General features: G+C 39.3%; 4 protein-coding genes across 7 annotated transcripts; 1 reads left to right on the top strand and 3 right to left on the bottom strand.

Annotated features, from left to right (window-relative positions):
* The first annotated feature begins 31,148 nt into the window (after nt 1-31,148).
* On the top strand, nt 31,149-66,261 carry pde8b (phosphodiesterase 8B). 2 transcript variants are annotated; one of them, XM_056243257.1, is made up of 23 exons: nt 31,149-31,559; nt 31,644-31,700; nt 37,461-37,651; nt 38,759-38,818; nt 38,915-38,972; nt 40,108-40,196; nt 40,288-40,366; nt 41,015-41,155; nt 41,313-41,401; nt 41,731-41,785; nt 44,506-44,557; nt 45,380-45,403; nt 45,828-45,905; nt 46,160-46,236; nt 47,202-47,366; nt 51,674-51,731; nt 53,078-53,207; nt 53,294-53,492; nt 54,486-54,703; nt 54,781-54,919; nt 55,001-55,168; nt 55,992-56,121; nt 64,726-66,261. In XM_056243257.1, the coding sequence occupies exons 1-23, from the start codon at nt 31,536-31,538 to the stop codon at nt 64,833-64,835; spliced, it is 2,391 nt and encodes a 796-aa protein (XP_056099232.1). In that variant the 5' UTR covers nt 31,149-31,535; the 3' UTR covers nt 64,836-66,261. The 2 variants fall into 2 exon arrangements, with proteins under 2 accessions (XP_056099232.1, XP_056099233.1); XM_056243258.1 differs by lacking the exon at nt 45,380-45,403 and having other exon boundaries at nt 31,150-31,559.
* Nucleotides 66,262-70,667: 4,406 nt separating this feature from the next.
* On the bottom strand, nt 70,668-80,897 carry wdr41 (WD repeat domain 41). The gene is made up of 13 exons (XM_056243260.1): nt 80,815-80,897; nt 77,665-77,780; nt 76,844-76,892; nt 76,082-76,210; nt 75,934-75,996; nt 75,673-75,784; nt 75,156-75,218; nt 74,865-74,966; nt 74,556-74,740; nt 74,354-74,475; nt 74,186-74,271; nt 73,244-73,380; nt 70,668-71,172 (listed from the first exon to the last, which is right to left on the bottom strand). Exons 1-13 carry the CDS (start codon nt 80,860-80,862, stop codon nt 71,032-71,034), a joined length of 1,353 nt encoding a protein of 450 aa, XP_056099235.1. The 5' UTR covers nt 80,863-80,897; the 3' UTR covers nt 70,668-71,031.
* A 6,897-nt stretch (nt 80,898-87,794) lies between these two features.
* On the bottom strand, nt 87,795-99,572 carry otpa (orthopedia homeobox a). Of its 3 annotated transcripts, XM_056243254.1 has the most exons (4): nt 99,505-99,572; nt 99,308-99,379; nt 91,698-92,104; nt 87,795-89,083 (listed from the first exon to the last, which is right to left on the bottom strand). In XM_056243254.1, the coding sequence occupies exons 2-4, from the start codon at nt 99,363-99,365 to the stop codon at nt 88,559-88,561; spliced, it is 990 nt and encodes a 329-aa protein (XP_056099229.1). In that variant the 5' UTR covers nt 99,366-99,379; nt 99,505-99,572; the 3' UTR covers nt 87,795-88,558. The 3 variants fall into 3 exon arrangements, with proteins under 3 accessions (XP_056099229.1, XP_056099228.1, XP_056099230.1); XM_056243253.1 differs by lacking the exons at nt 99,308-99,379; nt 99,505-99,572 and adding an exon at nt 92,529-93,159; XM_056243255.1 differs by lacking the exons at nt 99,308-99,379; nt 99,505-99,572 and adding an exon at nt 92,568-93,159.
* Nucleotides 99,573-99,637: 65 nt separating this feature from the next.
* tbca (tubulin cofactor a) lies at nt 99,638-121,396 on the bottom strand. The gene is made up of 4 exons (XM_056243256.1): nt 121,202-121,396; nt 114,788-114,893; nt 113,615-113,701; nt 99,638-99,941 (listed from the first exon to the last, which is right to left on the bottom strand). The coding sequence occupies exons 1-4, from the start codon at nt 121,252-121,254 to the stop codon at nt 99,861-99,863; spliced, it is 327 nt and encodes a 108-aa protein (XP_056099231.1). The 5' UTR covers nt 121,255-121,396; the 3' UTR covers nt 99,638-99,860.
* Nucleotides 121,397-131,676: the final 10,280 nt, after the last annotated feature.

Raw genomic sequence — 131,676 nt, 5'->3', positions numbered from 1 at the left:
GTGTCATCATCAGACATCTTATTGTGCCTGTTTATCTACTAATGACCATCTGTTTCCCCTCAACCAGCATCTCTCTCTCTCTCTCTCTCTCTCTCTCTCTCTCTCTCTCTCTCTCTCTCTCTCTCTCTCTCTCTCTCTCTCTCTCTCTCTCTCTCTCTCTCTCTCTCTCTCTCTCTCTCTCTCTCTCTCTCTCTCTCTCTCTCCTCTTCCTCATCCTCTCTCACATTCTCTCTGGCTGTTATTAATATCCATTAAACAGACTCCATCCCTGGAACCGGTGTGCAGTTTTTACCCTTAATGAATCAAATGCACCACCAAGTGAAGATAGGAAAGTGAAAAATGGAAACTCAGACAGGTAAAAATTTAGGTAAAATTACTGCTTTATATTTACAAATTAAAGTTAGGCGTAGTAGCTTTATTACAGTTTTTCTGAATTGCAAAAACACATTTCTCAAACCCATCACCCACTTTCTTCAAACTACATTCAGGGAACATCTCTTCTGGCAAACAATTGCCTCAAAACCATTTTATCTGTGCTCAAAATCAAATAATGCTTTCAGATCATACACACACATGAGTCAATAATATAAACACTACAGATCATTCATTAGACACTACATCAAAAGATGGAGAACACCGCATCCAGAGCATGTAGTTACAGAATAAAGTATATTGTAACACAGTAAACTAATTTTGCAATTAGGTATTAGTAAGTATAGTAATCGCAACTTTCAGTAGTAAGGTGAATACTGTAAAACCATTATACTGTATAAACATTAGTCCAACTGCAAAAGCCAAGTCAAATAAAAACTCTAGTTGAAAAGCATGTTACAATACACTCAAAAGAGTTCATTCTGCCTCAGCATCACGTCTTTGTGTTAGGTCAAGCCTGAGGACTTTGTCCACATCATAGTGTTGTCTCTTGCAAGGCAAAGGGAAAAACCCTCTAGTGTGCCGGATCCAGCCTTGACAACATTGACCACACCTTGCTCTTTCTTGTCCTCATCCTCTTCCTCCTCTCCTTTTCAGATTGTTTCCATCTATTGTTGATGTCATCATTCAGTGCACCTGTGCACTTTGAGCTGGCTTATTTTGTACAGTTGGTTTTATCACTAAATTACAAATAAGTGTGAACAATTTTGAGTCGTTGTTTGTAAAAGATGACAACTGTGTTTTTATCTTTTGCCTGCCTGTGTTTAGCGAGAGAGGGCGGCATCAGCAGTAGTAAGATCATTTAGTCTCACTACTTTTTTTAATGAAGATGATTGTGTTTTGAGTGTCTGCCGCGATGTTTCATGCGAACCGTGTCCCGTTCCGAACTAAACTGCCAGTGTGAACGCACCCTTCATTTGCGGCAGTTTGCTGAAGAGACACAGCAATTCATCTGTCTGTGGTGATGCATCTTGCTGTAGCGCCGTCATATCTGGCTATAACATGTCATATAACCTATAACACGCTCTCATACGTTTATTTTTTTACATTTTGGGAGGAGTAAAATCTACATTATGTGGTTTCATGTGAAACTATGTTTCAATCCACCTATTTTTATGCTCATTTTGGCCGTTTACACCTGGTATTAAGATGCTTTTTGGTCGATCGGATCACAAGTAGACGACGGAGACAAATCCTCGTTTACACCTGGTGTTTTAATCCATCTCTTTTGTCCACTTTCAACCACTTCTGACAAAGTTTAAATCCCATCTGGCTAGCGCGCTTCCCATAATCAGGCGGAGAGTACACAGTCTTCTGTGGCTGTTCGACCACATGAGCGTTTACACTACTAAAGCAATCCGGTCGAATTAGTTTTTGTCTAGCTCTGGAAGTGGTTGAAAGTGGACAAGCTCAATAGGTTTTAGACCCTGTTTACACCTGTATTTAGCTTCGTCCACTTGTGATCCGATCAACCAAAATGCATCTTAATGCAAGGCCTAAACAGGGCCTTTGGGATATCACATAATAAATCCTGGATGGAAAGGGCAAGATGCGCATGAATTCGAAAAATGCACATAAAAACCCTATGCCCTCAATTGAGGCAGTATACATTTTTTATCTGAAAAGAAGTCATGCGCATAAAATACGATTGAAACACATTTACAGAATAAATCTCCATGTGCAACAAATTCACGTGACTTTGCCTAAACAGATATGTTGTGATTGAATAACTGGACTAGCCAACAGATCAACCCCGTCGCACGGCATCTCAAATGTTGGTTTGGTCATTCTGAAACACCTGAGCCAATGTCTGTAATCAGAATTATTTGGTTTAACTCCCTCCCAGGGGGGTCTCACATGATTTCGTTCTCACCCAAACACTAGGCATCTAATTCGAGCGCATGATAACATGACAACATTTATTCCATTCTTCTGCACACTTTGAGATGCAAGTCCTTTATAGGAAAAAAGAGCCCAATTGCAGCAATGCATTTTTAGTACAGATATTTTGTGCCAAATGCCCAGAAAGTGACAGTTTTGTTCTCTTGAACACAGGGGATGGAAACGCTGTTTTATTTGCAAATGTTTTATGCGATGTTCCAATTTTAAATGGATATATATTGACTATTAGAAAATGCTCTATGTGAGTACAGTATTTATAAATGATTTTTAAAAATCTTGTCTACTGGAAAGCCATGAAAAGGTCACTAAGAAGGCTTGATCTAATTTGCATGATTTATAGATTTACAACATATAGATTAGACATATTCTTGGATACCTTTGTGAAGATTTATAGATTTAGTTGTTTACTTTCAGTTTATATGGCTTGAAGTGAATTTGAGTATATCTTGACCTTTTCTGCTTGCCTAGCTGTGCATGTTGAGTTACAACTTTAGGAAGATGAACTGATTAATCACTCAGCTGGTAAGTTGTATATTCATAGATAACACCCTGTTTTATGAGGTTATTTATTGCCCAGTTTAGAGGAACTCTTGAGAGAAAACTTCATATCGTTTACACCATCGTTTTTTTTTTTTTTTTTTACACTTTAGAAAAACCATACATCAGCATAAGATATATAGCCTTATAATCTACCATTTACAGTATTTAAAAAATAAGTTATTCTCTAGGTCATGTAATCAAAAAACTGAAAGAATGAGGCAGCTTGATCTTAGGAATAGACACATTATTGTGACACTGACAATCATATATTAAATCTGTGAGATTCTGATACAGCAAGGGGAGATGTTGTTAATTTCAACAGGCTTTTCATTTTATTTGTAAAAAAGTTTACAACTGTTGGCCTTAAACAAATTGTAGCTAAGAACAAAAACACTTCATGTCAAATTTAAAGAATATGCTTTCTTGTCACTGCCTACATTTATTGTCCTAACCAGCCGCGACACGTGATAAAAGGTATCTTTTCGCGATTCTATTTTAGAAACTATTCTGCGACGTCGCGGAGAACAGAAAGTATGCTAATCTCAGGTAGGCTACTGTTTATGTGCTTTATTTAATTTAAAAAGCGCCTGTCTGAGTTTGCATATCATTTTGTGTGTCTTTTACAGTGGTGGAGGAAGTACTGAATCTCAGTACTTAAGTAAAAGTACAAATAACCAGAGACATATTTACTTTAGTAAAAGTAGAAGTACCACAATGACAACCCTACTTAAGTAAAAAGTACCTGATTTTAAATTTACTTTAAGTATTAAAAGTAAAAGTACTTGCATAACAATTTATTCTCTTAATGTCTATATTCTAAAGATTAATAAAAGAGTTTATTCTAACTCATTCAACCTAATACTCATATAATGATTTTCAATATGATGGAAAAGCAGTTATATTTTAAGTTTTTGTCACCATTTCTGAACAAGCTTGCAATTAGGCAATATACACATCAAGCTTACTATATAGCCTACCCTTACTATATACGGTATATATATATATATATAAACACATATTATGTTAAAACGCCGTATATGACGGCGTTTGGCTGTAAACGCGATTCATTTATGGCGTAATTCTGAACCTCTTGGCTTGCCATACTAATCCTAACCAAACGTATAATACACACGCACCCCACATCACTACTAAACCTACCAATGCGTTTCCTATGCATGTAAAAACTAATTTCCGCGTATAAATTGCACGATAAACACACTGCGTGCTATAGAGACGCATTTAGTGCGACCGGGTTGATATGGCAACCAAACTTCACTGGTGAGACAGAAACGTGCGATGAACGGACGGTCAGGATGACGTTTTGGCAGGGGAAAAATCAGAAAATTTAACGAAAATGTAACAGAACGTTGTAGAAATGTAGTGGAGTAGAAAGTATAATACTTGCTGCAAAATGTAACGAAGTAAAAGTAAAAAGTATGCACTATTAATTCTACTTAAGTAAAGTACAGATACGTGAAAAAATTACTTAAGTAAAGTAACGAAGTATTTGTACTTCGTTACATTCCACCACTGGTCTTTTATAGCCGTACTGAAAGGAATAATTCACCTCAGATCTTCTAAATAAATAAAAGTGAACAAGAACGTTCAAACTGTCAACTCATTGTTAACAGACAAGTGTATTCTATGACAACGATTGTTTCAGTAACTCAGTATGGATTTTTAATAGTGTAAAAATGGTGTAATATTCATGAATTTAATTATTTAGTTGTATCCATTTAGTTGAGAGTGCCGGGAGCTTGCCGAGAGAGCCCACTCACTCACACTCTTCTGACTGGCTGTGATTTTTGATTGACTACGTCGCGTCCCATAGTTGCATCACGTCTGGTGTGGACAGTCAAATTATTTGTTGCTGGAATCTTATAGCATCGCGTCTGGTTAGGACACGGTGTAACATTTGCCTCCGTGCCAAATGATAAAAAACAGACTGGTCCGTGGCCGGACCCGAACAATACACACGTGTCTCGAACCGTGACAAGTGAATTGAACGTTTTTTTCATGAAACATTCCACCCCTAATAAATAGATTAAAGTTATTCAGTCAAGGAGTGGGTGATTTAACCTTCTCTTTTGTTGTTTGATTAACATTGATCACACAGACAACTGTAGGTTTAATAGGCTGCTGTCACTTTAAGAGCTGATGCACCGATCCAATACATTGGAATGCACCTGATTTCTTTCTTAACTGTTTACGTGCACTTATAACAAACCCCGACTTTTTTTTTTTTGCATGGATTATCGCCAGGACGTGCATTTTGGCCTTTTTTTTTACCATTCAAGTGCAATAAAGCGATCGCATGCTGTCTGAAAGGCAACTTTCTGTGCGCGCACTTCAGGTCTGAGCCCAGCAGCGTGAGTGGCGCTTCTTGCTCTTTTTCTAGGCTTATTGATCTTAATAACTCTTTTAAACATCAAACACGTCCTGCGCTTTATTTTTTAATGCGCTGCGCAGATATATTTTACTCCCTGCAGAGAGTGGAAGCAGAGCTCTCCACACATGTGCCGCTGTCACACATTGATACAAATAATGCAATAGAGCTCTCATTAGGAATGCTGTCATTCTTAAAGTACCAGTGCTTATAAAATGTGGAACCGTACCGTTTTTAATAGCAGGGTATCCCGATACCTTTCTAGTACCTATATATCATGATGCAACACTAAAGTTAGTATATAACATTGTTCTAGTGGTTTTTGTATATTTTTATCCAACAATCTTATTGTGTTTTCAATGCCCCAATATCCTCACAGCGAAGTTCTTTTTCGTCCTTTGCTTAGAAATAAAAAGAAGTTGGAAAAGCCTTTGCAGCGAAATACTGTTAATGAACATATTGATGAACATCCGTCCAAGAGCGACATTTAGATGAATATCTAAATGAATATATTCATATATTATGAATATATGAATATATAGATGAATATATTATTATATGTGCTGTGCACTTTCCTCTCAATAACAAAATAAACACACAACAATAATGACAGTGGTGAGAAAGCAGGAGATCATAGTGATGAATGTGTTTGCACCAGCTCTGCGATTCACCGGCATCATGTCGACAGATGAGATCATTTTAAATTACACTGTTATGGTATTTGATTGTAAATTATATTTGAGACTATATAGATCTGATTATGTGAGACTAGTTTGAATTAATCCTGGGTCTTTGCATAAAGCATTGACACTACAGAATAACCTTTTCTGCATTTCCCTGGATGTTGTAAGCATCTGTTAATTTCGTTTCATGTGTCATGGAATAAAATAGAGGCTCTCGGGCTGTGAAGTCGAGGAAGGTCTTGTTTTTAAGGTTTCGTTACAAGCGGTTCACATGAAAATTCTTACATATAGCCCTTTTAACTAGTAAATACTTTGGAATTTCACATTTAATTTGTGAATTTTAATTTAAACAGTGAAGTGTATTATTTTTCATTACAAATATCATAACAAATAATCTTCAAAAGCATCTAACCTTGGTAATGAGGAGTTACCTGTGGTCACGATGTAAGAATTATGGTAACTTTTTGTAAAATATGTGCTTGTTGTGTTGGCTTCACGCAAATGTATTTGACCTGTTTGTTGGTGTCAGTAAGTAAGACTTAAAAGGGATCGTTTGAATGATTACTTAACGACTCTGTACTGATGGAGACCACTGATAAAAGCAGCACACTGGATCACACGCGGTCTTAAGATTGCAGTCATACTTTTGTGTGCATACATGGTGTGTGTGTGTGCCAAATTTGTCCACAGAAGCAAGCTAAATAAAAAAAATAAAAATTAAAAACTGTCCTTTGGAGACTTTAAGGGGCATCTTCTGTATGACATACATTCATATATATATACACTCACCGGCCACTTTATTAGGTACCCCATGCTAGTAACGGGTTGGACCCCCTTTTGCCTTCAGAACTGCCTCAATTCTTCGTGGCATAGATTCAACAAGGTGCTGGAAGCATTCCTCAGGGAGTTTGGTCCATATTGACATGATGGCATCACACAGTTGCCGCAGATTTGTCGGCTGCACATCCATGATGCGAATCTCCCGTTCCACCACATCCCAAAGATGCTCTATTGGGTTGAGATCTGGTGACTGTGGAGGCCATTTTAGTACAGTGAACTCATTGTCATGTTCAAGAAACCAATTTGAAATGATTAGAGCTTTGTGACATGGTGGAAGTAGCCATCACAGGATGGGTACATGGTGGCCATAAAGGGATGGACATGGTCAGAAACAATGCTCAGGTAGGCCGTGGCATTTAAACGATGCCCAATTGGCACTAAGGGGCCTAAAGTGTGCCAGGAAAACATCCCCCACACCATTACACCACCACCACCAGCCTGCACAGTGGTAACAAGGCATGATGGTTCAATGTTCTCATTCTGTTTACGCCAAATTCTGACTCTAACATCTGAATGTCTCAACAGAAATCGAGACTCATCAGACCAGGCAACATTTTTCCAGTCTTCAACTGTTCAATTTTGGTGAGCTCTTGCAAATTGTAGCCTCTTTTTCCTATTTGTAGTGGAGATGAGTGGTACCCGGTGGAGTCTTCTGCTGTTGTAGCCCATCCGCCTCAAGGTTGTGCGTGTTGTGGCTTCACAAATGCTTTGCTGCATACCTCGGTTGTAACGAGTGGTTATTTCAGTCACTGTTGCCCTTCTATCAGCTCGAACCAGTCTGGCCATTCTCCTCTGACCTCTGGCATCAACAAGGCATTTCCGCCCACAGAACTGCCGCATACTGGATGTTTTTTCTTTTTCGGACCATTCTCTGTAAACCCTAGAGATGGTTGTGCGTGAAAATCCCAGTAGATTAGCAGTTTCTGAAATACTCAGACCAGCCCTTCTGGCACCAACAATCATGCCACGTTCAAAGTCACTCAAATCAACTTTCTTCCCCATACTGATGCTCGGTTTGAACTGCAGGAGATTGTCTTGACCATGTCTACATGCCTAAATGCACTGAGTTGCCGCCATGTGATTGGCTGCTTAGAAATTAAGTGTTAACGAGCAGTTGGACAGGTGTACCTAATAAAGTGGCCGGTGAGTGTATATATATACACACACACACACACACACACACACACACATTACACACTGTAAAAAACTTTGGATTTTAATAAACTAAGCTTAATTTACTTTGTTTATCCAAGTGATTTGTCCAATGAATTTGAAATGACAAAATTAAAACTTCTCAACTTTTGAAAAGTAATTAAAACTCAAACAAGCCCATGCAAAGAAAAAAGAAAAGAAACGAAATGTGATGAGTTGAGTTTTTTTACGACGTGTACACACACACACACACACACACACACCAACCACTTTATTATGTATACCTTGCTAGTACCAGGTTGGAACCCCTTTTGCCTTCAGACCTGCCTTAATTCTTCAGTGGCATAGATTCAACAAGGTGCTAAAAAACATTCCTCAGAGATTTGGGTCCATGATATTGACATGATAACATCATACAATTGCTGTTGAGACAAGGCAGGATGAATCCATGATCTGAATCCATGATTTCATGTTGTTTACTCTGACCCTACCATCTGAATATTATTGCACTCCAATGTTACAGACCAATGTTTTTCCAATCTTCTATTGCCTGTCTATCAGCTCGAACCAGTCTGGTCATTCTCCTCTGACCTCTGGCATCAACAAGGCATTTTCAGCCACAGAGCTGCTGTTCACTGGATAGATTTTTCTGACCATTCTCTGTAAAATGGTCAGAGATGATTGTGTGTGAAAATCCCAGTAGATCAGCAGTTTCTGAAATACTCAGACCAGCCCGTCTGGTACCAACAACCGTCCATGCCGCGTTCAAAGTCACTTAAATCACATTTCTTCCCTCTTCTGATGCTCAGTTTGAACTTCAGCAGTTCATCTTGATCATGCGTAAATGCATTAAGTTGCTGCCATTTTATTGGAGGATTAGATTTGTGTGTTACCGAGCAGTTGAACAGGTGTACCTATAAAGTGGCCAATGAGTGTGTGTATGTTACTGAGTAGTATATGATGAGCTTTATATACATAAAATAAAAGTCTCTAACATTCACCCATTTAGATACCTAAATTGCATTGAGTGTAGAACATAGACAATTATGTGTCGGTGGTATTAAACACAAACTAACTGACAACACAGAACATATTTTTAGATCGGCCATTTATAACTTTTCTTGTATAATGTTATATATAATTTAAAATGCATTAATTGATGTATTTTAAGACAACATACTGTCACGGGGTGAAGAATCACTCGACAAGGCAGGCTTCGTGAAAAGGCCCCGGAGGGTGGATTTATTTACAATCAAATAAACTGGTGAAGGAAGGTAAGCCGGTGCGTGGTGGCTGGCGCTTTAAGTCCTCTTCGGTGTTCAATCCAAACGAAAGTGAGTGTCCAAAACGTGTTTCCAAAACGGTGAGCTGTCAGTCACTCGCTGCTTTCTGGGGAGAACAGAGAGAAAGGTTAGACCAGCGCTTTCATTCGGTTCGAGACTAGCGTCTGTCTGTTTGCTAAGCATGTGCTGCTTATGTGGCTGTGGGCTGATTGGGAGCAGCTGTGACTGATCAGCCGGCAATGAGGACGTGCAGGTGTTTTGTGTTGGTTGCCAGGGCGACGCTGATTCCTCCGAGGACGCTCGTCACATTCCCCCCCCCTAAGCGTCGTTCTGGTCCTGTGAACGAATGGAGATAGCAGGGGTGAAGTAAGGGGAGGGTGGGGAATGACCCCTGACAGACCTGCATAAGCTGTCCAGATCCGTGAGAGGCCATCGGCGTTCGCGTTGGCGGCCCCGGCCCGATGTCGTACCTCAAAGTGGAAGTCCTGGAGCGCTAGGAACCAGCGAGTCACCCTGGCGTTGGTGTCCTTGGCGCGGGCCATCCATTGTAGGGGCGCGTGGTCTGTGACCAGGGTGAACTTGCGGCCTAGGAGGTAGTACCGGAGCTCCAGGACTGCCCACTTGATAGCCAGGGCTTCCTTCTCTACGGCGGCGTACTTCCTCTCGGCCGGGGACAGCTTCCTGCTGATGTAAATGATTGGATGCTCCTCACCTCCCTGGATTTGGGACAGGACGGCTCCCAGTCCTGTGTCGGAGGCATCCGTCTGCAGCAGAAAGGGGCAGCTGAAGTCGGGAGCGCGGAGTACGGGTGAGGACGTAAGCGCTGCTTTGACCTGGGCAAAGGCCTCCTCGACTGATGGGGTCCAGCATACTTTCTCCGGCTGCCCCTTCCTGGTCAGGTCTGTCAGGGGGGCGGCTAAAGAGGAGAAGTTGGTGATAAAACATCGGTAATAACCCGCCAACCCCAAGAAGGCTCGTACCTGGGTCTTCGTCGAGGGTCTCGGGGCGGAGTGGATGGCCTCTACTTTCTTTTCCTGCGGCCGTATGAGGCCTCGTCCGACTTGGAAGCCCAGGTACTTGGCCTCGGAGAGGGCTAGGTGGCATTTGCGGGGATTGGCGGTGAGTCCAGCCCGCCGGAGCTCCGAGAGCACCCTCCGCAGACGATCCAAATGTTCCTCCCATGCCTCGGAGTGGATCACCACGTCATCTATGTAGGCGGCTGCGTACGCCTGGTGGGGCCGCAGGATGATGTCCATCATTCTCTGGAATGTCGCGGGGGCCCCGTGCAGGCCAAAGGGAAGGGTCCGGTACTGCCAGTGGCCACTGGGAGTCGAGAAGGCAGTCTTCGGCTTAGCAGCTTCAGAGAGTGGTACCTGCCAATAGCCCTTGGTGAGGTCTAGGGTGCTGATGTACCGGGCCCTTCCGAGGCGGTCCAGCAGTTCGTCGACCCGAGGCATAGGGTACCCGTCGAATTCGGAGACTTCGTTCAGGCGGCGGAAGTCGTTACAAAAGCGGAGGGTGCCATCCGGCTTTGGGACCATCACAATGGGGCTGGACCACGGACTACGGGATGGTTCAATTACCCCCAACTTCAGCATTTGTTGGATCTCTTCCTCAATAGCCTGCCGACGAGCTTCCGGGATGCGGTAGGGCCGTTGCCTGACGATGACTCCAGGGGGTGTCTTGATGTCGTGCTGGACCACGTTGGTCTGCCCGGGCTGGGAAGAGAACACATCCTGGAACTGACTGACCAGGTGCTGCAGCTCCACCTTCTGGGCAGCCGAGAGATGAGGGTTGACGTCAACAACCACAGGATCGGTGAGACTCAACCAAGCAGTACAGCCACCGGCAGGTCCTTCACCAGGCCAGCCTCCACCGGCCAGGTGCCTTGGGGTGACGAGATAGTGATTCTACGGGACGGTACTTGGCGAGTGTCTCCGTGCACGCAGGTAATCGGCAGGAAGTTCTTCTGGCCGCTTCGGGGGGCGCACAACCGCGACTGGATTAGGGTGACCGCACTACCTGAGTCCAGCAAGGCCCGGAAACGTTTCCCTTCCACCATCACATCTGCTTCGGGGAAGGGCCATTCCTGAAACTGCTGGGCGGCGCAAATGGATGAGAGGCCGAGCCTTGCCAAAATTTCCCGCTTGACTTCGTTATAGTCTTCGGCGTCCGCACGGGGAAGTGAGAAATAAGCCCGTTGGGCTTCTCCGGTGAGGAGGGGTGCCAGCGCGCGTGCCCACTCGTCCTCTGGCCATGCCTCATACTGAGCGGTGGTTTCAAAGACCTGCAGGAAGGCTTTGACGTCGTCATCAGCGGTCATCTTCGACAGCAGGCGGGTTGCTTGGGCGCGAGGATCAGGTAGCGGAACGCGCTGGGCGGAGGAGGCACGGATGGCGGTGAGTTCTTCCTCCGTCCTGCCCTGGCAAGTAGCGAGATGTTCCACGATTTGTTGCTGGCGGATGCTCACTTCAGCGAGGCGTTGTAATACTTCCTCCATCGCGGGGACGAGCGCGCCGCTTTCCGCCACCTGTAGTGCACAGACAAAAAAAGGAAAAAATTAGGGGTTGGGGCGGTGAACTTGTCGGTGATTCTTCATGAACTTGCCCGCATTCTCCACCACTGTCACGGGGTGAAGAATCACTCGACAAGGCAGGCTTCGTGAAAAGGCCCCGGAGGGTGGATTTATTTACAATCAAATAAACTGGTGAAGGAAGGTAAGCCGGTGCGTGGTGGCTGGCGCTTTAAGTCCTCTTCGGTGTTCAATCCAAACGAAAGTGAGTGTCCAAAACGTGTTTCCAAAACGGTGAGCTGTCAGTCACTCGCTGCTTTCTGGGGAGAACAGAGAGAAAGGTTAGACCAGCGCTTTCATTCGGTTCGAGACTAGCGTCTGTCTGTTTGCTAAGCATGTGCTGCTTATGTGGCTGTGGGCTGATTGGGAGCAGCTGTGACTGATCAGCCGGCAATGAGGACGTGCAGGTGTTTTGTGTTGGTTGCCAGGGCGACGCTGATTCCTCCGAGGACGCTCGTCACAATACCTTAAAATACATAACATTACATAAAAAAATAATACATTAAATATTAGGATGCTTGTTACGAGATGACTTTTTCATGGTTTTTACTGTTCAAAGTGTCCAAAGCTATAAAGCTAAGCACGTTAAAGCGCCATTGCTATAAATAATATATTTTTTAAATAATTATTAATGTTTTTTCTTAAATAAAAAAAGCCTTGTCTGCCTCAAGTTTGCACCTATGAGAATGTGATGTAATTCTACCATCTTTAAGTCATTCTACCGTGTGGTTCCTCTGAGACAACGGGACAGAAACACTATCTAGGTGATATCTTATGTAACATGTGATAAGCAAATCTAAATCAATAAAGCCGCAGCACTGCTGCTTGCCTTCTGTCATCTGGGGGGTTCTAAATATAGCGGGGATCATATTTTATCATGACCCTGTACACTGTGAAGGAAGGCCTTTGTTCTGTATATGTCTCTCTCTGTGTGTGTGTGTGTGTGTGTGTGTGTGTGTGTTTGTTTGTTGTCCTCAATAAAAGCACATGACTGAGTCAAAACACACACAATGTCCTGGGAAGAGGAACACACCACGAGAAAAAGAGAGAGAGAGAGACTAGTGATGCTTGAAAATAGAGGAGATGAAAGAGTTTAAGATAAGATTAAGATGACAAAAGTAACTTAATCATATTTATAAATGCAGTTATTTATTTTTGTAAAGCATCTGTCCTTCATATCCTCAGACAAGCATTGCTATTTTCTAATGTAAATCTGTGGAGGACCTGTTTGTTTGGATTGCATTTTTAAATGCTATTTTATGACAGTTATGCAAAAAAAAATGGTAAAATGGTCAGATATATTTAGTACATTTTGTGTAAAATAAGTGTTAATTATAGTCAGTAATGTTGAATAGCTCTCTCAATCTCAAATATTTTATATTATTTTATATTTATATTTTAATTATTTTAATTTATATCTTAGACTACTACACTAAAAGTTTGGGGTCAAATAAATTTTGAAAGAAATTAATACTTTTATTCAACAAGGATGCATTAAATTCATCAAAGGTATACAGTAAAGACATTTATAATGTTACAAAAGAGTTCTATTTTGAATAAATGCTGTTGTTGGTTTTTCTTTAACTTTGTATTCATCAAAGAATCCTGACCAAAAAAAATTTATCACGGTTTCCACAAAAATATTGCAACAGTTTTTAACATTGATAATTATAACAAATGTTTCTTGAGCAGCAAATCACCATATTATAATGATTTCTGAAGGATCATGTGACACTGATAATGATGCTGAACATTCAACTTTGCATCGCAGAAATAAATGACATTTTAAATTATATTAAAATAGAAAACAGTTTTTTTTTTTATTGTAATAATATTTCACAACATTACTGTTGTTACTGTATTTTGGGTCAAATGCAACATTGGTGTACCCTGGAAATCCAGAGTTCTCGCGAGAGCACAAATTGAATTTGCTCAGCGAGTTATGATGCTCATTAACTATGCCCTTGTATGCGAGCTGCACCAATCACATCGGGTTATCTGATATAGGCGGGCCAGAGGCTAGATGACGACGACAAAGTCATTAGTAAACATTGCAAGATGGCTATGGATGAACACCAGTTGTTTGAAACTACTCACTCCATTAGTTTGTACTCCAATAAAATCCTAGTATTAGCCACCAATGTCCTTAATAAAATAAGTAAAAAATTCATGAAGGAGTGCTCTATTAATTTATCATGGTTTTGCAATTATAACGGTGGTAAATTTGGCAGAAATCATAGGATCAGGTTGGACAGTCACATACTTTAAAGACTAGTTTCTAAAACCTCAGATGAGCCCAGAATTCATTCAGCGCCTCTGTTTCAGTGTGTGTGTGTGTGTGTGTGTGTGAGTAGCACAGATCTTTTATCCTGGGGAGATCTGCAGCATGAGAAGAGCTGAAAGCTCTTTGAAGAGCACACGACAAGAGAGAGACTGAAATGAAGCGTGTGGAGTCACTTAAAGATAATTAAGAGAAATTTGAAGAAGTAAAATGCTTGGTTTGTTTATTGACACAGCCATCAAACACTTTATGATCTCTGTATCACTACTGACCATCACATCCTTTTACTGCACTCGTAATTCCTTAAAGGTGAACTATATGTCATTTTTTATGGTAAAAATTGAATATTGCAGTATTTATTATAAATGATCATCCGTGTGTCCTTGTAATGTTTAATCAAAATAACTTCCCCTCCCTCTTATACAGCGACATCTCATCTCTTTTCTGATGATGTGTTTACTGGCACAAGACAACCTGTCACTCACATGATCGACCAATAGCAAACCACAACCATCCAATCAATTCCTGATAGACAAAATCAAGTCCCGCCCTACAATTTTTCTCATTCGAGAAGCCGTTTCACTCGGAATATACGTCTCCATAGTACAAAGCCCTGCACGTGACATGCGGGAAAATATATATTAACAACGTTACTAATTCGTTCCCTCGTTTTAAGTAAATGTGTGCACGATATAATAATTTGTTCCCTCATTTTACTAAATCGTGGCCACATTGTAATAATTCGTTTCCTCGTTGTAGTTAAATTAAAACGAAGGAACTCATTAGTACAACGTAGCCATGATTTACTAAATCAAGGAAATGAATTATATCGTGCACACGATTTAGTACAACGATGGAAAGAATTATTATATTGTGCGCATGAATTACTTAAGACGAGTGCCACAATTTATTAATACAAGAGAACAAATTCTTAATTCGTAGCCATGATATATATATGTTTTTCTTGTATGTCAGGTGTGTGGCTCCGTACAATAGGGAAGAGAAGACGACTTCAATCACAACTTCTGTGTCATGGCGACATTAAAACACTGCGGTAAACTGCTGGTGCGACCTAAAGGCTTCATTATACTTCTGCGTCAACTCCACGGCGTAGCTACGCCGTCACTCCTACGGCGTCGTGGCCGTTTTATGGTTCTGCGTCAGGTTGCGTTGCATCGCGGTGCATTTCAACGCCAGAACGCTAGGGTGGTGTGTGCTTTGCGAATCTCTTTGCTAGTTTGTTTTGGTTCCGTGCGCCGGTTCCGCTTTCGTTTCCATTACCCTTCAAATTGCGCGAATTGAAATTGCGAATTGAAAATACGCATTTCGCAAAAACTCCCGTTTATCGCAAAAAAAGATTTTACACTCGCATGAGGAGGTTTTTCAGGCAATTTGAAAAAGGAATATATTGAATATATTTGAATATAATATTTGGAAACAGGTTTTGCGCATTTACAGTCACCTGCCTTAGAAGACGCGGTGTGTTTGGGGTCCGTGTCCGCAAATAATAATAATAATAATTAAAGCTGCTAGCAGCATTTAGCGGTGTTCAAGCAGTTACGGCCTTTAAGGCCGTTAAGCACAAAAGCATCAAAAGACATTAAGTTTTATGTAGCAAGCATTTAACCATTGACATCATAGATGGAATAGACCATGTTTTAGCATGATTTACCATGATATACCAAATTTAGTGTGATTTTTCATGATCTACCATGTTCCAGTATGATTTATCATGAATCTAGCATGATTTACCACAGTTTACCATCATTTACCATGTTATAGGATGATTTACCATGATATACCACATTCTAGAATGATTTACCAGGATTGTAGCATGATTTACCATGATTCATCACATTGCTAGCATGATTTGCCATGATCCACCATGTAATAGTATTTTTTACTATGATTTACCATGTTTCTATCGTGATTTACCATGATTTACCACATTGCTGCATTGATGTGAAGGGCCAATAAAAATGAAGTGATAAACTCTGACAAAAAATGATTGTGTTATAATAGTTAACATGGAAAAACTGGTTTGCTTTAGTGCTGTGATTTACTGGTGAAAATCAAGTGTGTCAAAATGAAAGTGAGCCAATAAGTGGTCTTCTACTGCCCTCTGCTGGCCACTGTACTTATTAATAAAGTGTTTTCACAAGTGCTTTTGCATTCATATGTAGACATATGCTTACACACACACACACACACACACACATGGGATATGTTATTGTGAAAATCTCTTTTAATGGTGTATAAGCATGCATTTCACATATTTCTTTGTGATGTAATAATATAAAACTATATTAAAACTAATAAAAAAATTGCTTTAAGCGTTTGTTTGTTAGCCAATGCTGAAAGCTGATAAAAAAGATTAAAAATGTCGGTAACACTTTACAATAAGGTTCATTTATTAAACATTAGTTAATGTATTAATTAACATGAACTAACCATGAGCAATACATTTGTTCCTGTTTTTGTTCATCTTTGTTAACACTAGAATGGCCACGACGGTCATTTTGACCGTTTTGAATTTTATATCTGCAATAACTTTGTTGAAAAAAAAAAAAATCTCCTGCTGGTACCTGACTTTTCCTAAAAGTGTCTGTATTTTCATTTAAAATGTTTTTAATATAAATTACACATAAGGCAAACAAACAAATGAACATATTTACCTATTTCGGCCATAGACGGTCATATTGACCGCACTGAATTTCGCGGTATTCTTTTGTTACATTTCTCGCGGTTGACCTTTGTCTATTAGGAAATAATCAGAAGATTCAATTGCAAAATGACAGATATGTTTATTGAGAGCTGGTCAGATGCTGGGAGAGTTAAGGTGTGCAAATGTCCGGTATGAAGCCCTTGGCAGCACAGGGACGCTGGAGTGAGTGCTGAACCAGGAGTGTTGAACACGGGATGACACACGGAAAACGTATACAGGCAGGGAACAAACACGCAGGAAAAATCCACAACGATCTGACAAAGGGCCTTTCTCAATCTGTGTTCTTCTCTGTACTTGTGTCCTTGTGTTCTTGTGAAACGTCATCTTTTGTGGCCCAAGTACTGTCCCAATACACAAGTTTGCATTTTGGCAAGAACAGTTAAAAATCCCGGATGTGTTCTTGACACGCCCATTTTACCAAGGATGCATCGGTTGGTAACTTGTGTTGACTTGACGGCAGAAATATCCCAGCATTCAATTCGGCATTCGAGGAAGGAGAGGCAGGTCAATACAGTATTTCGTTTTTCTACAATTACGTACACTATTTCATCACTAAATTCACTTCTGAGAACATTTGATGCGAGAAATCAACTGTGTAGATTTCAAATATTGGCATTTTTACGAAAATGTATGGCTAATCGAAAATGTGCTCAAACGTTTTCGGAAGTGAGAATCTCCATAAGCGCCTGCGGGTGTAACGTCAGCTATCGAGCCAACCGGCCATTTTGCTCACAGACTCGTTTTTCCCCACAGCCAAGAGACCATTGCAGCCTGGCTGTTATCGTCAATAATTCTCGTTATGTTTGGGTACTGCAGACGGTGTCTGTGCGGGGGTATTATTGCGCAATACCAGCAAGAACACATCGTCTCAAACTGTCAGCAGCGTTCTGTGTGCTCGTTAGCTTGTGAGTTCATTCTTCCAAGAACAACTAGCAAGAGCGTTCTCCCCAAGAACACAAGTCCGTTCTTTGCATTCTTGGTTTTGAGAAACACCCAAAGACTAGGCGAGAACAGTAACACTGAAAAGGGTCGAATCGCTGATCAGTTGCAGCTGGCGCCTTGATCAGAGCGCACGTGCTGATCAGCTGCATTGATCAGCGACCACGCACACACACACACAACAAGACGAGAAAGGAGACAGCGAATTCATAAACCATGACATTGTCTCTCTCACTGTCAAAAGAATATCTAAATAAGATACTTTTAGTTGTTATTATCTTGTTCTGAGTTATGTTGAAGGGATATGGAAATATAGCTCTGTTGTGAATAGGCCCTATGCGATAATTACGGGCTACTGATATTATTATTTATAAATGTATAATTAAACTTTTTAAAATGTACAGTTTGGTGTTGTTTTGTTTTTAAAAGATATCCTAATACAACAAATGCATTAATCTCTCAATTGGGTATTTATCATTAAAGATATAGAGTTTGCAATCTAACGGTCAAAATGACCGCTTGTGGCAGTTCTAGTAGTTATGGAATTCTGGCACTTCTAGTGTTAACGTTAGTTAATACAAATCCAGCTGTTCATTGTTAGTTCAGGCAAAGAACGTATATTGACAAGAAGTGAAAGCCAATAGAACGTTCCATTGCAACACCAGCGCCCAGCAGCAGCCCTACGCGTCCGCCATTTTGGGGTGAAAGCGACTCGGCAGTCATATATTATACATATATTTAGTCCAGTGCAGAGGTCATTTTTAGGTTGAAATAATTAGGTGATTATTTTAATTCACAACAGTTAACGTTATATCCATTAAAAAGAAGTTGCTACTAGGCTTTTCCCCCACATAACTTGAGACAGGGAAGTTCAAGGATTTAATTAATTATATTAATCTCTACATTAAGTTTGACAGGTAAGAAGAATAAAGTGATGTAAGTTCATAAAGTTATAACGTTAGACCGTTTCCCAGGAGGTACACATAACCTTACATACAAAAATAAGTTCAATGAAATAAATGAATTCAGCAAATAAATGTAATTGTACTAAAATGTAAATGTTGGACAATAAATATATAACAGCAATAGAATAGCTTTACAGTAAACTGTTTTTTTGCAGTACTATTTTATATTAATGACCGTTAAAGCAAGCCTATGTAAACAAAAAAACACAGATAACGGACACACCAATGCATCATGTTAAGATCATCATGTTTGTAGCACGATCCAGGGGATTAAAACGTACAAAATATATTTCAGGCCTAGTGGAGTTGGTAACTAATAATAGTAGTAAATGTGTAAAGTTGCATAAAAATGCAAGAAAAACTACCTAAAAAACTGTTATCTGTGCTGTTGCCCAGTAACTCCAGTTGGAATTTTCACCCCAAAATGGCGGCCGCGCCACCTAGTGGCTGTTACCAGAAAAGCATCGGAGTTTCGCCTCTTGTTCTTCTATACTCTTTGGTTCAGGTTAGTTCACAGTGCATTAACTAATGTTAACAAGATTTTAATAAAGTATTTGTAAATGTTGAAATTAACATTAACAAAGATTAACAAATGCTGAAGGAGTATTGTTCATTCTTAGTTAATGTTAACTACATTAGTTAACATTAACTAAGAATGAACAATACTCCTTCAGCATTTGTATAATGCTGCTGCTCCATCTATTGGATAACAGTGGTATTACAGACTATATACAGTTGAAATAAATGAATGGAAATTTGGTTTTCACTTATATCTCGGGAACGAGATAATGAAAAAATTATCTAAAGATTGGGGGCGTTCCCGAGCCCCGCGACGATAGATTTGGATCAAGAACCCCGAGAGAACCTTACCATCAAAATTTGAGCGTGCAGCGACTTTCTGTTTTCGAGTTATGAGTGAATTTGTCCTTGGGGGGCGTGGCCCAACGTTATACTTTCGTTTTCAGCCTTCCTGTGACACAATTGTAAATAGTAATAAATAAAATAAATAAATGCAGTCCATAATACTCCAATAGATGAATTTGGACAAAATGTGATTGTAAATGTTGAAATAATGATTTTAGAAATTCTAAATATGGATTATAAAACAATATTAGGGAGTAGTATGATGAAATGACTGCAAGGGGCAGTAAAATACCACTTTGGTATTTTTTTAATAAAAAAATAGCTTTAAGCATTTGTTTGTTAGCCAATGCTGAAAGCTGATTAAAAAAAAGATTAAAAATGTCGGTAACACTTTACAATAAGGTTAATTTATTAAACATTAATGTATTAATTAACATTAACTAACCATGAGCAATACATTTGTTACTGTTTTTGTTCATCTTTGTTAACGTTAGTTAATACAAATCCAGCTGTTCATTGTTAGTTCATGTTAGTTCACAGTGCATTAACTAATGTTAACAAGATTTAAATAAAGTATTTGTAAATGTTGAAATTAACATTAACAAAGATTAACAAATGCTGAAGGAGTATTGTTCATTCTTAGTTAATGTTAACTACATTAGTTAGCATTAACTAAGAATGAACAATACTCCTTCAGCATTTGTATAATACTGCTGCTCCATCTATTGGACAACAGTGGTATTACAGACTATAAACAGTTGTATAAATAAAAACTTTCGTTTTCAGCCTTCCTGTGACACAATTGTAAAGAGTAATAAATAAAATAAATAAATGCAGTCCATAATACTCCAATAGATGCATTTTTACAAAATGTGATAGTAAATGTTAAAATAATGATTTTAGAAAGTCTAAATATGAACTCTAACAATATTAGGGAGTAGTATGATGAAAATGACAGCAGGGGGCAGTAAAATATCACTTATTGGCTGTTAGCCATGCTTGACCTTTTTTTAAGAAGCTATGAGCATTCATTGAAAAGATATTGGCTTTCGGTCAAGGCTACATATTGAAGTGACCCTATTATAGTCATCAAAATGTTATACATTACAAGTTATACATTTTCTGATAATTATTGTTCTAGAGAGTACAGAGCAATAGATGAATTTGGACAAAATGTGATTGTAAATGTTAAAATAATGATTTAATAAAGTCTAAATTTCAATTATATATAACAATTTTAGGGAGTAGTATGATGAAATGACAGCAGGGGGCAGTAAAATACCACTTATTGGCTGTTATAGCCATCCAAAATGTTATAGCCATCCAATTTACACTATTACAGCCATTCAAATGAAGAAATTACACCTTTTCTGATAATTATTGATCTAGAGAGTCCAGATAATTGTACTGCACTGGTTTTAAACATTAAGATATGAAAATTTTACGATCATAGATGGAAAAGACCATTTACAGCCAATACAGGCAATTTACCATAGGAAATATATGGTTTTAAAGCTTTTTAACAGTTATAGCGCCACCTATGGTCCGATCTCCATGAAACTTCGCATGCTTCCTCACCATGGTATGACACATATGCTCATCAATTTTTGTCAAGTTCTGAGTTTTCTTTTATGATTTATAGGCTTTTGAGTGTATTTTGACACGCCCCTTTTCTAAATGACCCTGTTACAGTGAACCAAAGGGCAAAGTTCAACTTTTTTTTGATAATTATTGATCTAGAGAGTCCAGAGAATTGTCCTAGACTGGTCTGGTTTTGATCGGGCGAAAAACCAGGGACTAGTTCGCAAAAGTAGGTTTTTAACATATTCGTGAATATTTAATGAACGATTTGATTGACAGCAATGGTTCTAGAGGCAAAGTTGTTCACCATGAGGAGATCTATCAAATGATATGCATATTTTGGGGATGTGTGCAACACCACCTGATTACAGAGCCGTAAAACTTGTTAGCGCCAACTAGTGGCCAATTTCTTTCAAAACTCTTACAGACCTCTTGGGCCATGAGGCAAACATGCCCATCGAGTTTCGTTCCGATTGGCCTCCGTTAACCTCGTCTAATAGGTGCTCAAATTCATTGGCCGATGGCGGCCATGTTTTTTGAGTTACGCCAATTTCCTCATACACATACATGGCACCTTGGACCAAGACACTGCATACCAATTTTTAAGTCAATCTGACTAACGGTCAGGTGGTCATAGCCCCATTTAGGTTTTTTGTGTGCTATAGCGCCACCTAGTGTTAGGTCGACGCGATTTTTTTACTGTGACCTCAGATTGAACTCATACACATGTGTTCCAAGTTTGGTGAAGATATCTCATTTACTTCTCGAGTTATAGCCATTTTAGTAAAATAGGCTCCTCCCACAACGATCATTTTACTCCCCCTAGCAACCGTGAATCGAAAATTCAACTTTTTTTCAATGATTATTGATATTCAGACTCCAGAGAACATGTATGCATTTGTCTGGTTTTGATCGGGCGAAAAACCAGGGACTAGTTCGCAAAAGTAGGTTTTTGACAAAATTCAAAATGGCGGAAAAATTTGCATACCGGAAATGAAATCGGAGATATACGTTTTGTTCTTCAGGCCTCCAGCTTTCCAATGATATAAGACACTTGAGTCTACGACATACGGTTTAGGAGTTATGAGCAGTTTCGCGCAATTGATTGCTGTAGCGCCACCTATAGGCCAATCGGGGTCATACTTTCTGAGGCTCTCCTCGATTTTTGTACTACCATCTGACAAAGTTTCAGAGCTCCAGCACTTACGGTTTGTTCTGCACGATGCGTTTTACGGCAGAAGAATAATAATAATAATAATAATAATAATAATAATAAAAATCAGTACAAATACAATAGGTTTTCAGCACTTCGTGCTTGAACACCTAATAATCATTATTATAACATTTATTAGGCTACATATGTAGAAGGCGCTTTTATCCAAAAAAGGAACAAAGCAATTCGTCACATCTCATTCAAAATACAGGTTGGACAATAATAATAGGTAGGGCTAAGATTATCACAAATAAACACAAGCTTTTGACGCATATCCAAGTGTGTGTGCAGAGTGCGGAGCGCGCACTGGATGGCAGGGAGGCTCGGGCGCGAACACTTGCGTTTTCCTATCAACGGTGGAAACTACTTAAAATACTCAATCATTTCTGGTCATACAGAAAATAATAATACATTATTCGCAACTTCTTTTATTTGCGTAAACTCACAATAACAACAAAACGTTTTGCTTTTGTAAAATAAAATAAAACAATCAGGCGCGCTTTCATGGTCTCCGTGAACTGAAGCGCGAGAACTGAAACAAAAATAGCCTTAGTTTGTAGGCTATTGAAATGTCCACTTTAAAACGAACAAATTCGAATCGAAAGCTAATACCTTCTGATTATGTAATCCGTATAAAAGGTGCATTTCTCTCTAAAGGTGCATCCGGAGATGGAGATATGTTTTTAGCCGACATTGATTTAGAAAACAATAGTTTAGAAACATTTATTATAACCTATATCTCACCTATAAATCACCTTTCTGTAGGCTCTGTGGTTATGGCTCTTCTCATTCAGCACTCCGGGAAAAATATTATTTCCAGGTTCTAATTTGGCCTTAGAAAACCAGTAAAATCTACATTTTTTCTATATTAATTTGTGAATATTTTAAATGTTTAATAAAGGGGCAAAAAAATCATCAACAATTAGGCCTATCTGAAAATTCGTTGATATTTTTTTTTTTTCAGCATTTGGTGTACAGTTCAAATTTAAATTTTGGTGTTCAACTTTGCGTTTCAAAAATACAACAACCGTTCATTTTTCGTTTTGCAATTACGGGTTAAATAAGGTAAAACGAATGGATTCATAAAATTCATAAAAGAAACAATAATTACAGGAATAGCCTACTGGACTCTAAACCTCAAAGAAATGCCACAATCAAGACCTCGGAGCTGAAATGAGGGAGAACTCCGTGTCTTTCCCTGCTATTAATTAATGCCATTAATGCGTCTCCTTCCATTAATAATAATAATGTCTAGTGCGGTGGCTACCAACGTCCGTTGCCATGATTTTTGGAATGATTATGGAAAAAAAGACGTTTAGTCGCATAACATCGGTCATTTGGCAATAGTTTTTTTATCGACATTTAGAAAAAAAGGCAAAAGTTTTGCGCAAATCTGTAATGGAAACGCGCGTAATGGCGAGCGAAAGAGAGAGAATGTTGTTGCAGCTGGAACTAATCGACGTTGAACAACAAATTATTTTATTGCAAATGTTTAATCGCAGAAGTGATTTAATCGTTCCTCAACGTGATACATCGTTGAAACAAACTGCGCACTTTAAAAATGGCGGAAAACCGGAAAACCGGAAAAGCTACACTCCCGAAATGATGTATAATCTGACCAATCACAGCCCTTGCGGTCTGCGTCGCCTCGACGCGTAGTTACAATTTTTTGGAGGTGCACGTCGAGCTACGGCGAAGGGGTCGGAGAGGGATTCGCGGCGACGCAGAGAGGTCTGCGGGGGTACGCCGTCGATTCGACGCAGAAGCATAAAACAGGCTTAAGATGTGTGTTTGGGACAGGATGACCAGAAAGGAAGTGTGCCGCACAAGTCCTGAAAATGAAGCCAAAATGTTTTGATCACCCCCAGGTGGCTGGATCCAGTATAGGTCATAAACCCCACCCTCTCCATGTAATCTAATGGGACATGAGACAAAATAAACAATCAAATTACACTACAAATACATTTTTTTCAACGATGGTTTCTGCCACTTTAGGTAGCTTTATCACGTAAATTGTAAGTTTAAGTTTAAGGTTTTTTTTTAGTTAGTAATTTGATGCTATAAAAACGAGAGTGTGACGTCATGATTTACAGCTGAGATTGACAGCTTTACTAAGCGAAGTAGTCACTGAGACACTAACGGGCTTTCGGGATTTTCGGGAGGAGACTGGAGCTTTAACTATAATTTCGACATTTCCATAACTGTTTATTTCACACCGACATAAGGAGTTGTTCTGCAGTAATCTGTACTTTTAACAGTCTATGCCCACTGTAAACCCAGATTTTGATTCAACTCAAAGAGATTGAGTTCATATTACTTAAATGTACCTAATTTATTGACATTACTTGTTCATTCTGATTAAGCTGAACTTTTTCATGTCCTTTCTTATTGTAATTGTGTTTTTAAGTCCAATCAGTAGTTTCTACTCAAACAAACTGAGTTTGTATTACTTAAACATGTGTCATTAATTTACATTAATTATGAATTCTAAGTAAACTCTACTTTTTATTGACCTATCTTATTGTAATTATGTGTTTGAGCTCAAACAACTCAATATCATCAAGTTTTGTCTATTACTAACAAGACTGCTGCAGCCTGGCGCTTCCCGTGTCATGCAGAGGCGTGTCCAACGACAAGTTCAGAGGGTCAAAAACAAAATCGCAAATTATTTTCCAGATGGAGTCACGGGTAAGTTCGCGATTTCTTGATGTTATTGTTGTGTCCCTGATGTTAACGTACAATTGATGAATCCTCATTTAAAACTGCATTAGCGTTGATTGACATTTGTTAGTGAATATTAGCTAACAATTTTAGCCATACATATAGTTTGCTGATTTCTGTATGTTGTTGTTGTGTCCATGATGTTAACACATTTGATCAAACCTCATTTAAAATTTAGTCTCTATTTATTTTATGGACAGACATAAAAGTATTTTATTAATCAGCATGATAGTCTGCATTTATCTTGATGACAGATATTTTAAAAGTATATTCGTTTGTATGATTGCCGTTACTGTTTAGTTAAAAAAAAAAAACCAAATATATTTTAAAGTATTTTATTCATTAGCATGAAAGTCTGCATTTACACTGCAGCCATGCCCCGCCTCTTAGCAACGCATTGACGTCATCCATGCAACCGCCAAAAATCTAGTTGTTATATCAGTTTTGAGTTGACCGAGTGGTATTGATGACTTTGAATTTTTTTAGACAGAGCAAGACAAAGAATTCAGCTGGATTTTTGTCAACTGACGTTCTAGCAAGGAAGTTGAAGCCTTCGGTGAATGAACCGTTTTCAGACACAAAACGGTAAGTTGATTAAATTTTTAAAAACTGCACTGGTTGCAGTCCCGACTGCTAGCTGAGGTAATTAGTTAGCTTAGCTAGCAGTAAGTTATATCTCTAAAGTGATTTACACCCCTCACATTTTTAGAAATAATTTATTATATATTTTCATGGGGACAACACTATAGAAATGAAACTTTGATATAATTCAAAGTAACGTTAGTCTATCTATCAGATATAACGTTAACTAGCTAAGTTAACGTTAACGTTATATCTGTATATCAAGTTTAATTTCTATAGTACTGTAACGTTAAGTTAACTTAGTTATAAAAAAAACGGGGAAAAAATAACTTAGCTAGTTATTGACAAGGAAGCTAACCAGCTCTCTGTCCCACAGTCTCTTAGCTAACGTAACGTTATATGTTCACTGGTAACTTTAGCTAGCTAGTAGCGCCAGTAACGGCAATTGTATGTTCCCCCCCAGACAGCTAACGTTAATGCAAGTAGAGCTGAGCCGGACACCTATAGCGTCACGGACCACGGACCAGCGAACTTCCCGGTAAGTTGGCGCAGATCCCAGCTGCCTTTTTAAACCGGATTCTATTGTGTGACATCGAGTACGGAGTCCGCCCGGACATAGAAATTGAGCTTTGCGCCGACGTGACCGTCCGCTTTGGGTAAGTTACACTTTGAGTCCGCAGCGGTGTTTGGGTACGCGTACTCGGTCACACAATAGACTGCTCTACTATGGCAAGCCGTGTTCACTTTTATTCATTTCCAGGATATGAATCCTTGATATCAACAATTCAATTTTCACTAGTTAAAATTATAAATCTTGATATCAACAATTGAATTGCAACTAGTAAAAACTATAATTCTTAATATCTGTAATTGTATGTTCACTAGTGAAATGTCACCATAGGCTGCCATTCAAAATCAATTGTTGATATCAATAATTTATTTCTTACTAGTTGGAATTTCAACTTCACATATCAGAAATACAATTCTTACTAGTAAAAATCTTTATTTTTGATATCAATAATTCAATTTTCACTAGTGACAATGTTCATTTCTGATATCATGAATGTGATTGTTACTAGTAAGAAAGCCATTTCATATATCTGAAATAATATTGATATCAGAAATACTTTTTCAGATATCAAAAATGAATTTTTTTACTAGTAGCAATTCAATTGTTATCAAGAATAGACATTTAGATTAGTGACAATTTAATTCTCTCCCCTGAACTAGCTACAACAGCCTTACTTTACAGTGTGTAAAGTATGATGTTAACAGTAAACAATAAGTACCCCACATCATCTCCAGACTCCATCTGGAACTTGTAAACAAAATAAATGCATTTAGTGCATTTATAGGAAATACAGCATCTCTGTGTTTGTAGCACTATGTTGTCATGTTGATGTGATCATGCCCTGTTCCTTTTTTCAGGACATTGATGATGAGGAAGATTCGTACAATGATGTGCCAGTGGGGATCCTCTGCCATGAACAGGAAACATCACTCCACACACACAGTCCCTTCACCACACTGCATCTTCAGTGGGAAACATTGTGATGGATGTTGAGAGCCTGCCCCAGGCCATGTACATTGTCTTCGGACTTACCTTTGCACTGCATCTCAACTACCCAAAGTACATGGAGAACACTTTAGATTTTATTCAACAGGTACTTCTGAACTTAGGTAAGACTGATCTGAAACCTAAACTTCAAACACTCAAGAATCAGCTTGCAATGTAAGATCCAGCATCTCCTCTATGGTCTCTAGATGGGTATCTACTGTTTTATTTAAGTTTATGTAAGTTTTATTTTTCACCCTTATTCTGTTTCACACATGCTTTTTTTTTTTTATCCAGAGAAACATTTTTTGTTAAAGGAATCACCAACTTTTGGGGACTTTAGCTTATTCACCGTATCCCCCAGAGTTAGATAAGTCCATACATTCCTTTTTCATCTCCGTGCGTGCTGTAACTCTGTCTGACGCACCCACCGCTAGCCTAGCTTAGCACAAAGACTGGATGTAAATAGTTGCAGCTGGCATACTGCTCCCAATAAGTGATAAAATAACGCCAACATTTTCCTATTTATATGTTGTGATTTGTATAGTCACAGTGTGTACAAATAACAAGGTCATATGACACACAGCACCCTTATAACAGTATACATACTGGGAACTATATTCTCAGAAGGCAAAGCACTGCTACTTGGGCGGAGTGATTTGCTTGCAGCACCTGAGAAGCCCGGTGGTGAGGAGCAGAGAGTTCTCTCAGAGTGTTGCGCTAATCACTCCACCCAAGTAGCAGTGCTTTGCTTTCTGAGAATATAGTTCCCAGTATGTATACGGTTATAAGGGTGCTGTGTGTCATATGACCTTGTTATTTGTACACACTGTGACTATACAAATCACAATATATAAATAGGAAAATGTCGGCGTTATTTTGTCACTTATTGGGAGCAGTATGCTAGCTGGAGCCATTTACTTCCAGTCTTTGTGCTAAGCTAGGCTAGCGGTGGGTGTGTCAGACAGAGTTACAGCACGCACAGAGATGAAAAGGGTGTGTATGGACTGATCTAACTCTGGGGGATACGGTGAATAAACTAAAGTCCCAAAAAGTCGGCGTGTTCCTTTAATGATCGAGTTCACAATTGCCAAGATGGAGGAGTGTGGTAGAGACGGGAGGGGAGGGGAGGGGGAGAGAGAAAGGGAGGTATAGGTGGAGGGGAGAGTATGGGCTCTCCATACAGGTATCTGCTCTCTTATTTTTTTTCACCCTCCCGTTCTCTTTCATTCTCATACACTTTTTTGTTTTTCCATGGACACATGACATTTGTTAGCCTATTTGTAAATGTTAAAGGGTTAGTTCACCCAAAAATGAAAATTATGTCATTAATGACTTGCCCTCATGTCGTTCCAAGCCCGTAAGACCTCCGTTCATCTTCGGAACACAGTTTAAGATATTTTAGATGTAGTCCGAGAGCTTTCTGTCCCTCCATTGTAAATGTATGTACGGTATACTGTCCTTGTCCAGAAAGGAAATAAAGACATCATCAAAGTAGTCCATGTGACATCAGTGGGTTAGTTAGAGTGTTTTTAAGCATCAAAAATACATTTTGGTCCAAAAATAACAAAAACTAGGACTTTATTCAGCATTGTATTGTGTTCCGGTTCTGTTGTGGATCCGCGTTCAGTGCCGCTGCTGACGTAAGACGCTGCTGACGTGTGTCTGGTGCGTCCGTGTATTCGGGTACAAATAAATATGGCTGGGCAAATCAATGCAAGTCTTCCTCTGTGTGGAAAGACTGTAAACGAAGCTCGGGCGCACCAGACACACGTCAGCAGCGTCTTACGTCAGCAGCGGCACTGAACGCGGATCCACAACAGAACCGGAACACAATACAATGCTGAATAAAGTCGTAGTTTTTGTTATTTTTGGACCAAAATGTATTTTTGATGCTTAAAAACATTCTAACTAACCCACTGATGTCACATGGACTACTTTGATGATGTCTTTATTTCCTTTCTGGACAAGGACAGTATACCGTACATACATTTACAATGGAGGGACAGAAAGCTCTCGGACTAAATCTAAAATATCTTAAACTGTGTTCCGAAGATGAACGGAGGTCTGACGGGCTTGGAGCGACATGAGGGTGAGTCATTAATGACATAATTTTCATTTTTGGGTGAACTAACCCTTTAAGCTGCCAGTGTTCAGCAGGGCTGAGTTTTATCTTGCCAGTTTGTCAACCAAATGTAAATGTTAAGTGTTAAAGTATAAATGTTAAGATGCCAGTGTTCAGAAGTGGCGAGTTTTATCTTGCCAGTTTGTCAACCAAATATGAAGAGGTGCAGTACAATATTGTAATGATTGGAGATAAAGATGAAGAGACTTTTTTTCTTTTCATGCCATCACTGAGGAAACTACACACTAGAAACCTATTAGGCCATGGCTTTGTTTCTGTTGTTGCTGAAAAAAGACATGTTCAATAAAAAAAAATTTGAAACAGTGTAACGTTGCAGTTGTATGTATTTTACATGGCTCTATTGATTGAAAGATATTTTGAGTATCAGGAATTTAAAAGTTAAGTTGGGTCAGTAAGAATATACAATTTAGTTGAATTGGTAATGGAGTAATGCTTACTTAACAAGCTGAGTTAAATAAAGGTTGGGGAATGATTGTTTAAACTAAGTATCTTCAGTTACTGTAACTCGGTCATTAGTACATTCAACTTAAATGTTCTTTTCCATTCCATTATGGACTTAAGTACATTGAACGTAATCCACTTCACTTATTCAACTAATGCTTCATTACTTAAAAATTTTAAGGCAACGAGTTACCTTGGTTTTTTTAAGTAGATTCTACTTATCCGGGTTTACAGGGTGTTTGGGAAACATGTTATTAGTCCGTATGAGATGTGTGCTATTACACGTACCTTTTTGTCTGGGAGATAATAAAACAGGCAACAAAAAATCCCATACATTTCAATGCCCTGCCAACCATCACAGTGAGTTTTGCACTCACATTTTCCCAATTCCTTATTTGCAGTTATTGGTGCAGAACTTACACACATCATCTTTAATATTCAATCTGAAGGCAGCTGTTAGGTAAGGTGTGAAGAGTGACAGTAAATCTGCGTCGTAGATTTAGCTAATTGTATAGGATTTTTAATAGGACTTAATACTCAGGCTTTAGCTGTTGTGTGTGTATGTGTGTGCCTGATAAACCCTATATGTTATGGGGACCAATATCCCCACAAGGATAGTAATACCAGAAATTGTATTAATAACCATGAGGAAAGCAGCTTATAAATCATACTAAGTGATGTTTTTTGAAAATGTAAAAATGCTGAAAGTTTTCTGTGATGTTTAGGGTTAGTGTAAGGGAACAGAATATTCAGTTTGTACAGTATAAAAATCGTAATGTCTGTGGAATGTCCTCATAATGATAGGAATGCCAGTGTGTGTGTAGTCACAAGAATAGAAGCTCTTGACTGTAGATGACCTCTCAATGGGCAAAATTAACATAAAACAGGCAGATGACTAAAGCAAATTTATGCTCTCCCATTTACAAAAGAGTGAAAGAGAGGAGCAGTTTTCTCAAGTAAATTGACTTTATTTTTACAATCAAAACAAAGAATTCAGTGTTGCAGTGTATCTAAATATTAATCCTCATTTCCTTATTCTTCTTGCAACATGAAATGTGCATTACATAGCATTTATAAACTCAAAAAAATGGTGGGTTGTTTGAACTCATGGTTGGGTCGAATATGGACGAACCCAACCGTTGGTTGAAATTTTTTAATAACCCAACGGTTGGGTTAGTATATATTTTACCCAACCATGGGTTGAAACCAGCCAGCATTTTTTAGAGTGTAGTGATTTTGATCTGTATTTAGCCTGTGAAGGCTTTTTGTACATGTGTGTTTGTGCGTGAGTGTGAGTGTGAGTGTGAGTGTGTGATTCCTGCTGAGAGGCTTATGTGTTGTGTTAAAGTGGATGACGCAGGAAGCTTTGAGCCACCTGCTCTCTGTCATTGCAACAATGCTGCCTTACCATTTGGACAACGCTATAAAAAACAACCTTTTACTTTTTCGACAATCTACATCATATCCGTCGACTGCTGTTAGAAGTGTTCGAAGCTCTGGTTAAAAACCATGCTCTAATCAGCTGGATAACACAGTTGGATTGGAGTTCATGCTGATCAGGATGGCTACATCTGTCTTGCGAACACATCAACATTATTTCAACCTGTGAAACATTATTTCTTCGGGGGACCGACATTGTTTGTCTTATTTAGTTTGCGTAATGGTTGTACTGATGGACATTCAAGCACGTGTGCAAACAATGCGTGATTAAAAACAGGCTAGGCATGTCAGAATGTTGCTTCAGGGCTCTGAGATGGTAAAACCGGATACATTCTTCAATTTGTTGCCGTTTGTAACCTCATTTCAACAAAACGTACCTGTTTTTCTCAATCTCTCCCAGGTGTCTGCTGCAGAAGAGCGCTTAGGGCCGATGCGACTGACCCAGGAGCCCATTCAGGTAGAGCCCTCATGTTTAATCAATGTGTGTTTGCTGGAAAATGAATGCCTGAGCATTCAAAAGTTTGGAGTCAGTAAGTTTTTTTCTTTAAGTTTTTAAAAGAAGTCTCTTATGCTCATTAAGGCTGCATTTATGTGATCAAACATAGTAAAAACAGTAATATTACAGTAATGTATAGATATTATTTAAAATGTAATTTATTCCTGTGATGCAAAGCTGAACTTCCAGCACTCCAGTCTTCAAATAAAAAGAATTGTTACATTTTCAGGATTCAATTAAATTAAAGATTACATTTTTAAAAGATTAGCCTTAATTTCATTACCGCCTTTTTTGATGATAAATTTGTATTAAACAAAAAAATAAACATTTCATAGGACCCTTTTATTGTAAACATCTTTTAAAAAAATTATAAGTTGTTAAAGTTTTATGAATTCAATTGATTAGACATGCTTCTTGATTATTAAAATTAAATTAAGTTAAATTTAAATTTCATATGACCCTAAACATGTCATTTTTGTTAAACTTTTAATAAATTGTTGCTAAATTGTATATGCAGTTTAGTTTTAATTGATTAGGCATCCTTTATGATTACGAGAGTACAAACTGTAGCAAGCATTTGCTTAATAATTATGAGGGGATCCCTGGCCCCCCAAAAAGTTTGAGAACTTCTGGCTTAGATCTGGTTAATGATCTGGGATGGGTAACAAAAGGTGCATGTTTAATTGGTTAATTGCTGAGACTGAATCCATGTGGGAGTTGCTAAACCTCAGGTTGCTTTAAGTGAATGATCAAATGCTTTAATGAAAAGGATGTGCTTTGACTTTATTTAAATTAACCACCAACTTTTGACCGATTTGAAATTCGGCATTGGCCGATAATCTTGCTGGCTTGGCAAGCATCAGAAGTGTTAAGGTGATGATACACAGGGCAACTTTTTGAGCTATGTTGCTGGGCAATCTTGCCGAGCGATTGTTGCTTGGTCACTTTCCCATTAAAAATGGCCAATACATTTCTATCTGGATCATTTAGATCGGTCGTGGGCCCTGTGTCTCATCTGGTTGCCCGTTGACAGGAACATTGCCCAGCAACATTGCTCAAAAAGTTGCCCTGTGTATCATCACCTTTAGATCCTCCTTGTTTCGAGGCTAAATCTGTCGGCCTTGTCAGTGGATAATAACATTTTAAAAATGTGAATATTGTAGGCTATTGAGTAAAATAATTTTTGATTTCAGCAATTTATTAGCACTACCCATTAAAACACCCAGATCTTGCTAGAAAAAAAACAGCAAACAAGAACAAGCCCATACTAAATTGAAATAAGTCCAAATGTTTTATATTGAAAATAATAAGCTACCAAAATATGGCGAACCCTACCTACCCACTTAAAAAACTCCATAACAAGCCCAAAAACGCCTGTATCAGCAGTAGTTACTGTAGTAACAGTAAAACTGCAGAACATAAAGCGTCTTTTGTCACTTTGGTCAAAAATAGTGGATACCAAAGATGCAAGACATCATAGCATTGCTAATATGGTTTCCACGGTGTTAATCATAGCAATTTTGTGAATAAGTCGTGTTCCGTAGACACACGGAACAATAATTTGGGGTGCAGCTGAAATGCAGTTGTCACATCTGGAACTTTACAGTGTGCCACTGCCTGTGGCCATAGTTTCTGCACGATTACATTGTGGAATGACACTGTGACGTCATAGTGCATCACTGCAGGCCCCTTTGTAGTGATGTGTACATGCTATGGAGCGATATGTCCTGTGACATCATAATGCATTACTGTCAAATCTGCATTGTCCTGTTTCCAACTAGTGAGTGAGGGCACCAAAGGCCTCTTAACATGGGCTCATGTCCTCTGGGATAATCTTGAGATGTCTCAGAGGATTGGCAGAGAGATTATCCTGTGTGTGTGTGTGTCTGTGGTATTAGTGGGAATTATGGTTAACTAAAAGTGGAACTAAAAAGAGAAAGTGTATGTAATGTTAACTTAATGATTGAGTGCCGCTTGTCAGTCACGATAAATTGAGGCTGTTTGTAATCTGTTTATGTAAAGTCAGATTCAGCTGATGTATCTGTGGAAATCAATCAAGATTGATTTTACAAATGAATCACCTGTCATCTTTTTTTAGGCTCTTTTGAAATTAAATTGACTTCGAATCTGTCTAAGTTCCAGTGTTATTTTAGTATCATTGATATACAATTATAGTTTTTGTTAATATTTAGAATTTTTTAAATATATTTTCTGTTTTTAGTATTAGGCCTACTCATTTTGTTGAGTGATTTTGTCATTTTTATTGGTTTTTGATTCATTTATTTTTTAAATATGGCTAAATATAGTTTTTATTAATTGTATTTACTAGTTTTGCTTAATTTAGTTTCAGTTATTTTAGCACTTCAAGTTAAACTAGGCTAAATTAAAATGTGTATTTTATATATATATATATATATATATATATATATATATATATATATATATATATATACCCAGTTAATATTTATTTTGTTTCAAGTAAGGAAAATATTTACATTATTATTATTAATATTATTATTAATGGACAAACTATCTGTAATGCCCCTCAAATTCACTCTAGAGATGTCTAAAATTTTTAGTCTGATGTGAACATGTGCAGATATACAGCAGGGTCACCAAATCCGCCAAGGCAGTATAACACTCTATTTAATTATTTCACTATTTCTAGTGACGCTTAATCTGCTTCATACACCAAATAGCATTTTAATTTGATTTGAAAAGTTGCACATATATAGAAGATTTACCAAATCCGACGACACAGCATTACAGGTTACATAAATTTGTTACCTAGATTTGGTGTAAGATCTCATATAAGTCAGGGGTCTGAGAGTAACAAAGAAGTAAAATTGTATTTATATGTAGATTATATAAAAACAAATAAGAAAACAAACAAAACCGAAAAGATAAGATAAGATATGATGCGTTATTTAAGCCGGGGACACACTTAACAATTGTAAGGCCGATTATGAATGTAATTTGATACTTGGCTGATCATGGCCAAACTCGCAGAGTCGGAGACAGTTGCGTTCGGTCGGTGTTCACAGTCGCTGTTTAAAATCTGCTCCAGTCATTGGAAACAGTCTGTAAGTGTGTTCAGTTCAGTCTTAGAATGTTTCAGCTAGTTGTTAAGTGTGTCCCTGCATTAGTAAAGAGCATATGGCAAACATGGTGTTCGTGAGACCGACGGTTAAGTAGAGATGCACTGAAAGAGGTTTGAGTAATTAAATACATTGCAAAGCAAATTCTCCTCATCCAAGACCCATGACTGAATCAATTTTCTGACTAATACTATTATTTGAGTAGTGTAAAATGAATTAAAATGTATGTATATGGCTACGTTCACTCTGTGGTTTGGGGATTTACAACTGCATTTACTTACAGGTGTGAGTCTCAAAATGTCCCGTTCAAACAGCAATTTATGAGTCAAGTATTCATAGTGGGAGTGACCAAAGTAACATAAAAGATGACGGCATCCATAAAACTGAAAAGTCTTATCACTTTTGTCATGGCAATAGGCCTTTATCACACTTTCACGTTCGAAAAGCGGAAGCTTCAATTAGGAGCGTAAAAAATAGCACGGGATTGTTTATTTATTTATTTAAAATTCAGCACAGATTCTTCTTCTAAAGACACCAACCTCAGTTCATTAATTGAGGATTGTGTGAAACAAAGAAAAAAGGTGTCATAATATTCCGAGTCCATATTTCGTGATTTAAAGGGGAGCGCGCATGTGCAATACTTCAGTCTGATCACCTTATTTGGTCCCACTTTATATTAAGTGCCTTTAAGTACTATGTACTTACATTGAAATTAATAATTTGATACAATGGACTTATTGTGTACATACATGTTTTTACATTGTACTTATATTTTGAAAATACCTGAATGTAATTACAGCTGTAATTAATTTATATAATTACATTTGTAATTACACAGTTAACCCTTCCCTTACACCTTAACCTATCCTTAAACCGACCCATACCACCACACCTGTCCCTAACCTTACCAGTATCACACCTCCTCAATAGCAGACAAGTGTTTTACAATACAACATGAACACAATAAGTACATTGTACTTATTTTTCAATGTAAGTACATAGTACTTAAAGCCACTTAATATAAAGTGGGACCCCTTATTTTATTGCAGAACTGCAAGAATACAGTACAAACAACATATCACATTAAAGAGCATTAGAATTAGACAAATCTACTTACAACTGAAGTCTGTTTTGGGGGGATTCAATTAAAAGGTTTTGGGGGAAACTTTTTTTCATGCACTTACTTTACGATGCAATCATCAATAATTAGATCAAATTTAAATTGTTTAAAAGAGAATATTTCCAGCACATAGATGATTATTTAAAAAAAAAAATGGTTTGATCATCGTAAACGAGTCATATCCTCTGTGTTTGAGTGCAATGTTTGGATAGCATTATACTGTAGACAATAATGGGTGGTGATATAAGGCAAAATTAAACATAATCAGTCCAGTGATCCTTCTGGCATCTGGGATCCTTCTATTGACAATAATGCAGGATGTGACGACACGATGACTATGATAAAGGCCTATAATGTAATGTAATCGAGCCGCCAGTTCATTCGTCAAATCTTCATTAAACGACAGCAGCTTATATATGTAATATGTGGGTAGAGAGCGGAGCATTCAGACGTGTACAAAACTGACAAAAGCAGCTCTGGTGGAGAACAGTGACTGGATCTAAAACCTTCAGATGATACATAGGTCTTATCTCCATCGCTGTAAGTTACCGAAAGCGAAGCCACACACGAAAACCCACAACACACGGTAGACACATGGTCACGTGACAGACAACTAGTTGTCCAGTCCGGTTCTGTTCACACAGCGCTGGTTTTCCGAGAATGCGGTTGAGAGTCCTGAAAATGTATGGGTGTGAGTTTGGATATAGAATGTGGTTGTCACTGTCGTAAATAACCGAACCGAATGTAATAGAATGGGATAGTTCACCCAAAAATGAAAAATGTGTCATCATTTACTCATCCTTATGTTGTTCCAAACCTGTATGAGTTTCATTGTTCTGCTGAACACAAAAGAAGATATTTTGAAGAATGCTGGTAATCAAACAGTTTACTATAACCATTGACAAAAAATACTATGGAAGTCAATGGCTACTGTCAACTGTTGGATTACCAGCATTCTCTAAAATATCTTCTTTTGTGTTCGGCAGAACAAAGAAACTCTTACAGGTTTGGAACAACATAAGGATGAGTAAATGATGACCCAATTTTCATTTTTGGGTGAACTATCCCTTTAACTGTGACAGGATGATTGACAGACCGGTTTATGGTGACAGAAAGCACGTAAATTATGTGACAGAATGCAATTTTTTGACTCGGTAGTATGTCCCAAAGCTTGCCTATTCTTCTACTACACACTTTTTCTTCACAAAAAGAGTATATACTTTTAGGGCATAGCATAAGTAGGTGTATTGGGACACGGCAATAGTGTTTGAGTGGGTGAGGTCACTCCGCCCCCTGTAGGTGCACATGCGACGCTGCACGGTGGGCCTCCAGAGTGAGGTAGCGGCGACAGAGGCGTCCTGAACGACCTGGGCCATGTGGAATTTCACATCGCAGCTCCATGGTTACACAGCGCTCAACAGGATGAAAGACTGTTGACCTTTCACATGCAACCAACAACAGCACCTCTCTCTCTCTCTTTCTCTCCGTCTCTCTCTCGCTCAGGTGTTACTGGTCTTCGCTAAAGAGGACAGTCAGAGCGATGCTTTCTGGTGGGCGTGTGAGCGTGCGGGGTTCAGGTGTAACATCGCACGAACACCTGAGTCTGCGGTGGAGTGTTTCATGGATAAACACCACGAGATCGTCATCATTGATGGGCGGCACTCACGGTACTTTGAGGCTGATGCCGTCTGCAGGTGAGTCCAACAAACCATCCATCATCTCTCTCCTGCTCAGTTCTGTTCTTCTCTTATACACGGTTACATGGACATTTCTGCACAGAGACATTTTGATTATGATTCATTTATGTATATTTCAGTTGTAATGTACATTTTGCCTACACTACTGTTCAAAAGTTTGGGGTCAATATGATTTTTTTTTTCTAAGAAATTCATATTTTTATTCAGCAAGAATGCATTCAATTGATTTAAAGTTACCGTAAAGACATTTACAATGTTAGAAAATATTTTTTTCAAATGCTGTTATTTTGAACTTTCTATTCATCAAATAACATTGAAAAAAATGTATCATGGTTTCCACAAAAATATAAAGCAGCACAACTGTTGATAATTATTGATAATTTTCTAATAATTATTGATAATAATAAACAACATTGTTAAAAAAAATCAAATCAGCATATTAGAGTAATTTCTGAAGGATCATGTGACACTGAAGATTGGAGTAATGATGCTGAAAATTCAACTTTACCATCACAGGAAAATGGCATTTTAAAATATATTTAAATAGAAAATAGCATTTCACAATATTACTGTTTTTACTGTATTTTTGATCAAATAAATAGCCTTGATAAGCATAAAGAAACTTCTTTCATTAAAAAAATCTTACAGACCCCACATTTTTGAACGGTTGTGTGTGAAAAAATTGGGCTGCAACGACATGCTTTTGCTTCACACAAAAAATCGGATTATTATATTTAATTATTTGTGAATCTTTAAGAACTCTTTAAGACCAGTTACAGGTTGCCCACCAGAGTGGCTGACAGGTTAATAAGGCAAGGGAATGGTCTGAATTTGATTGGTGGCGGGTGTTAATTCCTGGTTTAAATGCATCTGCACGCACTCACTCACACATTCAAAGCTGGCAACTCTCTACCAAATCTAGTTGTTGCTAAATCACTTTTTTTCCCAGTGGACGTCTGAGTGTGTGAGCGAGTCTTTTGGAGTTGTGTATGTGCGAGTAAGGGAAATGTGTACAAGATGCTTGATTTCACTGTTGTATTAGTCATGATGGACTCAGAAAATATAAAAACCTACTTTTTTATTATTGTGTGTGTTTTTAAACAGGATGATCCGAGCGGTTAAGCCTTCTGAACACACTGTTATATTGGCAGTGATGCCACAAATGTAAGGTTTACCTCGGAACACTTTTGGATCTGTTATCCATGTGTTACAGATGTCTATCATGTTCCTCCTACTGATCTTTCTCTCTCTCTCACACAGTCCCTCAGATCAGGAGGAACCATCTGTCCTTCCTCTTCTCTCTGCTGGCTTCTCCAGAGTGAGTATTTTACTCTAAAGAAGGCGGAGCCTCAGAGCACACCTACCTACATAATCGCCATGGACAAATGTTAGTTCGAAGGTGTTAACTGGCCGGAGCAAACTTTTGCGGAAAGTTCACTTTGGCCAGCTGTTTTGAACTCCCGAAACGAACTTCGTTTTGTTCGAAATGATGTCACACCAGTTTGTTCTTCAGTTTTGCTTGAAGTATGCTGGGGCCTTAAAACAGGGATTTCTGCTCTTCTACATGGGCGGGACAAGCAGGGGGTGTCCTGTCCATGTCCTGTTCAGGCTAATATGTACAAAACAGCCTTAAAGGACTGTCATGAGTTAAATATCAGTTACATTTTATCGGCAGCATTTTTACTGTTGATTACCAAAGTTTTTTTTTATTTGCCCCTTTTTAAAAAATATAAAAATAAATTATTTAAACTCTAAACATTTTAGTAATTGTAATTGTAAATTTGCTCCATGTACATAACATTCCTTTCTTGTATATCCTTGCTCATGGTCATAATTTAGATATAATTTTGCTCAGACAAAGTCATTAAAGGGATAGTTCACCAAAATAAATTAAATTCTGTCATTAATTACTCACCATGTCGTTCCAAACCCGTAAGACTCGTTCATCTTTGGAACACAAGTGATTTATCTTTCTGATGGAATCTGAGAGATTTCGGTCCCTCCATTGACAGCTATTTATGAACTTTTTGACACATCAAAGTGGTACTTGCGTAGCTGTCAATGGAGGGGCAGAAATCTCTCAGATTTAATCAAAAAGGTCTTCATTTGTGTTCTGAAGATGAACGGAAGTCTTGCGGTTTGGAACGTCATGAGGGTGAGAAATTAATGACAGAATTGTTATTATTAGGTGAACTTTAAGTGGTTCTATTACACTACACTCACAAGTAGCAATGCATTTCAACATTCATCTCAGTTCAATGTCGTGTCCCATGGACTTCCCAGATGTTCCTTAATATAAATACCCAGAGCAGATAAGTTTGTTTACTGATCCCAGCTGGAAAATCTTGACTTAACTTAACTTAGCAGGCAGTAGAAAATAGGACAGCGTGCATACTGTATGATATATGCAGTGCTGTATGAGACTAGGAGCTATATGCCTCTCTCTCTTTCAGAGGTACCTGGAGAACAGCAGTGTGTCGGCCTGCTATAATGAGTTAATCCAGTTAGAACATGGAGAGGTTCGAGCTCAGTTCAAACTGAGGTAAGTAGTCTCAAGCATGAGCTTCAATTTCAGAACTAAAGAAGCTGGTTTAAAATATATATAATATTTGTTTGTGTTTCTGTTGTTCCAGGGCTTGTAACTCTGTGTTTATCGCGTTAGAACAGTGTCAGGAAGCCGTGGAGATCAGCAGTGAAGATCATGTCATTCAAGTGAGTTTTGGTATCCAAACAGATCATCCCACAGGGCTTTGGTCACATTTAAGCAGACTTTTTTTGTTCACATCAACATCCTTACAAGGACTGCCCTATGGAGCAAATCCAGTAGAGTTAGAGAACAGTGAATGGCCTAAAAATAAAGTGAACCCACGTCATTTTTGACAGCAAGATTTTCATATTGATTTTGATGTTTTGTAAATCCAAAATGATTTAGCGTAAGGTTGTAACAATCATAAAATGTTGCTTCTGATTAATTGTCATAACATTTATTAATTAACAGAATTAATAATAATTTGTATTTGTGGTTTATGTCACTTACAGTGCCAGATTAGTACACTTTTACCTTAAGAAGACGACTTTTATTCAACTTTGAAACATAATTCAAATATATTATTTTCTTTTGTAAACAAACAAATATTAACAGGGTAAAATAAATTAATATTAATATTCTAAATATTAAAGCATTTTAAGTATTTTTAGACTAAGTATAGTCTAAAAAGTATAAATAGTAAAAGTATATTTAGACTTTAAAAAAAATATTTTCTAAAATAAGAATACAATATAATATACATAATGTTTTCCCCTTTCTCTAATGCATACTTGTTGATATGCAGGTGTTTTTATTCTTCTGTGTATTTTTAGTATGTAAATCCAGCGTTTGAAAAGATGATGGGCTATCACAGAGGCGAAGTGATTGGTAAAGAGTTGACTGAACTACCTAAGAGTGACAAGAACAGCGCCGACCTGCTGGACACCATCAACACCTGCATCAAGAAAGGAAAGGTCAGCCGGCCATAGCAACATTGATTTATGAGGGTCATACTATTAGATCATATTTGACTTTAGCAATGTGTAACTTTTTATAACTCTTACAATACTTATCATTTATTCAATTATTAGATATGATTTTTTTTACGTATGTTTGTGTTTGCTTGCTTAGGAATGGCAGGGGATCTATTTCTCACGGAGGAAGTCAGGGGACAGTATTCAGCAATATGTCAGAATCACTCCTGTGATTGGTCAGGGAGGGTAAGTCACATGATCATAAAAAAGTGATACAATTTATATTTTGTAATTTAATTGAAAATTAATATTCGGTAATAAATTAATATAACAAATATTTGTATTTAAAAAAATAATGATAGTAAAACAATTTTTTTAAATATATATATATATAATCAATTATTTAGTATTTATTAATTACATTATTTAAATATTTAGTTTTTGTTTTTACAAATTAAATATTTAATATTATAAATTATATTTTATTTTTATGTTCTAAATAAATGGTTGATGGCAGCAATAAAGGTATGTAAATCAGTTACAATAAATAAGTCAATTGTTTCCTTATCTTCTAGAAAAATTCGCCATTTTGTGTCCATTAAGAGGCCTTACAGTGACAACCACAGACAGGTACATTTCTTATCTACTTTCCCATGTGATATTTTCATTAAGATTCCTTTTAATCAGTGAGCATCCAATAAATATTGACCAAGCTATTAATTGAGCTCCCAAATTAGCATCAAAACTTTTTAAGTGTGCAAGGCTCATGGGAACGGCAGTGGGCAGAAATGTTAGCTACGCTAAACCATCCATCCTGACAGACCAGTGTCAGAGAGCCAGACGGGCGTCAGGGTTATTAATAACCCTCCACAGGCTCAAGTCTAAACCCTGCTGTTAGTTCTAGCATTAGGTGGAGCTGCTGATCAGAAAGGCCCGTGAGAAACAGACACACTGACGCGTGTGTGAAATAGCTGTAGCTTTACTCACTGGTGTTACTATTACTCACTCGCGTCTGTGTCTGTTACAAGCCTTACACAAATCTACCATGGTAACTTACCCTAGTTTCTGTCAGAATGCAGTGGATAGTAGACTAGACTAGAATCAAATATTTATTGCCATCCAACTGGGTCAGTGGAAGCTTTTCTTAAGGAGCTCTCATGAGGCATTTAGCAAGTGTTTTTGTCCTGTTATTCAACAAAAATATCTTAACTTCCTTAACACAAGATACATTTATTTAAAAAGCAAAAATAATATGGCTTGTTTTCAGAGAATATCATTTGAATGTATTTTTCTTACCTTATTAGCAAAGACTTTTTTTCTTGTCGTAAGCATACGTAACCCCACACAATTTTGTTAAAAGGATATTTAAAACAAGGAAAAACAATAAGTTTGGGGTCAGTACATTGTTACAGTACAACAGTACATAACTGTTTTCAACATTAATAATAATAAGAACTGTTTTTTGAGCAGCAAATCATCATATTAGAATGATTTCTGAAGGATCATGTGACACGTAGTAAGGATGCTGAAAAATTCAACTTTACATCACAGGAATATATTACATTTTTAAATATATTCAAATAGAAAACAGTTATTTTAAATTGTAATAATATTTCACACTATTACTGTATTTTTAATCAAATAAATGCGTCTTCGGTGAGCATAAGAGACTTCTTTCAAAAATATATTTTTTTAAAATAGATATTTTAACTGGAAAACATGACAGAGATATTAAGAAATGAATGAAATTAAATGCGCATTACAAAGTTCCTCTGGATCAATCGAGATGCTCAGTAATTATCAGAGCAGAGGGCATGTAGTAAATCTTCTCCTGTGGTGCAGTGAGGGTGTTTGTCATGAAACAGTTAATCAGATTCTGTGACCTCATCCTTCAGGACGATGTAACTAGGCTCTTTAATCCTCTTACCTACATGGCATCTATTTTTGAGTGCGTGTTTGTGCACATATATGAGTGTGAACGTATATGTAATATAGCCATATTCTATTTCTGCCAGTAGCATGTAACTTTTACTAAAGCGCAACCATCACACTGCATAGATTCATTTTTGGCAGTGCTCTCTAATCTCTAACCTAAGACTGAAAATCCTGTTTCTTTCATTCAAAACTTGATCATGTTAAAAGGATTAAATGGATTGCAGCGGGCAGGATTTCCACCTAGGTGAACTCAATGATCAGGCACAAACCAGACATTGTGATAAATCCTCTGTTCAATGTTTATCTGAGTCTCTATCCTAACTAGCCACAACAAACGACGGGCAACAAAACATTTTGTTAGATGCTTGGTTTTCAGTCACAATGTGTGATTAAACATGAATTGCTGTCATTTTTATTGTGAAGGTATTTATTAGTATTTATATTAATATTTACACTACCATTCGAAAGTTTGGAGTCAGTAAGGTTTATAATGTTTTTTGAAAGAAGTCTCTTATGCTCACCAAGGCTAAAATACAGTAAAACAGTTATATTGTGAAATAGTATTACAATTTAAAATAACTGTTTTGTATTTTAATGTAAGTTAAAATAATTTGTTATTGCAATGACAGCTGAATTTTCAGCATCATTACTCCAGTCTTCAGTGTCACAAGATCCTTCAGAAATAATTATAATGCTGATTTGATGTTAAAAAAAAACATTTCTTATTATTATCAATGTTGGAAAGAGTATAGGGCTGCTTCATATTTTTGTGGCAACTGGGACAATCTTTTTTTTTTCAGGATTCTTTGATGAATAGAATACATTTTTAACAGTATAAATGTCTTTACTGTCACTTACCGTATATATAATATATAATTTCTTTATATTTAATTAAACTTAACAATTTTTACATTTGATTTAAAATTATATTGAATCATATTTAATGTATTCATATTTATGTTAATATTTCACTTTTTAAATAAAAGAGTTTGTTCAATAACATTTCTATTTTTGCGATAGTATTGAAATTAGTATCAAGACTGGTATTGGTATGGGCTACTAAAATGTTGGTAGTGACAATCCTATGGTATATTGTAGCTTATTCTGGCCAAGAGCCACGCTCTAATTGTCACCTGATATCATCTGCACATTTGTCATTGTTGTATTGTTGCCAGACAGTTTGAACTGAGATCAGTAAGAGCTGAAACAAGTACATATCTGTGTGTGTGTGTGTGTGTGTGTGTGTGTGTGAGAGAGAGAGAGAGAGAGAGAGAGAGAGAGAGAGAGAGAGAGAGAGAGAGAGAGAGAGAGAGAGAGAGAGAGAGAGAGAGAGAGAGAGAGAGAGAGAGAGAGAGAGAGAGAGAGAGAGAGAGCGAGAGAGAGAGAGAGAGCTGATCAGAGATCTGTTTTTGCAGGTTCATAAGTTGAGCAAAGAAGACAAAAGCTGTGGTGAAAACTCACAATCAGGTACAATACCAGACCGTCTCTCTTTATCTATTTGTTTGTTTACTGTTTGTGTTCGAAGCCCTCATGCACGATTGCTTAATTAGCACACTGGAACCTATAACAGGTCTTTTTAGATTTGGTTTGTGTGACATGCTGTGAAGCAAACAAAAGCATGATTGAAAATGCACAGATCAATGCTGCATTGAGAAGTAGAGAGAAAAGATAGAGAGATAGGTCATGGTGCAGAATAGACAGATGGCTGCAGTGCACCCTGGGACTGTCAGACTGGTAAAATTAGCCATAATAATTTGCCTGCCAATAATTTTGCATGCATGTGCATGTTACATGACACAATAAAAGTAACAGCGGTCACCATTTCACATCATTTGTGCTGTTTTCTAGGGCAAGAATCATTATTGTTTATACTACAATAAAAAAAATGGTGTAAAATGAAAAAGATAATTGTTTTTATTAAAGAGTGTTCCTTATACAAATAGGTTCATTTAAATAATTTAATTCAAATAAAAAATAACTGTATAAATTAAATGTAAAAAAAAGCTATTTAAATAAATGTATATAAATATCTCTCTCTCTCTCTCTATATATATATATATATATATATATATATTATTTATTTATAATAATAATATAATAATTTATTATTCATTAAAGTCTTATAAGGCTGTAATGCATTATTATTAATAATAATAATATAGTAATGGTTTGAGCAACCACTAACCCTTTAATATTTAATTGGGGTGTTTAACTAGTCCCACATATGAATTATACCTCAAATCTAGCAACTTTTTGTGGAAAGGTGTGTTATCAATTTTTGTTTTACAGATTTCAACATACCAAAATATCAGAGTAAGCAATTACCTAGCAACCACCCAGAGCACCATAGCAACCACTTGGCGACACCCTGCAGCCTTCTAGAAGACCTTATCAACTGTATAGCAATGCAATAAAAAACACTCAACACCCTAACAACCACATAATAGACCTTAGCAACTGCGTAACATTGCCCTGGCAGCAACCCACTACATGCATTATATCAGCAGCTTTTTCATTAAACAAATTTGAGCATCTAGTCTTTTTTATTATTCTGAGAAAGGAAAGTGTGTCAGTTGCTTCATGAAATCACTGCTGTGCTTGTGATGATGTTAAATCATAGTAATGATGATGATGATGAAGGTAAAAAATAGTGATGCTGGTTGGCAGTGTAAGAGATGATTAATGTAGGTACTTCTTTATGTACGTGTGCACTCATTCCTCTTTTGTATTTATCCAGACTGCAATTCCTTACGTCACAAGGACCGGAGGAAAGAGTCTGTGGACGTCAGATCTATCAGCTCTCACAGCAGCGATGGTAAGAGAAAAAGAGGATGCGTTTCGTCAGAATACACCATAAATAAGGGAAAGCGAATCCCTTTAACAGTTTAGAAGTAATTATGAAAAAAAAAGCCTGTGTGTTTTATGAGTCAGGGTGTGTGTGTGTGAGCTCTAGCTAAGTGGGGCTTTTTGTGACGTAGCTTGATGACATCAGCACACCCACAGTCTCAGTGCACTCTGACGCAGATGGAGCTATTTAAAGAGCTCTTTTCTTCTCTTTCTCTCTTTCAGCTCCCAGTCTACAGAATCGCAGATATTCCTCTATGGCCCGAATCCACTCCATGACTATTGAGGCCCCGATCACTAAGGTACACCTGCATTATTATACACACCTGAATACAAAAAGCCCATAAACCTTTATACCCCCCTACATCACTAAATATAACTACAACCACTTCAACACCTTTATAGACCATTATAACCACCTGCATCAATACAGAATCATCTGACAAGAAGTAGTACATCAAAAGCTATAGTAAACAATAAGCTGTTAAATTTGACTTTGGATGACAGGAAGAAGAATTTACTGAATTGCAATTCACAGAAATTCTGGGAAATTATGTCTATCTATCTGTCTGTCTCTCTATCTCTCCATCTATCTATCTATCTATCTATCATTCTGTCCATTTGTCTGTCTATCTAACTATCTGTCGTTCTGTCTATCTATCTATCTATCTATCTATCTATCTATCTCTGTCTATCTGTCTGTCGGTGTATCGATCTGTCTATCTGTCTGTCTATCTATCTATCTATCTATCTATCTATCTATCTATCTATCTATCTATCTATCTATCTATCTATCTATCTATCTTTTTATCTATCTATCTATCTATCTATCTATCTATCTATCTATCTATCTATCTATCTATCTATCTATCTATCTATCTATCTATCTATCTATCTATCTATCGTTTCAAGGTTGTTTTTTACTTTTCAAACTTTCCAACAAGGCTTTGTCAAGCTAATACTCAGTCTTTGCAAACTTTGATTTTTCTAGCAAAAAAATTGCAGTAAAATGGATTTATTTTAATTTTAATCCATCCATTCAAATTTAAATGCTAACTTTGAGTCACGCGCTGAACACCTCTGTCTGTGTCTGCTGTGGTACATTTACGATTACTTGAACATGACTCAGGATTTGTTTGTGGCAATGGAAGTGTCAAAAGGGGAAATTCTTTACAGAGATATTTATGGATCTAAACCTTTGATTAGTGGTTTATAGTTGTCTCTCACCCTCTGTCTTCAGTCTGCCTGTATTCTGTTGCCTTTATAGGTGATAAATATCATTAACGCAGCACAGGAGAGCAGTCCCGTGACAGTAGCGGAAGCTCTGGATCGTGTTCTGGAGATTTTGCGGACCACCGAACTCTACTCACCCCAACTGGCCTCAAAAGAAGACGACCCCCACACCAATGACCTGGTGGGAGGGCTCATGAGTGTAAGTGGAGGTTCATGGGTCATCTAGCATGCCTAATACTGACTCTATTACAAGCATTCACCTTTTATTCTTAAAGCTATTATATTTTATTACTAACCCTATTTATTATTGTATTTTATTACTATCATTTTATATCTTTATTTCAAAAGAGCAAGACAATCTTGTTTCCATCATATGACTCTTGTTTGGAACTAAATGGCACAACAGATTACAAGTCATCTCAAACCACATGATACACAGAAATAGCCTTAAAATCCTCTTTAAACAATTACAGTACAAAAACATCATAAACAGTACAGATCAATATTAGGCAGCTGAGAAACTCCACAGACTCATTTCCTTTACGCAAATAAAAACTAGAGCAGATTTTTTAGCAGAGAATCATCATTACGGGAGATATTCAGACTTGCTCTGCCAGGAAAAAGTTCTTAGAGTGTGTGACTGTATGTCAATGGCAGTCAGTAGATGTGAATGCACTTATTTTTGTGGCACAGATACATTGGCTCAGGGTGTTTCACAGTTAGCCAGCAGTCTGTGACGACAGTGCCGCGCTTGTTTACACATTAGTCTCGCTGTCTGACATCCCCATGTCTCCCCCTTTGAAAGTATTCCACTTTTAAAATGTTTTAGAGAAGAAAAGAGTTGTTAGACTTCACATGGACAGAGGTTTGCAGGGACACGCAGCACAGAAGTCACTGATTTGAGAGTTGGTGATTTCTGGCAGCATGATACAAGTTGAACAGTACGTCAATGTACAGTGCTTAACAGTGAAGCTCAAATTATCAGCTTCCTGATATAGCTGGATACAAATACCAAGGAGTTTTACCGGTTTACTTTTTGGCTGCAGACACGAGTTAGAAGATTGTTAGTTGGCAGGGTTCCCACAGTCCTTGAAAGCTTGGTAATATCAGGCCAGGACAAAGTTCATTGAAATTTCTAATTATACTCAGTTATAAAACATTTCATTAGCATTTGAATTTAAAATATTTCTTTCAAGAAATTATGACATTGAATATATGTACTTTTAAAAATTCCATTTTTGTGTATACTTTTAAAACTGCTTAATTGTTAGGGCCAGATTTACTAGACAGGGCAAAATAGCGTGAGCGCAATCCCATTAAAATGAGAGTGGAAAGTACTGTGCGTGATCTACTGAAGACGCGCAAATAAAAGACACAGACACAGCTGGATCATTTCAATATTGACCAGCGCAATCTACCAAGAGCAGCGCAAATTAGGTGCTTATTTTGGGTTTTAAATAATGGCGCAAAACACAGTGAATTGATGAGTGCAAACCTTAGTAAATCACCTTGCATGATTCATTTAAATACTCGCCTCCATAAATTTTGCGTCTGAAAGAGAAACTCCTACAAATGCATTATGCAATAAGGTCAGCTGCTGCAAAAAATAACTGTTCACGCCTTTTAAGTGCTAATTTTTCACTGCTTGTGTTTAGTAAGTCCTGACAGTAGTTTTTATAATAGCTGACACAGCCAAACGATATTTTAATATATCAGGAACAAAACGTCCTGGTTGTGTATGCAACCCACCGTTCCCTGAAGGAACGTAGTCGACGTCGGCTGAATGGGAATCACGCATTCAGTCGATATCGACTACGTCTGACGTTCTCGACTAAAAGGGAACTGTCATTTGTCATATTCATATTTGCACATGAAATGATTTCAGTCCACAGGAAATGTAATTTTTTAAATGGTTTGCACAGCTATCAATATAAAAACTAACTATACAAACTGGTTAAACTTTATTTTAAGGTGACGTAGTTACATTGTACTTACTCAAATAAGTACTAAGTAATATTAATTAACTACATTACTATAGAGTTACGATTAGGGTTAGGGTTTGGTTTAGGGTTAGTTACTTGTAATTATGCATAATTTACTGTTATCACTATAGTAAGTACATGTAGTAACGTGCAACTACTTCACCTTAAAATAAAGTGTTACCTAAAAACTATTTTCAAAAGTAACAAATATTGTTTTACAAATAAAAAAAATAGGAATAAGAATAAGCTCAACCAGGTCTCGCCAACTTTTTTGCTTATTCCGTGGGCGGGGATTATTTAAATTAGGAACATTATGACTTCATAAGATCTGGAAAAAGTGTGTTGTAGTCCAAACAAGCTGTTCGTTGTAGTTCTTAAACAGATTCTGTTAAACAAAATATCTCCCTGTCGAGTGGACTTTGAGCTTTGTAACATCGCAGATCTTTTTTATGCTCAAACAGCAACATCACACACTAAATAAAGTTGAAAAAGTGAAAAATCATAATAGGACCCCTTTAAGAAAGGAGAGGGTATAGGAAGAGTAGAATAGGTAAAAGGAGAGGGAGCAGAGATTGGTAATGTGGTGTAGTGGAAAGTATAAGAGGAGAAATTGAAAGAAGACATGAACAGAAAGGAATAGAGAATAGCAGGATGAAACAGGAGTGAAGAGACACAGAAGGTATAGACTTTCAAATGAAATGGGAGTCACCCTAATTGAGCATGTAATAAATCATGGCCTCTTCTTGAGAGAAGCCAGAAAACAGATCCAAAGTGTTACTATGGCATTCTTTGCTTAGAGGTTATAGGAAGTTTTAAATACCTTTGCTGTGGTATACTGCTAATGAACATCCCAACGCCGTACACACTAAAAGCATCTGATCATAGCGATGTAGATGTGTTTGAACCAGCTCTGCAATTCAGCACTATCCAATCAAGTCACATCATGTTTATTTATACCACTTTACAATATTGCTTTACAGTTTTTAAAAAATGCTTAGACACTAAAAGTGGTACTTGAGGCTCACTCAGTGAAACCATTCACTCATATATCTAATCCTCAGACCAAGTCTGCAAAACTACAAGCACATTATTATGCTTCACACACTCAGTTTGCATTTGTAAAACAAAATTTTTGCTAAATGCTTAACACAGTTCTCTACATTAGACACATCATTCAAAACTAACAGCTCTTGTGTTTCATTTAAATGACACATTTATTTTCCGATTACCTACATCAAACGCTCGTGTGAAAACACTTATACATAAATTGATCACTTAGAAATCAAAACTCAATTTTTTCAGAAAAAAATAATTTTTTCCCCCTTGCATTTCTGTTTATTTTGTAAATAATACATATATACTGAATGCAACAAGTCAAGTCACCTTTATTTCTATAGCGCTATACACAATACAGATAGTTTCAAAGCAGACAAAAAAAAAAAAAAAAAAAAAAATTAGAAGAGTTAAAATAGTTTGAATGAAGTGTTTGCTTTTGCAAAACATCTTGTGTGTGTATTTTGTGGTTTTGTGTTTAGAGTTTTGAGAAATGGAGCTATAGTTTCAGAAATTGTGTGTAAGCGATTTCAAAAAAACTGTAAAGCCACAAATATCATGACTGTTACAGGCCTACTGTAATTTGAGACATTTATTGAAGAAATGTATTACAAACAGAAAGACGTAGAGCTGGATTTTAGCGAACACCGTTTTAGCGGCGGTACACGAGTCGAGCGTTCGCTTGGGACGAAAAAATTATAAAACAAAACTCCTCATTGAAGAAATGAACGAAAAATATGTTTTTTCATTAGTGTATTTGTGTCTATAGCTGAATATACAGAACAGGTATGTGTCTATAGCTGAATATACAGAACAGTTATGTGTGCTGAATATTGTGATTAAATAAATGCCTAAGAGACTTTTTTGAAAAACATTTAAATATCTTACTGACCCCAAACTTTGAAACGGTAGTGTAGCTCTGAATCCTAAAAATGCTAAATAACTACAAGCCAGATTCAGGTCGCTTCCTTTCATAATTGCCACTTTTTTTTCTGTTACATGAAGGTCAAGCGGATGCGATGCACAAATCTCAAGAGTTTAAATGACCTTTTTTGGTGGGTGACCTTTTGAGGGAGAGGTCAGAGGTCAATTACACAGTGAAATATCCAGGTTGAGATAGTGCAGCTGGAAGCCTGTGATCATTACAGACGGGATGTGTGTGTGTCATATTTATGCATGTACAGTTCTATTATCCTACGCCTGCAACATCTCAGACAGAGTTTGTTTTAAGTGCTGGATGAGTCTATTTGAATCTGGATCTGTTTTCTGTGTGTTTAATATCCTCCAGGCCTGATAAATGGCTTTTCTCATGAGAGCGTGCAAGCGCCAGTGAGTTATGGGTTGCGTGGTAGTGCTGTGCTTAAGTGTGTTGTTATGATTATGTTGGCTGGAAACGATATTTTGGCTTCCTCAAGTCTTTTTCTCTTTTATTTCAGTCAGATATATTAATGTGTATTTTTCTTCAATTCAGGATGGACTCAGAAGGCTCTCTGGGAACGAGTACGTCTTCTCCAAAAGTGCATTACAAAGTAAGTTCTAGCCCTGAAAATTATTATTATAATAGAGGTTGGATGAAAAGTTGTATGTTGTAAACTAGCTTTGAATAATCTGTTATTAAAGACAGAATTAATAAAAAATTCGCCCTATTGCGTGTTCGGTCTTTTCAGCGTGGTAAAGTAATTTAATTCCAATTAAACTTTTATCTGACTCCATTTTTTTACGACCTCGAATTTAGGTTGGAATGCCAATTGGTTATTTGTCATTTGTATAATATTTTATCTACGCATTTGATTATTCTATTTAATTCTTTATTGAAATTACACTTGTTCATCCAGATTCCTATAACACTTCGAGTCTCGCACCGTCCGAGTATACGATCTCATAATCACAAACTCGTCAGTCTTGGTCATCAGACAGAGGTGATTGACAAATATTCTATACGGCCGTACTCTACTTGCTCATTCTAGAATATGTTATTTAGTCCCCATAGATCTGAACACACTTAATTAAGGCAAGACTATATCTAACCAGAGGTCATGACCATTACCATAGAACCAAGCTGACCAACTTATCTTCTTCTAATGGTATCTTTGTATAATCATGCCGTGGTTTCCCACGTACACTTGGTTAGAATAATATTACAATAATCAGAGGTTGAGTCTCACCCTATTTAGATTAGTCTAACAACACTCTGTTGCTCTAAACGGAAAACCCATTATTAGCCTCTACAGTCTAAGTATACATTGACTAATGCCAATGTGTTAGTCTGAGCTCTAAAATGTCAGTCGGCGTGCCACAATGCTCCACCTAAGCTGTATTTAAGTCCGTTACTAACCTGAGCGTAGATTTGTGGTGTTAGATGCATACCTGACATTAGAAAAAATACATAATGCTGAGTGTCTGAGGACATTCAGCATTATGGGCTGATCGTCTTGAGCCTCCTGCAACATCTCTTTAAATACTCAGACCAAGACAGAAACCTCTTTCAAATGGAAACATGAGCTAACAATGGGAATTTGCATTACTCAAGTCTCCAGACCTGGGTAGTTTACACCTTACTGTGGTAAGAAGGTAATTTGCAGTAGGACACACCCACCACAGTAAGCTAAATATCTCTAAACTCTTCAAACATTTATTAGCGTTTGGTTTACTTCTGTGGGAATGAGACCTTTGTACCAGCCGCACTTTTGAAATTATATCAAATATGTATAGTGTTGTATGATAATTATTCACATTAAACCCTATAGATTTGGTGAATTTGCCACTCAGGGTGTTTGTTGTAGATTGTTGATTGAAGATGATTTGGGTGTCTGAAATATGTTTTTGTTTCTTTCTGCCATATTCCATCTTGACCTTGAACCTTTGACCCCCTCAGACATGAGTCAGAGTCAGCTGGCAGTACCTGTGCCAATAAACGACATCCCGCCATCCATCGCAGAGCTGCTCAATGAGGAGGAATGCTGGGATTTCAATATCCTGGAGCTGGAAGCAGCTACACACAAGAGGTACCATAAAGTTAGATCATTACTCTGTTCATTTTGTGGTGTAAAACTTTATTTTTGATGGGAAAAGTGTGTGTGCGTGTGCGCAGGCCGCTCTCATACCTGGGTCTGAAGATCTTCTCTGCTTTTGGCGTGTGTGAGTTCCTGGACTGCACAGAGGCCACATTGCGTTCGTGGCTGCAGGTGATCGAGGCTAATTACCACGCCTCCAACTCCTACCACAATTCTACACACGCTGCAGACGTTCTACACGCCACAGCCTACTTCCTGCGCAAGGACCGAGTCAAGGTAACCCTGACAACCACAGAAACGTCTCAATTCCTCCATACAGAATCTCTCCAGATCCTACAGATTCCCAGATCCATGTTGGCGATTCTTCTTTTCAGTTCAGCCCACTCATTTTCTATTTTCAGGGACTGGGATGGCCATTGCAGATGCGTGGTTTTGTGCTCAGTGACCCATTTTTGTTTTGATGTTTGTTTTTTTATCACTGTCCTGTTGGAAGATCCAAACATGGCCCGTTATAAGATTTCTAGCTGAGGTTGTCAGGTTTTGATTTTTTATCTGTTGGTATTTGATCGAATCCATGATGGGAATCTGGACAAGATGTCCAGGACCTCTGGCAGAAAATTAGGCCCACAGCATTAAAGATACAGCAGAGTATTTCATTTTACACATGGGGTACTTTTTTATCCCTGTGTGCACCAAACCCATCTTAAGTGTTTGCTGCCAAAAAGCTTATTTTTTTTGTATCTGTCCAAAATTTTTGTATTAAATATATTAAGTATTAAAATAATATTAAATTAATATAAATTACAATTTTTTTATAATTTCTTTATAAATAAATGTTACATTTACTGTTACAGTTGTCAAGTAAAATCAAAATGTAAACTGGATTGAATCAGAATTTTATCATAATTTCAATATTATTTGAATAAATATTATAAATATATTATAGTATATTATATTTTGTTATATTATATTAGTATTTTATATTTGATATAACATACAAAAAATAATATTTATTGATTATTCGAATGCAAGTGCTAAAAATTTCAATCATAATTTCAATATCAATATTTAACATTCATTTTAATAGTTATTCGAAATTCACTCTTAACATATTTGAAACCGAAATTGTGCATTATTAATTGACGAAGCCAGTTAAGTTTCCACAGTTATTGGCTGATGCTGTTAATATCAGAATGATTAATCAGTAAAAACAAATGGGGTTACTTTAAGAACTTGCCTACACCAACGGTGTCTCTGCTGTGTTTGCAGGGCAGTCTTGACCAGTTAGATGAAGTTGCAGCACTATTGGCAGCCACGGTCCATGACGTTGATCACCCGGGGCGTACCAACTCATTCCTGTGCAATGCGGGGAGTGAGCTGGCGATTCTGTACAACGACACAGCCGTCCTGGAGAGTCACCACGCCGCTCTCGCATTCCAGCTTACTGTACGAGACAGCAAGTGCAACATCTTCAAAAACATGGAAAGGTATCAGTGTCTGCTTAATCATACATTTTACATGACTCACATTGGTCCAGTACTAAACTCTCTCAACCTCTATTCAGGACTCAGTTTCGGACCCTACGGCAAGCCATAATTGACATGGTGTTGGCAACAGAAATGACTCGACACTTTGAACACGTCAATAAGTTCGTAAACAGCATCAACAAACCCATGAGTGCCATTGAGGAGACGAGCTCCAATGTAAGACACTCGTTACTGTGTTTCCATACTGTACATATGTAAGAGTGAAATCTAACCACTGCTGATCTGCATGTAAAACAGAGTGAAGGCAGTGATTGTGAGGGACAGGCCAGTATTCGCAACTCTCCTGAGAATCGTCTGTTAATTAAACGGATGCTGATTAAATGTGCCGATGTGGCCAATCCCTGCAGACCTCTGGAGAACTGCATCGAATGGGCTGGTCGCATTTCAGAGGAGTACTTTGCTCAGGTAAACACATTCAGTCACATATGCACCCGTTTACAATGTCTTTCGAATTTTATGTTGTCATTTAACTTTCATAACACAATGCATTTCCAATTGAAACGGTAACTTCCCAGTATTCAGTAGTAAATAATGTGGGACAAGACTTGATTTTATTCATCGGGATTTGATTTGACCATGAGAAGTGTTGAGATGTTACTGTATTTTGATGAAAAAATAAGGTGAAAAAAAAAATATTATTATACAATACCTTTCAGATGTTTGTGGTCATGTTTCTTCGTTTGTTTGGTTTCTATTTCAAATTAATGCTGTTTTTTTTTTTTTTTGCTGAATTTTCAGCATCATTACTCCAGTCTTCAGTGTCACATGATCCTTCAGAAATCATTCTAATATAATGATTTGCTGCTCAAGAAATTATTATCAATGTTTAAAACATTTGTGCTGCATAATAGTTTTTTGGAAACTGTGATGGGTTTTTTTTTTTCAGGATTCTTTAATAAATAAATGTATTAATATAGAAAACAGTTGGTTTTAAATTGTAATAATATTACTGTTACATTGTAATAACATTACTGTTTTTACTGTATTTTTGATCAAATCAATGTCAATGCTTGGTGAGCATATTTTGGAAAAAATATGCAATCTCTTTAAAACATTTAAAAAAAACTTTTTTGAAACAATAGTGTGTGTATATATACAGTATATATTTATGTATATATCAATTATGTTGAAGTATTTTTACAATACCATTTTTTTTTTTTTTTTACAATAACATGTCTCCACTCTTTAATCATTTGCTTCTGTGTTTGTAATCTCCCTCTGTCCCTAGACTGATGAGGAGAAAAGACAAGGTTTGCCGGTTGTCATGCCAGTGTTTGACCGGAATACCTGCAGCATTCCCAAATCCCAGATCTCATTTATCGACTATTTCATCACGGACATGTTTGATGCCTGGGATGGTAAATATACACATACTCACATACGCAAGACATTGGTGATTTCTGCCCATTCTCGCAATTAGGGTTGTGCCAGATCGATCAAAATTTTGACAGTAATTTGATATTTATCTCAATATGTATGTATTTTGCTTTGAAATTTGCTTTCAGCCTCATAGTAGTTATTAGTAGTTATTTTAGTATCACAGAGATACTCTTATGGTTTTTATTAATATTTTGAATTATTTTTTAAATATTTTTTTACCTTCATTTTAACTTTAGTTTAAGTTTTTTTTTATGTCTATATCGTTTTTATCAATTTTCATTTCAGTTTTAGTTGCTTTAATATATCAAGGTAAAAAGCTGAAATAGTATACTTTACGGGATTTTATATTTTATTTCAGTTAATGTTTATTTTATTATATGTTTTTATTATAACTGTTTTTTTTGGTTTTAGTTTTAGTTAACTATAATAAACCTTCCTCACAGCCACAGTTGCCAAGATTGAAAGATTAGAAATGTTGTCCGACTAAAATACAGTAAAAAAGCAACAACAACAAAAAACACAAGAAAGAAAATATAGTCATTTTTATTCATATGCACATAGACGTAAATAAACAGCAATGTTGATCTTCATACTGTATAGTTTACAGTAGTTTACTGTATAGGTTTTTTTTGTTGTTGTTTTTTTACATTTGTGAGTGACTAAAAACGCATGTTGCCAGAAATGATCTTGAACTGGTCTAAAAGATCTTGTCTTAAGATCACTGCAATGTTTGTGATTAATTTTATATTTCCTTTGTGCATATTACATAAATATTTCACTCAGTTCTATGAAAAAATCCAGGCTCTACAAATATGGGGAGAATTCACCAAATATTGAGTAGAAAATTATCATTCTGGTACAAAATATTGTGTAAGTATTATGTACAGTATAGTTGTGTGAGTTTAAGAGAGAGAGATGGAGAGTGAGAGAATACTTTCCCAGGCATCTTTTGACTCATCTGGTTCTCCTAAAAGAGATGAAATGGTCCATTAGCAGCAGAAGATGTTGGACCGGAGGGGTGAAGCACGAGGGTCTATTAGATGGTTGCTGAGAGGTTGTGATAATGTTATCCAGAGGTTGAGATGATTGTAGTGGTGAGCTTTGGAAACTTTAGGTTCAGTGTTTCCCACTGAGCTGAGCTCCAGAGAATAAACCTGCATACTGTCAACACGCAACAGCCATGATGTCACGGAAACTTGAAAAATCGCGGAGAGGGACAGGGGTGACAGTGTGTGTGTGTGTGTGTGTGTGTGTGTGTGTGTGTGTGAGAGAGAGGGAGAGAGAGAGAGAGAGAGAGAGAGAGAGAGAGAGAGAGAGAGAGAGAGAGAGAGAGAGAGAGAGAGAGAGAGAGAGAGAGAGAGAGAGAATGTGCATCTGTGTGTGTGTGTCTTTGATTTCCGTAGTCTGGGGTCAGGATGCAGTGAAGCAGAATCTCTTGAGCTCTCCGCAGATTTAGTTCCCAAGGTCACAATCAGGTCAGTTTATCATAGAGAAGCTGTGTGTGTGTGTGTGTGTGTGTGTGTTGGACAGATTCAGCGGGGGGCACTGAAATCATACTCAGGAGGATCTGAAAGTGCGTGCATATGTGTGAACATACAAATTGCCATATTTACACTCATGCAAACAAAAACATGCACAGTCTACCGTCTGTAGTCCGTCTGCCAGAAACCATTGCAACGGAACAGATGGTAATATGAGGAAAAAGAAAAACATTAGAATGAACAACATTTGCTTACTGATATGAAAAAAGACTTATGCTCACCATGGCTGCATTTATTTGATCAAAAATACAGTAAAAACAGTAATGGTGTGGAATATTATTACAATTTAAAACATCTGTTTTCTATTTTAATACATTTTAAAATGTAATGTATTCCTTTGATGTAAAGCTGAATTTTCAGCATCATTACTCCAGTCTTGTGTCACATGATCCTTCAGAAATCTTTCTAATGCTGAATTGATGCTCAAGAAACATTTCTTATTATTATCAATGTTGAAAAATTTGTGCTGCATTTTTTCAGGATTCTTTAAAGAATAGAAAGTTCAAAAGAACAGCATTTATTTGAAATATAATTTTTTTTGTACCATGTCTTCCCTTTCGAGAGGTTCCTCTTATTGCGTAAGTAGCTTACGCTATGGGAAAACTCCTTTTCTCGAGAAATATTGAAGTCTTTATGTAAAACGCATTGCAGCTGCACAGCATACAGCAATGAGCGAGGGAGCTCGGTCATTGGCTGTGCTGCGGCAACTGCACGAACCAATGACGGGGCGACTCTGAACCCGCTTCCAATGAGTGTGCTTCGCGCCCGCGCGTGTCAGAGCCCGCCAAGATGGGCGTGGCCAAGGGCTATATATTGGGCGCCCCGTCGTCTGAGTTCTTTAGATTTAATCTCCTTCAGCAAAGAACCTTCTCTTCGCTGGATCCTCCGGATTTGTTGGAGTCTTTTCGCCGCCGCCGTCGACAAGCCTACAGCAGGACTGCTTCGAGGACGCCGGCGCCTTCAGCCGCCTTCGATCGCCCTTCTGCTAAGCCATCCGGCGCGCATCATCTAATATCCTTTCAAAAGCTTTCAGTGTTCGCCCCCGCGACACTTTCTAAAAGAGCAAATTTAACAAGGCGTTGTTTCAAATGCATTCCTGCGCCTCGTGTCGAGGCCCTCTTCAGGACGGGGATCGTCACATCATTTGCGCCCGCTGCCTGGGACCGGACCACGCAGAGGCTGCCCTTACTCGAGGCGGATGTCCCGAGTGTGACGCCCTGGGCCTCACCGAGCTGCGCGCTCGCTTCGCCGTTTTCACCGCGAAAGAGCCCACCTCTTCCGTGCTGCCATCTCCTCTGGTCGAGCCGCGCAAGAAAAAGCGCCGCTCACAGAGGTCGCCAGAGCACGCGGTTTGCAGTGATGTCACGCCGGGCCAATCCCCGCGTGCTTCACCACCACCCGAGGACTCCCCGCCGCCAGTCCAGTTCACACAGGCGGACCAGCACCCCTCCAGCGGAGCGATGGGGCTCGTCTCGTTTGGCGCGTCAGGGGATGACGATGACAAGGATGACAGTTTTTCCGGTGACGCTGCATCCGACGACTGGCCGGGTTCGTCGTTCGACCCCGCGCCATCGACATTAGCGGGCATGAGCGCGGGCTCCAGCATGGATTCTAAGATCATCCGCATCCTGTCTAAGGCCGTGGAAGACCTCGGGCTCGATTGGTCTTCCCCGGAAGAACCCGCCCGCAGCCGACTGGACGAGTGGTTCCTGCAGGGGCGCCGACAGGCCCCTCGGCAAAGGCCCTCCCCCTTCTTCCCGGAAGTTCACGACGAACTCACGAAGTCGTGGAAAGCCCCGCACTCCGCTCGCCTGAAGCCTTCTTTTTCTTTGTCGCTCTCCTCTGTGGACGGCGCGAAAGGAAGAGGCTATGAGGGGACTCCGCCCCTCGAGGAGGCTGTGGCCAATCATCTGTGTCCACCCTCCAACGCTGGATGGAAAGCTAAAGCTTCTCATCCATCGAAGCCTTGCCGGTCTACGTCAGCTCTCGCTGGTCGCACATACGCCGCCGCCGGCCAAGCTGCATCAGCGCTTCACTCTATGGCTGTCCTCCAGGTGTTTCAAGCTAAACTTCTCCGCAGTATGGACGAGTCAGGACCCGATCCTGAGGCATTTAAGGACCTACGCAGCGCCACTGACATAGCGCTGCGAGCTACAAAAGCCACCGCCCAATCCATCGGCCGTGCTATGGCTAACCTGACTGTCCTTGAGCGCCATCTGTGGCTGACGCTAACAGAGATGAAGGATGCAGATAAGGCGCCATTTCTCGACGCGCCTATCTCACAAAGCGGCCTGTTTGGACCAGCGGTGAAGGAGTTCGCCGAGCGCTTCACCGAAGCCCGTAAGGACTCGCAGGCTATGCGTCACTTCCGCCAAAGGCCGCCTCAGCAGCAGCGAGCTAAGACGGCGCCTCCCGTCTCTCAGCCCAGACCTGAAACGGATTTTCAACGCCGCTCGCGCTCTGCCAACAGGAAGCAACCGCCCGAGCGACGGGGACCTCGGCCCAAGATTGTGCTGAACCCAGAGCCTCGTAAGTCCTCCTAGCTACAGGGAGAAAAAGGGGGAGCGCGTGTCTCGCAAGAGCCGGACCGTTCTCTCCAAAACGTTTAAAGCATTACCCAGTCCCCTTACAGGCGGCTGGAAATGTCTATACAGCAGCCAATGTGCCAGCCACACAGCTCGCCCACCTGCAAACAAACGCCGTTTTTACGGCGACACACAGAAATCACATAAAGAGCTATTTTCTGCCTGTGTCATTAAAGGGTCACGTGTCCACACCAAAGTGCGCATTCCCACATATCAAAACTGTCAACGCAGTGCCAAATGTTTTCCCAGTTCAAGCTGGATGCCCCATAAAAGTAGATTGTGGGCCAACTGTCACGTATGCACCACTACACATAAGCACTGTTCCCACAGTTATAAACACTTCCCCAGTAAAAGCGGGAAGTTTTATAAGAGTGGCGCGTGTGCCCGCTGTTATGCATGCACCCCAACTCACAAACACTGTTTATATGACCAAAAACCTCCCGCCACGAGCGGGAAGTTTTATGAAAGTGGCGCGCGTGCCTACCACAGTTTATGCACCCCCACCCATAAGCACTGCCCATACAGTGTTAAACATTTCCCCATCTCACTCTGTGAGTATTACGGCGAGCGTGCCTGTAATCTCACACGCACCCCTGCACTCGGCATTCAACAAAGCTGCTCAGCGCGCGCCCGCGCCGCTGAGAGCTGTAAGCTCGACATTAGCACAGAGCGATTCGCTGGCGGGGGCCATACGTCACTGCGACACGCCCTCAGCCAGCATTCAGCCCATATCTGTGCGAGCGAAAGCTTGGGAAAATATCCCCGACATGCCGAAATGGGTTTTGAACATAATAAAACACGGTTACTCGCTTCAATTCGCTCGCAGACCGCCCCGCTTCACAGCAGTGGTCGAGACGAAAGTGAGAAAAGATGTTTCACATGTTCTACGCACCGAGATGCTCAAACTGATAGAGAAAGGCGCTATAGAGACAGTCCCTCCCTCTATGAGCGAGGCAGGTTTTTACAGCCGCTATTTTCTCATCCCGAAAAAGGATGGCGGTCTCCGCCCCATTCTAGATCTCAGACATCTGAACAAAGCTTTAATGATACGCTCGTTCAGAATGTTAACAACCAAACATATCCTCGCGCAAGTTCGCCCAGGGGATTGGTTTCTATCAGTGGATCTGAAAGACGCTTACTTTCACATTCCGATAGCGCCTCATCACAGGCCTTTTCTGAGATTCGCTTTCGAGGGACAGTCATACCAGTACACAGTACTACCATTCGGCCTGTCACTGGCACCCCGTACATTTACGAAATGAATGGATGCAGCACTTTCCCCCCGAGACAGCGGGGAGTGCGAATACTAAATTATCTCGACGATTGGCTAATCCTACCACAATCAGAGAGCCAGTTAGTGACACACAGGTCTTGGATTATCAGTCATCTAGATCGCCTGGGTCTAAGAATCAATTCTGCAAAGAGCATGCTATCCCCCAGCCAGAATATTTCTTTTCTGGGAATAGTGCTAGACTCAGTGCAGATGACGGCGCGCCTCTCGTCAGAGCGCGCGCTCACTATCCGGCGCCTTGCAACATCGTTCAGAGCGGGTGCGCGCGCCCCCGTCAAGCGATTTCAAAGGATGCTCGGTCTCATGGCCTCAGCATCAGCTGTACTCCAGCTAGGATTGTTGCACATGCGTCCTCTCCAACGCTGGCTCAAAAGCCGTGTCCCCACTCACGCGTGGCGCTCGGGCCACTTTTTAATCAGAGCGAATCACGGCTGCATAAAAGCCCTGACGCCCTGGAAAGCTGTCGACTGGTATCAGTCCGGCGTGAGTTTGGGCGTGAACACAAGGAGAAAAATGATCACGACAGATGCCTCCAAAATAGGCTGGGGGGCCCTTTACGAGGGCAGGCCTGTCTCCGGCTTGTGGTCAAACCCGGAGAAGCGCCTACATATAAACTGTCTGGAATTGAAAGCGGTCGCTTTGGCTCTCAGAGCCCTGCTCCCGTACCTGAAGGACGAGCACGTCCTAGTCCGAACGGACAACATGACGGTAGTCTCGCATATAAATCGTCAGGGTGGACTCAGATCGAGCTCCCTGCACTCGATGGCCAGGGAGCTCCTCCTATGGTCCCAGCGCAACCTGCGCTCGCTGAGAGCAGCGCATGTGCCAGGTGTTCTGAACCAGGGAGCGGACATGCTGTCCAGAGACAAGGTTCTCCCAGGAGAATGGTCTCTCCACCCCCTGACGATTCAGTGGTTATGGCAAACCTTTGGCAGAGCAGAGGTCGACCTCTTTGCCTCCAAGGAAAATGCGCACTGCCCTCTCTTCTTTTCAAAGAGCACAGACGCGCTCGCCCAAGTCTGGCCGAGCCGCCCGCTGTATGCCTTCCCTCCGGTCGCGATGCTACCTCAGGTCATCGGCCGGATCAGGGAGGAGAAATGTGCAGTGCTCCTGGTAGCCCCACTCTGGAAGAACCAGACGTGGTTTCCAGAACTGATGCAGATGATGCAATCTGCCCCATGGCCGATTCCACTGAGGCTAGACCTCCTCAGGCAGGCCAACGGGATGATCCATCCCCGCCCCGATCTGTGGGCCCTCCATGCGTGGCCCCTCAACGGGTTCCCGGGAACCTCCCCAGTGGAGTGTTAAGAACCATCACTGAGGCGCGAGCGCCCTCTACGAGGCGCTTATATGCCCAGAAATGGAAGGTGTTCAGTGACTGGTGTAAATCCAGGAACCTGAACCCTGAGACATGCGAAGTACCGAGTGTGCTCGTTTTCTTACAAGAGCTGTTGGAGGCAGGCCGCACCCCCTCCACGCTCAAAGTATATGTGGCTGCCATAGCGGCATCGCACGACCCTGTGGAAGGACGCACACTAGGGAAAAACTACCTAGTTGTTCGTTTCCTGAGGGGCGCCAGGAGGATGAATCCCCCACGCCCCCCCTCGGTGCCGATCTGGGACCTGGCCACGGTCCTGGACGCACTCAAGCGTGCCCCGTTCGAACCCCTCCGAACTGTGCACCTTAAACAGCTCTCGCTCAAAACTGCTCTCTTGCTGGCTCTCGCCTCGGTCAAGAGAGTGGGCGACCTGCACGCGCTGTCATCAAGCGCTACCTGCCTGGAGTTTGGACCTAACGACAGCAGGGTTGTCCTCAGGCCAAAACACGGGTATATTCCGAAGGTGCTCTCTACACCTTTCAGAGCACAGGTGATATCTTTGGCCGCGCTATCGTCTCCAGCAGACGAAAGCGACGCTGATTTACTCTGCCCGGTCAGGGCGCTCAGAGTATATTTGGAACGTTCTGCCCTGTTCAGACAGACAGAGCAATTGTTCGTATGCTTTGGCGGCCGCACCAAAGGTCTCGCTGTTTCAAAGCAAAGAATATCGCGCTGGATAGTGGATGCTATAGCGCTGGCTTATGAAGCCAAGGGCCTTCAGTGCCCCTTGGGCATCAGAGCTCACTCTACGAGAGGCATGGCCTCCTCGTGGGCGTGGTCGAGTGGGATACCCATTCAAGATATTTGTGCGGCAGCAGGCTGGGCCTCACCGTCAACATTTATCAGGTTTTATAACCTACAGGTCCCCTCATTGCACTCTAACATACTGTCGGTCTAACTATGCATAGGCTGGGGTGTGTACATGCTGAGCACTGTCTCCTCCCTCATAGAATCCGTCTCTGACTGATGTAGAGGATTTTTCATGCATGACAGTACATAAAAATGTGCTTGTGTGTTTCTCTGGACGCCCATTGGGCCGTTCCACGTTGTCCTTTATAAAGCCCGCCTTCGGCTGGCTCGTTGGATAATTACTTTGCTTAAAGGCTCAGGCATCTGCCTTCGGCTTAATAGAGCGAAGTCAGCACGCACGGCGTTTTACATGGCGTTCCCATAGCGTAAGCTACTTACGCAATAAGAGGAACCTCTCGAAAGGGAACGACTCGGTTACTAACGTAACCTCGGTTCCCTGAGAAGAGGGAACGAGTATTGCGTAAGCTGCCGTGCTTGTGCTTGGTCAGTTTGCTTCAGTCGATTGAACCTAAAGAACTCAGACGACGGGGCGCCCAATATATAGCCCTTGGCCACGCCCATCTTGGCGGGCTCTGACGCGCGAGGGCGTGAAGCACGCTCATTGGAAGCGGGTTCAGAGTCGCCCCGTCATAGGTTCGTGCAGTTGCCGCAGCACAGCCAATGACCGAGCTGCCTCGCTCATTGCTGTATGCTGTGCAGCTGCAATGCGTTTTACATAAAGACTTCAATATTTCTCGAGAAAAGGAGTTTTCCCATAGCGTAAGCTACTTACGCAATACTCGTTCCCTCTTCTCAGGGAACCGAGGTTACGTTAGTAACCGAGTCGTTTACTGTCACTTTTAATCATTTTAATGCAAGCTGAATAAAATTATTAATGTTTCAAAAAAATGAATTACAGTTATCAGGCTGTCAACTACTGTTAATTGCACAGACCAATTTTTTTCTCTCTCTCTCTCTCTCTCTATCTCTCTCTCAAGCATTTGCCAGTTTGCCAGGTCTGATGGAGCATTTGGCGGAGAACTACAAATACTGGAAGAACTTGGATGAGATGAAATGTAAAAGCCTGCGGCCTCCACCTCCTCCGTGAACCCTCATGACTCCCTTACCCTCGGGGTCAAAGGTCAGAGGTTGAATGTAGCATCTCTGCCGGGCCTCAAAGATTTCATCCACTGAACACAGATCAGCTGCCCTGTTTTCCCGACGACGCTCCAACCCTAGCGACAATCGCCCGGTAACAAGGGTAAAACACAAACAAACGACAAAATGAATGCACTTTATCAGCATACAGTCCTCTTCCAGCATCTTTTTACTTTCTTCACTTCTCTTTTTTTTATCCTCTGTGTTCTTTCGGCTATTTTAAATGATCTTTTTTAATGTCTGACGCAAGAAGATAAAGACTGATCTTAGTCCAGCAGAGGACTGTATATACTATATACGCTAAACTATGGGATGTACACTGGGACTGAAACGTGTATGCTCAGAGAGGTCTGTAACTATACACTTGCACATATAATATTTACAGATATGTGGGGTCATAGATCCAAATGCCAAAAGGGCTTTATTTGGACTCTGAAGCAGTTGTAAAGGAGTAAAACTGTGTCAGTGGGACTAAACTACTTTGGAAACCACAAAGGACCCAGTAGAGAGCCATGAGGCACTCCCTTCAGTCCAACCACATTTTCCCCCTTATTAATTTGATCAAATCAATGCAGATGGAATATTTCGACAGAATATTGTCGAGAGAAGCAAATGTCAAGTTGCCAAACCGGAAGAACTGAAGACTTGCTTGTATTCGGACGATGAATTTGGTATTGATCAGCACTGAACACGATTCAGTGTGTGAGAATGTAAAAACTGCAACGGATTAGCCTGCTGCGGGCTATCGTTATTCCAGCGTTTTCTGTATCAGAACGACTCAAGCCTTTCTCAGAATCCAAGGACTGGTGTGTAATAATCAATAATTTTGATTTAAATAGCCAATAATAACAAAGAATATATTTCTCAGAAACACTGTATATCCAGACACATACTGTAATAACGTGAAGCTTGATGATGCGTGTGTGTGAGCGAAAGAACGAGTGTGTGTATGTTATGATGTGCTTAGTGATAAATGTGAAGCATATGAGAACATTTTACACATGGCAGTCAACATTCCTACTTAACGCAATGGTCCGTACGGATGCAACATTCCCTAATCTGTGTGTAAACTCCAGCACAGCCTCATAACGAGACCACTGACACATTGACATTTGCTCATGCTGACTGGAGAACTCGCACGTATCATAAGTATTACACCATTTTTAAGTATTATTTATTTACAAAATTGAGCTCAGCTGTATATCGCGTTCGTAATCTCGGTTCTGCTTTTACCATAGACGCACATCGCCGACAAGCTTCAAACGTTCACCTTTTGTAGGCCAGAAAGCATCCAGTGCCAAAGTACGTTTATAATCAAACACAATGATGAGTTTTAAACAGATGTTTGGCTGAAGCCGTTTCGACTGAAAAAAGAACTAATTTAGATTTCTTGAAATCTGTCACACTGACCGATTGGTGAGAAGTTTTTAAGAAAAAATAACCCTAATCATTTTTTTAAGTGTAGCTGTTAGTGTCATTTGTTATTTGGGCACCTCATTTTTTCCGGGTTACAGTTGGACGCGTAGCTGAATTGCATTGGCTCGCTACAGGCTTAGTAAGAATTTGTTAAATGTTTATAACTCGGTTGACGAGTTCAGCCTTTTAGTCTTTATACATTGTGTAGACGCGATTGGAAAGGAGCTTCATCTTTACAATGACTTCACAGCGACCGCTCTAAACTCACCAGCACGACACCACCGCGAGTGCGATGACATCATCATGACATAGACGGGTCTGAATGCCCCTGTAAGATGGCAGCAGCTGTTTTTGTTGTTCTTCGGTTGGCAGTGCATCTCGGTGACTGTGTTTTTAAGCATTGTGCAGTTAAAGGCATGTGGTGCACATTCAGCAGCTCGCAGGGTTTTGATTTTCCTCTTTCCTGTTCTCTCATCCTTCCTGATTCTATCTGTTTCCCTCCCTTTTTTCTTGTTGCTTTAATGTGGTCGCAAGGGTAGAACAGTGGTTTTGGTAGCACTTTTGAAGCCTCTATATGTAATGTATTATATAAAGTATTCTTAATGCATGCTATATCCGTGGGTATTGGCCGATATTAACATTTTTAAATCATTACTTGTGATCTAAATCAGACAATATTTTTTACCAGATGATGTCAGGGATTATTTTTTCCAATTAAAAAAATCTATTTTGTACGTGTAAAGTGTTTCAGTGTAACCACTGGTATACACTATGATTTAACACATGAAATTTGGTAATGATTTATGAATTTTAAAGGCATTGTGTTTTTTAAAGCTATAATTGTGGTCACAATTTTGTACAAGAACTGATTTATTATATAAATGCATTAAGAATTATTTTATAATATACTATATATGCATGCCTTTTTTTTCTTTTTCTTTTTTTTTTTTTTAGCTCTACAGATACGAATGCTGCAGTACAAATTATGGCGGATGCTCTTGTCACCATCTAGTGGTAAATCTAAAGAACTATATGCATTATATAAAGGGATAGTTCACCCAAAAAAAAAAAAAACTCAAGCTGTTCCAAACCTGTATGAATTTCCTTCTTCTGCTGAACACAAAATATATTTTGAAAAATGTGTGTAACCAGAACAGTTGATTGACCCCATTGACTTCCATAGTATTGTTTTGCCCTTTCTATGGAAGTCAATGGGGTCCATCAACATTTTTTCCCATTCCATGGAAGTCAATGGGGTCCATCAACTGTTCGGTTACACACATTCTTCAAAAAATATATATTTTGTGTTCAGCAGATGAAAGAAATTCAAATAGGGAACAACTTGGACTATAATTTGAATTCTATTGATGGTGTTACGTAGTTGCATTTCACATAACTATGAATTAACAAGTATCAATGAGCTTGTGTTTGTTTATTTCTTAGTTAAAATGTTTTTGTTAATTTTTTTTACCTAAAGTCCTTTTGATCAGTAATCAAGGAAAGTACAACAAACAAATTTTCTCATGACACTACCAGTCAAACGCTGGCGGAGGACAAAAATGTGCCCAATTTACAGACAGGACATGCTCTCGTTTATTGTGTAATGGTAAATTTGATCCGTTTTGACATCCTGTAGTGCGAAATCAAATGACATGGTTAAAATGAAATGATTTGCACGATGAACAAATTCCAGTGGAGATTTTCGATCATCTCAGACGAGTCTTGATCTGGTGGTCTGATTCTGGGTTTGGAGCCGACAGAGATAAGCCATAGAACATACCAGAACTAATAATGGAAGTGTAGGTCAGAAGATGATGTGTCTATTCCCTCTTTTCCTGTCCTCCACCCTGCTCATCCTCTCTCTTCCTGTCTTGTGTAGGCCAGCATTATCCCGCTCAGCAAGAAAACAGTTCATTGCATTGTCACACTCAGGCTTTATAGGTAATTTGAAGTACAAAACGTAACCAGGGAAAGTCAGATGTTTTGACTGAATTTATATGGACTCTTTTAACGATATTAATATGAATATGTGAAGTGTAGAGAGCAAACTGAAGTCGATGCCTTAATCTCTGTTATACACACGTGGTGGGTTAAACCGGTCCTCATTCACGCAACACTGATGATGAGATTCTACAGCAGATTTAAAATATGACGTGACCATGTGATTGTTTCTTCTCAAAGGTCCATTGTGATATAAACATGGGGATTATTAGTTGTCCCGGAGGTTGTTGGATAATTTAGTTACTGGTGGCTTTGTTGTTGAATATTTAGTGATGATGTAAAGAAACAGTCTGGATTCAGTACAAGATTTATCAACAGGATTTGGGGGCATAATTTCGAATACAATAGAAAATCATTTTGACTCATCCCTCTGTACATTTTCTTTTTATCTTCTTTTATTTTTAAAAAGCAAAGCAAATATCGCAGTTACAGTAGTGTACTTAAAAGTTCCAGAGGGTTTAAAATCAGAAACATAAAGCTCATGATTTATAATATTTTTGAAAGATACATGTATTATAATTTATAATACTATTGTTGTAATATTAAAGTCAGGATTTTAAAGCTGGAACTAATTTCTAAGGTGGATGAACTTCTATTTAAGCATTACTGAGGTAATTTTTGCGGTTGATTTCTGGACTCCTTGTGCATAATTTAACTATCCTTTTTTTTTTAGAGAGAGAGGGATAAGTCACAATTATTTTAGCTTTGAAGTCAATATTATGACATCAGTGCTGTTGAGAATTTGAGCCTAAATATGTCTTTAATTAGTACTGTTATTTTATAGGTTCACCCAAAAGGCTCATTTTTAATTTTAGCTGCATCTTATGTCAGATTCAGAGAATCTCAACGCTCAGGCTCATGCTCTGTCCATTATCACTAGCTAGCTTTGTTTCCATCCACCTATTTTTGTGCATAAAAATTCTTAAAATGGGCATAAAATACATGCGCTCAATTGAGGCGGGTAAATGTTTATCCAATAAGAAGACGTGTGCATAAACTATGATGGAAACCGATTTACCAAATAAATCCTTCAATGTGCAACAACAAACTCACATGACTTTGCTTCAACAGATGATGTGATTGGATAACTGAAATAACCAGTGGACCTTTTGCATCGCACAGCAGCTCAAATGTTGGTTTGGTCGTTCTGAAACGCCTGAGCCAAATGTCTGTCATCCGAATGATTTGGTTTAACTCCCTCTCAGAAGGATCTCACATGATTGCATTCCCAAAAACCAGCATCCGAAAGAAAGATATCATGACAGCGTTTGTTGCGTTGTGTGCACACTCAACATGTGGCTTCCCCGATTGTAACACCTTCCATTTGTATTACTTTTTTTTTTTTGGCCAATTTTCAATTTTGTTCTCTTGAACACACGGGATGGAAACGGTGCTTTATTCGCAGATGTTTTATGCGATATTCCAATTTTGCGCATGTTAAATTTACAACTGGATGGAAACATAGCTACGGTCAGTACAACATACTTTACTACCTTACTAACTTTACCTAACTACCTAAAGTATTAAAAAAAAGGTGAAATAATTCATGACGGATTAGTCCGTGGTCATATATTGAACGTTGTCGCGAATCTTTTCAAAGTCTCATCCTTCACACTTCACCCTCACGATCAAAGGGCTCTCTTATTGGCACACCATTATGACCTCACAATGACATCATAGCCAGGGGCGGGTCTTGCTCTGAGAACCGGATGAGACGCAGCCAGCCTGGTCGATTAGCGAGCGTGAACTGTATCGATGGGTGCAGATTCTGTGCCAATTACTGTATTTTTGAAGTACTGGGAATGCACACTAGCATTTTTCTTGCGCAAATGTATATTTTCTATTTTTTATTGAACAAATACATCACTAAAAGTAAAAGCGGTCACGTGTCATTCAACAGGTTGCTTTGTCAAAGGATTTTTTTTTTTTTTTATTGTCAGTTGTACAAAAAAATGCATAAAACCTCTGTTCGCTTTGTTTCTGTTTGATTCTGTCTCTACATCTGCTGTCGTTTAGAGATGTCACTTCAACTCTGAAACCATTGTGTTTGTGACACACACGAAAAATAAAAATTTGCAATAACGTGTTTGTGATCTGATTTTACAAGCTTTAATCAACTGCACAATTGTTTGAAAAAATACAGAAGCATACATTCAAGAGGTATTCAAAATCACATTGACCAGACTTCACTATTTTGGTTTCATTTAACATTAGTTAACTAAATTAGTTAACATGAACAATATATATGTAGAAGTATTGCTCATTTTTGGTTGATTTCAACATATACTAATACATTAAAATCAAGTTGTATGCATTAGTTAATCCACTGTGAACTAACATGAACAACTGTATAAAGGTTAATACATGCTGTAACAAAATGATCACGCTCATTGTTAGTTCATATTAGCTAATGCATTAACTAATGTTAACAAATAAGACTATTGTAAAGCGTTACCATTGCACTTTAAATAAATCAGTTTTAAAATTACACTCGCATCAATCACACAATATATACAAATCAACAGACGTTTACTATAAGACACTTACTTAAAACCCACTCATAAAACCAACAAACTAAAATCACAACATTGTAAGCATTGTATCATACTGAAACAATTTGAACACTGATGTGACATGGCTTTGCAGACGGTTAGTAAGGCAAAGGATCGGTGTTCGTATTTAAAACACGACCTGAAGACGATGGGGGAAATGTTTGTTTGCAGGTTACGTCACAGTTCCTGATTTTCCTCCAGTTTCTGGAAGACGGCGAGACTGCGGAGTTGAGACTGCATCTCTCCATCTTTCCACACGATGAGCAGGTGATCCGTGGAGCAGGTGACCAGACCCTTCTCCTTAAAACTCAGGAACATCTGGAACACAAGCCACATTAAATGAGTCCTTTAGTTACATAACATACCCACATTACTTTTAACGTAAGAGCCTTTTGTAACTTGAATGTTTCTGGCTTCGGTGAACGTGATCTCGCCGAGTGCAACGTGTTCCTGGATCAACGTCTTTGTTGATCCTCCTGGGACAACATTCCAATCAACCAATCAGATTTGAGGGACAAGTTTACAGTTTTGTCAAGTTTAGGCTTAAAAGCAGGGTTATGTGCTTCTACGTCAGTGTTAGGGATGACTTATGGGTAGGGATATGGTTAGGACTACATTTTAGGACAGGAAAGTTGTTCCAGCTCAACAAAATATGTTGATCCAGGAACATGTCTTGGCAAAATCTCGGTGACCGCCTGGCTTCCGCTTTCAGTTATTTTTAGCTATAGCCTACAAAACAGCTTGTTATGCTGCTTGCTTGATATTGCAAACTGAAATTTCTTACCATATTATTTTAATATATTGTCGTAGTTATAAACACTGGTTCGCACACATTCACAGATAGCTTCCATGTTGGGAAAAAGTAGGTGGATAAATACATTTTTGTTCTATTTTTAAGTTAAATGCCATTAATATAAGCTATAAACTGAGTGAGATATTTTGGGTTAAAGGTTCAAAAATTCGTCAGGTTGTATAAGTTCTTTCCAACACACTATTTTATGTTTTAGTGACTTCACGTCGTAATTCATTCAAAATCGGCAATTCGTAAAATACTTATGTTTTCACATAAAGCAGAAAGAATTGGCATGTTTGAATATTTGGTTTTACTAAAATGTTTTTTGTTGACAAATTAGATTATGCACTAAAAAAATGATTATCTTTCTTAGTATTTTTATCTCGTTTCAGTACAAATATCAAAAAATTCTAAATGAAGACATTTACTTGAGAAGCAAAATGACTTTGTCAAATTGATTGAAATGAAGTGAGTTAATGATTAAACAAGAACAAATATCTACTACCAATGGGGTCAAAAAAAAAAAAAAAAAAAAATCCGGACCCTATCGGCAGATATATGTTCTTGTTTTAAGTATAAACTCACTTAATCTTGATCCATTTTTCAGTCATTTTGCTTCTCAAGTAAGTTTATTTGTACTGGAAAGCAAGACAAAAATACCGAGTAAGAAATCCTTAACCCGAACTAAAACGAATGACGATAAAATAAAGGATATTTCAGTCTAAAGACAAAAAATTAGCCAACGTGCATGAAATCCAGCTTACGTAACTAAAAGGGTCTGCATTCATATGATGCCGTAGTAGATTCAAGGCAAACATTTAATCGTTTTTTTTACATTTTATGTGAGTTCCCTGGGAGTTGAACCCGTGACCTTGGCATTTCTGGAGCCAAATCTCTAGCAGCGACAGGAACTAGAACATTCTTAAACTTTATACACAGAACTAATAATAGAAGTGTAGGTCATTAGATGAAGTCTCAATTCGCCTCTTTTCCTGTCCTCCACCCCTCTCATCCTCTTTCTTCTGACGTTTCAGGGTTAAAAATGCTACTGTAAGTCAAATCTGCTCCTGTTAGCCTCCACTGCCTTGGCCAAACTAACATTTTGATATTCAGAGAAGGGGTTTATAGGTCAAATATATATATATATATGTGTATTTAAAGTATTTAAAAAAAATCCTACCAAGCTCAGATTTGAATGTGTAATAAGGCATTGAACAAACCTTAAAAGAACAGTCATCAATTACTCACCCCTCTTGTTTTTATATATGCATGCCTAAACCACTTTAACATAAGCAATAATAAAGTTTATTCAAACATGCAATATGACTTGATAACATAATGCAAATGTGATGGGTGTGCTGGTGAAACAGACTACATGTCAGGTGATCAATGCGAAAGTTGACTCGTATGTAGATCACATCCTTCACTCTGTCAGAGAGTTTAATTAAACTGCAGGTCAAAACGATTCTCTGCTCCATCCAGGATCAATGACTCCTAATAAGACACTCATAATCAAAAGCTTTCATCTAAAACTAGTTCATGAAACTAGGTCGATACCACTAGTCAAAGAAAAACCATCCATGCCACATGACCCACCTGCACAGCTCCAGAGTGACCAATCAGATCCCCGTTCAGTTGCAGCGAGCGCAGACCAGGGACTTCTGGGAGTTTCGTGACAGGAGGGCATGACTGCTTACTGGACCTGCCAAAAGTGCCAAACATGCCAAAAAACCCTGAAAGAGAAATCAAACATCTCAATTGGCCGAACCACTCGAAAAATACACTGAACTCATGATAATGTAAAATCATTATTATTAATTTAGACTTTAAAAGAAACCTACAAGCTTCTGTTTTCAGTCATATTTGTTAAAAAATGTTTACAACATTTATTAAACTTTGTTAATGTTAGTTAATAAATACATTCATGTTCATGTTAGTTCACAGCTTCACAACTTTTGATTTAAAAAAAAATATTAGTAAATGTTGAAATTAACATTAACTAAAAGTAATACATGCTGTAGAAGTATTGTTCATTGTTAGTTCATGTTAACTAATCGTATTGTAAAGTGTTACCATTATAACTAAATAATTATAATATTAAAGGTATATTTAAGTTATATAAGCAAGGGATATAGTCATCTAGACAAATATCCTGAAATTACAATTGCTGCAATAGGCCAATCAGAATCAAGTATCCCATTTCTTATGTTATTATAATAACATTTATTATAATAGTTTATTATTAATAGCAAATTAATTATGGGCAATTGAAGAACATCAGAAAAATAAAAAGCTGTTTTTCTCCCATTTAAATATTGGTGTGTCCCTCGGTTAATAGTTTTACAGCAGCTGGACTGAACCGCATGTAAACACACACATCCTCTGCACAGGATGACGAGATGAATGATGATATGAGAACATCTGGATCAATGTCAGAAAGAGGGAAGGAAGGATGTGGGTTGTGATGGAAAGAGGAAAGGGGTGAGAGATCAGACGGATGGATGGAAAGAGCTGTGAAAGGGGGCGTGTCCTGCTCACCTGAGGAGGCGGGTTCGGCAGGAAGGGGGAGGTCCTGTAACTCCCACATCCTCACACTGCCGTCCTCCGAGCACGACATCAACTGCCTGAACACACATCAAACACTTCGCTTTACTCAATTGCTTCGCAAAAGACGTTTTGGAGAAAGTATCGCATTGCCTTTCATACCCGTCCTTCTGCAGCATGGTGTGCAAGACATTGGAATCATGGGCGATCTTCCTGTACGCCACCACACTCTTCATCGGCACATCATAAACATACAGACCACTGCCGACAGCTGCCACGATAAACTGAGACAACATTTACATGATACAATCATCATACACACATGCATTTTCTCTATTTATAATGGAATATAACGCTCCTTTACCTCTCCATCTGAGCTCATGTGTTGAATGGACTTCTCGATGGGTTTCTGTTGAGTCAGTCTGACCTCTGATTGGTTGTCCACTGCTGGCTCCTCCCACACAATGTGCTCATAAGCCTGGATCGTCCAATCCACTGAATCCCAGATGATGAGCTCACCGATGTGAGAGCCACTCGCAAACAAGCCGTCTGAGATGAACAATAAGCATCACTAAATACAGCAATACTCAACACACGCTGGTAGTAGATACAAAGCTATCTTAATGTGTGTATGGGGAGGGAAAATAGGATTGATTTCCAACAAATGTCTCACCGTTGATGTTGATGAGAGAATGGATGGTGTCCCGATGGTCGGCTAGATGACGCATGGCCATAACCACAATGTCTGAGCCCGACAGGTTCAACTTAAAAATCACTGAAACGTCAGAAATCACTTCAAATCATTCATTTAACTACAAGCAAACTTAACAATAAAAATAGCCACATCTACAACGGAAACATTTTTAAACTGAACTAAACTTTAAAACTGTAAAGTACCATTACATTTTTTTTTTCTTTTTTTTTTTTAGGTATTCAACATCTTGAAATATTATTTTTCAGTTACCAATCTCTTTATCCATGGCAGCTGCAATGAAGTTCTTGGGAAGCTCCAGCATGGCTGAGATTCCTTCAGAATGAAGCAGAAAATAATTCTATTTAAATACACTGTACATATACTGGTCAAAAGTTTGGGGTCAGTGAGGTTTTTTTTGTTTTTTTTTAAAGAAATTATTACCTTTATTCAGCAAGGATGCATTACATTTATAACAAAAATGACAGTAAAGACATTTATAGTGCTACAAAAGAATTCTATTCTATTTCTATTCATATTTCTATTAAAAAAAATATTTATATTCAAAGAATCCTGAAAATCTGAAGATCTCTCATGGTTTTAAAAAACAAATATTAAGCAGCACAGCTCTTTTCAACAATAATAAATGTTTCTTGAGCAGCAAATCATCATATTAGAGTGATTTCTGAAGGATCATGTGACACTAAAGCCTGGAGTAATGATGCTGAAAATACAGCTTTGATCACACAGTAATATATTACATTTTAGCTGTGTGTGTGTGTGTGTGTACCTTCATCACTGTGATGAACCGTTTTACACTTCAGCTCAAAGTCTCTGTTCCAAACACACAGTTCATTTCCACCCGAGAGCCACACGTCCAAGCGACCCAACACCAGCAAACACTGAAAAACACACACATCGATCAGTGTGCAAACACACAGAATCCACCTACACACACTGAAAGAGGAACAGACCTGTTCACACACACAATCCAAACCATCTGCACACTGAAACAGGAAGGTGGCCACACACACGGCTTGACGTACTGTACCTTCACAGAGGACTGGAGATCAGATATATTCTGCACTCGGTTTCCTGAATCTGGATCCCATAACTGCTGTAGAATTAAGGACAACTATCAACACAAAGCACACACACACACACACACTTCAGCAGCACGTGTGTGTAGAAAAGGATACACTGAGTGTTCGGTCTGATGATGCTGTAATGAGCGCTGTGTGTGTGTTTCCGCCTCTGATGATGGTGTATGATGTCATTGCAGTGATCTGCTGCGTATGGCCCCGCAACTCCAACAAACAATCACCAGTCTGAAACACACACACACACACACACACACAAATTCTGCTGTTTCTTTTTCACTTTTCACAAACTGTTGCAAGATATGAATACATCAAACTAAATATTTTCAATATTGTGAATATATATATATAAAAGAGTGCTGTCAAATCGTTTAATTGGGATTAATCGCATCTAACATACATTAATTTTTGTTTGCATTATATGTACATGCTGTAGCGCTTTGAGTCTGAGAATATTATTATTATTATTATTATTATGTGTGTGTATATAGATATTTCTATAATATATATATTATTTTATATATATATATATTATTTCTACTTATATTTATTTACGCACACACATTTATATCATATTTATAAATATATATATATATATATATACACACAAATATATTAAGTAAACAAAAACCTTTATGTTAGATGCGATTAATCGCAATTAAGCAATTTCACAGCACTAATTATTATTAATACTAACATTAAATAATAATATTATTGGCAGTATTATTACTAATATTAGTTATTATACTATTTATGCCAAAAGACAATCAACCAGCACCAGACTGACTTCTGACCTTTTTCATCTATTTACCATATCATTAACATATGATTAGCATATTCCAGAAGTTCAGTTCTGCTCACCTCGACATTCCAAATCAGCACCTGACCATCGTCTCCAGCAGATGCAAACCTGACATCACAAAACACACAGATGGCACGCTAGTGAATAAACCTTAAAGCACAAAATATACCAAACATCGCAGTAGCACTTTATTTTACAGTACAAGCACTTCCGATGTACTTACCCATGAAAGTACTGAGTAATGTAAGGTAACTACAACATGGGTTAAGGTTAGGTTCAGGATTAGTACCTAGTTATTACTCAGTAAGTGTCTACTACAAAAAGTACATAGTATGTACATAAAATAAAGTGCAACCAACACCGCCTGTTTGAAATAAAAAGCATGCACTAGGACGGTTCTTCTCTTCTGATTGGATCTTAACAAACGCTGAGGTCACCTTTGACCTCTCGAGCTCAGAAAGGAATTGTCTGCAGGAAGAACAGGAGAATGAAACTATGATAAAGGGATGAGACAGAGGAAGTATGAAAGGCCTTGGAGAAGAGAAACAGGACTCGGGACTCTAAAAGCAATCAGTGACGTTCTGCACACTGCCTTCACCTGAAACACTCCTACTGAACCCAGATCCCCAGGAGCAGCCAGCCGTAACACACACACACCCTGCCTGCGCTGTGTGTTTGTATATACATGAGCTTTTTAAAAGCGGTTAATGCGGACGGGCCCAGAGCCGATGGACACCATCAAGTGTATGTTGAAGTGCGCACACACACCTAACTCCCTGAAGCTGTGATGATTAAGCACTTGTCACGCTCTGGGAGTTTGCTTTTGACTCGGTCTTAGCTGTCAATCACTGGTCAGAGGCAGAAGAAGAGGATTGCTTACCTTAAGTCATCAATCTGCACCAGAAATCGAACAATGTCAAAGTGTCCTTTCAGCACCTGCATCTCCGTGAAACAGTTTTTGGGCTGTTCCTCCCCAATGAACAGCGCCGCGCTCTTCTGCCCACGGAGAGAATATAATAGACAAACGAATCATTGCTTCAATCTAGCACAGAATGTGCTGAAATGACTGCTGTTTGCTGGACTGCGTCGGCCTGTCTTTAAGAGAGCTGGACACTGAAACTTGCTTCTTATCTTCTGCTTATTGCTAAATAATGCCAACAAAATGGACATGGGTTATGCTACAAAACTGAGTTTTTGTGACTTTTATAACAGCTTTTTTTTTCTTCTTTACTCTTTTTTTGTCCAGCCTAACTTTTCTATGCTGTATTATTAAATAAAACACATTTTGGTCAAAAGTTTAGAAACATTAAGGTTTTTTAATGTTTTTGAAAGTGTTCTCTTAATCTCACCGAGGTTGCATTTATTTGATAAGAAATACAGTAAAAACAGTATGGTTGTGAAATATTATTCAAATTTAAATGAACTGGTTTCTGTTGTTATACATTTTAAAATATCATTTATTTCTGTGATGCAAAGATGAATTTTCAGAAGCCATTATTTGAGTCTACAGTGTCACACGATCCTTCAGAAATCATTCTAAGAGCATTTCTTATCAATGTTAAAAACAGTTTTTGCTGCTTTTAAAAAAAAATCATGGTACACTGCCATAAAAAAGTTTAGGGTTTAAGATTTTTATTAGGGCTGTCAAATGATTAATCGTGATTAATCACATCCAAAATAAAAGGTTTTTTTACATAATATATGTGGGTGCACTGTGTATAATTATTTCATATATATAAATACACACACATGCTTGTATATATTTAAGAAATATTTTCATGTATATACCGTGTATAGATTTATATATAATTTATATTATATATAAATATAAATATTTTATATATAAATAATATTTTTTTCTTAAATATACATGCATGTGTGTGTATTTATATACACTCACCGGCCACTTTATTAGGTACACCTGTCCAACTGCTCGTTAACACTTAATTTCTAAGCAGCCAATCACATGGCGGCAACTCAGTGCATTTAGGCATGTAGACATGGTCAAGACAATCTCCTGCAGTTCAAACCGAGCATCAGTATGGGGAAGAAAGTTGATTTGAGTGACTTTGAACGTGGCATGATTGTTGGTGCCAGAAGGGCTGGTCTGAGTATTTCAGAAACTGCTAATCTACTGGGATTTTCACGCACAACCATCTCTAGGGTTTACAGAGAATGGTCCGAAAAAGAAAAAACATCCAGTGAGCGGCAGTTCTGTGGGCGGAAATGCCTTGTTGATGCCAGAGGTCAGAGGAGAATGGCCAGACTGGTTCGAGCTGATAGAAGGGCAACAGTGACTGAAATAACCACTCGTTACAACCGAGGTATGCAGCAAAGCATTTGTGAAGCCACAACACGCACAACCTTGAGGCGGATGGGCTACAACAGCAGAAGACTCCACCGGGTACCACTCATCTCCACTACAAATAGGAAAAAGAGGCTACAATTTGCAAGAGCTCACCAAAATTGAACAGTTGAAGACTGGAAAAATGTTGCCTGGTCTGATGAGTCTCGATTTCTGTTGAGACATTCAGATGTTAGAGTCAGAATTTGGCGTAAACAGAATGAGAACATGGAACCATCATGCCTTGTTACCACTGTGCAGGCTGGTGGTGGTGGTGTAATGGTGTGGGGGATGTTTTCCTGGCACACTTTAGGCCCCTTAGTGCCAATTGGGCATCGTTTAAATGCCACGGCCTACCTGAGCATTGTTTCTGACCATGTCCATCCCTTTATGGCCACCATGTACCCATCCTCTGATGGCTACTTCCACCATGTCACAAAGCTCTAATCATTTCAAATTGGTTTCTTGAACATGACAATGAGTTCACTGTACTAAAATGGCCTCCACAGTCACCAGATCTCAACCCAATAGAGCATCTTTGGGATGTGGTGGAACGGGAGATTCGCATCATGGATGTGCAGCCGACAAATCTGCGGCAACTGTGTGATGCCATCATGTCAATATGGACCAAACTCCCTGAGGAATGCTTACAGCACCTTGTTGAATCTATGCCACGAAGAATTGAGGCAGTTCTGAAGGCAAAAGGGGGTCCAACCCGTTACTAGCATGGGGTACCTAATAAAGTGGCCGGTGAGTGTATATACAAAATAATTATACACAGTGCACCCACATATATTATGTAAAAAAAACTTTTATTTTGGATGTGATTAATCGTGATTAATCATTTGACAGTCCTAATATATATATATATATATATATATATATATAAGAAATGTGTACTTTTATTTAGCAAAGGCACGTTAAATTGATTTAAAAAGACCCTTTAAAAAGAATTAATAAATATTATAAAAAGTTATATTTATAATAAATGCTGTTCTTTCTATTCATTAAAGAGTCTGGAAAAGAAATCACAGTTTCCACCAAAAGATGAAGCAGCACAACTGTTTTCAACATTAATAATAATAAGAAATTATTCTTGAGCATCACATCACCATATTAGAATGATTTCTGAAGGATCATGTGACACTGAAGACTGGAGGAATGATGCTGTAAATTCAGCTTTGATCACTGGAGTAAATTATATTTTAAAAATATAATACAACAGAAACCAGTTAATTTAAATTGTAATAATAGTTCACAGTATTACTGTTTTTACTGTATTTTTGATCAAATAAATTCAGCCTTGGGGAGGTTAAGAGACTTCTTTTAAAAACATTAAAAAACCTTAATGTTTCCAAACTTTTGACCGGTAGGCTACTGTATGTGTATATATAGCCTATATATATATATATAAAGCTTGTAATGGGCCTACTGCATCACGGAAAAAAATGGATATTTGATGAAAAACGTTGTTTTTTAATAAACATCTTGCATGACTCTAGCAAGTCTGAACTGTCAATCCTGGCATAGTTGTATCTCTACATATATTGATAGATGGTACAATGCACTTTATAAACACTAATGGCATTCTCTATGACATATAATCTTAAAGAGAAATGAAAAAGACAGCAGTTTCATAGAATGACCCATATCCACTGTATGTGTGGTTTATTGTCTTGTACTCACCTCCACTGTCCCCTGCGCCTCTCGACCCCCCAGAATCCATCGCAGCATGCTGCTCTTTTAAAAAAAACTGATTTACATGCAAACGAACGGATTTTGAATGCTAATAAATAATAAGACAAATCAGTGTATCTGCATGTTGCGAAACCGCCTGGCGGAGACGCTCGCTGCGTTCTGTTGATACTCTTTATTAAAACACAAAATTAGTCGCGTCAACTGAATCTCTATTGGAATGTGTTTACAACTGTGACACATCGAAACACTGTAGCGAGATTTGACTGACAGGACGCGTCGGATACAATGTGTCAGTTCTGCTCCGGTTCTGCTTTCGATCCAAAAAAACACTTCAGTTACACCGGATACAGAAGTCAAATCACTGTCGATGTTCGGAAACGTTCATGTAAAATCATCTTTATCACTCTGAGAGCATTTTCGACCAGATTAGTCTCTGGTCTATGACAGCAACATATCAGCTGCTGACTATAAACAATCTGCGAACTCATGTGACTAACTACGGAAGCTCCAAGGGGACACACGTGACCCACAGTGTTTTCGAAGTGAAAAACACCAAATTTTAACATTTGATCATTCGCTGCAAGTTGGTTTCTAGATGAACAGTCTCACTCTCAATTTAAAACAAATTAAGCAGCAATCTGTGATATTGTGTTTTATGTATTTTTTTCCTGCAAGCTAAACTCTTATAGATCATTGTTATACTTTAAATTATTATTTGTTGTATTTTTATCATCATAAAAGGCTAATCATTATTTTGAATTGTATTGCTGGTATTATGGTTTATTACAAAAACAAAACATTTTATGTAAACAACATTATTATTGTTATTATTATTATTAGTAGTAGTATTTTAAAATGTAGGCTATTGCTGGTTTATATATAGGCCTATAAAACAAAACATTCTCTGCAATACTATGTGTATGTTTTCCTGTAAGAAAATTGTTGTAGGTAATTGAACTTAAATATGTTTTAGCCCTGTATTACTATTATTATTATTTTAAATATTGCTGTTCTTGTGGTTCATCGCGGAACCGCTAGATGGCAGTATAAACCAACCAACTCGAAACCCCTGTTGTGGAGGCCGTACACGCCTGTGTGAACTGAGAATCTAACGAGGTTATCCACAGCTTCAGGGATTACAATCAGTATATTCGAGCATAAATGTCTGTAATCTCTTCCCAAATGTATTATTCACACGCATAAAGCCAACTGTATGGCATTTGGCTACAGTATCGCACGGCGCACCAACTGAATAATCAAGTAAATTGATTAAAGTAGGCCTAAGCCTTTCTCTCTGGCGACATTCTGCCTCAGGTCTTCAAAAGAACGAGAGTGATGGACTCTGTGTGTATGCTGAGTAATTATTTGAGGATTACCATCACTTCACTTTACAGAGATGTGTGGCCCCTCTCAAAATCCCACAGGGCCCGTGTGACCCTTCGACAAGACACACACACACTCACAGATGAGCGAATCGCGTGTGTTCTCAGATAGAGACGAGTGTGTGAGCGAGTGTGACCTTCATGCTGAGCTCTAGCGTTGATTTCTGATTTAGTGTCAATCCGCTGCGCTTGTCATGCCAGGCGAGGTGCTTTCCACAAGGTAATAGAAAAACTCAAGGGCAGAGAGAGAGCTAGGGGAGGGGAGGAGATGGAGGGAGATGTAACTGTGTTGGTTATCTGAACAAGGGCCACGAAACAACAGGAATGTCAAAGTGCAGAAGATATTAATGTAGGGATGGAAAGAAATGTTGGCAATTAAAAGTTAATTTACATTTCCTGGGGGAAAAAAATGCAAATGTTGCAATCATCAATAAGGCCTATGTGCAAAGATATATAATCCACACAATGTGAGAGAGATCAACTGTAGCCGGTTGCACCAAGGACCAGTGGCGGATTGAGACTCGTTGGTGCCCCTGCAGGCACTGACACCTTGAGTCTAATTCTGTGCTAAGTGCTAACAGGGAAGTCCAAACAACTCTTATAACGATAACGACATATGTAGGACATCGTTGGAAACTTGGAATCCTTTTCTGACGATTTTTTTCTATGAACCATAAAACATTGACAGGAAATCAGCGGAATGACAGCGCCTGATTAGAATAAACAGAGCGTTGTTGTGGACCCTATAGGCTATCTTTATTATCAGGACAACTATAAACTATAGCCTATTAGTGGCCATAACAACGCAAGATGACGTTCTGTTCATTTTAAGCGGGTGCTGCAGTTTTGTCCTTTGCCACTTTAAATGCTCTAGCTCTGTTAAGTAGGCTAAAGTCTGGTGGATTCTGGTTGGCTGTCAATGTTTTTATCGTTCATCGGCTGAAAAAAATCATCCTTAAAAGTTATTTCAAGGATGTCTTCCTCTGTGCCATTCATAGTTGTGGTTTGGACTCGAGCTGTTATTTTTTTACAACTACAATAGAGCAACAATAGCCTATCACTTTCAGAACGATTTTTCCAGCTGATGAACGATAAAAACACTGACAGCCAATCAGAATCCACCCGACAAAGGTCGGTTCACACCAAGGACGATAACTAAAAAGATAACGATAAATGTTCTAAAAAACATTCTCAATATTAAAGAATAGCAGAGTCCACATCACAGCTACGATAACTGCACAGAGAAGCGATATGGTTAGAATCACTTTCAGAACGATTTTATCCAGCTGATACTGGTCAGATAAAAACGCGAGCTCGAGCATTTAAAGGGATAGTTCACTTTTAAATTAATTTTTGATATGTTTTAGCTTACCTCAAGGGCATCCAAGATGTAGGTGTCTTTGTTTCCGCAGTAGTTTCAATTTTGATATTTTTAGGTCAAACCGTTCTTGTCTGTCAGTCATATAATGCAGGTCTATGGTCACCACCTCAAAGAGCATGCACAGAGAAGTCCAAATTAAACATGATTTAATGACTCGTAAATGTAAGTACACATTGATGGCCTAAGACACGAAACGAGCGGTTTGTGTGAGAAAACGAACAGTATTTATATCGTTTTTACCTCTTGTAACCACAGCCACGTCCAAGTGATCTGAGGGCGCGGGCGCTTCGGTCTGTGCGTTACAAGAGGTAAAAACGATATAAATACTGTTCGTTTTCTCACACAAACCGCTCGTTTCGTGTCTTAGGCCATCAATGCGTACTTACATTTACGAGTCATTAAATCATGTTTAATTTGGACTTCTCTGTGCATGCTCTTTGAGGTGGTGACCATAGACCTGCGTTAAATGACTGACAGACAAGAACGGTTTGACCTAAAAATATCAAAATTGAAACTACTGCGGAAACAAAGACACCTACATCTTGGATGCCCTTAAGGTAAGCTAAAACATCAAAAATTAATTTCAAAGTGAACTATCCCTTTAAAGCAACAGGCAAGCACGCTGGTGTGGACAAAAATTGTGTTTTCATCTACAAACCATGCATTTAGATCGGCAGAATGAATTGCAGAATATTTTAGGGGGGAAATAATAATTACAAAAAGGAATTTCAATAGAGTGCTTTGAAAATGTAATTTTGTGCTCAAAATAGGCCTATATTAACACCTGGTCACTATACAGTATCATGTCAGACTCAATCAATTTACCTTTCTCAGTTCAGATAGATAACAGAAAATAAGGAAGATCCTACTCTCTCTCTCTCTCTCTCTCTCTCTCTCTCTCTCACACACACACACACACACTCTCTCTCTCTCTCTCTCTCTCTCTCTTTCTCACACACACACACACACACACACACACACTCTCTCTCTCTCTCTCTCTCTCTCTCTCTCTCTCTCATTCCCCTCTCCTCTCTCTGGGTCTGTCCATCCTGCGAGAGCAGAATAGATGGTTATTCTAAAAGGTGCTGATTTCAGCTATAAACTGTAGGGGGAATGCGTGTGATGTTCAATAAGCCTTTCCCATACAGAGACGGAGTAGAGAAGACGAACTCGTTTATGAGCAACACACAACCCTGTCCTCCTGTATTACCCACACACTAAATTCTGCTTTACACACACACATACAAACAACAGCAACACTTCAGGGGATTTGTGTGTAGTGTGTAGGTTTTTCACCTACCAAGCAAAATAATACAGGTGGAAATATAGCCAGTAAATCACTATTGCACATGCATTTTTTAACAGAATCAGAATCAGTTTAACTTCCTGAAAGCATCAAGCAATCCCCTAGCAACCATGAACAAAATAGCAAACACATAGCAACGCCTGGGCAACCACCCACAACATTATAGCATCATGGTGATGACAAATCTTCAGAAAAGGTTAAAATCAGGGTTGTACCATTTTGTTTTTATGCCTTCTGATACATCAGTGATCATTTTTTGTGCTGTCAAATCGGTTAATTACGATTAATATATAGTTATATACTTTTATGTTAGGTGACTTAACAACTCAAGTAATTGATTTGACAGCACTAATAATTTTGTCAGATACTAAATCAAACATGCCGTCTGCAATTAAACATCTCAGGAAGATTCCTTTTATGACTCTGTTGTTGTGTACTAAAACAACTGTATTTTTGTTGCTTCTCATCATGGCAGCAATCAATTAGGCTGTATTACATCAGATTCATTCATCATCCTGGAAAAGGTCATTTAGTTGCATCGAAATCACATACTTCCCTATAGGCAAAAACAGCATGTGACAAAAGAAGTAGCCTATATGTCTGAATTCACAGTCCTCATTAAAGAGAAGGCAAAACATACCCGGTTGACTTAGCCTACTACTTCTGATGAGATTCTGAAGTATGCATATGGACACTTTAATATCCCATGAGGCCACGGGAGAGGAGTTATGAATGGCAGTGACGCGACTGACGCTGGTAGGTCACATGATAATGACAACATGGCGAATCTTTACACCCAGGTTACATTCATCCTATACACACACTCTTACTATATAGAACAAGTTTTTTAGTGGTCGTGAAGTAGGCCTGATTACTAAATAACCTACTCAAGTTAGTATGCAATTTCAGACGCAGCCTAATTCAAGTTTACAGCATTGCATAAAAAAAATATATGATCAATAAGTTATTACATTGCTTTAACTTATCAAAGTAAGTTAAGCAATTTTCAACTTTTTAGTTTAGTCAGTTTAATGTAACTAATTTAAGTTTACATGATTAAAACATCCAAGTTGATTGTACTTAATAATTTAAGGCAGCAACTGTTTTTCCTAGTGTATTTCATATAGCTTAGGCTACTGTATGCAAGTATGGTGGTGGTTGAGGAGAGATTCCCCCATGATTGTAAAGCGCTTTGGGTGTACAGTAGGAAAAGCGCTATATAAATGCCTCATTCATTCATTAGACCTAATCCTGTTTTACCGAATGTTTGCTGACTTATAGGTCTACAAGTTATGGTTTTTAATTATGCCTTAAAATAATTTTACAGCATGTAACCTTGTAACCTCAGCTTTATATTCTCTCTCTCTCTCTCTTAACTGCATGCCTATAGTCTCTCTTTCACACATTCGTCTACATGCGCGCGCGCGCAGACACTGACACACGCACTCTTTAGGCCTGGAAATTTAATGAGTTCTCATTCATAACCCAGACAGAGAAAGCTATATTCACCCTCCGATGCTTTATTGACTGATTTCATTTATTTGCCAGAGATGGATTGGAGGTAAGCAGGCCACATTCTCCGCGCAATGCATTGTGGCGGGTCAGTGTTCGCCTCTCTCGTCAGCGTGTGACAAATTAGCTAACGAGGAACGGCCTTCGCATTTCCACAAACTAATTAACCCGGCAGGTACTGAAACAAATTATAATATTTATGTAATATCATCTCGCATCTGTTTGCGAGAAGCACATGCACATCCGTATCACCTGATCTCTCTTTTAGACGCATGCACGCGGTCACAAATACAACCTGAACTCACTATTACGCGTTCAAACATGCAGGAGAACCACTTATATTTTATCAACATGATTCCTGATTTTCAAACACTAACATGGCCAGTTCCACTGCAGGTTGGTTGATTTCGAAGCTCTTGATAATAATCTATAATTTGCATATGCCTCATCACAGTTACACTATATAGGCTATCATTGCTTTTAACCTCATAAAATGTGGGCCACAATGTAGCTATAACTGAAAAATTGGCAATGTTGTCATAGCTATAAATGTATGCAACAACGTTCTAACATTATGATTTAATTAGCTAATTTCATTAATTTAATGCTGATAATTTCAGCATCAGCCTAAATATGCCTCTTTAGGAATTGGATCAATTATTTCTATAAATAAATAAATAAAAGTTAATCTTACCGGTGCATTTGTGTAGGCGATATGAGCTCAAATATATTCACGTGAGAATATAGGCCTATAGGCTACGTAAAATGCCTCAATAAGAAATGTCTTATTTTGGCGTTCTGGTCTGAATGTATGAATTATTTCAGGAGCTACTCGTACAGCAGTCATTTTTGCGCCATATACATGATTGTAGCCTATTATTATCGCATTGCTTTGTTAGACAGACAGTGATGGCGCGCTCTTGATATTGTATTTGGCTGAGTCCTGATTTCTCATCTATGAGGTCATAATGGCAAGAGCCCAACAGCCAATCAGAGGGCGAGTTAATGTCAACCCCTGCAACGTCGCCAAATAGAGGAAAATGTAGTGTTGGGAGAGATAATGACTCGATTTGAAAACACTTAATAACTTTCAATAATAAGCCATTAGCTGACATTATATAATGCAGATCAATAGTTCATCTACATTCAAATGTTATTGTAAATATTAAAATAAAGGTTTGCAACATTTCTAACTAATTTGAACGTGCATTAGGCATAGGCTACGTCGGGTAAGCAGCCAATTCAATAATATGTATTTTTACTACATTAAAGGTGTATGAAGTGTTTCCCAATCCTAAACAAACAAACGATTCACAAACAAGATCTGTCCCCCCCCCCCCCCCCCCCCCCCCCCACAGTGTCCCCAAGAACAACAGAAGATGCGAGCTGTCAATAATGACATATTGAAAATGATTTTATTCGTTAATTTACATTCAATCGTTATAAACATGTTCAGGAAACAAAACAGCAGTTAAGAAGAAGATCAAACATTTAAGAAATTTATATTGGTATAAGCACATACATTAACTTAGAACATATCACAAACTGACCGAATGGGAACAGGTTAAGAATGCTTTATCTACACAAAACATCCTATATAACAGCATATAACAAAGTCATACTTTTCTTTTAAATGACATTTCCCCGTTGTTGTTGTTGTTGTTGTTGTTGTTGGTGGTGATGATGATGATGTTGTTTACCTTGGTCGACACATGCAGTCAAGTTTCTTAATTCTTTTGGAGATATTTTCCTTTCTTTCATCCACCGTCTTAAAATTTAAACGAGTTCTCCCATAATAACAATAATAGGGATGATAATAAGAATAATACTAAAAACGAGTGCACCGTCGCTCGGCTTGTTTCTCTGAGATCAAATGCAAACAAATACATTGCAAAAGTGCAGATTGTTTTCTGTCCAGGGAGATGACATTTGCGCACAGTTAAATTTGCATAAAATAAAATAAAAATAAATAAATAAATAAATATGCTTTTTTTCAGCCTATGACGCTTTGGGTTTTATTTCCATCAGGAGCGCACAGTTCATGTGTGGTGTGTTTACTAGAGGACAGTCGTATCCTTACACTTCCTTGTGCGTCACTTAGCCAGAAATGAATGGTGGACGAGAAACAGGGGGTGAACAGCACTCGAAATATTAGGTGAAACTCATGGACACTGTGTGCTCGAGCGCTTTGCGGCGCAGGGACGCGATACTCGTTCCTCTCCAGACGTCAGAGTCCGGGGAGCTACACAGCTGAGGCGAGCCGGTCACATTGTTGGGGCTAGAGAGCGACGCGGGCACCATACCGGGGAAGGTGGGTTGGTAGAGGTGGGACTGGAGACCAGAACCATTGGAGGACATGTTGGACAGGCTCATGGAGTTGTGCGGCGGTCCCGCGCCAAGACTGCACTGGGACAGAGACTGTGCCATGGCTTGTTGTCGGCCTAGGGAAGGTGGTAACTGCAGCTGTGAGACTCCCGGCATCCCAGCCGCCGCCCAGCGGGTGTCATTAGCGTGAAAAGAGCACAAGCTGTCGCCCATGGCTGCCGCGGCCGCCGCGGCGGAGGGGAACTGCGGTAGGCCGTGGTGGTGAGTGGGCAGCAAAGTGCCCGGAGCGCGGAACACGTTGGTGGTCTTCTTGCGCTTCTTCCATTTGGCCCGTCGGTTCTGAAACCAAACCTGCAGGAAGAGGGAACAAAAAAAGAGCTCTCAAAATGGTGCTTACGTTCCATTAGAAATGCATTTAATAAGCAAGTTTAACAAAACATCCATTTAACATGGCCTCCGAGATCTCCCAATGAGACATTGTGTGACTGTGATAAGAATACAGTAACAAAAAGACAAATTCATCCTTACGTTCACTATAAAATAAGAAGACAATACATCTTAAAACACAAGTGTGTGTGTGTGTGTGTGTGTGTGTGTGTGTGTGTGTGTGTGTGTGTGTGTGTGTGTGTTTAAAACAAGAACCAAAAGTTATTATAATGTCGGATTGTAGATTACTTAATAGCAATGTTTTGGCTTTTGAGTTCTTAAAAATATAGAGAATAAAACGGATGAAATAAAACGAATTGTTTTAAAGATCCCCCCAAAAATGCACAAAACAATTATCTAGCCTATACTTTATACATCAGAAAAATATGATTCTTTTGCATTCTTATGGCACTTATGCAATAGTTGTTTTGTTTGTATGTTATAGTAATATCAAAATTAAGAAAAAAAATATATAGCCAAAATTGTTTTTATTAAGATTTTTGTTTGTTTCTTTGTGAATTGCTTCTCTGCTTGATAAACGTCTCGACATCACAAAATTGCGCTATAAATGCTGACTGAAATGATAAGGAATCATAATATTTAGACTCTCCATTATTATGTGCTCGGTTTTAAAACACCAGTGCGTAAAAAGGCCCACGGTAAATGGCTCACACGGTGTTTATTTCCCGAGGTCCTTCGGGTTTATAGAGATCTCATGCGCGCTCACAATGATTAACGAGCAGATTCTGACCCAACGAAAGGGGAAGAAAAAAAATGTGAAGGGGTTCATATTAGATCCCCCGAATCCCACTCCACGCAGCCAGCCGTGAAATCCGGACTCAAATGCATTACACTTCAGAGGATAAAAGAAAATGCAATTTCTCATACCATTAAAAAAAGACAGAGCAGCATCCGCGCGCAGGCCATTAAGACGTGCACGCTGACAGACCTATTTCACGAGACCGCAAAACAAACCTAGTGTGTGGTTTCAGATGTGCTTATACAGAAGACCACCGCGCGGTCATAGTGGCACTCGTTTCTGTTTTATGCCAGTAAAATAGTTGCATCCGAGCTCAGGCCTGCTAATTATGATTATTATTATTTTACACAGAACAGTCTTACGCATTGAGTTTAATAAGCCTGTTAAGTTATAAATAATTCTGAAATTGGTTGATAATAATGGTCTTGATTTTATTGCACTATCAACTTGAAAAGCTATACATATATAATGAGCCTCTATACATCAGAGAGAGAGAGAAAGGGGGAGAGAGAGCGCTGGAATGCCGCGCGCGCTCGTTGATTCTTACATTTATCTCGCGGGTTCATTTACCGCTGCATTTGCGACTGACCACCAATCACAGGAGCTGCACGAGTCATAATCTTATCAAAGTGATTAAGATATCGGTCTGCTCCGATGGCTGAGATAACAATAATGGTATTGTAAAAGGAAAACGACCCGAACGATAAAATAATGAGAATCGCCGCATGTTTTAAATGGCTGCACATTCAAACGCCAAGGAAATGTTGATATAGAAACGTAATTTGAATCAAATACAAATAGGCCTAGTAATATGGAACAGCAATATTATTTTTTATAATACAAAACCAAAATGAATTTAAACCTTTATGATGGTGGTATTTTGGACTGTGGAGGTGATAAACACGACTCATAATTGGATAGTCATGGATGGGATTAAAATGTGTTATTATTTTGTTTAAAATATAAAATAAAAAGAGAAAATATGCTACTATTGATAAGACAAAATAAATAAATAGGACTGTCGCATTTAAAAAAATATTTACGCTTAATATCAATATGAATTTACCAGTATCTCTTCATTTTTTTAATTATTTAGATTTTTTCATGCATTAATCTTGATGATAAAGCTCATTCGGAGATGTTTTCACGAGTGTTTTCATAAACAACAATTTTACACGATTATTTTCATGTAGGCTAATTGTTTTTTGCACGTTCTGTCGAAAACTATAAATCTCGGCTCATCGTGTAAATAAACAGAAAAATGCCAATTCTCATTGCTTTATATTTAAAATAGAGCAATTATATAAAATATATATAAAAATATTTTTAAAAAAATTAAAAAGCTGCATTTGGGTCTTTTTGGAAATAAGTAACACCGCATTATAATTTCCTGCTCTAGCCTTCGTATTTTTAAGAATATAAGATTAGTATTTGAATAACCTATATGATAAATATTTAGCATGCATTATAATGTTCACGATAGACAATACTTTATATATAATAAATATAATCAGAATAACGAAAAAAGACGAGACTAAAATAGTTTAAAAAATAAAACTCGACCAAAATCACTATTTGTTTTTTGTCGAATTGCTTTAGATGTAGGCTATCTTTTTTTCATTTCAAACATAATAATTGCAGGCAGCTTACAATAACACCTTCTCTATTGTATGGAATTATCTGATATATATTTTATACAGAGTTAATACAATGTTACTGTCGATTCAACAATGATAAGCATATTAATACACAACAATCCGAAACCCGTGATGATCTCACCTGCACGCGTGATTCCGTCAAGCCGATCCGGAGCGCGAGCTCCTCCCGCATGAAGATGTCCGGATAGTGGGTTTTGGCGAAGCTGCGTTCCAGCTCGTTAAGCTGAGCCGGAGTAAAGCGAGTCCGGTGCCGTTTCTGTTTCTGACTCTGACTCTGCTGCCCGCCGGACTGGCTGGGGTTCTGTTGCTGCTGCTGTTGCTTCTCCTGTTCCTTACTGTTCACCGCTACACCCGACGGATTGGATCCCGCACTGTTGATATCGTCTCCGGGAAGAAGGGTGGCCCCTTCCACTGCATCGGAGACCGGGGCAAGTTCTCCGGGGTGTCCCGGGTCAGTCCCGCCGCCGCCCAGCCTGCATTTCAATGCCTCCCTGTGACCCAGAAGCTCGGCCGCGGCATCCTTCATCCCTGAAACAGAGAATTGGACAAACCCGAGTGAGCTCAAAACTAACACCAAGCATTGCTGAGAAAGAAAGAGGTGTTAGTGCAGAATATCATTTTTTTCTAGACAGTCACTAGCAAGCATTATTCTTATGCTACCAATATCTACCAATTGAAACTAGCATTACATACATAACGTGCAAATAATGGTAAAAATATGTTAACTCTAGCTCAGAACAACAACACAGCAGAATGACATCTTTTAATATAACTAATTCCATTTGATTCTCCTCAATATCTTGGAAAACGACTAAATCAAATTACTGCGTAATATAATAATAATGATTACTTCTCCAATGAATTAGCTCGCTTAAATCGAATTAAGATAAAATAAGAGACAAATTGTCAATTTTCACTGCTTGATTTAGATGAAAAGAGTCCTCCAGCTTACAGTAGAGTTGCAGACCGGAGTTTGGCGTTGATAACTCACCGAGGCGAGCATCCAGCAGGTCGGCGTGCGAAAGCATCGCGCACCGCTCCAGGGCGAAATGCTTTCCCAAAAAAATCTCTATGACTTTAAACTATTTAAAAAATATATATGGCCTAAATGAAAGCAAATTCGGTTTGTGGTTAAAAAGGAGGTTCCTTGCATTATAATGTCCTTTAGAGGAACTGGGAGGCGCTTAATAGTTGAATGAACCCATGAGCTCCTTCAAATAAGAGCCAATCAGCGTTGAAGCCTGGAGGTGTCAGATGCGCGAAGCCTCTCTTGCTGCCCTCCCAAGTTCATCTCTCCTCGTTTTTGATCCCGACTCCCAAATTATAACCTTTAAAATGACCTCTTTCAGAGAGCTCTTCGAGAAACTCCCTCATTCCCTCAGAATTGGTTTAATTGAGCGTGATGCCAGAATCATTGAGGGGCCCCTGATTATTTGAGGAGAAACAGCGAATTAAACTATTGTTATATAAACGTGTCATCCTTATCAAATCCATATGGTTTAGTAATGGCTTCCCAAAGTTTATTACTGGACTAAACGATTAAACCATGCTCTCTTTATTATATGAACTCATTTGCTTGGCTTTTATGCGCTTATATTAGATTAAAAATATATATATAATAAAAAAAACGAGCAGGTTTCCAAATGACCCCCTCGCGTTTTAATTATAAGGTTATTCTTAATTTTGCAGCCCTGAGATTTTCCACTTTTGTCACTTAATCGTTAGTGATAATTTCACGTTTCCTCGTAAAAAAAAAAAGGAAAAAAGAAAAAGGCTTTCGTGTCGTGGCATGTCCAACTCGCGCCTTTTGGAGACGAAGTGAACCTCTTCTAATGTTTCTAGTAGCCCGGGGCAGCCAACAACAAAGTTTAGATTAGCCATATATCTCAAACCAGGGTAATTTTCAACATCATTAGGCTTTTATGTAATTAGTGCCAAATCTATAAGCTTTTTATTACGATTATTAGCGGGATCAGTATAAATTAGGGCTGATTTAGTAGTGTTTAGGCCCGACTGTCACGGCGGGAGGAACTTGGAGTAAATGATATGTGAGCAAATTAGGTGCATAATTCGGTGGAAAGTCAAAGTCAGAAATGTGCTTCCAGAAACAGGGATACCCCCACGAAGGGAAAAGGGGGGAGTGCGAGGACTTTCGCACCAAAATAGATACATTTAGACTTTACGCTGACAAATTGTATTCGTTGCATTGATTTTTCATCCAATTGCCCCAAATTAACTTGATTTATTTCATGCAAAGAACACTCAACTGCCAGAGCAGCCCGTTTAACCAATAAACGAACCTGCATTTACTCCAATTAACACAATAGCTTTTGTCACACATGGAACCGATGAAAAATATCAGACAACCAGTGCAAACAGACTCTAAGCAGATGTCAGTGGGATGCTTTAAAGAAGGCTACTCTTTTATTTGCAAGAGTGAATAGTGTCTTTTTACTGCGCACAAAGGACGCGTCCGAGCGAGAAACTTTCGACTCTTTTTTTTTTTTTTTTTTTTTTGACAAGCCACCAATCTGGTGTTAAGAACAAGAGTCCGCGCCTCCAGTCGCCGGGTCAGACGCGACTCTTGACTCGCCGGGGAAATGTATATGCCTCGCTGAAAATGAGGAAAGGAAGAGAGTGCGGATTCAATTTGGAAACAATTGTTCTTGCGCTGCGTTTTGATATCCGAAATGTCAGAGAAGGCGAACGAGGCACCGGGCGAGTAATGGAAGATCTCGGGTTTGTGTTCATCTCACACTTTCCTTTTGTCCAGGAAATAGACTGTTCTTTGTACTGGGCTTTTTTTTTGAATTGGGATGTGGATATGGCTTTATACCAGAGACGTAAATATAAATCGAACACGGTTCTGTTATTTGATCCTGTTGGAGTTGTAATAATTTTCATTCTACACCCTTAAAAAATAAAGGTTCCTCAATTGTTCTATTTAAAGAAACATTATTTTCAAGTGCCAGCTTGAGTTGTTTATATGTGGTTCTTTGGAGATTAAAAACGTCAAGATCAAATTATTATTTTTGGTTCTAAGTGGAACCTTTATTTTTAAGAGTATGTTTAAGATATCTAAAATGATGTGCATGCATGAACTATCACTTTTGTCATCGCTGCTCACGTGTATTTTTCCTCGCGTATCATAGCAAGAAAAAAAAAAAAAAAAAAATGCATTACCTCAACAATAACGATCATTTGAAATCATTACATTGTTTGGCCCGAAACACAGTTGCCGCGTGATTGATAGCGCGCTTCATTTTACGACTTTTCAATGGCTCGATCCTTTTATAGCTGTACAAACAGAAGTGAATCACTCTTCTGGAGAAGCACGGTCATATTTAACCGACTAAAAGTGCGACAGACGCCTAACGATGCTTATGAGTGAATGAAGAAGGGCTGTCTGAACTTCATATAATATAAACAAATATATAGTGTGCAAGCTGAGACCCTCAATTAAAATTCCCATATCGTCTTACTGCTTGCTTTTGTCTTTATTCGGCTGTAAGAGGGGGTTTGTGCCTCGGATCAAGTGTTTTTTCCCTAATAAATAAGTTTTAGATTGTTGCACACAAACAGAGCAAGGGCTGAAAACTGTCTGGCTGAAAACACATTGGCTTGCTCTAATGCAATTCATTCCGTCTGTTTACCTCGTAAAATGTACAGATTGAATTTCTGTACACCAATACCCGGCCTGCAGCCAGCAAGGGGATTTCAAGCTTTATTTGTGAAACGCGAAGCGAAGCAAAACATTTTATTAAATGCATTTGAGGGGGATACACAACTGTTTCCTGACCTCACCAGTAATATAAAAAAAAAAAAAAAAAAACTCTAGGTCCTCTGAGCTACAGCTAAAGGTGGCGATTACAACTAAAGTTCAAGAATCAACACTAAAAACCTATCGAACAAAAAGAGCACACTGATATAATACAAATCTATATTATTATATATTTACCATGTAGGCCTACACTAATAATATACATTTAAATTGTTTATTATGATTTGTATGCACACAAAACACTACAAAAAATGTAAATATGTCATATAAAACCACCACTAATAATAATAATAATAATTGCATTAATAAAAAAATTAGGCCAACAGACAGAGCTCCTTATAGTTGTTTTTTTTTAATCCAAATAATTGAAGGTAATTCTACACTGTAATATATATATATATATATATATATATATATATATATATATATATATATACATACATGATTTATCACATTTTTTCTTTTGTCAAATCAAATCAATAATTTATGTGGTTCAGATAACATAATATTTTGAGTTTCTGTTGATTAAACCAATCTCCTTTATTGTTTTAACTAACATTTTTAATTTCAATGAACTCAACATTTTAAGGCAATCAGGTTACTTCAAAAAATATTGTTGGTTTAACTTAAAGTGCACGTTTCCCTTCAAATCTGATTTGATGCATTAAAAACTATAACATTGTATAATAAATTCAAAGACAAAACATTTGGCACATGTTGTTGGGATTGATAAATCAGTTTAAAGTTAAAACAAACACATTTAACGGTTACGGTTACAATCATTTTTATAACTTTAAAACAATACATTATTATAAAATATATATTTATGATAATAATAATTCATGTATAATATGTATTCATATTATAAAGCTACTTTATTAGTCCTTTGCGCACAGGGATTACAAAAATTATCCATGGATGATACAGTGTGTGTGTATGTGAGAGAGAGAGAGAGAGAGAGAGAGAGAGAGAGAGAGAGAGAGAGAGAGAGAGAGAGAGAGAGAGAGAGAGAGAGAGAGAGAGAGAGAGAGAGAGAGAGGGTGTAATTTGGGAGGTGATTCAGAAGCAAAGCTGAGTTGCATCTCTCTCTCTCCCACCAGATAGCGTTAACAAGCTCGCATCAATCTTACACTGCATATAAATAAAAATAGACAAACAAACAAACTCGCGCCCTGCAAGTTAATGCGGCGCATCTGAGTGGAAAGTAGACATTTTCACGCGCTCTGGAGATGAGGAGTGACTTTTAATAAAATCACAAGAAAAACAAATGTAATTCTGAACGCGGTCTGGAGCTGAGAGGATTCTGCTCCCTCACTCCTCATTGTGGAGTGATTTTCAACGAGGCTTTTGTTAGACTGTCACCATCTTATGGCCTTCATATCCACCATCATCTGTCCCACAAGGTAGCCTACTGACATGCACTTACACATTCCCACACATGGCCCACATCATTTTCCTTCTACACCACAGAGAAACTCGTTATATGGTGTCAATTTGAGGACAAAATTACAGACTAATAATCACTAACTCGACCATTTGCACATATAAGGAAACAATTTTAGAAAATGTTTTACAAATATTAAAAAATATTATAACAAAGAATGAATTATAATAAAGGAATGATTTAGGCCAACTTTATTTATGATAACATATAAAATCACCCAATTCACAGTCAACTTGTCGCGTTGAACATTAAGTGGTGCGTGAAGAAAAGTTTTTATGTGCACCAATAAAGACACACACACACACACAAACACCTTCCCTTTGACTCCAATTAGCCTATTATTAAATTATAATATCAATAATATAGATAATGATTTATTCAGCCATAAAAAACAGTTTCAGTATAACAACAACAATTTATTATTATGCCGTTTTGGGGGAAAAATTTTTTTTCCATCCGAGGACGTCCACAAAAGGAAGTTTCGTGTAGCCTAATATAAGCCTACATTTTTAGCTATTTTACTCCCAATGACGCGCAAATACTGTTTGTTTGCTTATCCATCATCATGAGGACTCAAGCTAGCCTACCGATTTAGCTCATACAAATGTCTCTTCATTTTTAGATTTTTTTTTTATTAGAAATGTATTTACTTAGCGATTTCAAGTATGTCCTTGTGGGCACATTCGGTCCACACAATAGGCGAAACCTGCTCCACCACACCCTTACAGATGCGGCATAACGCCCTCTTTCTCCGCTCATGCAGTTCCACGCCGGAATGTGATTCACGGGGCGTCTATATTCACTCAATTAGAGAATTCTAAAGAGAAAATCGATCGTCCATCTGCAGAAATGCCAGTTTAACAAATTAGATTCTTGTTTCGTGCAGGTGATGCGGTGACAGTCGGGGGGATTAAAGGTAATAAGTTGTTGTGTTTTAGCTGGAGGAGGAGGAGGGGTGATGAAGAACCCCCCACACACCCCCACATCCATCAGGTGCTCGGTTCCTCCGGTCGCGCGAGCAGGCTCAGGTAGCGCGCGCCCGCCGCCGCATCTCATGCTCCAATTAGAGGCGCTGCCCTCCGAACGGACTCGATTAGACCGTGATTTATCCGAAAGAAATATAATTATGGCTCCAAATAAAATAATCAGCATTGAAGAGCGATTTCCTTAACGAGATGGAGCGGTTGGGTGTCACGGAGTGGCGGCGCCTCATTAGCGCTATAATGAGGCTTCGGGGTGAACCCGATAATTATCGAAATCTGTAGAATGAAGACCAAGCCAAATGGAACCCGAATTCATCTGCTCCTTCGGCTTTCCAAAAAAAAAAAAAAAAAAAAAAACCAACCTAAAACCCATTTTAAAACACAACGAATTAGGCGGAACTATATGCTACTTAGGAAATGCGATTCTGGGATGAACCAGATATAAACCCATTCAATTATTTATGTCAGTGAGGAAACACCCCTTGAAAATGGACAAATTAATCACAACAGTGCAACCTTACTGAGAAATGCCTGGAGAAATAGATATTCCATTTAGGCTGTATAGGATATCTGTAAATTTGGGGGGGAAAAAAATGTTCTTCAGATTGCCACACAAGATAAGTATTTTGGAGAATTTGTGCAAAATCTCGAATGACTAATTTTTCCTTTAAGGAAAACGCTAGGGAACTTAATTGTTCTTAATAGGCTTTGAGGCATCTTCAAACAAACAGCCAAAAGAAATGGTGGCTCAAGTTATCTTTTCATTTTTAGATATAGGTATATGTATATGATCCCAAAAAGTATTTTAATCACACCCCAAAAAAATCACAGATTTTTTTTTAGTGGATCAATCATCTTTACTTCACACAACTGATGCTCCAATCACAAAGTGTCCACATTTTTTTTTACCATCATTTTATGAAAACATAAAATTCTTATTTCGAAATGGTTCGCTTTAAAATTTTGATTACGCCATCTTTCTTAAAAGTAAAGTCACCTGGTTTGACATTTTGTTTACTAATGCAATGATATTCATACATTTTTAAATGTGACTTGAGTGTTTCAAATAGTATTTGGGATCACTGTAAAAAAAAAAAAAATTCATTGAAATATTAAGTTATTATAAAGAACATATCTATATAGACTGAAGAGCTTTCCCTTGTATGCTATATCTCACAGTTCTGTCCAGAAAGGTTTTTTGTTTAGGATTTACCCTGATAATGCAGATTGTAATATCTGAGACAGGGAAAAGCTTGATGTGATCTTTCCCAAAGGATCAGAAACAGGCCCTCCATTATCAAATATTCATAGCCTACACAAAATACACCCAGAATTCAAATTATGTAATTATGTTGCACTGCAAAAATATATTTATGCACTCCATGTTACTCCAGCTAATAGGTCAAAGCATGTGCAGCTCAAGAGTCTCTGCTTGCATGAGAGAATCTGGCCAGCGGAGGTCAGTGTCCTTTCAGGAGAGCTGGAAATATGTTCTCATCATGCATTCGTTTTTCCTGCTATACCTGTCTCCCTCTGCATGCAGCAAAGCAAAAGCCTGTCCATCAGGTTCACACTCTGCATCAATTACTGCAGCCCTATGAGAAGGGAAACATATGGCATCTCATATGATAACTCAAGGCCTGCATTTTACATATTAATTAAGCTTAGTGTATTCTTAAACAACACGCACCTGCAGCAGGAATAAATGCGAAAGGCTTACATGAAATCAAAGACGTTTAAATTTTTCCTTTCCCAGCAGGTGAAGATATAATCTATAAAGGTAAAACATAGTAACAGACTGGAGATACAGAGCTTCAATATTAGCCAAGTTTATAATCAATGATGAAACGGAATGGTTTGAAATAATAAAAAGAAACTTTATTTCACGATTGTGTATATTTGATCACACAAGGCTTAGGGGAAACGGTGTTATTAAATGATGAATCAATACAAAAATCGACGAAATGCAAACATAAGCAACCAGTAAACACATTGCCTTGCTTCAGAAGAAATGGAATGGACAGTTGGGATGTCAGTGTACGTCAGCGTCTGTGGGTGTGTGTTCCTCGCTGTCCATCATCCTTCCAGCTTGACTGACTCTAAAACTGTTCTGGCCTCCTTGAATTCTTCCGCTTCGGCCAGTTCCTCTTCTGTTTCCTGATAACAAACATGTTTTAAAGTCACTATCAGGACCGAATCTGGAGTTTCTTCATAAATAGGAGTCATATTTTGTTCATTACAAATGATGCATCTTACAACTCAAAAGAAGTTGACAATAAATACAAAGCACTGGATACAGATTTTAATGAACTGATCATAATTATACCTCCTTATGTCACACACACACACACATTCATTTATCATCCCAAAATACTGACATTTTCAAATAATAAAATAAAATATGAATCATATTAAAATAATATCAACCAAACCTCAGATTTCTTGATGAACTGCATCATTTTAGTCATCAAATATATAATGAGATATTATGGCCTGGTTTCACAGTCAGGGTTTAGATTAAGCCAGGAGTAGGCCTTAAGATATACCAGTGCAAGTTGCTTTCAGTTACCATAAAACTTTAAATAATAGCCCGGGCTTTTATTTTCCCAAATCGTCGAACTGCACCGGCTTGTATTTGAGACAGGCGTCTATATGAGACAGGCCTTTATAATTTAGTGTTGAGATGTTGTTCATTGAGATGTTGTTCCTAGAGTCTCTAATCTCTAAAAATCTCCAAATGCTCCACGTGAAACTGCGGTCTTCCAACCTTTTACTATCGTGTCAATTAATTTTGATTAATATAAGCGAGGGAGAGAGAGCAAGACAGCGCTCGTGTTGTTTGAAGACGTGAGAGTGCGCGCGCGCGGCCGGGGCGCTCTCTCTCTCTGCTCGTTATGCACTGTCAAGCGCAGCAAGCGGACGCTCTGACGGGTTTTAGAAGATAAAATACAACCCGAAACTAAAAAACAGACCCGGCTTCTATTTGAGACCGGCCTTTATTTACCCAAACCTGTCGCCACACCAGGCGTGTAAAAGAGACAGGCGTCTATTCGGGACTCGGCTATTATTTGAAGTTTTACGGTAAAACAGATCAAACATGTATTTTAGTCTGGGACTAGGCTTAAAGGAGAACTCCGGCGCAAAATGAACCTTTGGTCTAATAAAACATTAGTACCTAGTCAACCGTTCTCTGAGATTTGTTTTCATTGATAATCGAATGTAAAGAGTTTTATCTCTAAAAACTGTTTAGCGTATAACGCTAGTAATGGGGGCATATAATAAGTCAAAAGAAATCGCTAGTTTATACCACTAACAAGACTCAAAATAGCCCCACACGAACACAGTAACATAATGAGGGTCCCTACATGCAAAACGAAGCATTGAGAACTGTGTAAGTGTACAGACCGTTTAATAAGAAGATAAAGATAAAGACAGTCCACTTCGTGTATACAGCTGGAAAACAGTCTCGACTAATCAAACCACGAACGCCATTCATCCAGTTCAGAAGTTCACTGAACTCCATACAGTTCAGCTCACTTCGTCGTTCTGTGGTTTGATTAGTCGACTGTTTTCCAAAGATGGCTCCTGTCTGTGTACACGAAGTGGACTGTCTTCATAAAATATCTTCTTATTAAACAGTCTGTACACTTACAAAGTTCTCAATGCTTCGTTTTGCATGTAGAGACTCTCATTATGTTACTGTGTTCGTGTGGGGCTATTTTGAGTCTTGTTAGTGGTATAAACTAGCGATTTATTTTTACTTATTAAATGCCCCCATTACTAGCGTTTTACGCTAAACAGTTTTTAGAGATAAAACTCTTTACATTCGATTATCATGAAAACAAATCTCAGAGAACGGTTGACTAGGTACCAATGTTTTATTAGACCAAAGGTTCATTTTGCGCCGGAGTTCTCCTTTAAGCCTTGTCTGTGAACCAGGGGGAAAAAGTTTTTAACAGCCTTAAAATGACATGAAATACATGCAAGTCTACAGAGAGGCTGAAAGAGTGGGAGTTTAAGTAGTAAATCAGATCACAGTAACACAATGAGAGAGACTAACTGCATCCCCAAATACAGCTAATCCACTCAGTGAACCTGTCAGATAATCACACACACAACCACACTCACACACGTAACACAGTGTGAAAATGTAATGGAGGCAGTGAGAGGAGTAGGTCATATCAATGCTAATCGATCGACGACGGTTTCTATGGAGGCCATTGCCGTGACAACATTACTAATGAACTGAAATGAGTGCAGCACAGGACTGTGTGTGTGTGTGAAGCCTCAGTGAGCTGGTGCACCTGACAGAAAGTTTTACGCTGACACAAAAAAGTAGAGGGTTTGAAAAGCATTTTTATTGAAGCACACACAAACAGGAGCCGCTGCAATGAGCTCTTTGAAATGCACCTGTGCTATCACAGATTTCCATTTCATCTCCCTGTTTTCTGTTCATTAATGTGATCCCTGTAACCCTCCATTTCCCCTAAGCGTCAACAAACAGGAAGCGGATGGCACGGTCTCCCCTGTACATCTTTCTCACACACATAAACCTGCCATGTCAAGATGCCCTGTGCTTAGCACTGATCCAACACCTGTGAGATGTCCTCCTGTTCTGACAATATTCAGTCTATGATTACCTTTTCTAGACAATATTAATTATTATAGTTTTTAGTTATTACCAATAATAGTTATTACTTCTTTTTATGGCTAACCATTTTCAGGGCTAGCAATGCGAGAAGACAAACCGTGACCCGTGCTGGCAAAATGAGTCGCATCGAGAACATTTTCAAATGATTTGTTATTAAAAAAACCTTCAAAATTATGTATGATTTGTTGGAATCAGACAAAATATAACTGAGATCCACCAGTTTGAAGAGTCAGCAAAGTCAATTTAGAGAAAAATCGAGTTAGGTTCCAAAATAAAATTACCAAGCAACCATCCCTTAATTTTCTTTTCCACAATTCTTTGATTAACATTTATTTAAGCATTTTATTTAACAGACAGCCTATATTCAGACCAACTGTACCGCACGGATATAATATAATGTTACACATCAGATGATTGTCCCCAACAGTTTATTGAAGACATAACAGATAATGTTTGCGCGATAATATTTTGAAATACTGTAGTTCTGTGTATATCGGGATTGCGCGCTGTCTGAAAGGCGTCTTTGGGCGAATCCGTCAGTCAGCACGAGTAAGATCGTTTTGTTTACATCAGCATGAGTTTGAAAATCACATTTTATTGGTTAAGACTCATGCCATCGAGGATTCACTATGAATATTCACAAAGTTGGAATACTGCGCTTTATAACGATACCAAACTTGTGAGAGAAGCGAGCAGAGAAAAACTGCATTTTTCATGGACAAAGCAAAGGTACTCCTCTCAGAAAACACACAAATAAAGATACTTTTAATGTTTGATTGCTATTTGGAGCATTGGGATCGCTAGACGAGGGCTTAATGAACTACTATTTGTGAAAACCTCAAAATCGACAAAAATTGCTATTTTTTAGCTTTAGCTTGAAATTTGCCCATGCGCTTTCCGACTTCGTTTGCCAGCACGGGTCACATATGCATATACATTTTTGGTCAGGATGTAGAGACATTATAGCCACTGAAATCTCTAAAAATGGTATATGGTATATATAACTGGATAATATTCAGATTGTTCCAAACCAATCTGACTTCTGACCTATAATGCTGCCTGAATCATAATCATACACTGTTTGCTCATTGGCCAGAGGAGAACTGGCCCCCCGACTGAGCCTGGGTTCTCCCAAGGTTTTTTTTCTCCATTCTGCCACCTGAGTGAGTTTTGGTTGCTTGCCACTGTCGCCTTTTTCCACCTTTGTTGGGGACATTAAATTTAATATTCAACAATAATATTGATCTGCCTGCATTGACACTATTATACAAGAGCTGAACTGAGCTGGACGATGACATCACGGTTTACTCCAGAGCGGCTATATGTACAGTATATTAGTGCTGGGCGGTTTGACCAAAAATTATATCACGTTTTTTTTTGCAAAATTATGCCGGTTTTCCGGTTTATGACAGTTTTTGTTTTTGTTTTTTTATGCATAATCAGGTGTTCAAAGCATTTTCTACTGGTTGAGAGAGGAATTACTGCAGTAAATCGACTTAGGATAGTCTATTTTACTGTCATTAGTGAATATTGTAGAACAATTCCACACTAGTGATATAGGTTTGCATGGCCCTAGAAAATTATGCTGTTGTTTACAAATAAGAGGCAGTCATGATTCTAATGAAGTGAGGAATCAGAATGCAAAGACAATTGCAGACAAAATACAGAACTTTTTAGTTTCGGGTTGTATTTAATATAATAAAACCCGTCAAATCGTCCGCTTTTTGGCGGTCGCCAAAGCAAATTTTTTGTCCCGCCAAAGCCTTTTTTTGATCGGTGAGCGTTGGAGAATTGAATGACTGCAGAAATAGAATCACGAGCAGAGAGAGAGAGAGAGCGCTCCGGCCGCGTGCGCGCACTCTAACGTCTTCAAACAACACGAGCGCTGCCTTGCTCTCTCTCCCCGCAGTTTCACGTGGAGCATTTGGAGATTTTTTAGAGATTAGAGACTCTAGGCCTACACTCAAAGAACAACATCTCAACACTAAATTATAAAGGCCTGTCTCATATAGACGCCTGTCGATAATACAAGCCGATGCAGTTCGACGATTTGGGAAAATAAAAGCCCAGGCTATTATTTGAAGTTTTACGCTGGTTCTGCAGCATCCATCTTCCCTGTAACGGAACACCAGAGCACCCTCGCATCGCAGTCGCTGCTTTGACAATAAATACACATTATACACAATAAATACAATAAATAAATACACATACACAATAAATACACATACACTTTACAATGTTGCAGTCGCAACATTGTAAAGGGTCCGTCTGAAACAGTGTCGCGCGGCGCAGCGTAACGTTCGTTCCGCCGTTGTAATTAAATACACCGGTTTATTAAAAATCAATATCGTAACGAATATATAAACCGGTTTTTCGGTTTGAACCGGTTTACCGCCCAGCACTAATGTATATATAAATGAACTAAATTAATAACTTTTTTTAAAACACAAATGAAACAGTGAACTTACTTAAAGGAGAACTCCGGCGCAAAATGAACCTTTGGTCTAATTACACATTACATGTTACCTAGTCAACCGTTATCTGAGATATGTTTTCATGATTATCGAATGTAAATAGTTCTCTTACGAGAGTATCTCTCGTACTGCGTAATAGCTTACGCTAGGGGAAAAACTCTTTTCCGCGAGATATTGAAGCCAAAAATTATCCTTAATTTTTTATTAATGTAAAACGCTTTGCAGCAGCAAGCAGACCTAGGCGAAACAGCTCACGCGCCTATTGGTTGCTCTGCAGCAAATGCAGCAGCCTATCGAGAGAGACTCTGCGTGACGTAATGACCAATGGGGGCAATTCGCGCCCATATCGTCACGTCCCGCCAGAAGGGGCGTGGTCTCACCCTATAAATATGCTCGTTAGGCTGATACAAGCTGATTTTTACCTCTTCAGCGAAGCACACGCATCGCTGGATCCGGAGTGAGAAGCCGCGCCGTCGAAGCAAGCCTTTCAGCGGGACGAGCTCTGGAGTCGCTGGCCTCGCCGCCTTCAACTGCCGTACCTGCTGCGCTTTCCGGCGTTCTATATCCTTTTCATACTCTGTGTGTATTTACTCTGTTGAGAGTGTGCGCTCGCTTACTTGACGCGACTCACACTTCTCTCACAAAAAGAGCTGCGTCTTTTTAAAGATGCCTTCCTGTGGCTCGTGCCGCGCCCCGCTCAGCGATGGAGACCGGCACGTCATCTGTGTTTCCTGCCTGGGTGAGGATCACGCGGCTCTCGCGCTCGCTGACGGCGGATGCCCTCATTGCGAGCTTTTGCCCATGGTGACTCTGAGGACTCGCCTGGCATCATTCTCCGAGCCTTCACCGCAGCCCGCCGTGGTGCCGCGCCGCAAGAAGCGCCGCGCCCAGCGCGCTCCCGAGCTTTCTCCAGCCCGCCAAAGCTCGCCGGTTCGCCCGCCAGCTTCGCCGGTTTCGCTCGAGTCGCTCACTGACGGACAACGGCCGCCGCGTCCATCCACGAGTTTGACGAACCCACCGAGGCGTGTTCTCTTCTGGCATCCGATAGCGAGGATTGGGCGAGCTCCGTGGATCTCCCCTCCGCTAGCGTTTCCCGCCAGCCCACTGGTAAGAGAGCCGGCATTGAGACTGAGCTGATGCGTCTGCTCTCTCAGGCCGTGGAAAGCATCGGCCTCGATTGGGAGGCGCCCGCGCAGCCGCCGCGCAACAGAATGGACGGACGCTTTCTCGGAAATGACGAGGCTCCGACGAAATCGCGGCCCGCGCCCTTCCTCCCGGAACTTCACGAGGAAGTGACTAAATCGTGGAACGCCCCCTTCTCCGCCAGGCTGCGTACCTCTGCCTCTGCTGCTTTCTCCTCGGTGGATGGCGCGAAGGACAGAGGATACCTTTCTGTTCCTCCTGTGGAACCAGCTGTAGCGTCTCATCTCTGCCCGCCCTCCGCTGGACGGCGCGCTCACACGACGCTACCCTCTAAAGCCTGCCGAGTGACGTCAACCATGCACGGTCGCGCTTACACCGCCGCCGGGCAAGCAGTTTCAGCGCTGCACACTATGGCTATCCTGCAGATCTACCAAGCCGACCTTCTCCTTAAATTGGACAAGGAAGGACCCGGAGCGATCTGCGTGGCGGACCTGAGAAGCGCTACAGACCTCGCTCTTCGCGCTACTAAAGCCGCTGCACAGGCCATAGGACGGAACATGGCCTCTCTCACCGTGGCTGAGAGACATTTATGGCTGACGCTGTCCGAGATGACGGAAGCCGAGCGCTCTGTGTTCCTCGACGCGCCCATTTCACAAGCGGGCCTTTTCGGATCTGCCGTCAAAGATTTCGCGGACAGATTCATGGAGGTGCAAAAGACTTCGCAGGCCATGAAGCACTTCCTTCCGAAGCGCTCGAGCTCCGCTGCAGGTCGCTCAAAACAGCCGTCTGCTCGCAGTTCTCAGCCGCAGCCTGCACCGCCCGCCGCCGCCGCTTCACAGCGCCGCCACGCCCGAGACCAAAGACCGCGCTCTCGCTCTGCCGGACGCCGCCCCCCTCAGCGCGGGCCCCGGCCGAGGATTGAGATCAAGCCCGAGGCCTCAAAATCTTCCTAGCCATTCTAGGAAAGCGACGGTGTTCAGATCCCGCTGCGGCCGGATTTCCACCAAAACTTCTCGATCGGTCAGTTCCAAACATCGCGACTGTCCCAGTGTATTTCGCAGTGAGCCAGCCGGTGTCTCAGCCCGTTTGCCTGCGCACAAAAGCCGTTTTTACGGCTACCCAGATAAATCCAATAAAGAGTGCATTTTCTGGTGTTCCGGCCACGGCCGATGGTGTTATAAGTGTTGTAAGAATGCCCACCCAGTGCCCATTCACACACACAGACACAGCCCGCCACGGTGCAGGGCTAGCACAAATAAAATAGACTCCGGTCGATTGTGCAAACAATGTAGTAAACGCGCCCATGTCACCATGCCCGCTCACACTACATGCTGCGTGTCTCTTGGTTTCTGTAAAAACGAAACCAACACACATTCAGTCGGCCATGAACGACAGTGTTTTCAGTGTAATAAATGTGCCCGCAGCCCCGCGCCCACATTTTGTCACAGACACGCCGATTCCTACGGGATCTCCCCCGCTCGCTTTTTCTGCACAATCTGCCATAAAAAAGCTGAGCGCGGTCAGGCCGCCCGCTGTGATCAGCGCGCCCCCCGCCTCGAACGCTGTAAACACGGTGTTGTGTTCCCAGTATGCCCGGGCTCTCGAGCTGCCGTTTTGCCGCGACCAGAGCCCGGATTTCATTCTGCCCCTAGCTATTCATGCAGATGCGTGGTCAAAGCTTCCCGGGGTATCAGAATGGGTGCTGAACACTATAAAGAGAGGCTATTCGCTACAATTCGCTCGACGCCCGCGCCGTTATACGGCGCGCGTCGAAACTACGGTGAAAAACGAAGTGTCTCATCTACTTCGTGCCGAGATAGCGAAACTACTGAGCAAAGGGGCTATAGAACCTTTATCTCAGGCTCAGAGCGAAGGGGGCCTATACAGCAGATATTTTCTGGTACCGAAAAAGGATGGGGGTCTCAGACCCATTTTAGATCTACGACAGCTGAACAGAGTGCTTGTCAAACGCCAGTTCAGAATGCTTACGACCAGGAAAATCCTCGCGCAAGTGCGCCACGGGGACTGGTTTATGTCGATAGATCTGAAAGACGCCTATTTCCAAATACAAATAGCGTCCCATCACAGGCGATTTTTGAGATTCGCCTTCGAGGGCCAGGCATATCAATACACAGTCCTGCCGTTAGGCCTGTCCCTAGCACCTCGTACATTTACGAAGTGCATGGACGCGGCGCTCGCACCCCTGAGACTTCAGGGCATGCGAGTCCTGAACTACTTGGACGATTGGCTGATTCTAGCTCGATCACGATCGGAGCTCATAGAACACAGGGCCGCATTACTCGAGCACCTCGAGGAGCTGGGCCTCACAGTCAATTGGACGAAGAGCTCACTGTCTCCCAGTCAGAAAATTTCCTTTCTGGGAACCGTGTTGGACTCGCTGTCCATGACAGCACGCCTGTCACCAGAGCGCGTGCTAAATATTCAGCGCGGCGTGAAATCCTTCCGCCATGGCGCGATAGTTCCGCTCAAAAGGTTTCAGAAAATGCTGGGGCTGATGGCCTCAGCAGCCTCTGTACTCCAGTTGGGCTTGCTCCGCATGCGCCCACTGCAGATGTGGCTGAAAGCGCGGGTTCCACCCAGGGCATGGACAGCGGGTCTGTTTCGCCTCAGGGTCGACCTTCAGTGTGTTTCAGCTCTGGAACCTTGGAAAATAACCGACTGGTATCAGTCAGGTGTGAGTCTGGGGACCGCTTCGAGTGTGAAGGTGGTGTCTACGGACGCCTCCACCTCGGGGTGGGGAGCGCTGCTCGAGGGCAGACCGCTAGCTGGCCTGTGGTCAGAACGGGAAAAGCTCCTTCACATAAACTGCTTGGAGATGATAGCAGTCGACAAAGCGCTACGGCGTTTTTGTCCCCAGGTAACAGGCCACCACGTCTTGGTCCGGTCGGACAACATGTCAGTGGTGGCATACATAAATCGCCAGGGCGGCGTCAGGTCACGAAACCTTCACAGGCTGACGGAACGCCTTCTGGTCTGGGCTCAGCACAACCTGCTCTCACTGAGAGCGGCGCACGTGCCTGGTCACCTGAATGTGGGACCAGACAGACTGTCCAGGAACAATGTTCCAGCAGGGGAATGGTCGCTGCACCCGCAGACGGTCCAGCTGCTGTGGAAAACGTTCGGCAGAGCACAGGTGGACCTATTCGCGTCCCACGAAAACGCTCATTGCCCGGAGTTTTTCTCGAAAAGCAAGGACGCGCTGGCTCATGTTTGGCCCCGCTGCCCCCTATATGCTTTTCCTCCTGTCTCGCTCCTGCCTCAGGTGTTGGAACGAATCAGGGAGAACGGATGCCCAGTGCTGCTCGTAGCTCCGCTCTGGACAAACCAGACGTGGTTCCCTGCCCTGATGCAGCTGACCAGCACTGCCCCATGGCCTGTACCATTGAGGAGAGACCTCCTCTCTCAGGCGGAGGGCTCGATTTGGCACCCTCGCCCGGAGTTGTGGTCCCTGCACGCATGGGCCATCAACGGGTACCCGCTAGCCTCCCAGAAGGAGTGTTAAACACGATCGCGCAGGCTAGAGCTCCGTCTACCAGGCGGCTCTACTCCTCGAAATGGTCTGTTTTCTCTGCATGGTGTCAAGCCCAGAGCTTTTCACCTGTGGAATGCGGGGTTTCGGAAGTGCTTTCCTTCCTTCAAGAGCTACTGGATAAGGGCAGGACCCCATCCACGCTCAAAGTATATGTGGCGGCCATAGCAACGTTTGCAAAACCGGTGTCTGGCCAGTCGCTGGGGAAAAACGACTTAGTCGTGCGTTTCCTTAGGGGAGCTCGGAGGCTGAACCCTCCCAGGCCCCCTTCAGTCCCGACGTGGGACCTTTCCACGGTCCTGGAGGCCATGAAAGGCGCCCCGTTCGAGCCAATCCAGCTGGTGGACATGAAACACCTGTCGTTCAAAACAGTGTTTCTCATGGCTCTCGCTTCAGTGAAGCGCATAGGGGACTTACAGGCGCTTTCAGTAAGCGCGTCGTGTATGGAGTTTGGGCCTAATGACTCGAAGGTCATTCTCAAACCGAAGCACGGGTATGTCCCGAAATCCCTCAATACACCGTTCAGGGCCCAGGTAATTTCCCTGTCCGCCCTTCCGGTTCTCAGTGAGGAGGAGGACGCGAGTCTCCTTTGCCCCGTCAGGGCATTGAGAGCTTATGTGTCACGCTCGTCTGTTTTCAGACAGACGGAGCAGCTTTTTGTTTTGTTTGGCGGGCGTTCCAAGGGACTCGCCGCCTCAAAACAGAGCCTATCCAGATGGATAGTGGATGCCATTGCGCTCGCTTACTCTGCGAAGGGCCTACAGTGCCCCTTGGGTGTCAGGGCGCACTCCACGAGAGGCGTGGCCTCTTCGTGGGCATGGTCGAGCGGGGTTTCCCTGCAAGATATCTGTACGGCCGCGGGCTGGGCCTCGCCGTCTACATTTATAAAATACTATAACCTGGAGGTACCCGCCTTACAAGCTAAGCTTTTGGCGGTCTAAATTCAGTGCTATCTGCCCCGCTGTGCGGCCCAGATGCTGAGTTTACTGCAGCCCCATGAGTGTTGACACACGTATGGCCACCCAGATCAGGCTGAAAGCTTTCACCCTGGCTGCGCGTTTTATTGTCATATAATAGCCCCGCTGGGTGCTTTTTTATAGGGAATGACGCTTCCAGCCTCTCTTCCTCCACTCTATGTGAGTTTATGGTGATTATGCATTACATGAGCCCTGGGCTTCGGCCCCCGGGACTTTGGTGTTGGATCCCTGTACGCACGGCGTGTTGCATTGTGTTCCCCTAGCGTAAGCTATTACGCAGTACGAGAGATACTCTCGTAAGAGAACGTACTCGGTTACTAACATAACCTCGGTTCTCTCTAGAGAGGGAACGAGTACTGCGTATCTTGCCGTGCTTGGAATACGCTCTGGTTCGCTTCAGTGATAAAAACCAGCTTGTATCAGCCTAACGAGCATATTTATAGGGTGAGACCACGCCCCTTCTGGCGGGACGTGACGATATGGGCGCGAATTGCCCCCATTGGTCATTACGTCACGCAGAGTCTCTCTCGATAGGCTGCTGCATTTGCTGCAGAGCAACCAATAGGCGCGCGAGCTGTTTCGCCTAGGTCTGCTTGCTGCTGCAAAGCGTTTTACATTAATAAAAAATTAAGGATAATTTTTGGCTTCAATATCTCGCGGAAAAGAGTTTTTCCCCTAGCGTAAGCTATTACGCAGTACTCGTTCCCTCTCTAGAGAGAACCGAGGTTACGTTAGTAACCGAGTACGTTTTATTTCTAAAAACAGTTTAGCCTATAAAGCTAGTATAACGCTAGTATATTGGGCATAGTGTAATGACAAATAAAAATCGCTTGTTAATACCACTAACAAGGCTCAAAATAGCCCCACACTAACACGGTAGCATAATGAGTAGGGGTGTAACGATACACAAACCTGACGGTTCGGTTCGTCCCACGGTTTTGAGGTCTCGGTTCGGTTCGGTTCGGTTCATTTCGGTGGGGTGGGGGGGTTTAGAAAGCTAAAATTGCTTTTATTTTTTATTAAACAGTGCTTTAATGAACAAATTGTGTCCTTGTCTTTAAATTAATTCAATTACAAGTAAACGTTTCTCAAGGATAACAAAATTATCTGCTAATGCTGTAAACTACAGCCCTTACTTGCACATTACTATAACATTAAAGCTTAACAACAGAGCCTAGACTTTTAGCCTAAATGATAAAATAATAATCAACACTCAAATAACAAATTGTATGAAAACTGGACGTAAGGCAATTTTTGCATTAACATGTTTTTACTCTAATTTGTTATTGTTATATAATAATTTACACAGTTGCTGTTATTTTCATGACAACTATTTTAAACATACATTAAATAATCAAGATATCATAAACAGGTTAAGTAAAATATAATATATAGGCTAATATATAGCATTTATTTAATGAAAGAGTTAGCAAACCAGCAAGCTGTGGACACTGAATGACTTGCCTGAGGTAAATATAAAGCTATGTGAAAAACTAAGCGTTTTATTGACGTATTTCCGCTGTTGAAACACTGATTGAGTGTTTACACGAGTTATGATGCCTTTCAGTAAGTATACTGTATCTTTCAACATACCTTCGGGTGTCCATTCATGTTTATTCTGTAACTGAGGAAGAGATGACCGCGCTCCGCGCTGCCGCATGCATACAGTGATATCTGTCACGTCACATCTAAGAGCGCCAAAACGGCATTTATTGTTTGCATTTCGTGATCAAATAGACATAATTTGAAAGATTACACCTTGCTTATTATCAAAAGTAACAAAACACTGACCTTATCGCGATTATATGTGGTTAATGGTGGTTTGGCAACAGCCCTGTATTCGTTGTGTACACATAACACTTGAGGTGCAATGAGCCGGGGGTGGGCGGGGCAGCAGGGGGCGGGGCGTGTTCGGTTCGCCATGAGAGTATCGCGATACGTATCGTGGGTGGTGTATCGCGGTTTTTCGGTTCGGTTCAAATATCATTACACCCCTAATAATGAGGGTCCCTACCTTCAAACCGAAGCATTGAGAACTTTGTCAGTGTCCAGACAGTTTAATAAGAAGATATTTTAAACATACAGTCAACTTCGCGTATACAGGCAGAAGCCATCCTTGAAATACAGTCTTTACCAGTCGATCTACGAACGCCGATCCAAGTGCGCTGGTGAGAATGTGAACGAGCTATAAGTTGTGATAAGGTGAGCGCGAACAGCAGGCTTGGATCGGCGTTCGTAGATCGACTGGTAAAGACTGTATTTCAAAGATGGCTTCTGCCTGTATACGCGAAGTTGACTATGTTTAAAATATCTTCTTATTAAACTGTCTGGACACTAACAAAGTTCTCAATGCTTCGGTTTGAAGGTAGGGACCCTCATTATGCTACCGTGTTAGTGTGGGGCTATTTTCAGCCTTGTTAGTGGTATTAACAAGCTATTTTTATTTGTCATTACACTATGCCCAATATACTAGCGTTATACTAGCTTTATAGGCTAAACTGTTTGTAGAGATAAAACTATTTACATTCGATAATCATGAAAACAAATCTCAGATAACGGTTGACTAGGTAACAATGTGTAATTAGACCAAAGGTTCATTTTGCACCGGAGTTCTCCTTTAAGCTGGACTGTGACGGTATTTTCTTCTGGAAACAAACTTTTTTGCATTATTTTCCTGTTATCTCTGTAAAGCTGCTTTGAAACAATCTGTATTGTAAAAAGCGCTATATAAATAAATGTGACTTGACTATATAGGTAAGTGTTTTTTGTTGGTTTTCAGCCAAAAATTAGGGCACAAATATGAACAGAGACTACTACTGTACTTGAACAGAAAAAAGCAGCATGCACTTGAAACGATGTAGCTTTAATCAAAAGTAATGTAAATGCTGCTGTAAAATCCAGATGTGGCAATGTTGTTGTTTCAGGTTGGTCAGGATTCTCAAACAAAAAGATTCAATGCATTAAAAGCACCACTGAGTTCAAGTCTTTCAGGTAGAACAAACCTAAAAGTGTGTGTGTGTGTGTGATATTCTCACCAACAGTTGTTGTAGGTCAGCGTGGGCCATGGCTAAACGGCGATGGCAGTCTGGGATCATCATTCTTGCCTCTTGCAACACCTCCACCTGTTTAAGACATTGAAGAGATTTTATAGCTTTATTCTATTACAAAAACAGAAGAATTATTTCACATAAAAACATCTGCTACAAAACATAAAATCATCTCTGAGATTGAGAGAATGTTTGTATGTATATTGCTTTAAGCATTTGAAGGAGCTCAATGGAAAAACTCAATGAATTTTTCAAGTTATTGATCAGCTGCTGAAGGCCCCACACTCAATGTCTAACACATGTACACTCTGTCATCAGATATGAAGATATGATTTCGCCCTTTAAAACAGAGCTGTATATGCATTCACTTCAGAGAGAAGGTGAAGAAAAGAATGAGGAGAGAGAGAGAGAGAGAGAACATGGTCCACTACTCCTTGAGATGCTCTAAATTAGCAGCATGTGTTGTTAATTACAAAACTCCTCTAAAGTTACATAACGTCATTAATTTTGCATCAGCACATTAAAACTAACCCTGACCTCACCCACAGCGCTGCCACACTGAATCAGCTCCGTCTCTTTAACCGTTACCAAAGCTGTTTCTCTTAAGGCAGAACAACCAACTGGTACCAGCACTCAGATAGAACTCAGTCTGACGACTTATTCTCTTTACAGTCGGGGGGATTTTCTACATCCCAGGTGCAAAATTAACTCTTGTCAAGCGCTAAATGTGACTAAATTTGACTTTGTATTATTGGCCAGCTGGATCGTAACTTTATTGGTAACATAATCAGCTTGAAATAAATGTTACAGAATTCTGATATCAGTGATGAATATTTACCATCAACAGTTTATCTAATGCCTACATTTTTTCGTTATTTTTCGTTGACGACACATGGAATATTTCTCACATTAAGAGAGCAAAGAAAAAAAGAAAGGAAAAAAAGAGACCAACAAATCTCATATGAAGCACAATGACCTGTGCTGTCTGTTAGAAAAGTGCAAATATTTGAATTAAAACTAAATAATTATGTCCCTGACTGGAGTTTTACAAAACATTGAATTTCCTCAGTTCTGGTCCCCCAAACCTAGTACTTTTAACATCCTCTGAATGAGTGAGTCTCATCAGGTTATGTGTTGTTTAAGGTGGTTTATTCTTCTTACCTGTTTCTTGATTACATACTCGTCTCCTGCCTCCGCCTTGAGACGCTCAATCTTCTCTTCCTGCTGCTTTGCCTCCTTTATGTACAAAACCTCCTCTTTGGCCAAACTGAGAGAAAGAGAGAGAGAGAGAGCGCAAGAATGAGAATGGATAGCAAGGGGCGAGACAACCGATGCTGTCAGGAATTTACCGCCACAAAGTCAAACAACTGGCTAACTTGCAGATCACCCAAAATTCAAATAAGCCACTTAACATGGGCCCAAAACCAGAGAACCAACTTCTAATGCCCTGAAGTTTCACATTACTAATCTATCTTTTTTTTTTTTGTTGCATCTGTGACTACACAAATATGAACAATCATGCAGGTATATTTTTTAATTAGGTTGAAATATACATAATTTCAGATGAAAACTGAGATGTAGACAATATTGCTGAAATTGAACAAAAACACTACTGTTCAAACATTTGGGGTCGGTAAGATTTTATACTTAATACTTGTAACTGGATACATTAAATTGATCAGAAATGATCAGCATATTAGCATGATTTCTGACGGATCATGTGACACTGAAGACTGGAGTAATGATGCTGAAAATTTCAGCTTTGATCACAGGAATAAATTACATTTGAAAATATATTGAAATAGAAAAGTCATTTTAAATTGTGATAATATTTCACAATATTATTGTTTTTACTGTATTTTCGATCAAATAAATGCAGCATTGGTGAGCAGAAGAGACTTCTTTCAAAAACATTTGTTTTTTAAATCGTACCAAGCCCAAATGTTTAGTAGTGTACTTTTGAGTAGTCATAATTCCTAAATGTTTATGTGACACATAAAATATGTTTGAGTTGAATTTCCAGTACATACTATGCTGTGACATATACCACAACCGTGTCATAAAACACCTCATAGCATGATAAAAGATATCAGTCATCCTCTTGAGTCTACATAAATCACTAGTAGTTAGCACTGTTAACTTTAAAACAACATAAACTGGTAAAACACACTTAAACAATTTAAACATCAAGGCATTAACAAACTTCTGATTCCCGGCATAATTTCACCCCATGAACAAGCACATTCTACTGTAAACAGTCTCTACTTCCAGCATTTCCTACATCCCAATTCTCTCTTCCTTAATGATTATCTACTGTCAGTCTCAGAAAGGCTGTATGCTTGTTAGCCACAGTGCTAAACTGCACCAGCTACACCCTGATCGCTACGCTAATCTGTCTTTTAACTGCATCTGTCTCCCTCTTGCTCGCACACACTCACAAAGACACTGTACTGCCCTACTAGGATTAATTGATCATCAATTTAGTCCCTAATTTGGACTAAGTCAGGTGGCAAATGGGCCACTTTTGCTTGATTGTTAGTGAAAACGCAGTGCGAGTACATTGATAAATTTTGATTATTTATCAATTATGGCCAAATGAACTAAACGCACTGAATAAATTCACGGCCTGATTGCCGTAATGGAGTTTGAAAATATCACTATTGATAATGATTCTAGCTAATAGCTGCTTTCCGTCTGCGGCCTGCTCGCTTGTCGGGACGACATGGCGTTGCGGAATTCATTTTTCATAAAATCAGCTGTGTGTGTGTGTGTGTTAGACAGCGAGAAAAAGAGAGAGAGCACGAGATGCTTCTCCATTAATAAAACATACTGCCAGCCCGGGCCGCGTGCCATAAGAGTCGTCTCCGCCTGCGACAATATGTCATATTTTACGTCAATTACGCCCGTTTTAACAGGCTTCAATCACGACGTTCTGGTGCGATTCTCCACATATGCTCAAGGGTAGGCTTTCTCTGACACGTACACAAAAAATTAGACCACGGGGAAAGGAATGGGGGTGCAACCAGCGAGGAAGCCGGAGGGGTGGAAAGATCGGGGTGTAGCATAATTCTAATAAAAGTGAGGGACAGGCTAATGAAAAAGTGTCATGCTGATGTTAATTTCTTGTATCTGCAGGGTGATGTGCGAGCTGCTTATAGCAGGGGCGGAGCTGGGCAGCTGTAAATGGGGCTGCCAGGGCTGCTTCCTTCAGCTTAATGGAAAAAGCATCTCTCTGGAAAATAGAGAAAAGAATTAGACTCGACACACACATTCTCTTCCCTCTAATACTGTATTTTTGAGGCGGCGGGCCGGCGGCGAGACCCGGTGACAAAAGCAAATTACGTCTGTCATTTTATTAAGTGCATCCGCTGAGCTAGGCCAGAAAACACCGACTGGAATACATCACCAAAAAGAAGAAGAAAAGAAAACGGCAAGTGAAGGGTAGAAAGGGATGGTGGAAGACGGAGAAGACGGCGAGATGCAAAATCGGCTGGCAGTTCGTTCAGACCAACGCCATCCAGTTGTCAAGGCCAAGATGAAGAGAAAATTCTGTAGAAATAGCTCATTTCTTCATCGGATGAATATATTTGTAGTAAAATGGTGAAAAGTTGATGTTTTGTAAAAAAAAAAAAAAAAAAAAATTCCTAAATGCTTCAGACTGGGGCTGAGCAGAGAACCCTACTGTGCTAGCAACATTTGGCATGAAATCCTGACCACTTCATAGGGTATTTCAGGAACCCCCTTGAGGCTTTTGAAAACGTGGGATGTCGCCGAATGAGAGGGGCTTGACCTGGAGGTGGTAATTAACTGACATTACAAGCATCCACGTGTACTAGGTCTTAAAGCACTGACACGTCACCTCAGGCTACGTCTACATTAATCCGGCGTTTTCGTTTCTACCCGCTCTCCCTCCACACTGGCGTTTTCCAAAAGTTTCTCGTCCACACTGAAACGTCGGAAAATGCTAAATTCACCTTACTGCGCATGCGTAAACCCTTCATAAAGGCTTACTGAGATCATACAAGACATGATAAAGTTATCTCTAATCAAAATCAGATTGAGAATCGAATTGAGATCTTGTGAATCCGAATCGAATAGGGATATCTGTATTGATACCCAGCCCTAAATAATACAGTAGGGCTGTCACTTTACGTTCGAAAATCGATTACACAATCGATCGGACCACCTAACACAAGTATCGAAAACGAAAATAGGGAATCGATTTTAACGGCCTTTTTTTTTTTTTTTTTTTACCAAAAATGTGTTTTAGGTGGACAGATCAATACAGTGCACAGAACATGTAGGATGTTGGAAAATAACAATGTCTTTTCTGTTAACCAAATGCTTTTTAATATTTGCTATTACTTCAATGCAAGTTAACAAGCGCGCCGTTATTTGTTGCTTAGTGACGTGTGTGTTCAATTAGGCCAAAAATGCGTAGATTCTGCGCAATACGCTGTATTTAATATATCATGAGGACTCACGAATTGCGTATTTGCACTAAATCCGCGCAGATTTGGCTTACACGAACTTCCCCAGTAAAGAAAGTGAGTAAACATAGAAACACGCCAGATTGGCTCGTGATTTGACAGCGTTACCCGCCAAAGTTCATTTTTACCCGCATTTGTCCGGTTGGAGGGTGTTAATTTCAATCCCTGAATGTTGCGCTCCTGTTTGTCGTTGTGCACGAAACTTCAGGCCAATAAATCATCAGAAATATTGCTGACTTGTGCGCGTCTCAAGCGCCCTCTTTACGTTCGTCCTAATGCCTGTTAGTTGTCCGTGGATTTGCCTATATGTGGTGATGAAAATGGAAACGTCTTTAGACATGGAAAATCGATTTTACAATCGATTCAATTAACACTTACGTCTCAAAAATCGAACAGGATTTTTTCACAAAAGTGACAGCCCTATAATACAGGTGGTTAAACATTACATTATGAATCAGAGATCATCATGAGTGGCCTGTCTATATAATTTATAGTTTTTACTGCAGCATTTTGCTGTAAAAAATACAAATTATTTTTTAAAGTGCAGCATATTGTTTTAACCAATATATTGCCCAACCCAATATTGGCCAGACCAGTCAAATGGCTGACTTTTGGCCATTTTGCGATTTGTAATGTTGCCCCGTTCCTAAATCTTTTGACAGCCTTGTCAATAGTAAATGCACATTTACAGTTTTCATTTAAGGATTTGGCGGACACTTTTTTTTTCTTCAAAGTGACATACATTGCAATTGCATTCAAAATATGCATCTGATCAGTTCTTGCATTCCCTGAGAATCGAACCCATGACCTTGGCGTTGCAAGCACCATGCTCTTCTGAGTTTTGAAATTCTGCAATTTTGTCAGAAGCCGGTCACTAAAACAAAGTAAATGCTCCATATTCTGAATGGTCCAAGGAGCCACTGTTTACACACAAATGGACAGGACAATGTATTTCAACATCAAAACTGATATTCTATACATGTCCTATATTGACAGAATCAGCAATAATGCTTTCTATATATCAGCGTTTATTGAAAAACAAAGTTACATAGAGGCCAAGCTTAGAGCAAACATACAAACTGACTTGAAATGAGTAAACCAGGAGACCATCAACAAGCCCACACCTCACAGCTCTGACAAATGAAGAAATGCAATTCAGCAATACAGCGTTCAAAGGTGGACAAAATCAATTATCTGACCTGGAGCTGAGAAGCCCCGGTCTGACTGAACCACAGAGGCCTGCGCTCACATGGGGAGAGAAATCTGAGAGAAATCTATAGGACCTAAAGACCCAGCTGAAAGAAAACAAAGCAACTCGCACCGCTCTAATCGATACGAAGGCTGGACCGTCCACACCGAGAGCCAAAAACAGATGGGAAATCCAGAAGAAACATGTCTCGGAGACACGAACGATGTGTCTGCCATCGCTGGGCCAAACAGCAGGAATGTTCCATCATAAAACCATCAATTGACACCAACGGTGCCGATGCAATAAGCAAATTCAGCATAAATGAACTCAGACACCAAGACGTGATTGGTCCCTCATGTGAACATCAGCAGAGTTTGACAGGCCAAACGTTCGGTTCTTATCGCGGCGCGGCTCATTACGATGTTGTCTCCTGTGTTGGCATGGTGTGCGAGTTGTTTCCTAACCCTCTCACTTTCTCAATCCCACTGAGAATCATTCGCACACTTCCATTACCAGCCCTATCAAACAGGCCCATCTCAATCAGGCCCTCATCTGGTCAATCAATGCAAACAGCAGTCAGGTGGGGATTGCAGGGAAGAGCAGAGAAAAGGGAGGGGATGAAGAGAGGATGAGGCAAGAACAGAGACACTCGCTGAACACAAATGACCAACTTTAATAAGAGTCTAACATTCGTTAAGTGAATGTTAGACTCTTCTGGTCTTACTGGGGACTGCATAAATAAGCCATGTCAATGTGGGGTCACAGGTCATATCTGATGCTATAAAGTTTGTACATTGCATGTTAACTTCAAAAATAAAGTAAAAACGTCTGTCTCTCTCTCTCTCTCTCTCTCTCTCTCATATATATATATATATATATATATATATATATATATATATATATATACATATATGACCCTGGATCACAAAACCAGTCACACATCGCATGGGCATATTTGTGGCAACAGCCAACAATATATTGTATGGGTCAAAATTATAATTTTTTTCTTTTATGCCAAAAATCATTAGGATATTAAGTAAAGATCATGTTCCATGAAGATATTTTGTAAATGTCCTACCGTAAATATATATATAACATTTATTTTTGTGAGTGAATGCAGCACAATCGCGAATTTTCTCAATGTTTCGATTTTTTTGCACCCTCAGATTCCAGATTTTCAAATAGTTGTATCTCGGCCAAATATTGTCCTATCCTAACAAACCATACATTTCAGATGATGTATAAATCTGATGTGTGTGTGTGCATTTAGCATGTATTTTTATAAATTTTTACATAATTTCTTTAATTTAACATGAAAATATGTTCATAAATGTATATATTATCTAAAAATATAATTTATATAATATATATTATTCATTTATATGTATGTGTGTGTTTGTGTGTATAGATATAAATATAACAAAATGCTGTAAATTAATTTGAGCTACAAACCAAGGTAATTGATTACGATAATGAATTAAAATAATATGATAGTTTGCAATATCAAGTAGCACAACGGGCAGTTTTCATTAATTATAGTCTAGATAAACACACATGCCTGCTTGATAAGGTAGCAGCTACAGAAAAGTCTATTATTCAATACCTCATTTTGCTAATTAGTCTATTGGCCTCATAACAATCACATACAAACTAACAAATAACTAACACAAACTCTTATGAAATGCACATTATTCGTAGTTTTCACTGCATCTAAAGTGACCGGAGAATTGAACTTGACATCTGGACAATGCTATAACACCTGTCAGAGCACCGGGCTATATTTACAGCCTCTGCCGCAGAGGCCTCTCATCTGCCGCGTACGCCTGTAGAGTGGCGCGGTGAACCTGCGGCCTTAACGTCGCACATAAAAGAAATCTGATTATTCCGCCTTCTTACCGTTTAACCACACCGGTCTTGATTTTTATTTGTCGTATTCTTGGATCCGCCATCGTCCGTGTTGTTTGAACTGGTACAAACGTAAAGAAACGGGGATAAATATGTTAGTACTTAGGTAGTAATAAGAGAAGCGCGCAGCTGAGATTAGCCTGATAGCACAGTGACACACCAACACACAGCAGAAAGTGCGCGCATGCGTAGATAAAGCAGCGCATGTGACAGCAGTTCAAAGATTAAAAAAAGGGCAAATGTATTTGTTCCGTTATCTATTTTTAGTAGGCTACATTTAATAATAACATTTATATACAAAAGGTGATAAAAAATATTTAAATACTACACTAAAAGTAGACTTAGGGGAATCATTGCTATATTATGATTTTTTAATTGTATGCCTATAGGCTAGTTGGTACAGGCAAAGGAGTATATGCAAATATCACAGTTAATGAAGTTAGTAGCCTACCATGGAATATTTAAAGGTAGGCCTACCATAGTATTAAATGGTAGCTATAATGCCTTTTTTCCCCCTGCACTGTTTATTACTCAATCTGTTATTTTATTAGCCTATAGGCTAAATCATATGTTGCTATTATTAATAGTTGAATTAAACAGACCTATAAGCATACAGATCTGTTAATTACGGCATAAATTACATTATTGGCCTAACTGTCTTATGTATGAGTTAGGCTTAAAAGTAATATATAACATACTGTTTTCAATGATAATAAATGAATGTATATATTACTATATTACTATTTGACTTTAATTCTTGCTGTTGCTTTGGTCAGTGATGTGCCCGATGCTGATGTGCCCGATGCTGGACTGTGATCTACTCCTCACAGCCAGTGGAAGCAGAGTGGACATCATAGACACCTCGATTGCCGGAGGTAATGCTTTCGACTGGAGCAGGTAAAGTGAGATATGTCACACGTGTCAGGAGTTGTCAAACTGCAGACAACGCGCCGGGAATGATGAATGTCATCACCACCGGAGCCCACGAGCTGAGATGCCGGTCCTCCGTCACCCGGGTAACCTAGAAAGACTGCACGCGAAGCAGGACTGTCCGGTGAAGATTGAGACGCGCGTGATTCATGATCATATCGCTAAATCGACTCATTTATGGTTATTGATCATAAAAGGGTCGGGTGTAGTAAAAGAGCTAGATACCATCACATCAGGACAAAACACCCTTGCACCGGCCTCCAGTCCAATAGAATCCGCCATTTCTACCATAATAAATAAATTAATAAATTATGTTCGTGTATAATTTATCAATTTATTTAAGCCTACACACATATGCTTTATATAGGCTAGGCCTACAATATATATGCACTGTCACACTATCACATATAGATATATACAAGTTCACCACCAACAAAATTCTATTCTATTCTATTCTATTCTATTCTATTCTATTCTATTCCATTCAAATCTGGATTAAGGAATTGATCAATGCAAACCCATATTGTTTAACCCGATCAGAGGTGGTTATATCTTGGTTTTATTAGCCATTATATTTTATACTATTTAAAAACCATCAACTGTCATTTTAATCATTTAGTTCTTTACAGGAAACAGATGTTTCAAAGCGGCTTTGTGGTCATAAACATGACAATAACAGTGATATTTATTGCAAAATAATGTAGTCACGTAATACTGATGTTATGCAAATCAGACATACCCGCATTCTATCTGCTGTATGAAAAATATATGCACATCATTTTTCAAATATGATTCATGGTAACATCTAAATTAACTGGTTTTATTCAGTCAAAAATAGTATTCAGTATGAAAGAATCAATCTGCAATAGGTTACACCAGGTCAAAGGTCAAATAGCTTCTTGAGACACAACTGCACATTGTCACTTTTCTTAGTAGATTTAGTCTAGATAGCAGATATTATTGACTGGCAAAGCGCCAAAATGGTGTTCAGACTCTTTGATCAGAGGGGAATGGAGAATCAAACCGCAATTCAATGCACTGAAAATGTCCACAAAGCTCCAAAGCGCTGCCTGCGATTGAGCCGTAGGCTCGCCATTGATATTGTTTACTGCAATAATCATTTACTGTGATTCCAGCTTATACGCCATTCATTCACAAATTACCGTGCTTAATGAGAAACTAAACCATCGGGCTTCTGAATTCCCACCATTTTATGTTTGCCTTTATTGCTTGGACACTTTCTACAAGGGACCAGAGGAAAATAATTGCGGGCTTATTAGATGATTTGACTTTAATGAAATAAATAAATAAAATAAACTGTCATTAACTCCGGTTCCAGGAGGTTAGAAGGAGAGAAAAAATACTTATTCATTCTCACTGCTACCGGAACGACCTAATGATGTAGGATTTCAGATTTGTCACGCCTTAATGCGATTCATTATATCTAAAAGTGACTTCAAAAAGCCTAGATATTACCTTGTCTAATACATTTTTCTTCCCTGCTGACACCCTGATAAGGGGCCACCCGCGCTCCGGTCTGATGTGACAGCCGTTATTATCGGCCGGTCCTCCTAAAACTGGCCCCTGAGCTGAAATAAAACTTTAAAAAAAGAGCCGTTTTTCTTTCCTTCCCTCTCCCCTCTTTCTCTGACTCGTTGATTATTGGTATTTTCCTAGTTTTCCAAACTAATAAGTGGCACTATCAAGCATTTGGAAGCGCCCAGAGAGCCGCAGACAAGCTGCTGGGCCTAATTGATATTGAGCGAGTCGCGGGGAGGCTGAACGGGGCCACTGCTGGCTAATTTGCAGTTTAATCAGCGTCAGTAATGAGAGCGGCTGATTAGCGCTGCCTGGAAATAAAAGAGAGTTACAAGGAACGTCTGTCAGAGTCCGGTGATAATTCAGGACTAATTGTGGTGATTAGAGCAAACTGGATGACTTTGGAGTTTTCAAAAGCAGTGTGTGTGCGCGCGCGCGCGTGTGTGTCTAAACTGCACTTGCCTTCAACAAAGCCCCTCCCCTTCTAATATTCAATTAAACATTTAATAATGTAAATCAATGTTCAAAAGCATGAAGAATGTCTGTCATACCAGACAGTATATTTGATCACATAAACCCAATAGTGGCTAATTCATTTACTGACTAGTCCACATAAAACAAAGCAGTGATGTGCATCTGTTTCTGAACACCTCCGCTGGCTCTCTCTCTCTCTCTCTCTCTCTCTCTCTCTCTCTCTCTCTCTCTCTCTCTCTCTCTCTCTCTCTCTCTCTCTCTCTCTCTCTCTCTCTCTCTCTTCTCCTGGAGGCTTTTGCCATGAATATCATGTTTGTTTGACAAAAAAGTACTCACTGTGGGAATTTATGTCATGCCATGTTAATTTCTAGTACATTTTATTTAAATATAACATTTAAAAACAACAACGCTAAAGTGCTGAACATTAATAAGAATACAATACAATACAAAAATATAAAACAATACTTAAAATGCCTATCATTCAGCCTATATAATTTTGGAAGGTGTAATGCGGATGTCAGGTGGCAGATGACTTCATAAGCTAGTGGAGGCAACCGAAGACTCTATCACCCTTAGTTTTTAGACGTGATTGTAGGACATACAATAATGCCATGCCAGAAAATCTTAAAGGCCTATGTATAGGGGATATGAAGATCTTTTAAGATAAGATGGAGCCTGGTCATAAAGAGCTTTAAAAACAACTACAAAATCTGAATTGGATCCTAAAATGGACTGGAAGCCAATGGAGCGGGGCTAAAATTGGGGTGACAAAAAATGAAAATAAAGTGGGGTGACAGTCATATTTCTTTGCCCTAGTCAACAGCCTTGCAGTTTTATTCTAAACCATCATAAGGCGTGAATGAGGAAGACCAAAATAAAAGGAATTACAATAGTCTAGACATGAAGTAATACAATTGAAGAAATACCAGTAACCATCTCCAAATCTTGAAAAAACAAAGATGTTTTAAGTTTAGAAATAATTCGTAATTGGTAAAATATATATATTTAACAGAATTAATTAGCTTGGTTAAGTAATGTGTCCAGAACGCCACCAGGTTTTCTTACCCAAGACGAAATTGATTAACAAGTTCACCTCTCAATTTCGGGGGACCAAAGATAATTATTTCAGTTTGGTCTTTTTAGTTGGAGAAAGTTATTTGACAAGCACTGTTTTATGTCCTCAAGACAGTCCAGCAAAGGTTGAATGGAATGCCAGCTTTTAACGGCAAATAAAGCTGGGTATGATCAGGATAAAAATGAAAAGAAACTTTATGCTTCCTAAAAACACTCCCGAGTGGAAGCATACAGGTTAAAATAAATGGGCCCAGTATGGAACCCTGAGGTACTCCACTAATAATTAGAGCTGAGGATGATGAAAACTTACTCAAAGATATAGCTGAGTGAGATATAGTGTAAACACTCATACACAACCACCACCACCCTGAAGTGACAGTAGAAGTCTCTGCATAAAGGATTTACAAGACAAAACAAATCTGAACAATAAGTAATTTTAATTTTTAGATTATAATTTGATTTGATATGTTAAATGACAGATTTGGCATCATCTGAATCAGCAGGTTTTTGTTTAATTTGATATATTGTTGTCTGGTTTCACGGATTAAGTCAGGATTAGGCCTTAGTTCAATTAGGACATTTAATAAACATGCCTTAGAAAAAAAACTTTACTGGTGTGAATCTTGAGACAAAACAATGGCACTGACATATTTTAAGATATACCAGTGCAAGTTGCTTTCAGTTAAAACAGCTCAAACATGCACTTTAGTCTTGGACTATTAAGCCTTGTCAGTGAAAGCGGGGGAATATCACTATATATAGCCCTATATATATATATATATATCATCTACAATGAAAAACAACAACAAATAGACTGAGCACACAGCAAGTGTTGTAACACCACTTATTTCCCCATTTTCCCTAATTACCTCTATTGGACCCATAAAATTAAACAAAATGGGACAGTGTCAAAGCCAATGAAGTTTTTATGTATTTTTATATGTGTTTTCAACTTCATTATTATTTATTAAAATGCTTAAATTAAAATGGAGATGGGGTGGAATGTTATTGCATAATTTTTCTAAACAAGTAAGTTTTAATAAATGTTAAAAAATGAAACATTTTGGTTAACTTTATTTTAAGGTGTCCTTTGTTACAGTGAAACTAGGGTACGTTTACCAGTGTTGGGGGGGGGGGGGGGGGTAAATTGAGTACAAGTAAATTGAGTTACATAATCAGATATCTCTTTAAACTTGACACTAATTCTAAAGATTTAAGTGCAAAACGACAGCAAAAAGAAAAAAGAAAAAAAGTATAATTCTCCTCAGTTCCCACAATAGTATCACAGATTGCTGTCATTGAAACATCAACACAAGAATTCTTTGTTGCAATTATTACAAATTCTGAAAAAGAAGACAGTCAAGGGAATTTTCTTTCGTGTGTGTGTGTGTGTGTGGTTTATCTAAAAACGAGTCTGAATCTTAGAGGCCTTATTATCAAACAAAGCTGCTAATTTCGTTCTCTTTTTTTAAAGATCCTCAATGGCCTCCACGGTGAGAGTGAATACTATGTATTCCTTGAGACGTGCCTGGTTACCCCACTGGAATAGCAAATGTGAAATTAGTGAGAATGTGTGTATGAACGCTGTCGGTCAATTAGCGCTCGGGAGGCGAGAAGCCACTGGCACCTGCTGCCATTCATCCCGAGCGCTCTCTCTCTCTCTCCACTTCAGAAGGAATAAAGTTGGAAATATGACAGATACATAACAGACATTTCTAATATCGACCTGCCATCTTCTCAATTCCACCCAGGCCGGGTCTACAGGAGACAAAACACACAGTGCACAATGTAAATTTAGGTTTTACATCTGTTTCAGTCGGGATGAGAACACATGAAATATCCTCTTCAAATGTTTTACCCACCATCCACTAACCTTCTTTTGTTTTGGGGATTTCCCCTTATCTGACACAATCAGTTCAGGTATAGAAGTATACAAGACTTTACTAATGAGATGATGATATACAAACATTTTGGAATAATTGAAATTAGAAGACTCTATGCTCACCAAGGCTGTATTTATTTGATAAAAAATACAGTAAAACAGTAACATTTTGAAATATTATTACAGTTTTATATAGCCATATTATTACACAAGAACTGTTTTCTATTTGAATATATTTTATAATTATTTTTTTTCCTGTGATGCAAAGCTAAATTTTAAGCAGTCATTACTGATTTGCTGCTCAGCTATCAATTATTATTTGTGCTCAATTATAATATAATTCTTATTATTATTACTGTATCAATGTAGAAAACATTTTTTGTCACTTAATATTTTTGGATATCCGGGCCTTTAGGATTCTTTGATGAATAAAAAGTACAAAAAAACAGCAAATATAAATCTTTTATAACATTATTAATGTCTTTACTGTCACTTTTGATCAATTTAACGCATTAATTATTTTTATTTGATACATTTTTTACTTTTAAATGGTAGTGTATCAGTTTCCACAAAAAATATGAAGCAGCACAACTGCTTTCAACACTGATAATAATCAGAAATGTTTGTTGAGCAGCAATTAATCATATTATAATGATTTCTGAAGGATCATGTGACACCGAAGACTGGAGGAATGAAGCTGAAAATTCAGCTTTGATCACAGGAATAAACTACCGGTAAATTTTAAAATATATTCAAATAGAAAACAGATATTTAAAAGTGTGAAAATATTTTTAAATATTACTGTATTTTTGATCAAATAAATGCATCCCAAGTTAGCATAAAATACTTCTTTCAAAAGCATTAAAAAATTGTAATTATTACAAATTGTTGACTGTGTAGTGTAAATCAAATCAGTGTGTAGAAAAGTAAATGTGCAGCGCTGGGTTCCTCCAGAAGCGTTTGTTGGCTGTGTACGTATGTCACGGAGGTGTGATTTGGCTCATTGTTTTACTTAATAAACCTGAGCGGAGTGCTGGATACACCGGGCTTTTATTCTTATTGTCCCGTATGACCCCAAGTCTTTCACGGCCGCCTGTGTGAGCCTGCCGTCGGGCGGATCGATAATCCTCCCGAGGTTTATCCATACGTGCTATTCTAATGTCAGAGAGCAGGCCGCAATTGATAATGATAAATATTTTGCCGGAAGATTAGGTGAAGGGAGCGTGTCGTGGAGGAGCTCTATATTCCAGCCCCGGTAACCTCTGGCTCCGCGGGACTCATCCATCCGAGTGTCAATGGCTGTCTTGTGGAGAGCATCAGTGAGTAAACACGGCTCTCGACAGAGACCCCCAGCGGACACCCCCCTCCCCATCCTCCGTCCTGCTGTTCCTACTTTGTCCTCCATCAATCACCGCCATTGTGTCCTGGATGTTAGATAGAGTCACTTAATATCCTCTTCTTCATCTGTCCGCTCCGGCGGCACATGATGCGCCTGCAAGAGCCGAAGGACGTCGTGTACGGGTGGGGGACGGGGAACCGGGGACTGGTGCCCTAAAATGTGTTTGTGTGAGAGAGAGAGAGAGAGAGAGAGAGAGAGAGACCTGTAAACACAAAATATGACCAGACATATGCACTGTTTAACATGGCTTTGCTCTAAATATACTCTTAAAAAAAAGGTTCTTCAGCTATTTTTTACCATATAACGCTCTTAAAATTCGTTATGGTTCTTTGGAGATTTTCGACTTTTACAAATAAATAAATAAATATGGTAACACTTTACAATAAGGTTTCATTTGTTAACATTAGTTAACTACTTTAGTTAACATGAACTAACATACAACACTTCTACAGCATTTATTAATCTTAGTTTGTTAATTTCAACATTTACTAATGCATTATTAAAATAAAAAGTTGTATTTGTTAACATAGTTAATGCACTGTGAACTAACATGAACAAACAATGAACGGCAATATTTTTTATAAACTAACATTAGCAAAGATTAAGAAATATGTGTATCGCTCATTGTTATAGTTCATTTTAGTTGATACATGAACTAATGCTAACAAATTAGACCTTATTGTAAAGTGTTACCGTAAATATAAAATAAAAAAATAAAACAAAAATGAATAAAAATGGCCTTTGTGGAATTTAAAAAGGTTTATTAATAATAATAATAATAATAATAAATATAGCTGCAAGCAGCAATTATCGGGGTCAAGCGCAAGAAGACGATAAGACATGCCAACATTTCAGACCAACAATGAGCAATTAAAGACATTTAATGATGATTTTAGGCAAAATGGCTGAATAATCATACAGTAATAAAAAATATGATTTAACGGTGTATCACTTTCGCCTGTTCAGACTGTCCTCTATCAGTGGGCCAAATTACATAACTTTCCCACAAGCGGTTCTATGGGCTAACATACATACGGAATAATAATAATAACGCCAACGATTTCAAGAGGTGCCTACGCACTTTCAGTGCTTGGCCCCTAATAATCATAATACTGTTTATTTTATATAGCACCTTACTACAAACTTCAAGGTCGGTTTACAATACAAAAAGCATTATAGGTTTTACCTATAATTTTGGAGTCCATGTATAGATTATGTGTTTCACATACTTACTATTAAAAATGATGCAATTCAAAACAAAAACAAAAAGCCAGTAAGATCTGATAACGCTTTGTAAACACATTAATTTAGCAATATAAATGCATTATTTGTTGAGTTAATTGGCTGCACTTGGATTAAAAAATTGTCTGTTGTTTTTTCTCCCCCCAAAAAAGGAAAAATAAAAGATGTAGACTTAATTGTCTAAATTTACAGGTATTTGAAAATGAGGTGGAATAAATGCAAATAAAGAAAGAAGTCGGCGTGTGTAGGACTGCAGCACAGACCTGACCCGACTGAGGCTTCCCGCTGTGCCTCAATATTGACTCTTACAATTAGCGTCAATATCAGAGCCATTAGTGACCATATTATTGTGGAATTGGAATCAAAGTGAATTCATAATGACTACAGCAAACAGCACGACACGGTTAAAGGGCGGAGCGATTTGAAAAATAGCCCTTTCATTTCATAAAGCCTTCTTAACAAATAATAAATTGACCTCTTAATAAATGGTGCAATGTTCAAACCTTGAGCAGCCGCTTAACTAATTAGGATTAAATTCCAGTATATTAGAACTCGCTAATTTGTCAATTAAAAAATACTTAGCGGCCATGGCATTGAATTAAACATTAGACATATCTGAGGACCTCCCCATCTCCAAGCATTCCCTTGTAAAAATGACAAAAACAAATCCTTTTCTTAATTGCACACATGAATATACAGACTTTCACTCATGACAAATTCAACGCACCGTTTTCAAATGAAGAGATTCTGTGTGAAAGGATGTTCCCAAAGCTCATCACTGTGATTTATGAGTTAAACAGTCACCTCTGAATGATGGTCTTTCACGTGCCCTCCGAGTTTAAGCCCCTGTTTAAAATGGAGACATCGCCTATCCCGCCCGGCCCACCATTTGTTTATGGAAGATTTTTTGACAAATAGGCAGCGCTGCCACGCGTGGATGGCCGCCCTCATTCCGCGCACGGCTTGTTTACAGCGATGAGACCATTTCCACGGATTACACTAATCACACACACGTAGGCCTAGAACAGGTGAGCAAGATAAACACACTTTTCCACAGACGACCTTCATGACCTTTAGGTAACATGAAGACACTGAGGCAAAAGAGAATTTTTTTTTAAATTAAAAATATCTTTATTGTTTTGGATAATTAATGAAATTCTTATTCTTACATGAACGACATAGCCTACTATATGAATTTGTGTGTAAAAAAATATGAATATGCACTATTATGTTAATTAACCACTCGTTAAGTTCAATCAACCACTATCATGATGTAAAAATATACATTTCTAAAAAAAAATGTTGCTACACTTCAGGAGAATAGGCTGTGTGTTCAATTATAATAATTATAATGAGAATATTCTTATTCTTATATGAATGACATACTATATGAATAAAAAACGATAATCAACCACTATCATGATCTAAAACTATCCCTATCTAGCACTTCAGGAGAACAGGCTACATGTTTATTAATAATGATAATAATATGACATAATATATGAATATTATTTGTAGCCTAAAAAAAATGATATGCAATATGTTGAATCCAATCCACTATCATCTATCACTATCAAGCACTTCACAAGAACAGCCTATATGTTTAATAATAATAATTTTATTCTTATATGAATGACAATGATTTTTTTTGTAAAAAAAATATTATTATGCAATATGTTACTTATACATCGTCCAGTATCATGATGTAAAAATATAAACGTCTAAAACATTTTTTGCTGCACTTCAGGAGAATAGGCTATGTGTTTAATAATGATAATAATGATAATATTCTTATATGAAATACATACTATATGAATATTTTTGTAAACAAATATGAAAATGCAATATGTTGAATCAACCACTATCATGACGTAAAAATATAAATATGCCAAAATTTTGTTTGTTTGGTCCACTTCAAGAGAATAG

This window comes from Rhinichthys klamathensis, unplaced genomic scaffold (genome assembly GCF_029890125.1).
Source record: "Rhinichthys klamathensis goyatoka isolate OS25496 unplaced genomic scaffold, OSU_Roscu_1.1 h1tg000782l_1, whole genome shotgun sequence".
Lineage (NCBI taxonomy): Eukaryota > Metazoa > Chordata > Actinopteri > Cypriniformes > Leuciscidae > Rhinichthys > Rhinichthys klamathensis.
Note: the sequence above shows the minus strand (reverse complement) of the source record. Positions and strands in the feature narration are given on the sequence as shown.

Excerpts from the sequence above, each read along its gene's own strand:
- pde8b (XM_056243257.1), top strand. The coding sequence starts at position 31,536 with ATGTTGCTTCAGGGCTCTGAGATG. Across the intron at positions 38,819-38,914 it reads TTGGCAGTGATGCCACAAAT|TCCCTCAGATCAGGAGGAAC; the intron begins GTAAGGTTTACC and ends TCTCTCACACAG. Across the intron at positions 53,493-54,485 it reads TGCGCAAGGACCGAGTCAAG|GGCAGTCTTGACCAGTTAGA; the intron begins GTAACCCTGACA and ends CTGTGTTTGCAG.
- tbca (XM_056243256.1), bottom strand. The coding sequence starts at position 121,254 with ATGGCGGATCCAAGAATACGACAAATAAAAATCAAGACCGGTGTGGTT. Across the intron at positions 114,894-121,201 it reads AAGACCGGTGTGGTTAAACG|TTTGGCCAAAGAGGAGGTTT; the intron begins GTAAGAAGGCGG and ends TCTTTCTCTCAG. Across the intron at positions 113,702-114,787 it reads AGTATGTAATCAAGAAACAG|GTGGAGGTGTTGCAAGAGGC; the intron begins GTAAGAAGAATA and ends TGTCTTAAACAG.
- otpa (XM_056243253.1), bottom strand. The coding sequence starts at position 92,604 with ATGCTTTCGCACGCCGACCTGCTGGATGCTCGCCTCGGTGAGTTATCA. Across the intron at positions 92,105-92,528 it reads CTCCGGTCTGCAACTCTACT|GGATGAAGGATGCCGCGGCC; the intron begins GTAAGCTGGAGG and ends TCTCTGTTTCAG. Across the intron at positions 89,084-91,697 it reads TGACGGAATCACGCGTGCAG|GTTTGGTTTCAGAACCGACG; the intron begins GTGAGATCATCA and ends CTCTTCCTGCAG.
- wdr41 (XM_056243260.1), bottom strand. The coding sequence starts at position 80,862 with ATGCTGCGATGGATTCTGGGGGGTCGAGAGGCGCAGGGGACAGTGGAG. Across the intron at positions 77,781-80,814 it reads AGGCGCAGGGGACAGTGGAG|AAGAGCGCGGCGCTGTTCAT; the intron begins GTGAGTACAAGA and ends CTCCGTGGGCAG. Across the intron at positions 74,967-75,155 it reads TGCCATGGATAAAGAGATTG|TGATTTTTAAGTTGAACCTG; the intron begins GTAACTGAAAAA and ends CTGACGTTTCAG.